The 144,179-nt window shown below is 38.0% G+C and overlaps 11 protein-coding genes, 1 long non-coding RNA gene and 1 other non-coding gene across 17 annotated transcripts; 6 read left to right on the top strand and 7 right to left on the bottom strand.

The window, feature by feature from the left end:
• Positions 1 to 683: 683 nt before the first annotated feature.
• On the bottom strand, positions 684 to 1,986 carry LOC121727719 (small nuclear ribonucleoprotein Sm D3). The gene is made up of 2 exons (XM_042115699.1): positions 1,560 to 1,986; positions 684 to 1,152 (listed from the first exon to the last, which is right to left on the bottom strand). Exons 1-2 carry the CDS (start codon positions 1,867 to 1,869, stop codon positions 1,070 to 1,072), a joined length of 393 nt encoding a protein of 130 aa, XP_041971633.1. The 5' UTR covers positions 1,870 to 1,986; the 3' UTR covers positions 684 to 1,069.
• A 960-nt stretch (positions 1,987 to 2,946) lies between these two features.
• Positions 2,947 to 16,137, top strand: LOC121728242. Its single transcript, XM_042116383.1, has 12 exons — positions 2,947 to 3,243; positions 6,035 to 6,171; positions 6,339 to 6,429; positions 6,823 to 6,980; positions 8,093 to 8,414; positions 9,764 to 9,900; positions 10,701 to 10,853; positions 11,818 to 12,080; positions 14,008 to 14,051; positions 14,755 to 15,031; positions 15,614 to 15,823; positions 16,007 to 16,137. The coding sequence occupies exons 1-12, from the start codon at positions 3,209 to 3,211 to the stop codon at positions 16,046 to 16,048; spliced, it is 1,869 nt and encodes a 622-aa protein (XP_041972317.1). The 5' UTR covers positions 2,947 to 3,208; the 3' UTR covers positions 16,049 to 16,137.
• Positions 16,138 to 19,307: 3,170 nt separating this feature from the next.
• On the bottom strand, positions 19,308 to 28,226 carry LOC121727989. Its single transcript, XM_042116075.1, has 2 exons — positions 28,151 to 28,226; positions 19,308 to 19,767 (listed from the first exon to the last, which is right to left on the bottom strand). Exons 1-2 carry the CDS (start codon positions 28,156 to 28,158, stop codon positions 19,380 to 19,382), a joined length of 396 nt encoding a protein of 131 aa, XP_041972009.1. The 5' UTR covers positions 28,159 to 28,226; the 3' UTR covers positions 19,308 to 19,379.
• An 11,474-nt stretch (positions 28,227 to 39,700) lies between these two features.
• Positions 39,701 to 58,194, top strand: LOC121727991. The gene is made up of 3 exons (XR_006035755.1): positions 39,701 to 39,710; positions 41,384 to 41,390; positions 58,026 to 58,194. It is a non-coding gene; the product is annotated as an uncharacterized LOC121727991 (long non-coding RNA).
• An 8,256-nt stretch (positions 58,195 to 66,450) lies between these two features.
• Positions 66,451 to 70,685, bottom strand: LOC121727986 (TBC1 domain family member 22B). Its single transcript, XM_042116072.1, has 4 exons — positions 70,049 to 70,685; positions 69,400 to 69,612; positions 68,827 to 69,093; positions 66,451 to 67,500 (listed from the first exon to the last, which is right to left on the bottom strand). Exons 1-4 carry the CDS (start codon positions 70,613 to 70,615, stop codon positions 67,093 to 67,095), a joined length of 1,455 nt encoding a protein of 484 aa, XP_041972006.1. The 5' UTR covers positions 70,616 to 70,685; the 3' UTR covers positions 66,451 to 67,092.
• Positions 70,686 to 71,005: 320 nt separating this feature from the next.
• On the top strand, positions 71,006 to 81,784 carry LOC121727983 (uncharacterized protein KIAA1841). 2 transcript variants are annotated; one of them, XM_042116067.1, is made up of 17 exons: positions 71,006 to 71,549; positions 71,678 to 71,769; positions 71,871 to 72,015; positions 72,097 to 72,187; positions 73,185 to 73,344; positions 74,025 to 74,138; positions 74,432 to 74,538; positions 74,681 to 74,845; positions 75,007 to 75,108; positions 75,325 to 75,466; positions 76,093 to 76,206; positions 76,532 to 76,679; positions 77,176 to 77,307; positions 77,961 to 78,082; positions 78,597 to 78,736; positions 79,104 to 79,285; positions 81,406 to 81,784. In XM_042116067.1, exons 1-17 carry the CDS (start codon positions 71,168 to 71,170, stop codon positions 81,510 to 81,512), a joined length of 2,445 nt encoding a protein of 814 aa, XP_041972001.1. In that variant the 5' UTR covers positions 71,006 to 71,167; the 3' UTR covers positions 81,513 to 81,784. The 2 variants fall into 2 exon arrangements, with proteins under 2 accessions (XP_041972001.1, XP_041972000.1); XM_042116066.1 differs by having other exon boundaries at positions 71,669 to 71,769.
• Trnae-cuc lies at positions 73,089 to 73,160 on the top strand. Its single transcript has one exon. It is a non-coding gene; the product is annotated as a tRNA-Glu (tRNA).
• On the bottom strand, positions 81,781 to 87,167 carry LOC121727988 (60S ribosomal protein L6). The gene is made up of 6 exons (XM_042116074.1): positions 87,083 to 87,167; positions 86,556 to 86,702; positions 86,180 to 86,331; positions 84,371 to 84,542; positions 83,246 to 83,431; positions 81,781 to 81,971 (listed from the first exon to the last, which is right to left on the bottom strand). Exons 2-6 carry the CDS (start codon positions 86,700 to 86,702, stop codon positions 81,810 to 81,812), a joined length of 819 nt encoding a protein of 272 aa, XP_041972008.1. The 5' UTR covers positions 87,083 to 87,167; the 3' UTR covers positions 81,781 to 81,809.
• Positions 87,168 to 87,781: 614 nt separating this feature from the next.
• LOC121727984 (two pore calcium channel protein 1-like) lies at positions 87,782 to 124,546 on the top strand. Of its 2 annotated transcripts, XR_006035754.1 has the most exons (20): positions 87,782 to 87,945; positions 90,451 to 90,581; positions 91,204 to 91,368; positions 91,946 to 92,071; positions 92,499 to 92,679; positions 93,076 to 93,208; positions 96,583 to 96,682; positions 96,979 to 97,159; positions 97,501 to 97,713; positions 98,011 to 98,130; positions 98,900 to 99,068; positions 99,364 to 99,534; positions 100,506 to 100,701; positions 101,065 to 101,170; positions 101,682 to 101,788; positions 102,585 to 102,693; positions 103,621 to 103,709; positions 103,986 to 104,223; positions 117,115 to 117,119; positions 124,536 to 124,546. XR_006035754.1 is itself a non-coding variant. In XM_042116069.1 (18 exons), the coding sequence occupies exons 1-18, from the start codon at positions 87,843 to 87,845 to the stop codon at positions 104,007 to 104,009; spliced, it is 2,424 nt and encodes an 807-aa protein (XP_041972003.1). In that variant the 5' UTR covers positions 87,782 to 87,842; the 3' UTR covers positions 104,010 to 105,799. The 2 variants fall into 2 exon arrangements, 1 of the variants encoding a protein (XP_041972003.1); XM_042116069.1 differs by lacking the exons at positions 117,115 to 117,119; positions 124,536 to 124,546 and having other exon boundaries at positions 103,986 to 105,799.
• Positions 107,223 to 116,402, bottom strand: LOC121727987 (mevalonate kinase). The gene is made up of 6 exons (XM_042116073.1): positions 116,282 to 116,402; positions 112,302 to 112,782; positions 111,603 to 111,832; positions 110,880 to 110,945; positions 110,606 to 110,733; positions 107,223 to 107,500 (listed from the first exon to the last, which is right to left on the bottom strand). The coding sequence occupies exons 1-6, from the start codon at positions 116,399 to 116,401 to the stop codon at positions 107,362 to 107,364; spliced, it is 1,164 nt and encodes a 387-aa protein (XP_041972007.1). The 5' UTR covers position 116,402; the 3' UTR covers positions 107,223 to 107,361.
• LOC121727985 (bolA-like protein 2) lies at positions 116,454 to 122,660 on the bottom strand. Of its 2 annotated transcripts, XM_042116071.1 has the most exons (3): positions 122,376 to 122,660; positions 117,770 to 117,864; positions 116,454 to 116,544 (listed from the first exon to the last, which is right to left on the bottom strand). In XM_042116071.1, the coding sequence occupies exons 1-3, from the start codon at positions 122,439 to 122,441 to the stop codon at positions 116,454 to 116,456; spliced, it is 252 nt and encodes an 83-aa protein (XP_041972005.1). In that variant the 5' UTR covers positions 122,442 to 122,660. The 2 variants fall into 2 exon arrangements, with proteins under 2 accessions (XP_041972005.1, XP_041972004.1); XM_042116070.1 differs by lacking the exons at positions 116,454 to 116,544; positions 117,770 to 117,864 and adding an exon at positions 120,617 to 122,289 and having other exon boundaries at positions 122,376 to 122,446.
• A 3,355-nt stretch (positions 124,547 to 127,901) lies between the features above and the next one.
• LOC121727772 (protein adenylyltransferase SelO-like) lies at positions 127,902 to 135,391 on the top strand. 2 transcript variants are annotated; one of them, XM_042115763.1, is made up of 12 exons: positions 127,904 to 128,206; positions 128,330 to 128,493; positions 128,830 to 128,910; positions 129,337 to 129,500; positions 129,860 to 130,035; positions 130,579 to 130,672; positions 131,400 to 131,560; positions 132,860 to 132,981; positions 133,766 to 133,895; positions 134,205 to 134,331; positions 134,948 to 135,060; positions 135,183 to 135,391. In XM_042115763.1, exons 1-12 carry the CDS (start codon positions 128,018 to 128,020, stop codon positions 135,303 to 135,305), a joined length of 1,644 nt encoding a protein of 547 aa, XP_041971697.1. In that variant the 5' UTR covers positions 127,904 to 128,017; the 3' UTR covers positions 135,306 to 135,391. The 2 variants fall into 2 exon arrangements, with proteins under 2 accessions (XP_041971698.1, XP_041971697.1); XM_042115764.1 differs by lacking the exons at positions 134,948 to 135,060; positions 135,183 to 135,391 and adding an exon at positions 134,567 to 134,611 and having other exon boundaries at positions 127,902 to 128,206.
• Positions 135,392 to 136,116: 725 nt separating this feature from the next.
• On the bottom strand, positions 136,117 to 138,511 carry LOC121727771 (DNA repair and recombination protein RAD54-like). Its single transcript, XM_042115762.1, has one exon. The coding sequence runs from the start codon at positions 138,418 to 138,420 to the stop codon at positions 136,132 to 136,134; it is 2,289 nt and encodes a 762-aa protein (XP_041971696.1). The 5' UTR covers positions 138,421 to 138,511; the 3' UTR covers positions 136,117 to 136,131.
• Between the last annotated feature and the right edge of the window lie 5,668 nt (positions 138,512 to 144,179).

Below are 144,179 nucleotides of genomic sequence, written 5' to 3'. Positions count from 1 at the left end.
ACTTTTTTTTATGAAATAAGGGGGCAAACGAGCAAACGGGTCACCTGATGGAAAACAACTTCCGTCGCCCATGGACACTCGCAGCATCAGAAGAGCTACAGGTGCGTTGCTGGCCTTTTAAGAGGGAATAAGGATAATAGGGAAGGGAAGGGAAGGGAATAGGGGAGGGTAGGGAAGGGAATAGGGTAGGGGATTGGGCCTCCGGTAAACTCACTCGGCGAAACACAGCGCAAGCGCTGTTTCACGCCGGTTTTCTGTTAGAATGTGGTATTTCTCCGGTCGAGACGGCCCATTCGTGCCGAAGCATGGCTCTCCCACGTATATAATATACTATATTACTATTAAGACTATTTTTATGATTCAATGTGAGTAGCAACTAGCAAGCTAGAAATGACGTATTTTTAAGTGATAAGGCTGATACAAAAATATAAAGTGTACTTTATCTCGGTTGTTATTTTATTCTAAAACCTTACTATCCACTCCTCCAGTTTCTTGCAAGTGAGAAGTAGTAAAATGCAAAATAAAATGTTTTAGATTTTACACCCAACATAGAACATTAAAAAGTTTTCATTTGTCTTCTTTACCTATACATTGTCCGACTCAGTGATACAAATCCTATTATTGCCAAATTATTTGAAGAAAGAAATTCTCTATCAGTCTCGAATAGAGTTTCAAAAAAAATCTTTAGCATTAGTAAGTTTATTGTAGGAAATTACACACAGACTAAACATTCCCCGTCCATACACACATATTCAGGGTGTGACTTATTTCAATATAATACACTCGAATGAAAACAAAACTTGTGGGATTTGCTACTCAGCACTGCCATAATGTTATAACACAATATTTATAATATTTTTCAGAAACAGTTGCAAGAATTTTCATACATTACCATGTACTTTCATAGATCATTGCCTATTTTCTTGGCTTTGGCATTATAAAAACAAAAATTGTTCTTATAACTTTTGATTATTAACATAATGCCTCTATTTCCAAATTAAGCTAATCCTAACCAATGCCAACAATACCACAAGTTCTGCTTTTCAATAGTATAAACCTAAATCACAGTTTATCTCCGAGAGGGTCCGGAGCCACCTTGCCAGCCGCCACGATGACCTCCACCTCTCCCACCCCCTCTGCCCCGACCAGCAGCTGAAATAAACCATTTACATTTTGATAAATAAAAGTTCTATAAATAAAGTTACTCTGCAGATTTATAATTTGGTTGTATTATAAGGTTCCTTGTCAATATAATTGAGTACAGGAAAAACATCAAAAGGATAATTTTAACAGTTTTCAACATACAATATATTATAATATTATATTGTATGTTGAAATTGATGATTGTGTATGATATTGAGTTGTAATAAACATGAAGCCAAAACTTTTTAAGGCTTTAAAAACTTGCAGGAGTTTATAAATTATAACTATGAATTCTTATGTTATGGATAGGACTTAGGAGAGGTTAGAAAAATGTTTGTTTACAAACAATATCTCTGAGATTCCACAAGTAGTTACATAAAATGGTTAGTTAGATTGAAATTTTCGTTTCGACTTACCCTGAGCTCGTAATATAGCGCTTTTACCGCGTCCTGCGGACGGTTTATTCCCTTGACGTTTGAACATAGGGGCATTCTTCAACATATCCGGTAGTATGAGGAAACGAATTTTAGACCCCCTAATGTAAACATTCTCTAGTTGTGCTACTCGGCCGTCCCTGTATGTTACTGTTACCAAAGTCATTTGGCAATTCATGTTATCCTCGGCTTCGATTAGCTTTCCGCGGTAGACTTCGCCGGTATTTGTTTCCAATGTAACTAAATGCCCTTCGGCTTCATGGAGCACTTTAATAGGTACACCGATCGACATTATAAATGTTTCTGTTTTACTTATTAACACCAAAACTCAATGAAATATTAGAAAAATAGAGATTGGAACGGATTAAAATTTTATAACAAAAAGACGCCAAAACAACAATGGCGATCGTACAAATTATGTCAATGTCAATTGTCAAATCACAAATGTCAATTAATGTCAAATGTCAAAATATTTTTTTTCTTATTATGGCACTTCGCCTATTTAACCATAGCCAGTGTCAAGTATATTATTTTGGGAAAACAATATTCTATATTTAAATACAATTTTCAGCATCGTTTTTCTATATTTTCATGTCTAAAATCTAGTCAAAGTCTAAGTGACAATCAATACAGTCAAGAAGTCAAGTTGGTCGATTCAGTGGTAGACGCTATACTGAAACTTTAGATGGAGTTTTGGAGGGAACACAAAATAGAACGTTTCTGGATATTGCATCACTTGTGCACGCGAATTATCTAATGGTTAATATCCTACCAATATCACATTAAAACCCAGATAACACAATTTTAGGAAAATAAATAATAATACAATAACACAACATCATTCTTTCACATTCCCAGCAAAACCTTGTCAAAATATTTGACAATTGACAGTTGGTGTGTTTCATAACTATGGCCAGTATAAAGTTAGTGAACTGACAGAAATTTATTGGCTATTGAGGGACGGATTCGAGATTCGAAAATTAAAAGATGACACTGAATTTATTGTACGGTATACCTTTAAAGTTTAGGAACACAACATGCAACTCAAAATGCATGGAAGAAGTTTGATGCAAGATGCAATGCAAGCAATTTGTGCCATTTTTGTATATAGTGTCAGCACAGCTGAACAGTGAACTCTGATGTACATAATATGTGTATTCAAAGGTCAGTTTGCCTGGTTAGACATTTAGGCAAAAAAGATGAATCATGAAAGTATATAAATTATACCTACGGTACTTCAGTAGGTACTAATTACCGTACTATACTATTGTCTGTTGCTGTTGCCCGTGCATAAAAAAAATTATAAGTCACTGTCATTGTCAATTTTGCGGGAATTACCATTTGATTCAAAGTTTTGTTATTTTTGGTTTGTAATTTTTATGTATTATCCTTAGTTCTTACTTATTTTAAATAAGTATCAGGAAGCAGACAAAAGTGGTTTATAATTTTATCAAAGTCACAACTAAATGAAACATCACAATAACATACAAGATTCAATTAAATAAGAAGATAAGTGTTGATGTTGTTATATCATTTAAAGCCGATTACAGAAGTTGTTCTTGTGCTCATGAATTGTTTGAAACCGATCTCGAGTTTCAACTGCATTCGTCGGCTTCGAATTACCTATAACAATGGAGGAGGAAGGAACAAAAACCTGTCCGAACTGGTAAGTCTGGAGGGACAATGCTAAGAACACTGTCAATAATCACAGTTCTATTTTTAACGTTACATTAACCGTTTATTTTTGGATAAATGGAGCAGTTCTCGCGCGACTTGGACGCAGTTGTTGCTGTTGTTTATATTTCGAACAATTGCGTGAATTTGATGAGCTATCTTCCAAAATAGAAAGATATCCATACTTAATATTATAAATGCGAAAGTATCTCTGTCTGTCTGTCTCGCTTTCACGCCAAAACTACTGCACCGATTGCAATGAAATTTTGTACACAGTTATTCTAGAGTCTGAGAAAGGACATAGGCTACATTTTGATGTGGGAAAATATCTTATTTCCATCAAAATATCGATGAAAATTAATTCGCATTACGCGTGGGCAGCGCTCATCCCGGGGGTCCTGGGTTCGAGTCCCGCAGGCGGAACAAAAAGTTTTCAATGTTCCTGGGTCTTGGATGTGTATTAAAATAATATTTCAAAAATCTTAAATGTATTAATTTATGTATAATATTATAAAAAATCCAGTAATATATTTTTTTTATGAAATAAGGGGGCAAACGAGCAAACGGGTCACCTGATGGAAAGCAACTTCCGTCGCCCATGGACACTCGCAGCATCAGAAGAGCTGCAGGTGCGTTGCTGGCCTTTGAATAGGGAATAGGGTAATAGGGGAGGGTAGGGATGGGAAGGGAAGGGAAGGGAATAGGGGAGGGTAGGAAAGGGAATAGGGTAGGGGATTGGGCCTCCGGTAAACTCACTCACTCGGCGAAACACAGCGCAAGCGCTGTTTCACGCCGGTTTTCTGTGGGAACGTGGTATTTCTCCGGTCGAGCCGGCCCATTCGTGCCAAAGCATGGCTCTCCCACGTATAAATATACTGATGCAATGAACATTTTAGTTCTAATACAATTCAACAGATGGCGTTTCATTTTTTACTTTATTGTAACATAGAACTAATCATACTTATTAGTTAGTATGTTTTTGTTTATAGTTTTTAATACGTTAGAATATTATGTTTAATAATATAATCACTTGGTATAATAATAATCAATCTATCTTATCTTATAGAACTCCTACTGCATTTCTAATATATGTGACAAGTTGACAACAGAAGGCTCTCTAAAATAAAGGAGTTCGAGTGTACCGTGTTGGCCTATATTCCATCCAGAAAATATGTCAATGCAATCAACATTTTAATTCTAATATATGAAAACACATGGTGTTTTATTTTTTACTTTATTATTGTAACAGAACTAATCATACCTACATTACTATATAATATTGTTTTTATTCATAACTAGCTGTTGCCCGCGACTTCGTCCGCGTGGACTTTAGTTTATAGCGCGCGGTGTCAACAAAATTTGTGTCAAATTTAAAAACTTTTTAAAACCCTGGTAAGTGGTACCCCTCTTAGGGCCGCGCTACACCGGAATGGCAGCGCTGAAAGTGCTCGCCTCGCCGCACTTTCAGCGCTGCCAAGGGTGTAGCGCGGCCCTTAATTAATCAAAATACCCAAAAACAGCTGTGCAGTGTGCACATAATCTATACTAATATTATAAATGCGAAAATATCTCTGTCTGTCTGTCAGTCTCGCTTTCACGCTAAACGTATCTCTGTCTGTCTGTCTGTCTGTCAGTCTCGCTTTCACGCCAAACGCCAAAATTACCGAACCGATTGTAATGAAATTTTGTATACAGATAGTCTAAAGCCTGAGAAAGGACATAGACATTTTTACTGGAAAAAAGGGTTGTAAGGGGGTGAAAATGCGTAAATTTGTTCAAATTAATTAATTAATATTAATATGCGTAAATTTGTTCAAATTAAGTAATATTGTTAGTTCCAACAATTCATAATAGATGGCGCCTTGCGTCTTCTACATCGCGCTGACGCTTGCTCAAAAGTCTTCCTATAAGACGTGGTATCATCTTACATTTAAGTTTCGATTTTTTTCGATTGTTATATCTATTCTACGGTATTAAATAACTCAGTACTTTATCTGTGCAGTGACGTAACCTTAAATTTATCAATAATAAATAGTTTATGGGTAAAGTTGTGTAATTGGAGGGCTAAATAAGCTTTAAAATTTGGCATAAAATATAAAGTTTAATATAAAAAAATGAAATACTTATTGTGTGCACACTGCACAGCTGTATTGATTTAAGGGGTACCAGGGTTTTTTTATAAAAGCTTTTGACACCAATTTTGTTGACATCGCGCGCTATAAACTGAAGTCCACGCGGACGAAGTCGCGGGCAACAGCTAGTACACAATAAATCATGACTCCTCTCTGCTTGTTCTACATTTACACACACGGTTCATGATAAAGCGTTATAAATATCTAGTGTTCATACAATATTATGTACACTGCAGCCAATACAAAAAAAAAAATCTGAGCTTTTTAGACAGCATTCCTAATACTTTGGGAAATAACAAACTTAGGAATATACCTTATCATATTAATGTATTATTCACTAACTATCTCTTTCACAACAATATGTTGTTCTCTAGCAACTAGCACCTTCAATATAAAGTATTTGTCGTTTGAGCCAAAATTGATACAGTTATTTGAAGAAACAAATTAGGCAAATCTGTCCAGCTGTTCTTAATTTTTAACAATACCTTAAAAATCTGCCATGTCAACTTTCTAGCTATCACCATTGTGCTGTGTGCATTCTTATACAGACAGACGGTGAAGTCTTAGCAATAGGATCCTGTTTCTACCGATTAGGTACTGAACCCTAAACAGATTCTAGTGATATAAATACCATTATGTTTCACATTTCAGTAAACGTGAGATACCATCCAGGAATTATGATATACACACCGTCCACTGTGCAAGGAATATCAAAGTGTGCCATGTGTGTAAGGAACCCGTTCCATTGAGTGAACTAAATGACCACCATGACAAGCTTCATAAACTCTGTAAGTGAATAATTATAAATAACTGACACTTAAAAAAAAAAAGGAAACGTAGAAAATAAGAATATTTATAATTAAAATATATATATATTTTTTTGCAATAATTAACTACAAAATAAAATTTCGTAACATAAGACAAGATAAATTTAATATAATTATTACCATTCTAGTACCCTGCAAGGAGTGTGGTGAGAGGATTTGTGGAACGGACTTGGAGGACCACGTCAGAGACTCCTGCGCCCACACCATGAAGTCATGCAGGTACTTATGATGGTAAAGGTTTCAGCTTTACCTGGAATGACCATTATACCAAATACTATGTTAGAAACTAGTGTACTGGCATTCCTAGATTTTTATTTAGTACAAAGAATCTATCTTGATTAATGAATCATCAAGTCCTAGTAAATTATTTTTTGAATACACCAAAATTGGAACCTTTAGAAAAGTCAGAATGAGAGATTGAATATTTGCTGTGATGTCACTTTCACTAGTCTTGAACTTTTTTGTATAATATTGTACAAAAAACTCGAATTGAGTATAATAATTGGATGTCGTCAATTGCAACAAAATATGGGCACTGTTTCATAAAAATGTAACAGCTGTAATATAACCATTTTTTCACCAAATAAAGCATGATTGTCTAAATGCTTACAGGTTCTGTGACTTGGACCTACAGAGGGGCGAGCTGCCCGGGCACGAGCGGTACTGCGGTGCGCGGACCGAGCAGTGCGCGGACTGCGGGGAGTGGGTCATGCACAGATACAAGCAGCTGCACATCGACTCCAACCACGGATTTCTGAGGCTTGATGATGGTATGTTTGGGACGCTCGGTTAACCCAGGGCAAAACAGGGTTATGTGACGGGACTCACAACTCGCCTAACAATCCTGCATCACGTTATCTAAGAACGGCAAGATATATACAACGTCTGAAATGACGTCAGTGGGCATCGGCCTGACCGAGCATGCTATCTCGCTCGGTCGGAAGTTCTTCCTTTGCGGCCGCCATTTACATCGTTAAAATAATATAAAGCCATGAGTGGAAGAACCATGTAAGTAACATTTTACAACATAAGAGCAATTACTCATTTTTCATACCACTACTACCACCACTACCTACAACACCGTCTAGCTATACAGTAGAATCCACATTTTTTTATATCCGATCATTTTTCTGGCTCCATTGAGGCTCCATTTATGCATAAAAAAGTTTTCAAATTGTTACGTGGTCCATCTACTTATGTCTTCAATTATATGGGCTAACCCAAAATTAATTTTAAGCTAAGTCGATTTTATGATTCAACATTAACTTCAGTTTGGCCTCTTTCAACTCAAAATCTTTTAAACCAAATCTAAGTAAATAGTCCTAAGGGCTATTGCAACATAGAGAGGTGTTGTCATCCATATATATGTATATCCATAATAGCAGGGTACAATGTTCTTCGGTTCCATTAATTTTTCGCCAAGTTATTGTATTGCTTATCAAACTTCTATAGAGAGTCCGTGGCTTAGTGGGCAGACCTTTGGTTCACACTCATAGAGGGTGCAGGTTCGATGCCGGGTGGAGGCGTGTATCAAGTAGACATATTCTGCTCTCAAGTACTTAATACGGACGCTCATACGGTGAAGGAAAACATCGTGAGGAAACCCGCACATGATTGGTCCCAGACGTATTAACTAGTTCTTTCCTCTGGACTAGGCCGACTAGGTTGCGAGAATGTTGTATGAGCTTGGGCAACCATACGGGCATTTAAATCTTGTCCCAGGCACTACAGTATTTGAGGAGTGGCTACTTCGCTCTGAAAATACTGTATAAATCATCCACAATGGATGGCGAAGGCCTATTTTTATCAAACTTAGTCCATGCTATAAATAACATTGAAAGTAAAAATGATGTACTGATGTTTTCAATATTTTTATTTCTAGATCCAGAGCCTATCAAGAAAACCAATATAGTCAAACCTTTGGGCAACCGGCTAACTAACGGTACTGCTAATGGAAAAATAGTCAACCAGGAACCATCAACCTCCAAGAATAAAAATCTCAACTGTATGCAGAGAGAATTTGGTCAGCCAGTCTACCAACGACCTAGCCAAACCCCTGGACCTACAACAAGAGATAGAACTATCGAGAATGATATCAGGCCGGGGTCTTCTAATGGTGCAATACCCAGGGTTAAACGGACCAACGACCAACCACAAGTGAACAGAGCGGGAGAGGCACCGGATAAAGTGTTGAAGAATTTGTGGTATGTTAATGACTCTATCATACAAGGCTGCTCAAACTTTTTTACAGTGGGGCAAAACGGTGGATTCCGACATTTATAACGGGCCATTAACTTAGGCTTAATTAAATATAATACCAATCAAACTTCAATGGGTTATATAAGCATAAATTTATTTTTTGATATTAATGAGATTTTTGCAGTTGTATGTCTTTTACTTGTCTCCCTGTCCTCACATATGGATGCCAAACATGGTCTTTAACTAAATCCCAAAATAATAAGTTAGAGGTATGTCAAAGGGCGATTGAACGAAACATGCTCAACAAATTAAGAACGGATAGGACAAGGAATGAAACCATCAGAAACAATACCAAAATAGATGATGTAACAGTCAAAGTTAAAAAACTAAAATGGAGGTGGACAGGCCATGTACTGAAAGGAACAGAAAAGTGGAGTAAAACCATCCTGGATTGGTACCCAAGAACTGGAAAAAGAAAGAAAGGAAGACAATTTAAAAGATGGACAGATGATATAAAACATGTAGCAGGTAGCACCTGGACTAGACTGGGGAGGAACAGGGAAAGATGGAAAGCCCTATTGCCAAAAGGGCAAACAAGCTTAAGATATAAAAGCAACAAAGAAACTAAAGAAAACTGCAGCTTGATAAAGAGGCTAAAATAAATAAATAAATAAATAAAATGTCTTTTAACATTTTATTTATGTTAGGTGATAAATCTGATGTTGATAGTAGGAACAAGTCAGAAATATGTTGCTCACTTAATTCGTTTCTTCGCGGCAGCCAATTAGGCGGGCTTTCTCAGTTTGGCGGGATATTCAAAATTTTCTTGTGCGGGCCATTTAAAATTCTTTCACGGGCCATAATGTGGCCCGCGGGCCTGGGGTTGAGCAGCCTTGCAGTATCAAAAAATATAAAAAAAAATTTATATTAGTATATTGCACACATCCTATTTGCCCTCTACATGATAACACTTCAGGCTGTGTATGTGTTCCTTAAATAGACTTCACAGAAAAAGAAGCAGCACTGAAAGAGCAATTTTTTTGTGATTTGTATAGGCAAGCGCTCAAGCCTCATGAATTTTCCCATACACTAGAAAAAAAAGTTAAAGTATTATCACTTAGTTTTGCTACACCCTGTATAACAATTAACTCTTTCTCTTTCTATTTATCAGTAAATAGTGGGTGCTATATGTTGGTAATCGTTTTACTCTTTACAATTTCAAATATAGAAGAGCTCAAGTGAAGTACGTTAATTCAAACTTCGGACTTGTTCTAAGACTATTTCGTTGTCAGTGTCACTCCACTAAACCAGCCTCTTCCTATCCCACTCTATTATACCTCTCTCACTCTATCAGGTCTCGTGGGACGGTGAAGAAGCGGCCGGCGCCGCCCCCGCCCGTGGCCGGCGGGCTGCCCGCCCAGCGCGCCCAACAGAGGAGAGAAAGAGAGGAGAGAGAGAGAGCGGAGCAGACAGCTATTAATCTCGCACAAGGTAATTAACATGATATTGTAAGGTATATAAATGAAAGTAAATCAAAGAATAGATCACACCCAACCGAAATAATATGATCTGCATGATGTTATGAATGTTCATGTATGGTTTTATGTGAATCTGAATATACAGAAACGCGATGCGACGCTATATTATGTTGAGATTGAGATACAAAATTTAACTTTATTACTGTGCAATTTTTTTTCCGAGAACGAAAGAGGAATTTTCGAAAATATGTATACTTATCATCAGTATACAGAGTGTAACAAAAACAAGTGATAATACTTTAGGGTGTGTACGTGTTCCTTGTAGAGAGTTCACTGTGAAAGTAGCAGCGCTGAAAGACCAAATTTTTTTTTCACTTTTGTATGGGGAAACTCGTGACGCTCGGGCCCTTGCCCATACAAAAGTGAAAGAAATTTTTCGTCTTTCAGAGCTGCTACTTTCACAGTAAACTCTCTACAAGGAACACGTACACACCCTAAAATATTATCACTTATTTTTGGTACACACTGTATATTAAGTCTATGATACTTATATTGTTTTGTATTTTTCTTAAATAGTAGGTCCAATCAGGTACTGACTTCAGTTAACTAAAGAATTCTACAAATTCAAATGTTATTTTTTTACTGTGCAATAAATAATTGCAATGACAACTTAAAATATAACCACGCTTTTTTAACACGAAGAACCTAAAACACATTTTTTTTTGTAGCATAATTTTTTGAGTGCCATAAGGGAAATCTCCCATTTAAAATTGTAACAACAATACTTTTGTATAACTTTACTCTACCCTCTAGGCCTACCTCCAGTGCTCAGCGCGGCCGAGAAGCTCGACAAATTGCGCAAGATGGACGCGCTCCAGAACAGGGAGATTGAGGACAAGAGCTACAAGAACATACTGCAGGGCCGCGTATGGAAAACGCCTGAGGTCTACCCGGGGAATGTTCTAGGTATAGCCCGCGTATAGCTTTAAGACTGGCCATAGACGGACCGCAAGTTGCAGTCCGTCTATGGCCAGTGCTCTAGAGCGGTCGCGTTGAAATTTGCACCGACCGCTCAAGAACTGCTCGAGCGGTCCGTGTATTGCGGATATGAATTTAGTATGGAAAATGCAGATCGCCGTGCGTTCTATGTTACAGAGTAAACCTAAAGTTGTGACTTGTTCGTGACGTACCTCTATCTACTTGTTTCAATTTTGTTTGTCTTACTCTCTGTATGAGCATTTGTGGCGAAATATCAACGTCTCACATAACAAACGGTACATACACAAATAACGTTACATTTTATGTAAATGGCTTTTTCTACAAGGTGTAACAAAACTAAGTGATAATACTTAAGGGTATGTCCTTTATATAGAGTTCACAATGAAACGGTTTTACGTGGGAGAGACATGCTTCGGCATGAATGAGCCGGCTCGACCGGAAAAATACCACGGGCTCACAGAAAACCGGCATTAAACAGCGCTTGCGCTGTGTTTCGCCGAGTGAGTGAGTTTATCGGAGGCCCATGAATCCCTTACCCTATTCCCTTCCCCACCCTCCCCTATTCCCTTCCTTACCCTATTACCCTATTCCCTTTTAAAAGGCTGGCAACGCACCTGCAGCTCTTCTGATGTTGCGAGTGTCCATGGGCGACGGAAGTTGCTTTCCATCAGGTGACCCGTTTGTTCGTTTGCCCCCTTATTTCATTAAAAAAAAGTATCGGCGCTCAAAGAGCAACTTTTTTAAACTTTTGTTTGGAAGAATTCATGACGCTCGGGCGCGCTTACCCATACAAATCACAAAAGAAAATTTGATCTTTCAGCACTGCTACTTTCACATTGAACTCTATATAGGAGACCCATAAATAAAGACCCTAAGGTATTCTCACTTAGTTTTGTTACACTCTGTATATCTTTATTTAAAAAATCACCAGGTCGGGCCCCCATCGACCAATCAGAGCTGGCGAGGCAGAGGGACAGCTTAAAGAACTTCGTGCCGATGACACCAGAAGAGTTCGGCGAGCGGTTCCGCACGCTGCAGCTGCGGGGCGAGCGAGGAGGCGGGGCGGAGGGCGGGGCTAGCGGGGGCGGGGCGGAGGGCGGAGCGAGTGGGGACGGGGCGAGCGGCGTTGAGGCGGGGGACCGCTTCAGCCAGATCAAATCCTCGCTGAGGGAGCTGAGAAGGGGATTGAATGAGGTAATCTTTGATATTTTATAGTGACCGACCGAACTTTCGGTTTCGGTTTCGGCCAGTTTCGGCCAAAAAATCTAGTTTCGGCCTTAGTTTCGGTAAGGCCAAAAAATAGAAACCGAAACTCATGCATCGTTCGGTAAATTTCGCAGTTAACTCGAGCTTGCTTGCCAGCGAGGCCCTGGCTCAGTTCGCCACCATCTATTTAATCATGTTTTGAGATTATGTATTCCAGGTTTAGTCCCAAATCAAAAATTAGCACTTCGTTTTATTTTCATTAAATTGTCTTAACTTATTTTTATCGAAATTATATTATTGAATTTCTGTTGGCAAACTACGTGCTATTTTAACAATGTTTCCCAAACAAACGATTTAGTAAATGCAATAAATTGATTATATTGTGTGTGAACTTTATTTACTTAAGAATTTTGTTTGACTGTGAGATTATAAGATATTTTAGGATATATTCGAACTTTTCGACCTTTAGACCGTTCCTACCCTGCTAGAATCTTATCTAGCCCACTTCCCTGTAAGCTTCACTCTTGCGGCCCTCAGTATATTTTTCAGTTTTAGTGGCAAAACGTCTTCTGGAGAAAAAAAATGTGAGTTTGTTTAGTCATTTCGCTTTGAACTTCGACCGCGGTCATGTCCATGTCTCCCATAAAAATAATATACTGCAATTATTGATTTTGTTTTCAGTAGTACGTCGTTCAGTAGTATGTGTAAGGGAGGATTTCACCAATCGCACAACTCCGTTTTATAAAACTTAGTTCTCATTAAACGCGTTCCTACGGGGATCAATAAAAAAGCAAGAAACGATAGATAAACTACCCAAACGCATAATTTTTTTCGTCTATGATTTTCGATTCTCCATGACACTACATTGGCGTCTGGCAGGACTTTAACGGCTTTGATGAAGTTTAACCGTGCAACATTGGACGTTCTGAAGATAAAACTCGGATTTGTTGTGAACTTTATGTTAGTGAAATGCAATTTGGTGCTATAAACGCGTTTATACGTGTAGAACCAATTTAGTGTACACGACATCGCACCCAAATAAAATGACTTCAAATAGTCTAAGATCCCACTGCAAAACTGTGCAGGTATCGAGTACACGCTTAAAACCACATTTTTACAAATATTTATTATTAGGAGAACATATTTTTACTGGGATGCCAGTCCAAATGTGGCCGCAAATATTTTAAAAAATTTTTTGAGGTGGCGGGATAAAATGTATTCATCAGGTATTGAAAGCAAACATGGTTCATTTCACGGCGATGAGTATATAGATTTAGAAAAATCCGGTGTGCCGTTGACCACCCGGCCGCAACTCTGCCGTAACCAGGTGTGAACAGGTACCATTCCGATACATTTTTGTATCCATAACGTATATTGATATTTTATATATTAAATGGTAGCTTATTTTCTTCTTATAATTATGATATAGATGTGCCTAATTAAATCTGGCCGCAAATAAGGGGTGCCGGCTGTCGAAGATGGCAAACTATCGAAAGTTGAGGAAAAGGGAGCAAGCGCGTAACATTACGCGGTCTAACGAGGATAGTAATAGTACATTATGTTAGTGTACTTAACCATCGGTTCAAAAAATAGTTAAAATCGGCCAAGTGCGAGTCGGACTCGCGCACGAAGGGTTCCGTACTACATATTATAGAGCAAAATTAGGCCAACATTTGTGTTTCGGTTTCGGCTGAAAAATCAGTTTCGGTCGGACACTAATATTTTATCATCATCATTATCATATCAGCCTATATTCGTCCACTGCTAGACATAGACCTTTGACATTTTATACAGCAAAATATTAATATACTTTATTCATTACAATCGATTACGAATTAAACATTAGTTTAATATAGGACGAGTTAGCATTTAACGGACAAGTCGTCCATAATGTTTGTGGATTGTAAATTTTCAGGTGACTGCGCCCTATAACCAGAACCCCGCTGCTGAGATGAAAGTGTGAGTTCCTATTATTATATTCTTACTCTGACATAATATGTTAGGCCGCGTACTCCTCCGAAACGGCTTTACTGATTTTAACCAAATTTTATATGCATACTCACTGGGTCTAAGAATCGGCTACTGGGTACTTTTTATATTGATAAGTGCATTTGTTGAATAAATAACTGTAAATTATTACAACTCGAGACTGACGGTGTATATTGTTTGTGTGACGGGATAGCGATGGACGTTGCCATGGTGACATACTTATTTAGTCACTTCAATACAATAATACGGGCGAAATATTTTATACTTTTGGCAAAGAAACGTTTGCCGGGACAGCTAGTATTTTATTAACTCTCTGTTCCTTTACTCTCATAACCCAGTGGGACGGAAGACCGACACGACTGGCGAGAGATCAGGCGCAGGACCGACTTTTTACATGCCGATCCGACGCATGGATCATCTTACTTGTCAGACAATCAGGTGATCAGCCTGCATCGTCCTAACCAAACTTGGAAATAACATGTTTCCAACGCGGGAATCGAACCCACGACCTCCGAGTCAAGAGCCGCGCTCTATACCACTAGACCACGGAGGCCAAAAAATATATAACTATTTTGGATAGCCTAAGACATAAGAATGCATTCAGCTACAGCTGTCATGTACTAATTTCGTAATATGTATAAGTTAAATAATAATCAAACACATTTATTTGCAGTGCGCGCGGGCGTCGACCAAGCGCACAGGCGCTATCGCAAGCACGAGCGACGGCGGGGGCGGACGCGGTAGCGGGGGCGGTCGTGGGTCCGGGGGCGAACGCGGTAGCGGGGGCGAACGCGGTAGCGGGGGCGGTCGTGGGTCCGGGGGCGGACGCATTAGCGGGGGCGGACGCGATAGTGGGGGCGGTCGTGGGCGCGGGGGCGGATGAAGATGTGGCGCTGCCGTGCGAGTTCTGCGCCGAGCTGGTGCCGCTAGATGACCTTGTTATACACCAGGTATTTTGGGGAAACTGTGAATTTACGGTTGTTGTCGGCTGTATTGTGGCCTTGCGTGCGCTAGAATCACGACCGTCTTTAGACAGACTATTGCAATACAAGATACAGGAAGATGCAACAAATATTTTGTATTTCAAAAGTCTTTTTTTTTATGAAATAAGGGGGCAAACGTGACCTGATGGAAAGCAACTTCCGTGGCCCATGGACACTCGCAGCATCAGAAGGTTTGCAAGTGCGTTGCCGGCCTTTTAAGAGGGAATAGGGTAGGGGAAGGTAGGGAAGGGAATAGGGGAGGGTAGGGAAGGGAATGGGGTAGGGGATTCGGCCTCCGGTAAACTCACTCACTCGGCGAAACACAGCGCAAGCGCTGTTTCACGCCGGTTTTCTGTGAGAACGTGGTATTTCTCCGGTCGAGCCGGCCCATTTGTGCCGAAGCATGGCTCTCCCACGTATAGTCTGTCTCAATACTGTCGAGTCTTGAGTAAGCTCTCGTCTATCGTGTATACTTACAAAAAAACTACCATTACTCTCTACAGATATCCTTGAGTTATGCTGATTTCTGTAGGTAATATTTTATTTCAGACCGGCTGCCGACCCGACCTAGCTCAACTCCGACCGGTGGAGGCCCCTCGCTGGCCGACCTCTGTTAGCAGTAATGACGTCACTGTTGCTAACGTCAATGATGACGCCTCTGCTGCTGCTGACGTGACGTTGGGCGGTGCGGGGGAGGCGGTGATACCGTGCGAGTTCTGCACGCAGTCCCTGCCGATTGAGCTCATCACAGAGCATCAGGTAACAATTGTTTTTAAGCTATCGCATACTTTAATCGCGGGCTTTGAAATTCCGTAACGAAAAAACCTAACAATTCAATTAGGTTATCTCAAAATTAGCTTTTGAGCTAACTTGAGTAGAATACGTCGTGCAAAATTTCGATTGTTTAATTGATTTTATAGGTTTTCTTATTGTCTATTGTAGGTCCGATGCGAGAGAGAGTCCAGGCTACTTTTCCCAGACTAAGCTCTTCCAAGGTAAAGACTTTGTTAGGGTCAGCGCACACCATGAAGTTAATATACCTAGCGGAATAGAGCAACAATCTCGAGCTGTCAAACGAAACCGAAATTGGTTTCATCTGTGTGTAAAAATATGTGTACGTATACACTTACACAAGCATGATTGAACATGATTTCTATGAGATTAAATTGTCAACGTGCGGCACGTGCCGACTGGACTCCAAAAAAAGAGTGCTGCTGTCATGTATCACACGTCTCTTTTTACCACACAGTGTTACTGATAGTGACATCTCTCTTGCTCAGGCCTTTGTTTCTCTATTCCGCTAGGTATATTAACTTTATGGCGCACACCAAAACGTGACGCTGCGTTTTTGAGACAAAATTGTTTTTTATTCATTAAACAAGAAGATGCATGTTTATTTTACGCTTTAAATGCAGCGCTGCGACGCATCTCGTTTATTCTCGGTGTTAACTGATAGACCGGGAGATTGTGACACAAATTTTTGTGGAACAAATCGTTCGACACTCGTTATTTATCCGACACGTTCGATTAACGCCCACGCGTTTGGGCTGCCAGTGCGAGCGCTATGACCATCATTTTCCTTTTTGCCTTTACGTAATTATACCCGTGTAGAACCGCCAGCCCGGTACAAATGACCAAGAATTTTGTGTCACCATCTCCCGGTGTATGATGTTAAGCAGAAAGTGCCAAAAATATATTTAAGCCCTTAGGCTTACTCCAATTTTTAGCAAAAAATGAAAATAGTACTTGTCTTTAGATGCTTCTTAAATTGAAAATTTATGTTTTTCTAGTCAATTGGAATTTCCTAACGATGTATTGTCATTTTCTTTAAGATATCTAAAAATATCTAAAAAAATGTATGTGTAATGTAGTTTATTACTATTATTAATATAAACTAGACACAAACTAGACACAGAAAACATGAATAAAATGACATTTTCTAAAAATGATTCTTAGCTAGATCGATTTATCGCCCCCGAAAACGCCCATATACTAAATTTCATGAAAATCGTTGGAGCCTTCCGTTGGAGATTCCAATTATATATATACAAGAATTGCTCGTTTAAAGATATAAGACTTTATTCTAATTCAAAATGAAACGCCCCTTAATATTATTATTTTTCATTTTCCTGGAGAGGAGGGAAAAAAGGAAACGTAAAATGTTACCATCATAATATTATTACTCATAAAAAGATACACTGTGTAACAGGCGTTTAATAGTTACACATTTTTTGTCCTTGTCTATCAAGCTACATTTTTAACGTGACAGACACGATTAAAACATAAGGCTAGTATAATATGGTGATGGATCTTCTTATTGGTAAGGGGCGTATTGGAAATATACTAGTTAATAATGAAAAATAGTTTCTTTTGCATTTTTATACGAAAGTTAGTTCTTAGCTAAAATTAAAAAGCGATATGGTCTAAGCCACGTAATCATCTTGAAGTTTTGTGACTCGTCTCGTAGCTTAGACTATAATTATGGACATTTCGGTGCATTTGTATACGCGTTAACATCACAGCTAATAGCGATCTGTGATATTGTTTAACATCACAATTTTATTTTATACTCTGGTCGCGAAACGCGAAGAAATTCGTACATAGACCTATCACTGCTTGCGCATGCTAATATTGCTGTCCCGTTTCTGTGGAAAAGAGATGCCATTTGAGACAGTTATAGTTCAATGTACGAATTTCTTTCTAACAAGCGACTGTACTTTAGTTATAATCATAAAATGGTTAATTGCTATATATTTTTGTATTAAATGGTAGGCTTAAATTTATATTGGAAGAAATGGCGCACATTTTTTTTAAAACTTATTTTTAATTTCCTAAAAAGTTACTTGGAATGTAAAATGAGAATTTATGTTAATGACTGAAGCTTATTTTCAGTATAAAGTTTTTAAAAATTATTCATAAAAATATTTAAACGGCTTATTAAGTCACCAATCAGCACTATAATTTTTTAAGTTTTTTGGATATGTTTTTTAACGTTGGGGGCAAGGGCAAGCAAAACAGCTATAGCTTGATCGTAATTCGTAAAGATCGTACAAAATTTCGGCTTTACTTTTACAACATAGCTCAATTTGTCAAATTTTTCACTGGTGATTTCACTGAAATCTTAACAATGGTGTTGAATATTTTTATGAATTCTTGTAAGATTATTATATTTTATGTAAGGTTGGATGGCCTTAAAATACAAATAAAAGAAATTATAAAAATATCGGTATTTTTTTATTTATTCACAGATTTATTTATTAATTTGGTTATAAAACTTAAAAATAAGTACGTATAATATTATAGATTTTACAAACCGTAAATCGTGACATAACTAAGTTTCATATTGATTGTTAATTCAAAATTTCCAAAGGTCTTCACAATGGCCCATGCTGGCCCACTACAAGCCCTCGCCATTGTGTAGACGGGGTAGTGGTGTACTCGTATGACGGCGGATTATAGCCAGTCGTGGCGCGCAATAGCCTGGCCTGCACTGGGCCATTGTGTACTGGCTACAAGGAGTTTGGTACCACATCTCAAGATTTTGACTATTATTATAACTATAAGTTATACTTATTTTCAGTTAATTTCGATCTGAATGTAACAAGAAATATAAACCGACCAAATTAATGGGCCATTAATGTTTTAATTGTGCGAATATTTCAATTTGTAGTACTAATACACCCCCATACTGAGTTTGTTTTTCACATTTAGATCAAAATTATTTAAAACAGAGTATATTATAGTAAGTATATAATTATTTAATATCTTATTATTATGATATGGCAAATTTATTTACATTTTAAACTTATTGCCGCACTCAGAGACTGATTTAATAAGTTTTAATGAAGATTTTCACAAACTATATAATATCTGTCAAACTATTCATTAAAACAAAGTAAAATAATTATTAAAATCTCTTTGATTGCGGCCGCTATGAATTATTATTCTTATCCTGATTCGTATAAGGAACATTAAATAGTAATTTCAAAATCTAGGTAAATACTACAAATTAAGTATTTTTTTTATTTTGAGATTATGTACGCGACGCGTCATGTTTTTCGCCAAAGCATATTCATCTCTATTATTTAAGTACAAGTTTCTGCTATGTAAATATGGAAGCGAATGCGCATTTCCATAGCAGTATAATTTGTACTTAAATAATAATAGAACAATGCAGGTGAATTATGCTTTGGCAAAAAATATGACGCGCTTCGACTCTGCTCCAGTACGTGTACCTCCAAAATCTTATGAACCCACAAAATCATTCATTTATTTAAAATTTGAGGTTGCAACAGCACATGCCCGCAGCAGTTCACTAAAAGCAGCACATAAAATACTCGTTCGGGCATCGTGGTACAGTAATCTGCAGTTTGGGACAGTTCCAGATTTTAGCGCACCTGCACTTACTCTTGTAAGTGCGCTTGGAGAACTTCTCTATGAAATTATTCGTCGGAACCTCATTGTAGTAACTCAGTTTCGACATGAACCGCGGGTTCGGTCTGAAAGGTATTCTGGTGAATCTTCTGGTTGTCGTTGGCTGCGCCTCAGTGGTTAGTTCCACCTCCGTGGTGATTTCGGGGTTGTCTAACGGTATGTTGAGCGGTAGGTCAGATATGGTGGTGTCGATTGGTGGGAGCTTGATGTAGGTGACCGTGGTCGTCTCCTGCGCAGCCACGGAGCATAATAACGCGATGGTGATTAATCTGGAAAGTGAGGAAATTTATTAAATAAAATAACAGACTTTATTTGCGGTACCAGATAAGTTTCCGTACACTTTGGTTTTTACAGTTTTTTTTTTTCGAAAAAATACTTAAATAGTGCATCTGTTTGACGTCCAGTCGGCACTTATCGGCACGTTAACAATTCACTGCCCACTCATAGTGGAACATTAGTTACTTAAATGTAATTAATTCAAAATTTTGACATATGCCCCATACATTATCTGTCAAACTCTCCATTAAATTGAAGGTTAATCGTAATTAAATGTCTCTGAGTACGGCGGTTAATCTCTTAGAAAGATGCTTGTGAGTGTATACGTAAACAAATTTTCACACACAAACGTAAACCAATTTCGGTTTCCTTTGACAGCTAGAGATTGTTGCTCTATTCCGCTAGGTAATCTTTATGCTCCATACCGATCATATTATTACCTCTTTGGTGTCAATCGCAGACACAATAGATTTTTACCTAATTGTTATGTGGCAGCCGGGTACCGCTTGGAGATTGATGGCTTATTATTCAACACGTGAGAAGGTATAAACAGCTGTCGAATGAACGTTCGTATCCATACTAATAAAATGCGAAAGTGTGTCTGTCTGTCTGTTTAGTTTAGGTACTTTTTAAATATATTAGATGACGCCTGCAATCCGTTGCACCAAAATTCGTTATCACGCGGAAACCACATATTTTTCCGGAATAAAATATAATAATAATATGTCCCTTCTCCGCTTTCCCGGGACGCGAAAATCTTCCTACCAAATTTTAGCAAAGTCGGTTCAGCGGTTTGGCCGTGAGGACTGAGGAGGAGCCACACAAACACACATTCACAGTGATATTATTAGTATGGATATTCGAATTTCCATTTCAATTGTAATTTGTAGGTAAGTAATAAGTATGAGCATAACTGTATACTGATTGCGAGGATCGATATTTCCCCTAGGAAAACGGAAAGTGATGCCCAATAAACCCTCAAAATAGTTTAATAATAAAACCCAACTTTATAAACAATAGAATGACTCAATCCGTCAATATTTGCAACAACAATAGTTTAATTTCCTGCCAATTATTTGACGAAATTGTATAGCAAAAAGTCGTGATTCGTTTCTTTAAAAAAAACATTAATTAAAACGGCACTCGTATTTTTTACATTTTATAACTCAAAACTGAGTAGCTAATTATAATATTATGTTAATTTGTTCTTTGAACTTGAAATGAAATCTTAAAATTACATCTAAACTCTTTTCCTTCTAGTCAAATATTTTCATTTCTTGACGTGATGTAGGCATAAATACAGGTTCATTCTATTCTAAGTTTAATTATTTCACTATTTATTTTTATTACTATTGTGTGTTTATTAAAGAATTTGAATGATGTATTTCACGTTATTGTTCGTAACAAGGATAACGATATTTCTGGTTTACCAACAGTGAACAGCTAGCAGGAAATATTTTCAAATTCGTCATGTGGTTTTAATAATGCTATTTTGAGAAATTTGTAATTTACTTATTACAGCTCACATTATTATAACTATAATGTAATTATCAATATTATATTATGTAAATTACTTAATAACTACCTATATATATAGGTATGTTAAAAAGAGAAAATATATTTTTGTTTGCATATACAGGGTGTGACAAAAACAAGTGATAATACTTTAGGGTGTGTATGTGTTCCTTATAGAGAGTTCACTGTGAAAGTAGCAGCGCTGAAAGACCAAAAATTTTTTTCACTTTTGTATGGGCAAGCGCCCGAACGTCACGAGTTTTCCCATACAAAAGTGAAAAAAAATTGGTCTTTCAGCGCTGCTACTTTCACAATGAATTCTCTATAAGGAACATATACACACCCTTAAGTATTATCACTTATTTTTGTTACACCTTGTATAAGTCCTCGAAACTTCTAAAGTAGGTACTGTGCCGATTTTAATAAAATTCTACAATTACTTATACCTAATACTAAGAATTAAGATGCAGAATATAGTTTAACCTTTTTAGGGTTCCGTACCCAAAGGGTAAAAATGGGACCCTATTCATGATATTTCGATGTCTGTCTGTCCGTCTGTCTGTCTCCAGGCTGTATCTCAAGAACCGCTATAGCTAGAGTTCTGAAATTTTCACAGATTGTGTATATCAGTTGCCGCTATAACAACAAATACTAAAAACAAAATAAAATTAATATTTAAAGGGGGCTCCCATACAACAAACGTGATTTTTTTGGCCTTTTTGGCTCGATATCAATAATGGCAACAGGTAGGCACTTGATATTTTCACAAATACCTTAGTTATATGTCTACTTCAATATTTAGGAATAATATTAAAATAAAATAAAAAATTAAGGGGGGCTCCCATACAAAAACACAATTTTTCGCCTATTTTTCCTCTATAATGGTACGGAACCCTTCGTGCGCGAGTCCGACTCGCACTTGGCCGATTATTTTATAAGGGCCACATTTACACGTTTTCGTCTTGAAGTCGCGGGCTTCAAAACAAATTTTTAGAGATCAAATTTAATGATAACGTTCTTAAAAATTAGACATTTGAAAGTGGAATGTTTTTCTCGACTTTCACGAGGACTTTGCGCCATTTTATCGGTGGGCGCGAAATTCAAAATGGCTTTACTTCACGCGGACCACTGATAAAGTCCCGGCGCGCAGGCTGACTATAGCTCATGTAGAGTTTCTGAAGTTAGGTGTACCTAGGTCTACCTAGGTCTACCAGAATCTGATGGCAAATTTTGACGGCAGATTTTCAAAAAATGTCCTTTATCATTGGACATATTTTTATATTTGCATGTTTCACACACAGAATAAGCCGCTATATAGAAAAAAAAGGATCAAAATGTTTTATTCCAACTACCCCGGCATTGCTAGAGTCATCTTAATTTCTCACTTTTTGCCGCCATCAGATTCTGGTATATACCTATAATAGCTGATATTGTAGTTAGGGCGTGTGGTGTCAGACATTTGGCTCCATAAGACTAAGCAGTTGGAATCTTGTTTGACTTGGTTTTGGTATTTTACTCAAAAAAAATGTATAGGTTCTACAATGGTAAATAATAATTTGGCAGGCATCGTTATTTGAACCTCAAATATTGACAATAGTAAGTTTGTATTGGCGTTAACCATTGACTACATAATACGAGGTTGTTTTGGGTTCCGTACCCAAATGAGCACGGCCTTCAGAATGGTTACCTACCCAGGATCATTGGGATTCAAAGATACCCCAATCAACGAAACCCGAAGTCATGTATCAGCACTTCGCTTCTATATTCGTCCTTTTTGTATGTCCTTGCTAACCGAAAATATGAAAGTGGTACTCCCAAGTCCTAATTCTTCTTCGTTTTTATAGGCGTACTAGATGTTGGTATTTTGTTGTGCGCAAAATACGTTTACCGCGAAGTAAATTTGCTGGGAGCAAAACATACCTACCTACGGTTCCCGGACAAATACTATAGGTAACTTACTTACTACGTCCTTTTCCGACGTCAAGTAACACCATTCCTGTTCAAAGCTATTCAACGTGGTTTGAGAGTAACGATGTAAGTGGTAAGACACAAAATTATACGTGGGAGAGCCATGCTTCGGCACGAATGAGCCGGCTCGACCGGAGAAATACCACGATCTCACAGAAAACCGGCGTGAAACAGCGCTTGCGCTGTTTCACGCCGAGTGAGTGAGTTTACCGGAGGACCAATCCCCTAACCTATTCCCTTCCCTACCCTCCCCTATTCCCTTCCCTTCCCATCCCTACCCTCCCCTATTACCCTATTACCTCTTAAAAGGCCGGCAACACACCTGCAGCTCTTCTGATGCTGCGAGTGTCCATGGGCGACGGAAGTTGCTTTCCATCAGGTGACCCGTTTGCTCGTTTGCCCCCTTATTTCATTAAAAAAAAAATGTACTGACTACTTTTCGCATTTATACGAAACCCTTTTTTGTGCGAGTCCGACTCGGGCTTGGTAAGTTTTTTATGTAAATGATATTTGCTTGTTAAAATGTACATTACATAAGAGCATTATGTATGCAGCCTCGGCCCTCGGCCACCCAGGCCCATAAGCCATTGTTCAACCACAGAATTGAACCAACTGCTAAATATACGCCCGAAATTTTGCCGGTTAGATACCCGACTAGTGCCTGGTTTTTGAGGTTTTTAATAGGAGTAAATCTAGCGAAATAAATAGAATTCTTAAGCCATTCAAATGATCTCCTAAAGATTGAACGGTGGTGACAGAACTTTGTCCTGATACAGATTGCGAGCATGTTTATTTGGTTCTCTACACCTTATTCTAACCCTGTATTTACGGTGTAAAGAAAAATAGCTACTTCATATCCTTGGAGACAAAATTGTGTGACGCGATATCGCCCCTACATTAAGCTGATTTTACTTTCGCTCCGACCGGTCGCTGACAGTCGGCGCTGACCATATCAAAATGAACTGACCTAAGCTACGCGGTATTCAAAAACGCTTCCTAAAATTTTATACATTCTCGGGCCATCAGCGCGACAGACACACAAATCAGCCAGATATGCAATGTTACCGGTTACGAATACGTAGCCAATTGTAACTGCTCTCTGATAACTTGATAAGTAACACCATGGCAGCTGACAATTAGTATGTCAACGGTGCAGGCGACAAAAAGCCGCGATTGTTCGCAGCGGGAGATCTGGTAGCTAGTAAGTACGGTGAACACGCGACGAATAGCAATTATTGCATTACGTTTGTTTATGACACTCACAAGTCATTGAAGATATAAGACAGTTGTTGCAAACTGCTAACACGACAAATTGTGGGAAGTTGAGGGTTAACATGCGTCTAACGTTTTTATAAAGGGTTATAGTTAGGTTTGGAAAGAAAGAGGGGAGGCCTTTGCCCAGCAGTCGGACACTGTATAGGCTGATAATAATAATATAGTTAGGTTTCAATTAGTTGTAATACTAAATACCGCGAATACCATTGATACAATAATTAATAGGCTACTTGACCTATATTCAATTTCATGGAACAAAAGCATATTTCTAGTAGAACTTGGCCTAGGAAACCGTCTTTTACCCTTATCATCAAATAAAAGCTTTTGATTGATAAATAACGTCGATTTTGAAAATATGATTTTTTTTACACATATTTTAGATGTCTAAAGTGTCAAAAAACCTTTGAAATCGAAAATCGAAATCGATATCAGTTTCGGGAGTAAGGCACCTGTACTGACGAAAACGCTTTTCGTCATCAGGCTCGTAATTTAATATCTTTTATTTATCGCGCTCGTTAAATGTAAGTATATTTGTACATAAATAATAACCAGCTATTTGACCGAGCTTTGCTCGGTATTCGATAAAACACTAATAAAATGACATTTTCTACAAATGATTCCTAGCTAGATCGATTTATCGCCCCCGAAACCCCCTATATACTGAATTTCATGAAAATCGTTGGAGCCGATTCCGAGATACCAACTTTAAACGAACAATTCTTGTATATATATATATATATATGTATATATATATATATATATATATATATATATATATATATATATATATATATATATATATATATATATATATATATATATATATATATATATATATATATATATATATATATATATATACAGGGTGTAACAAAAATAAGTGATAATACTTCAGGGTTTGTATGTGTTCACTTTTGTATGGTATGTAAAAAAAATTGTGGTCTTTCAGCGCTGCTACTTTCACAGTGAACTCTCTATAAGGAACACATACACACACTAAAGTATTATCACTTATTTTTGTTACACCTTGTATATACAAGAATTGCTCGTTTAAAGATATAAGATAATAAGCCTAGAAATATTTATATATTTTCTTGAATAATTCAAATAAAACATCAGTTTTATATAATATTAGGTATCTCCATTTATTGTAGACGGGAAATGAAATGGCCAAAACTTTTCTCCAAACGTTTTCAACATTACAAATGATTTCTAATTTCTTATTTAATTCTTTTATAATTTTTGTACACTTAGACTCGTACATTTAGCACATAAAAAAATGTTCAAGAAAAAGAGTTCAAAATACAAAACTTATGACGTCACACAATGGCGGACAGTGTTTTCGGCGCCATTTATAAGGCACATTTTTCAATCGACATTTTTATGGGTTTCTACCGTGTAAAATATTAAAATATTAGTTTTTTTGTCAACATGAATGATTAAGAAGCGATTAGCATGAAGAAAAAAATAGGTCAAGTAGCCTATTAATTAAAGCCCCAAAATTAACACTATTAGAGTAGCCTATAGGTATCGTAGCCCGTAAAATGTAGTTAAATATAGAAAAAAAAAATAGTTTATTTCAGAATGTTGAATCAAATGTTTTCAGAACGTCCTAGGTACGTGTTGCCTACCACCGGTTCGGAAACTAACCTGGCGAGAAGAACCGGCGTAAGAAACTCGCACATGGCGTAGTTATAGTAGGTAATTATACAATGAGTTCTAAGATGAGAAAAACTTGTGGAGTTTTAATAAAAAAGAGGCCTACTTATTTCATGAGGAATGAGAGCACGCGTGTTCTGAACTATCAGATAGAGTACCTGGTATAGATATATTTAAGATTTTTATTATATTCTACACATATTTAATACACATCCATGACCCAGGAATTTTGAAAACTTTTTGTTCCGTCGCGACGGTGGGATTTGAACCAAGACCCCCGGCTTGAGCTACCAAGTACCAACAGCCCGCCAACTGAACCACAGAGGTCGTCAACAGCCCACCAACTGAGCCACAGAGGTCGTCGTACATTAATTATGCCACAAAACATCATGTGTCCCTGGGATCCAAAAGATCGGCTTAATGGCTCATGGCAAAGACTTATCAGCTGACAATAATTGAAAAAACAGACACACTTTCCTTACTTATGACTTATGAGTTATAATATTAGAAGTTATTTATGAGTAATTGTGCGCTTTTATACTTTTGGACGTGGCGGTAATATCGTGGACGTCCGCGGTAAAACGATAATATAGCGAAGCAAAATGTATGGAAATGTATGAAGACACTTTTAAACCGTCGAGGATAACTTTTTAACGTGCATATTAAAGGACATCAAGAAAGCGCACCGCATGGAACCCTGTCTACAAAAGAGTACTAACTATTAGGCTGGCACCGCACCTGCAGCTTTTCTAATGTTGCGAGTGCCATTGGCGACGGTAGTTGCTTCCTATCAGTAGCCCTAGCACGGCGACCATAAGAAATGCGAAAGTATAGACAAACTGGACATAAACTTAGGTGCCGTTCCGATATTTACCGCAGCTAATCGCGACCGACAAAAATTCATTTAAAATGCCACTTTATGACAGACAGTAAATTATGTCTTAAAGTAGGATATTACTTGAATTTTTAGGACTATAGTCTGTCATAAAGTGGCACTTTAATTGAATTTTTCGGAACGAAAAAAGATCGGAACGGCACCATAAGTTTATCTCCACAGTTTGTCTATACTTTCGCATTTCCACTGGTCGCCGTGCTAGGGCTACAGGTGACCCGTTTGCTCGTTTGCCCCCTTATTTTATATAATAAAAATTAGATCCAGGGCCAGATTTTTAATTGTAGGACAATCCACTAGCTCCTACTATAGAGACTAAAACAGTATAAACAACGAAGCATAACTAGATTTAGTGATAAGGACACGCACGGTAGGTTTTGTAACCTAGAATAGGTTTACTAGGTTTTTAAATTACTAAATCGTTATCAAATAATACTCGTATACTTTGTAACGTAAAATATTATTACAGTTTACTTAATTAAATGAAATAACGTCTATTAAGGATTTAACCTGTACTTTTAGGTTATTTTGATTAGATTAATTATATTATTTCGGGTAGTAAATAGCTTATAAACGTAAAATAGCACAAAAAGAAGCCATTAATAACAAATAGAAAGCGTTTACCCCTGAATAGTAACTATAAAATATATCTCCACCTTTGAACGTATTAAACACGGACAAACATTTCGTATCTAACTATTACAACTGTGTGAATGTTTGTATTAGCGAGGGGTAGATTTTATTACCTATTCCATTTTAGTAAATCGTGTCATAGGGTGACAAACAAATAAATCGTCGAAAATGCCTACTGGTTTTTACTGCGGCAAAACAAAAGATTTAAACGCGAGCAATACTGATTCGATTTTAAATACAACCATATCCCGGTTACACAAATTCCATATTATCTTTTGTCACATCACTCATCAGTGATTAAATAAGTATTTAATTTTAGGAAAAAATACAAAGAAGACCCTAATCTCTACACTAATACAAATTTTATAAATTTACCGACACTTAAAATGGACAATAGACCACACATCCAATAAAGGTAGGTACAAAGTACTAACCTGTACATCGTTCCTATCGTCCAGCACTCAACAGCACAATGAGTGTCACCTGTGGTGGTTGGGAACTGACTGAGCAGGTGAGCTAGCGGGGACTGACGTGGGAACTCATTGTCTGCAGACAGGTGTTAGGATGTACTTACTGGAACTGCTTATGTTTTTTTTAATGAAATAAGGGGGGCAAACGAGCAAACTGGTCATCTGATGGAAAGCAACGTCCGGCGCCCATTGACACTCGCAGCACCAGAAGAGCTGCAGGTGCGTTGCCGGCCTTTTAAGAGGTAATAGGGGAGGGTAGGGATGGGAAGGAAATAGGGGACGGTAGGGAAGGGAATAGGGGAGGGGATTGGGCCTCCGGTAAACTCACTCACTCGGCGAAACACAGCGCAAGCGCTGTTTCACGCCGGTTTTCTGTGAGAACGTGGTATTTCTCCGGTCGAGCCGGCCCATTCGTGCCGAAGCATGGCTCTCCCACGTATACTCGACTTTCGTGCTTAGAAATACAGGGATGCTCTACAATAGTGGTAACTACTATAGGGCTACCAGAATATGATGACAATTTTTGACGGCAGTTTTTCAAAAAATGTCCTTGATCATTGGATCAATCTTTATATTTGCATGTTTCACACACAGAATATGCCGCTAAAGGAAAAAAAGGATCAAAATGTTTTATTCTCATTACCCGGGGTATTGCTAGAGTCAATTTATTTTCTCACTTTTTGTCATCAGATTCTGGTAGACCTATACCTACTAAACCTTTTTTTATATGGGCCACAAACACGTTCACGTAGTGTTCATGTCGCGAGCCGTTAATTAAATCTGCTCCACAATCTATATAGAGTATACCTGGGTTTTAAATGTAGAGTTCGCAAAACGCAGGGTTTTCTTGGAGTAATCTTTTATTTATTTGTTACCCCCCACAACAATACATAAAACAAAGTTACAGTCAAGATTAATGTAGAATTAATAACACCGGTGACGGATTAACCCTTAATCAAATTAAGCAATTGCCTAGGGCATCACGTCTGAGGGGGCACCAGAAGAAATACAAAAAATATTCCGTCCTTAGGGCATCACGTCTCACTCTCACGTCTGACCAACTGAGGGTGCCCCAAAAGAAGGACAAAAAACATTCGTCCTTAGGGCATCACGTCTCACGTCTCCTAAAACCTGTAACCTGATTTTAGGTGGTAAAGTTTAAAGACCGATTCTAGTTTCCATACGGATATGGGGGGGGGTATACAGGCATGGGTGGGTCTTAATCCGTCACTGAATAACACACTAGACTTATGTTAATAACATGACACTGCGAAATAAAATATATTATGTTGTACAAGATGTATCTGTGGCGCGCTTTCGGACAAAGGACAGAAATCGAGGTTTCATCTACATAATGATATAGTACCTTATACCTAATAAGGTTCTCCAAAATAACGGTTATAAAAATATTTAAAGAAATAATAAAGTACGCCACTGTAAGTGGTTAGTGGATATAAGGGACTACATAGTGAAATTAAATTACTTAAAATATTTTATTTCCAAAAAATTAACAATTTTAGGACGTTTACATGAGGCCTACCACAGGTTCAGCGCATACTCTGGAACGAGCTGCCACCAGCAGTATTTCCGGACTAATACGACCTGCAAACCTTCAAGAAGGGAGCATGTGTTCCCTCTTAAAAGGCCGGCAACTCACCTGCAGCTCTTCTGATGGTGCGGGTGTAGGGACGACGGTAGTTGCTTTCCATCAGGTGACCCGTTTGCCTAGTACGAGTAATACTCTTGTCGTCTTATCGACAAGAACTAGCGTTTTATTTTCATATAAGGCTGCTTTCACATGTCGCGAGTAGTGCGGCAGCCGCGCGACTTCTATACCAAAACGAGCCCGCCTCAAAATCCTAATGACCTAATGACCTCATCTTGCCCTACCGTCCCGCGTCCCCTTGAATGTTTCTAGCTGTAATCTGTACTTGTAGTTTTATTATCCATACTAATATTTAAAAAAAACTTTATACGTGGGAGAGCCATGCTTCGGCACGAATGGGCCGGCTCGACCGGAGAAATACCAGGTTCTCACAGAAAACCGGCGTGAAACAGCGCTTGCGCTGTGTTTTACCGAGTGAGTGAGTTTACCGGAGGCCCAATCCCCTACCCTATTCCCTTCTCTTCCCTTCCCTACCTTCCCCTATTCCCTTCCCTTCCCTACCCTCCCCTTTTACCCTATTCCCTCTTAAAAGGCCGGCAACGCACTTGCAGCTCTTCTAATGCTGCGAGTGTCCATCGGCGACGGATGTTGCTTTCCATCAGGTGACCCGTTTGCTCGTTTGCCCCCTTATTTCATAAAAAAAATATATAAATGCAAAAGTGAGTGTATGTCTGTCTGTAACCTCTTCACGCCTAAACCACTGAATCAATTTTGCTGAAATTTGGTATGGAGATACTTTGAGTCCCAGGAAACGACATAATAGGATACTTTTTATCCTGGAAAAATGTACGGTTCCCGCGCGATAAACGGATTTTGGCGCAACGGAGTTGCATCATCTAGTATTATTTATGTGTCTGGGTATAGTGTGCGATGTACCTCACCGTTAACAACGTGTTTTGTGATTTGTCTGCGTGAACTTGGTTCCGATTCCCAGGCAGCACCGCGGAAGGGACAATACATAATATGCTAATTCCAAACAATTCCCACTCAAAATACTGTTAAATAACAAAATAGTATGTTAAATATACTTATATTATATACCAAAATAATTATTTCCAGGTCTTGAATGGAAATGAATCATCGATTTTCTCAGCATACTGTAAGTTCATTCATAGCCTTGTTTTTAACGTGCAATAAAGCAATATAAATTAAAATTCTTCTGCGGTTTGCCTGTACCCATCTTTTAACCAAACTTCTCAAAACAAACTATTAAGTTCACTAACACTGAACACCAGCGTTGCCAGATTTGTTGTGCCAGGTCGGGATTTTTGAACTTTTTGAAAAAGCGGGATTCTTCTGTCAAAAACGGGACAAAGTAAAAAAGGTATTAAATCAAGGCAACGCTGCTGAACACAGTAGGGGCCTTAGGGGGGTTCAGGCGACGCTGGGCCCAGGCGCCGTATAAAAAGGGGCGTTGAAGGCAAACAAATGGGTCGCCAAATTTTTTAGTACTATCAGCACCCTGGACGCCGAAAAAATCTCGCCCAGGGCACTGGTAGTGCTAAAACCGGCCCTGGCTGAACACACCAGTCTTAGAGTTTAGTGACTAGCAGCATTAACTGAGACCATACGGCATGAGTTTAGTAACATAATCAAGTTAGTAGTTACTAATATGACATTTAACAAGAGTTAACTACAACAATTAACTGAGAGCTCTACAATTTGTAACAATAAAAATATGTATTAATTGCTTCTATCATTATTATGTCTAGGTGTCTCATCTAATTACGTAGCTAATATGTATTAATTATTGTAGTACTAGTCATAAGGTAGGTATGTGGTGTAACAGTGCATACTTTTCGGATGATCATAATCATGTCAGTCATGTCTCATGACCATGATTTGCCGATTTGCCCTCTCTCTCTCTCTCTCTCATATTTTATGCATGTAGGAATTAAGAAATACTTTGCTTTAACATCTAGGTATTGGTGGATTTCGCACTTACGGCCTCACGAGACGTATTTTAATGATAAATGACTATTTTGACATAATTCCTTTAGTATTTTCTTTCAAAGTCGTTAATAAGTTAAAGTTAAGTTATCGTTAAATGTTTTTGAAAGCGGCGTAAAATAAGTAGAGTTGAGAAGATGTAACTTCAAAAATATATTGTTGTGTGTGTGCACTGGACCTCATAAGTCATAGACGTGCACCCAAGCATCATTTCGCCTAAGGCAGAGTAGACAGAATGATAGAGTATACCGACTTGGAACTGATGTTGAAATTTTTAAATTTGACGTATTATGACGAAAATCGTCGCTAGAGTTGTTAACTTGTTACCTACGAATTTAAAACTATGACATATTCGATGGACGTGTTCCTCTTTGGTCGTATTGTTGTTTGTGTTTTGGCACATGTGATTAAAATTGTCAGAATCCAATTTTGAAATCTTTATTTTAAATATTTAAAAATAAATTATATCAGCCAGCGCGAGGCACATTCCGTTCATAATCCTAGTGAAACCCGACGAATTTGACAGATATTGAAACCTGTCCGTCTCTTTGCAGTCGAACTACTGGTCGTTATGTCTATTGTGCCTAAGGGCTCACACACAAAACTGCGAATTCGCATCGCATCGCAAATATCTGCGACAGAACTCAAAATAAGAATTACATTTGCGATGGCAATTGGCACGAATTCGCAGTTATGTGTGGCAGTGGTTAAAACATCTGCAAAATAACGATAAGTCTGTAAATATTCCACCACACCCTTCTGGCTACTGTCCACCACGGTACATTTCTGTATCCTTGCGCGTTATTCTGATTCCTAACTTCAACCACATTGTTAACCCATCAATTGAATTCCACTAGTGACTAGATATTGGCAGGCGGTGGCTGGATAGATGCCAGATACGGGACTAACGAACAACCGTAAATTACATTACATGCCTAAATATTAGAGCGTATAGCATCTAGATAATATTATTATAATTTATATACGAATTTCTCCTTTAATGAAATCTATCTTATGTGGATTTCTGCAAAGGTCGGAGCAGAGGGCGCTCCGAAAATCCGACATGTTGCACACGTATACAGGGTGTAACAAAAACAAGTGATAATACTTTAGGGTGTGTATGTGTACCTTCTAGAGAGTTCACTGTGAAAGTAGCAGAGCTGAAAGACCAAAAAATTTTTTCAATTTTTATATGGGCACGAGTTTCCTCATACAAAAGTGAAAAAAAAAATTGGTCTTTCAGCGCTGCTACTTTCACAGTGAACTCTCTATAAGGAACACATACACACCCTAAAGTATTATCACTTATTTTTGTTACACCTTGTATACTGTACGCGGCGTAACATGGCGGTAGCGGTCATTGACTCCCTGTCAAAAACTTGTCATTTTCTATACAAAGCCGCGATTGACAATGAAGTGTCAGCGGGCCTAAAATGGTAACTTTTAGCAATTCCTCAATCAATTCAGCGACGATATTACGATCAATATCGTCGGTGATTCATCTAATTTTGTAAAATAACGTCCTTCGTCAATGGCAATTCAATTCATTAGCAGATTCATAATTAAAACTGTATTGCCAATCTGAAAAACATAAAAACGAACATGACCGGTTTTTTTTCTACATTTATTTATGATTTTATGAATGATCCACGAAATATTTGATATAATTGTTATATTTTATGTATTAAACTGTACATTTATTGTATATTTGTTCATTAAAATCATTTTATACCTAAAAACAAAATGTTGTTTAATAATTTCACCATAATCTTCAAATATCGTTATATTTTCGTAACGTTACTGCCGCAAGGGCATCTATTCCCATATAACAATATGAAAATTTAACCGATACTTGAAATTATTAATTATATGGAAACATAATATGGTGATTTTGATTTAAAGAGAAGAATCCTAAGCATATGCTACCAAAAAGTAAGATTTTGCACCAAGGTATGCTATGGTTCCGAAGATACTAAGAGAACTCCGGATTCCTTATAGATAAAAGTTTGGGGGTTCCGGCGTTGTTTTACGAAGAAAGCATATTATTATGCTACTATGTAAATTACATTCATCATCATCATCATCACTACCATCACATCACAGACCAATTATACATAAGACTCTTGAATCCCATAAAAAACAGCGTGTCTGCAGTTTTTAGTTCTCATCTGAACGATAGATGGCGTTGAGTGTATCAAATTAGCCTAACAAATAAAAAATACAATAAATAAATGCACCATCTAGTAGACTATTTTTAAAACACGTTCACAAACTGCAAAATTCTCCCAAAGATGTCGCTGATTAATTTTAATCGGAAATGACATTTATTAAAGCTTTCTTAACTCTTTTAGTTTTTGACTCTTTTAAAATATCTATATTTTTTATAAATATAGATACTAAAAAAAAATGTTTTTTTTTATTCCGTCGGCGGGATTCGAACCCGCGACTCCCGGCTTGAGCTACCAATGCGCTCATCCATCTGTTTTTCTGACATTATGTATTTCTCTTGCCGCTATAACACTAAATACTAAAAAACAAAATAAATTAAATATTTAAGGCGGGCGTAACTTTCTGCCGCGCAAAAAACTCTGGAACGAACTGTCACCAGCAGTATTTCCGGACCTATACGACCTGCAAACCTTCAAGAAGAGAGCGTATTCCCTCTTAAAAGGCCGGCAACGCACCTGCAGCTCTTCTGATGTTGCGAGTGTCCATGGGCGACGGTAGTTGCTTTCCATCAGGTGACTCACGACTCACAAAATTACGCTCGTTGACTACGGAACCCTAAAATATGCGTCATGTCGTTTTTTTTTATGAAATAAGGGGGCAAACGAGCAAACGGGTCACGGCTCACGGTTCACTGAATAATTAAATTAATCAACAATCTTGCGCGTAAATAAATAGTACGAGCACACCCGCGTGCACTGTGCAGTGTTCGCTGTAAATAAGAACAAGTATGACATGTCCGTGTTCGCGTAGAATGGCGCGTAATTTCAAACGCGGTACAAGACGGTAAGTATAGATGTCCGCATCTGGCACAGTAAAATTTAATACAGACAGACAGACGGTCGACAGACCGAAACTATAAGGGTTCCTTGTTGACTATGGAACCCTAAAAAGTAGGTAAGCACAAATCTTGCGAAAAAAACTTTGGTGCTCGAAGTTGGGCTTTGAGTGAGATTTCGTGCGTCCACTAACATGAACGGAAGGTGTCGCGTCGAACTGGCATCGTTGCATACCAAAAATTACCGTTAAAAATATCAGTATTAATAACGTTATTGTTATACTATAGGTATCTAAAAATGTTACCCACAGACTTGTATGAATATTAACGAAATGTGTCGCGTCGAACTGGCAACGTCGCATACCAGAAAATAACGATTTTTTTTACCGGTAATAATAACGGCATTTTTTAAACTATATTTAAATGTTATGTTACCTACTAGATATCGTTAAAAATATCGTTATGCTACCCTTATAAAAAAAACGGTACGTAACGGTAATTTTTCTAGTAATCGATAACGTTATGAAGCCATGCTATATGCTGGCAACATTTTTTACTTTAGTCATGTTTGTATACAAACTTCAAAGTTTAGAAACCGACTTTGTAATTTTAAATTTCTTTAGTTAATTAATTTCTATAATTATTACGACATAAGAATTATGGTTCTAAGATCAAAGATGACGTTTATAGTAACATTTGATGATTCTACTATTTGACAGAAAAGCAATTCGGATTTATTGGACCATTTTTACGACTTTTCATAGAAAAATGTCAAACAAATTAATTGCTTAGTACGAATCATTAAATGAATTGCACGTTAAGAGAAGTTTAAAAATGAATCGTAAATGATTCATTGTATGATTCAACTAAGCGACCATTTTAGCCCCGCAGGTGTTGTCAATCGCGGCTTTGTATAGAAAATGACAAGTTTTTGACAGGGAGTCAATGACCGCTACCGCCATGTTTCGCCGAGTACAGTATAGTGACAGAAACGTCAACCTTTGAACAAAACGTTTTGTTTACTGTATGTGCTGGTGCTGTCTCTAGCGTGGAAACATTGCACCTACCATAGCCTAAGCCAGGGTCACCAATTACTTTCGCTCGGGGTCCATTTTAAGAAATGAAATGACCTTCGCGGTCCGCACATTACGGAAATTACAAAGGTTTTTCTTTTCATCATCATTTACAATTAATATCAATGAGAAAAGTGACAATTTTTGTAGCTAATTGTTATCTCTCTGATGTTTGGAGTGAAATTCGTGCAAGCTATTGAATCCTGGAGATGTTAATTAGTAAGTCGAGACCGAAATTTATTTCAACGAAGTTCATCTTCGAAAACGCTCGGTCCGCACACCATGGGTCGGCGGTCCGGATGCGGACCGCGGTCCGCCATTTGGTGACCCCTGGCCTAAGCCCTAATTAGAGTTCAAGATCAAATCAGAGACCGATGTAATGTGTAACTATTCCTATCATAACTTTGAATTTAAATAACAATTAAAACTGTAATTCAAGAGCTAAAAAGATGGTATATAAGGGACGGATAAAATCACAATTTATTCAACTTTACTACATATTCCTGACATTTGAGTGCTTGTGTAAAGGATGATATACCAGTAACGGCGGTCGTCCAGGTAGGCGTGGATGTAATTTACTGATGGAATCCCGGTGGCCCTGAAGCCCTTAAGGGCGATGGGCGACACGACGTCGTAAAAAGGGCTTAAGAGAAGTTCAAGTTCGGTATCATCTTTTATGATACCTAGAGTGTGTGGATTGTGGAACATTTTTTGCGTCTAGAATCCTACTTTTTGGATTTCAGAGGCTTCATCATAAAGCTCCGAAATCTTAATCATAGGCACATTTTTATTCGTATATGCGCACAGTTTGTATTTCACGCAGTAACCTTTACTTATTTTATTAAAAAAAACTTACAGCTATTAAGTAAGTACTTACTTAATTTTATCCAGAACTAGCGACCCGCCCCGGCGTCGCACTGGTATAAAAAATATAGCCACTGAAAAAATGATTAAAAGCCTATGATCCTTCACGTGGTAAACTTCTTATCTGTGCCAAATAACATAAAATTGCTCGAGTAGTTCGCGAGATAAGCCCTTTCAAATAATTTCCTCCGTTTTTTCCACATTCTCCTATTAGTCTTAGCGTGATAAAATATAGCCTATAGCCTTCTTCAATAAATGGGCTATCTAACATAGAATTTTTCAAATCGAACCAGTAGTTCCTGAGATTAGCGCGTTCAAGTTAGCCCTTTCAAATAATTTTCCCCGTTTTTTCCACATTTTCCTCTATTTCTTCGCTCCTATTAGTCTTAGCGTGATAAAATATAGCCTTCCTCGATAAATGGGCTATGTAACAATGAAAGAATCATCAAAATCCGTTGCGTATAGGGTATGTTATTCGAATATTCGAATACTCGTTTTATTCGAATATTCGACGATTTTATTATTCGAATATTCGCCAAATTATTTTTCGAATAATTGGAATAGTAAAAATGTTTTTTATTTTTGTTTAAAATGCTATCAAACATAAAATTAACATGGAATAAGAACATATTTAAGTTTTTTTCAGAAAAATAATATTATTTATGAATATTCTACATCTTTAATGATAATATTATAATATATAAATCTGTTTTTAGTCTTACTAATGAGTATACGACCATTCATCGTCACCGTTGACCATGTTTTAGAAACGTCTAATAAATTCATTTGCATGTTTTTATGTAAAATAACTATTTTGCCTAAAGACATGAAAAAATAAAGCTCTACCAGCTTCTTCCATTTCCTTAAATGGTGTTTTAGTTTCGAAGTTAAACCATTTTATTATGTTCTCTGTCTCCTTCGTTTTGTGTTTCCTGTTGTGTGTGGTTAATCTCAACCGCAAAATTTTCCTTCAATAGCCTCATTTCTTGTATGTGGGCCCTTTCTATTCGAACTATTTCCACAAAGTTCATCTTCGAAAACGCTCGGTCCGCACACCATGGGTCGGCGGTCCGGATGCGGACCGGCGTTTTTCTTTCTTTCATGTTCTGAGTTAAATTTATGTCTAGAGCGGGAGTCAGAGAGGCTAAACAGGTTTCATATAGGGTTTGTAGGCCTTCTAGCGCTGTTATTTTGCTCTCCCGTTTCATGTTGCCCACGTCTTCGATGGATTTTTTAGCGGTGAGCAGTGTTTCATTTGCGAGTTTTGTCGCCTCGTTCATGGCTACTCCTGTTTTTCTTTTGTGTGATATGGGGAGTATACTGGCTCTGTTGTTATTGGATTCGCGTGAGCATATTGACATGTCATCATCTGTGTCTATGAGGTTTCTTGGCAGGTCTCCTTCTGATAAAGCCGGGTCTAGGTCAAGAAGTCTCGAGGATGAGCTCATGAAGTCCTCATGCGTTTCAGAATCGGCTTTCAGGCTTGCCGCTGCCTGTTTTATTTGTCCTTCTAGTATCATATCTCTGAGGCCTCTTTTTGATTTTGTTGATCCTGCTGGACTTTTAGATCTGGTTAGTTTCTTATCCATTGTTTATTGTAGTTCTTGGGCTAAAAATATATTTTTGTACCAGTTTTGGGAAATAATATTTACCAGGCAACAGTCGTTTTACTGCCTGTCACTTGATTTTGACAATAGGGATCTTGATAGATGTGGGTAATTTTTGACTTTTGCTGAGTGACAGCAACAAAAGTTGAAGAGGCGGAGGGTACAAAAATATCACCAATAATAATTTGAACTAATTTGAAACGACTACGATTAATTTAGTTTAACAATAGTTCATCTTACATTTTTATGTAAGATGAACTATTTCACTTTTTACTATTAAATAACTTACCCCCTTACTAATAAATGTTGTATAAGCTTTGAATAGTTACACAGTGTTTTGTTCCTGTCATACAAGTGATTTTTAATTGGATTGAAGAATGTCACTTGTATGACATTCTTCAAACACTATAATAATAGTTATACAAAACACTGTATAACTATTCAAAGCTTATGCAGCGTTTATTAGTAAGGGGGATAGAAGATTGTGGAGCGTATTGCACACGACACCGGGGTTGCCAGCACACCCATGGATTTCAGTATCGTCAGTAATGGTCGCTCACGATATGTATCCATTGACTTCTTTCAAGCATAATCACATGAGAAAAGTAATAATAATAATATTTATTTTTTGCAACACAAAAAATAAATATTATTATTTATGTTTTGTGTTGCACTTTACTTTTAATTTGTGAATGTGTCACAAATTAAAAGTAAAAGGTGCTACGATCGAAAACGGTTTACACTTTACAGCCTTTCTTTTATTGCCCAGCTGTAACCTTAAAATATACATTTTTAAAGTGCTTAACGATAAAAATTAACTATGTCATTTACAAAGATTTATGTTGATAAAAGTAAAAATTAGAATTTCTTACTTCGTAGTATTACCAAAATAGGTTGTACATGGTTGTACGAAGTTTTTTGTTACTTTTGTTCAGAGTTTTTCGTATTTTTCAAAAAATTTGAATTATTCGAATAATATTCGAATTATTCGAAAACTTTTGTAAAATATTCGAATTACTCGAATAGTAAATTTGTCGAATAATAACATTCCCTAGTTGCGTAGTTTTAAAGATTAAAGGGAACAAAGGGACATGAGGGAAAAAAAGGGACTTTGTTTTATAATATTATGTATAGATAAAAAACAATGACCTTAATTTCTGGGACCCATTTGTCCATCTTGTACAGATCTACTATTCTGTCTGACAAGGTAACAAATAGACGCTCAAATGTTTAAAAGAATCACCGTGTGTATTAGTTAATAGTTAATACACACGGTTCTTTAAGATATTTGTGTATAGTGTGCTATGGACCAATCTTCCCCGCGGTACAAAATAAATAACGCTAAGTATTTAATTTACTAGTGAAATGACCTTCCTCCTTCCACGTTCAAGGGAAGCGAGTCTGGAGTTTATTACCCCACAAACGTACACATACATTGCACTCATCACTCGACTTTATCACTTATAAATCATTCACTTTTTTTCACAGCGATGTGCGACTGGTTCGAAGAGCAGTTTAATAACTATGGGTACTTAGTCAGATTACATTCTATAGTAATTCGATTGATTACAGAGAAGGAAAATATTAAAACTGTATGGGATTTAACAAACCATTAATTACTTAACTGTAATTAAATAGCCGGCAACGCACCTGCAGCTCTTCTGCGAAGGACCATGGGCGACGGCAGTTGCCGTCCATCAGGTGACTCGTGTGCGCGTTTGTCCCCTTGTTTTATAAAAATAAAAATAATCGGCCAAGTGCGATTCGGAAGTATTTTTATTTTAATATTATTATTAATTATTAAATTAAACATATTATAATTAGGATCTTTGTGGAAATTTCAAGTGCCTACCTGTTGTCATTATTGATAACGAGCAAAAAAGCCCAAAAAATCACGTTTGTTGTATGGGAGCCCCCTTAAATATTAATTTTGTTTTGTTTTAAGTATTTGTTGTAATAGCGGCAATAGATATACACAATCTGTGAAAATTTCAGAAGCCTAGCTATAGCAGTTTTAAAGATACAGCGGAGACATACATTTTTTGCCATCAGATTCTGGTAGACCCACAGAAATGGACTATATCCATTTCTGTGGGTAGACCTTTAACTGTAATAATATTTTAGTTTTAATAGCTCTTGATAATTTACCAATTGTAATGGAGCCTCTACACGTTTATTTACCTACCTATGATGGGCAAATACAGGCGAATGTCGATCATGAAAGTATGGAGTGGTATATTATATATTAGTGTGTAATGCGTCGAGTTAGCGACCGGTCGTGCTCCTTGTTACACATGCAGCAAAAGTAATATTTTTGCGAATCGCGCGGCACATTGCCGCTGCACGTGACCATGGCGCTCGTGGCCAACGTGGCTCGTTGCTGGCGTTTATCCAGCACGCCATCGACACTATGGACGAGGTCAGCATCATGCAGATCTGCAAGTCCTCCTTCTCCAGCGAGGAGATTTGCAAGGGCAAGCAGCTGCTATACGAGACGCTCGGACAGAGCGCGAATATGCCGTCGCGACGAAGAGACGGAACGGAAAGGAGCGTGCAGGACATCATCTCCCTGCTGAAGCAGACGGATCCTGATGAGGTGCCGGCTTTTGTGGCAAAGGAGCTTCACAAGCTGCCACCCGTCACATTGGACCACGTCGACGTCGTCAGCCTACTGAAGGACATCAGGTTCCTGAAGGAGGAGCTGGCCGGAGTTCGAGGTAGATTGCAGGCATCAGAGTCTACGATCAGTGACTTACGTATTGAATTATCGCAATTAAAAAGTGGTAATTCAATATGTAGGTCACCTGATGCTGATGCCGCATTCGTCACTACTCGTCGTGGCGCGCAAGCGAGCACGTTTAGCCCGTCAGCATTATCGGACGGGTCAACGAACAACGCCGCTGCCGCCCCCGCCCCCGCTCCCCTCCCGGTTGCGCCGACCCCGAGTCCTCAGGCGACTCTTTTTTTTATAATTATAATATAATAAATACCTTAAGTTTTAAGGTATTTATTATATAATTATATGTATGTTAGATTTAAGGTATTTGTTATATGGGCCTCTGATGCCTGAATTAAATGATTTGATTTGATTTGATATATTCAACAATTATCGACGTGGAATGCTTATTACTGTAAATGTACGTGATGTAGTGGCAACTGGCAATCATGGCTCAACCTTGAAATCCAAACCGCTTACAGCCTCAGAAAAAAGCAAACTACCAAATTTTATTTTTCTTTCACTCTTAAGTAACTTGACTTAACCTAGAAAAAAAAATACGGGGCAGTTTTAAACTGATGTTTTGGGTACAACTAATTCCTCGACCACGCCATCGACGCTTTTGGTATTACATCCATGTTTTATCATGTAGGCCTACTATGAAACCGTTTTGATATTCAAACAATCGAACGAGAATACAGCGTCCTGCTCTAACAACGTCATTACACGTTTGTTACAGTAGGACGAGGAATTCTCGTACGATTATTTGAGTCTCAAAATAGTTTCGTTGTACAGCCCCAACTTCGATGCCCAATGGCTAGTATTTTGTTGCGTGACGCATTACATTATAATTAAAATTATTATAAAAGTTAATTTAAACGCATCACAGCTGTACACTTGCACTCGTCTAGCATCATTACCTCAGCAAAACCTAAGGAAGGAATTACTTAATTATTATTCAGCAGGTAATTTATAATTGAGTGTTTTTATGTCCACAACGAAGCGTAGTGTCAAGAAAAAAGGAGGAAACTTTATGAAAAAAATATTAACAAATTACAAAACAATTTACATAAAACGCCAGGCGGTTCGTTCTACTGGACAGTAATTATAACCCACATTCCAGTCAAAGAAGCTCACATAAATCTTCAAGACATGGAAACTACATATTTTCATAGGTGATTAGATTAGATTAGATTAGATTATTTATTTGCTTAGAATGCAGGTACAATAATAAGATGTAACAGTATTTTTCAGAGCCTTATACATTCTACCTTACGGCATGCAAAATTTTATCATCGTCAAATTATTATTTAAGTTATTACATATTATCTAAAAACTACAGACTGTAAATTAGGTATAATATGTTAACATTAGATGGTGCTAAGAAAAAAAAAAAAAACATGTCATTTAAATTAGCATATCTATCTAGCAAATGTCATAATTTCCTTGTCTAAAATTGAAGTAAAAGTATCATCAAAATTAAAATTTATAACAAATAATAAACATAAAATCGACAATTCATTATAAAACATGCGATTTAAGTTTGTATTTAATACCTAGTCAATAATAATAATCAGATTAAATATCATAATTCGTTTGTATAAAAAATAAATAAAAAATATGAGACAAAATTTATGTACAAAATTAATAACAATTAAGATGGAGTTAATTACATTGTCACATCAATTAAAAATACAAAAAAAAAAAAAAAATATCAATGTCAACAGAACAAATAAAATAAAATTATATAATAAGTAAATAAATGTCAATGTACAGTTATCAACTAATTAAGTAGGTACTTATTTGCTAATTTTTATAACGTCATGTCATTTAGAAATTCGGATACAGAATAATAGCATTTCTCAATAAGCATTTCTTTGAGGTTCCTTTTAAATTTGTTTACAGCTTGCTCCTTAATAATTTTTGGTATATGATTATAAATTTGAGGAGCCATACAGGTAATGTTTTTTTTTAGTAAAGTAGTTTTGTATCTAGCTGTGTACAATTTATCTTTGTAATTGGATCGTAGTTCTGTGTTTCTAATTCTGGTGTCTTGTAAAGTCGGGAATAAGTGAATGTTTGTTTTCACAAAAATAGCTAATTCCAGGATATAAAGACAAGGGAAAGTTAAAAGTTTATATTTTTTAAATACGGGCATGCAGCTATCGGTAACTTTTATATTAGCAATGCATCTTATGCAACGTTTTTGTGCTTTGAATATATTTTCGCTCTCACTACAGTTGCCCCAAAAAATTACTCCATACCTTAAAATTGAAGCAACTAAACTGTGGTATGCTGTTAGTACCGTATTGATATTAACCTTCTTATTTAAATTATATAATGCATAGGTAGCGGTGCTGAGTTTTTTACAGACTTCGTCAGAATGAGCTTTCCATTTGAGCTGACTATCAAATGTTATTCCCAAAAATTTTGCAGTGGTTACTTTGTCAATGGATTGTCCCTTATAGTTTACATTTATATCTTTGTTTGGTATTCTTTGGTAAAAATGCATGACCTTAGTTTTGTCTAGATTAATAATTAAGTTGTTTTTCTTAAGCCAATTAATAAAATCTTTGAGTGCATTATTAATGTCAATCTCGTATGTATTTCTATTCTTACATTTTATTATAAGAGTGCTGTCATCAGCAAAAAGGACAATTGGGTAACGCATATGAGTTGGTAAATCATTTATGTACAGTAAGAACAATAATGGACCGAGTACACTACCCTGTGGCACACCAAATTTAACTGTTCTATACGAAGAAGCAAATTTTCTCTCCTTTTTTGTTTTGAAACATACTCTTGAAGTTTCTGTAAATTGTTGGCGTCCTTCAAGGTAAGTTTTTACTAAGCTAAGAGCGTTACCTCGTATGCCATAGGCTTCTAATTTTCTTAGGAGTATGTCATGATCAACATAATCGAAAGCTTTGGATAGGTCAGTAAATAATGCACAGATAGGAATTTTACTGTCAACGGACGGCAATATTAGATTCACAAAGTCGTATATTGCCATATTAATGTTAGTATTTTTCCTGAATCCCTTCTGCTCAGTGCAAAGAATGTTAAATTTGCTTAAAAAGTCGTATACGGAGTTGTAGATAACCTTTTCAATTATTTTTGAGAAAATCGAGATTAGCGAAATGGGTCTATAGTTGGTGATCTCATCTTTAGCATTTTTCTTATATACAGGTATTACTCTTACTACTTTAAGTTTATCCGGAAATTTCCCAGCAGATACACATGCATTGATTATATGTGCCATGGGAGGAGCTACATAATTACTCACATATTTTATTACTTTTGTAGATATGCCATCATGACCAAAACTTTTTTTATCCTTTAAATTTTTAATTACATTTATGACGTCTTGAGGAATCACCGGTCGTACAAAGATGGATTGTGGATTTTTCTTTATATCTTCAGCAGCAGCATTGTCTTTTGATACAATCCCTACTTGATCTATGAAGAAATTATTAAAGGTTTCCGCTAGCTCTTTAGGCTCAGTTATTATTGAGTTTTTATATTTTAAACTAGAGACATGTTCATTAAGTTTTTTATTATTATTTATTATTTGCCAAATTGTTTTAGGTTTATTTTTCGATTGGTTAATTTTATATATGTTTTGTGCTTTTTGTGTTAATTTAATAATTTTTTTCAGTTTACGTGAATAACTAATGAATGATTCCTTATTTTCTTTAGTTGGTTTTAATCTCTGTTGCCACAATAGATAACGTTTTTTCTTACAACAGATACGTATACCTTTAGAGATCCAGTTTATTTTATTTGTTGCTTTTTTAGTAATTTTTTTATAAGGAAAACATAAATCGTGTAATAATTGAAAAGTGTCTATGAAATTGGCATATGATTTGTCAGGATCTTCTGTATCATAAACATCGTTAAATGATATATTTTGTATATGTTTTTTAAACGTTTTTAGATTTTCTTCACAGATGTCTCTATGAATTGTATGCCATGTTTGTACTATGGAAGTTTTGTCCGTTTTTATAGTCATGATTTGTGCATTATGATCTGATAGTCCGAAATCCTTTATTTTACTATGACAGCCTTGCATAATGTTATGGGCGAAATTATCAAGACAGGTATTACCAGCATGTCTAGTTACTTCATTAAATTGTAATTTAAGATTGTACCCAGTGAGGATATTTTTGAAGTCCTGACTATGCCTATTATTTTTTAAAATATCAATATTAAAATCTCCACAAATTATAATTTTTTTGTTTTTGACACATATTTTTTTCAAAACTATATCCAGATTATTATAAAAATCATTAAGGTTTGTTAACTGTGGTGGTCTATAGACACATAGAAGAATTAAATTTTGCTGAGAAAGTTCAATAGCGCTTACGGGTGCTACCCAGGTAGCACAAATGCTATGTACGATTTGGCTTATATCGTTTTTGGTCATATTGCAGTGATGTAGCGGTGATTTACATTAGAAAGAGCCAAATAGCGCCATATTAGATAGCCAACTATATTTTTTCATTAAAAGCTGTGTAAAATTACGCTGTAGACGTCTATATAGCGATTTTACACAGCTGTCATATGGAAGCTCCCAATACAGTAATTTCTAGCCAAGTAAGTTCCATCTATACAGCTTTTCGTCAATTAGAAGTTATTAATATAGCCTAGTAGCTATTAATATTTGCTGACCGCCATATAATTCACCTTTCATGGCTGTTTTTCTTATGAATGCCGAGTAATTTGCTTTGAAGCAAAACAGTCATGAAAGGTGAATTATATAGCATTCATAAGAAAAACAGCCATGAAAGGTGAATTATATGGCGGTCAGCAAATATTAATAGCTTCTAGGCTATATTAATAACTTCTTTTCATATGAAAAGCCTAGCCTAGTAGCTATAAATATTTGCTGACCGCCATATAATTCACCTTTCATGGCTGTTTTTCTTATGAATGCTGAGTAATTTGCTTTGAAGCAAATTACTCAGCATTCATAAGAAAAACAGTCATGAAAGGTGAATTATATAGCATTCATAAGAAATATTTCTTATGAATGCTGAGTAATTTGCTTCAATGCAAATTACTCAGCATTCATAAGAACAGTCATGAAAGGTGAATTATATGCTAGTGTAGAGACCTTTAATTGGTTTTGATGGAGTGCAATCTGTCAAAATTTTTGCTAATTTTATGAATTATCGATTTTAACGTTTAATTTCGGTTACGCCTAATAATAAGTTGTTTTTAATAGTGGTTTTTGTTAACCGAATAGGTATTTAGACTTTTAGGAAACTTAATTTCAGCTTTTAGTGACAAATAAAAAATAAAATATTTAAAAAATATGTTTTAATTATTAATACAATTTATGAAACCATCGAAAATTATAAGCGCATTAAAAATTTACTTATAATTCATAGATACATTAACAGTAAAACTTAATTTGCATATAAAATTAGGCTCATATTATGGCGAGTAACAATTTTCATAAAATATATGAAATACGTCAATGTTTTAAAAATCATTTAATTCTGTAGTCGCCATATTATGTTTATAGTCGTGTGATATTTCAGATTTTTATTATCTATGTTTTTTGGTAACGTGAAAGCGACCTAAATGACAAAAACTTCTTAGCAAAGCTACTTATATCGTTTCTATATAGTAATAATTTGCTATATAAAGTGTGCCCAATTTGGTCATATAGAGCTTGAGTAGAAGCTTATATATCAATTTTTCATAGCAAATGGTATGGATGTAAAAAAACGTGCCCACAGACGCTACTCAGCAATTTTGTGCTACCTGGGTACCAACAAGATAGTACATAATAAGTAATAATTAATAAGATTTTGTTGGGTTATGGGTAATAGGTGGATGTACAATTGTAGGTACATTCATTTTTACTTCCTACCTACTCAAATAGGTATATTAAGTATTTAACATTGTTCTCAAAATTTCGGAATAATATCAGATTATCATTTTGTATCTCCAAGGTGCATCGGAGAAAAAATAAACATACTTAAAAAAAAATTACTCTACATAACAGAGCTAACTTAATAGAATAAATATGAAGCTAATAAGCAAACCAACACATTTTTAACACAAAAAAATAAGACAAAAATAAACTTGAAAAAATAACAAAAATAACTACAAAAAAGATAACAATAATAACTACAAAAAAGTAAAGTTTCTTCCATCGATGTTGTTCTCTGACGAGTGTAACACTTCACAAGGCAGCTAGCGGGCACCTGCCAACTGCCTCGTGATGAGCCACAGCCGACAGGACTGCCTCAAGCCTAGACCTATAGTGTTCTAGAAGCACGTGGGTTTTGCGTGACCTAGCAGAGCATAACAACGTCAGCTATGTCAGTTAGTATCGGTTTATTCAAGTTAACTGTTATACCGTAGAGAGCAAATAGATGTCTCATGAGACATCTATCATGATTCATGATGTACAACGAGAACGAGAATAAATACAAAGGCAGACATGAGAATTGGGTTCCCGACCCACGTAGTCAGTAGGTAAACTCTAGTCAACACAGGGAAAATATAAAATTCTAAGTTCTCAAAAAAATACTAAGAATGCACTAACAATGGTGGTACGAGAACATGATCAGAGAGAAGAATATCAAATTCACACTAATATATTATTATAACATATTTTATCTACTATTAATTATACAGCTTGGCTGGTGAGACATGTCACATGATCAATACTTAGGAGAGTACTCGGTACTCGATTCTCATTATAATTATGTAATAAAATTAGGTACTTAATTTTTGACCAATTTCCCTTTAAATAAATGAATCATGGACACTCAGTAAATTACTATGCGGCTGGCGCGGCTGCGTGCGCCCCGCGCCGCGCGCTACCCCACCCGCGGGTGGTGTCCATGCGTTGGGTAAATAATTATTTAACTTTAAGCTTCATTTACTCAATGATCAATTCATATTTTTTTATATAATTTTTTTCAACTAATCCAAAACCAAATAATACGTCTTCGAGTATTGGACATGTCTCACCAGTCATGCCGTATACACATCTCGCTTTCATTCTTCATGTGGACATTCTAGAAGTTTCTAGTCGACAACCCAGCCGAGTGTTGCCCTTCGCTAGGCAGCTGGCAACACGACAAGCAAACTGCCTCGCGATGAGCCGCAGCCGGCACAAGGTTTTCTTCTCTTCTTTCCTCTTCTCTTGTAGTCTTGCTCTTGTCTGTAGTCTTGTCTCGTTTCAGTAGAAACTTTTCAATGAACCGGTTACAAAAGTGGTGGAGATACAGTTACGAATTAATCTTAATTTTGACTCTACGTAGAGTAACCTACAGTTGCCAGTTCATATATCTTTATCGATTAAAAATTAAAATAATAATATAATTAATTACTATACTCGTAGTCACGAACAATATATACTAATAAATAAATAAAAATAAAAAATGTTTTATCTCTGAGTAAATTTGAATCAAATTTTTTTCAGAATGTCTACCTGATGTCTACCACCGGTTCGGGAACTACCCCGGCGAGAAGAACCGGCGTAAGAAACTTGCACGGGTTCCACTTTTTACCAAAAAAGGGAGAGAAAAATTGTAATACTGTTAATTAACATACACACACAAACTTTTTCCTTCTACCAGTTCGCTTACCTGCTCCATGCCAAAAGCTGGTAAAACTTCACGTTGGTAAAACAGTAGCCGACATCAAACCTTCCAAGATTCTTCTTTACGCCAGCTGCCACGTATATGATCTGCTTCCGTACACAGGGAAAATGCCACTCCAAGGCTGCTCTCTATTCCTACTCACGTATGCCATCTTGCCACGTTCACAAGGAAAAGGACGCTTCTTCGTCTTTATGCCAGCAACCACGCATCTTGCCATGAACAAGACGCCCCAGTTCCACCATGTACTATCAGAGAAGTTGATTCCTAGGCAGATGGAGGACCTACGTAGTTTGGTCGCGTTACGTCAAACCCAGTCGACAGATCACAATTGATATGACCAACTGCCTAGGAATTTCCTCGATGGTACATAATATCAGTGCCCTGACCCACGTATACCTTTGCGCACAAGAAAAAGGGCTGGCATGGAAAGGAGCTCCATGCCAGCACCACCACTCACAGTTCTAGCGGCACACGGCGCGGCCAGAGGTTCAGGAGTATATATAAACCAGTGTTATCTACAAGGAAAGCCGCGAGCGCAGCCACTAATTGGGCGCATATGGCTGCGAGTGGAGGGAAAACAGGGGCGATTGCAAGGCTGGCTAGTGATGTGACCAGTCATTCAACAAATTAATTAAAAAAATAAAAAGACCATAGAGATCGAGGAATGATGGAGGAGACTACAGACTACAGTATTGGTTGGTCTTCAATCATAACTCTATCTACTTTTGGTTGCATAGTCGTGCATAAAGATACTGGTTTCCAGATGTCTACCATTTTTAGGGTTCCGTAGCCAAATGGAAAAAAACGGAACCCTTATAGATTCGTCATGTCTGTCTGTCTGTCTGTCCGTCCGTATGTCACAGCCACTTTTCACCTAAACTATAAGAGCTATACTATTGAAACTTGGTAAGTAGATAGTCTGTGAACCGCTTTAAGATTTTGATACAAAAATGGAAAAATTATTAAAAATTTTAGGGGTCCCCATAGATACAACTGAAACAAAAAATTTTTGTTTTTGATCTAACCTATGCGTGTGGGGTATCCATGTTACACGTCATGAATGGTAAACCGTAATTTAACTTTCATTAAATCAACTGAAATATGAAAATAAATCAAAAACCTCTTAATTTCATAAAAATAAATCTTATTGCTGCTGCCGAACCCTTCATGGGCGAGTCCAACTCGCACTTGGCCGGTTTTTTTTAAAGAATTTGTGAGTCTTTGATACTCTTGAAATTTTTATAAATACATTATTTTACATCTAAGTAAATAAAAGTGTGAGTACCTATCAAACAAATATTTCTAATAACTAAATCCGTTTACGTGCGTCATCCATCGGGGAGCCTCACAAAATAAAATATATCTTGCCCACTATCTTTAGGTCTTGCCCCGCCACTGACCGTGGAGCTAGTCTAGACAAATCTGGAGAGCACGCTGAACTCCTGAATTCCTACATCCAAGTTACCTTTTATTTTAAATTGCTAGTTTAATTTTTTATTAAATTAATGAGGTCGATTAATTACTTTTTAAATATAATTACGCCCCATCCCTAGGTTCAAAATGTTATTATCGGCACAGGAAACACTCCCGGAAAGTCGCTGCAGATAGCAACAGCTAACGTTCAACTTTAAAAACCACGTCATCATTATCATCACCCAAATATTCCATACTGATACGGTCTCGCAGAAAATCAGCAAAAAAAAAAATAACCCATCTCAAACGAAGACGCGCACCGCGTTGGCCGTTGCAGGTTGGCAGCAACAACTATGATCAAATGTCGTTCAGTTTTGCAAACCAAAAAACCGGCCAAGTGCGAGTTGGACTCGCCCATGAAGGGTTCCGACTTCCGTAGCAGCAATAAGGTTCATTTCTATGAAATTAAAAGGTTTTTGATTTATTTTTATATTTCAGTTGAATTAACGAAAGTTTAAAAGGTTTACCATTTATGACATGTAAAAAAACTACTTGCTAGATCTCGTTCAAACCAATTTTCGTTGGTAGTTTTTATAGTAATGTACATCATAATAATATATATTTTTTTATAATTATCATGCTCCTACTTTAAAAGTTAGAGGGAGAGAGGACACACATTTTACCACTTTGGAAGAGTCTCTCTCGCAAACTATTCAGGTTAGAAAAAAATGATATTAGAAACCTCAATATGATTTTTAAAGACCTATCTATAGATACCGCACATGCATAGGTTAAATGAAAAAAAATTTGTTTCAGTTGTACCTATGGGGACCCCTAAAATCCATACTAATATTATAAATGCGAAAGTATCTCTGTCTGTCTGTCTGTCTGTCTGTCTGTCTGTCTGTCTGTCTGTCTGTCTGTCTGTCTTGCTTTCACGCCAAAACCACTGAACCGATTGCAATGAAATTTTGTATACAGTTATTCTAGAGTCTGAGAAAGGACATAGGCTACATTTTGATGTGGGAAAATATCTTATTTCCATGAAAATTTCGATGAAAATGAATTCGCATTGCGCGTGGCCAGCGCTCATCCCGGGGGTCCTGGGTTCGAGTCCCGCAGGCGGAACAAAAAGTTTTCAATGTTCCTGGGTCTTGGATGTGTATTAAAATAAAATTTCAAAAATCTTAAACATATTTTATGTATAATATTATAAAAAATCCAGAAATATATCGATGGAATGAACATTTTAGTTCTAATACGATTCAACAGATGGCGTTTTATTTTTTACTTTATTGTAACATTGAACTAATCATACTTATTAGTTAGTATGTTTTGTTTATAGTTTTTAATACGTTAGAATATTATGTTTAATAATATTATCACTTGGTATAATAATAATCAATCTATCTTATCTTATGTAGAACTCCTACTGCATTTCTAATCCATACTATCCATACTATAATATTATAAATGCGAAAGTATCTCTGTCTGTCTGTCTGTCTTGCTTTCACGCCAAAACTACTGAACCGATTGCAATGAAATTTTGTATACAGTTATTCTAGAGTCTGAGAAAGGACATAGGCTACATTTTGATGTGGGAAAATATCTTATTTCCATGAAAATTTCGATGAAAATGAATTCGCATTGCGCGTGGCCAGCGCTCATCCCGGGGGTCCTGGGTTCGAGTCCCGCAAGCGGAACAAAAAGTTTTCAATGTTCCTGGGTCTTGGATGTGTATTAAAATAAAATTTCAAAAATCTTAAACATATTTTATGTATAATATTATAAAAAATCCAGAAATATATCGATGGAATGAACATTTTAGTTCTAATACGATTCAACAGATGGCGTTTTATTTTTTACTTTATTGTAACATTGAACTAATCATACTTATTAGTTAGTATGTTTTTGTTTATAGTTTTTAATACGTTAGAATATTATGTTTAATAATATTATCACTTGGTATAATAATAATCAATCTATCTTATCTTATGTAGAACTCCTACTGCATTTCTAATCCATACTATCCATACTATAATATTATAAATGCGAAAGTATCTCTGTCTGTCTGTCTGTCTTGCTTTCACGCCAAAACTACTGAACCGATTGCAATGAAATTTTGTATACAGTTATTCTAGAGTCTGAGAAAGGACATAGGCTACATTTTGATGTGGGAAAATATCTTATTTCCATGAAAATTTCGATGAAAATGAATTCGCATTGCGCGTGGCCAGCGCTCATCCCGGGGGTCCTGGGTTCGAGTCCCGCAGGCGGAACAAAAAGTTTTCAATGTTCCTGGGTCTTGGATGTGTATTAAAATAAAATTTCAAAAATCTTAAACATATTTTATGTATAATATTATAAAAAATCCAGAAATATATCGATGGAATGAACATTTTAGTTCTAATACGATTCAACAGATGGCGTTTTATTTTTTACTTTATTGTAACATAGAACTAATCATACTTATTAGTTAGTATGTTTTTGTTTATAGCTTTTAATACGTTAGAATATTATGTTTATTAATATTATCACTTGGTATAATAATAATCAATCTATCTTATCTTATGTAGAACACCTACTGCATTTCTAATCCATACTATCCATACTAATATTATAAATGCGAAAGTATCTCTGTCTGTCTGTCTGTCTGTCTGTCTTGCTTTCACGCCAAAAGTACTGAACCGATTGCAATGAAATTTTGTATACAGTTATTCTAGAGTCTGAGAAAGGACATAGGCTACATTTTGATGTGGGAAAATATCTTATTTCCATGAAAATATCGATGAAAATGAATTCGCATTGCGCGTGGCCAGCGCTCATCCCGGGGTCCTGGGTTCGAGTCCCGCAGGCGGAACAGTTTATAAAAAAGTTTTCAATGTTCCTGGGTCTTGGATGTGTATTAAAATAAAATTTCAAAAATCTTAAACATATTTTATGTATAATACTAGCTGTTGCCCGCGACTTCGTCCGCATGGACTTCAGTTTATAGCGCGTGATGTCAACAAAATTGGTGTCAAAAGCTTTTATAAAAAAACCCTGGTACCCCTTAAATCAATACAGCTGTGCAGTGTGCACACAATAAGTATTTCATTTTTTTATATTAAACTTTATATTTTATGCCAAATTTTAAAGCTTATTTAGCCCTCCAATTACACAACTTTACCCATAAACTATTTATCATTGATAGATTTAAGGTTACGTCACTGCACAGATAAAGTACTGACTTATTTAATACCGTAGAATAGATATAACAATCGAAAAAAATCGAAACTTAAATGTAAGATGATACCACGTCTTATAAAAAGACTTTTGAGCAAGCGTCAGCGCGATGTAGAAGACGCACGGCGCCATCTATTATGAACTGTTGGAACTAACTTAATTTGAACAAATTTACGCATTTTCACCCCCTTACAACCCTTTTTTCCAGTAAAAAAGTAGCCTATGTCCTTTCTCAGGCTTTAGACTATCTGTATACAAAATTTCATTACAATCGGTTCGGTAGTTTTGGCGTTTGGCGTGAAAGCGAGACTGACAGACAGACAGACAGTCAGAGATACTTTCGCATTCATAATGTTAGTATAGATTATGTGCACACTGCACAGCTGTTTTTGGGTATTTTGATTAATTAAGGGCCGCGCTACACCGGAATGGCAGCGGCGAGGCGAGCACTTTCAGCGCTGCCATTCCGGTGTAGCGCGGCCCTAAGAGGGGTACCACTTACCAGGGTTTTAAAAAGTTTTTAAATTTGACACACATTTTGTTGACACCGCGCGCTATAAACTAAAGTCCACGCGGACGAAGTCGCGGGCAACAGCTAGTTTTTAATAATTCTTCCATTTTTGTATCAAAATCTTAAAGCGGTTCACAAACTACATCTACTTACCAAGTTTCAATAGTATAGCTCTTATAGTTTCGGAGAAAAATGGCTGTGACATACGGACGGACAGACAGACATACAGACAGACAGACATGGCTAATCATCACCAGTCACCACACCAAATATACCATTACCATACAGGCTACCGTACTATATTGTATACACAATATAACGCCTCCGTAGTCTAGTGGTTAGAGCGCGGCTCTCGACTCCGGAGGTCGTGGGTTGGAATCCCGCGTTGGAAACATGTTATTCCCAAGTTTGGTTAGGGCAATGCAGGCTGATCACCTGATTGTCTGACAAGTAAGATGATACATGCGTCGGATGGGCATGTAAAAAGGCGGTCCTACGCCTGATCTCTGCCAGTCGTGTGACGTGTCGGTCTTCCGTCCCACTGGGTTATGAGAGTGAAAGGAAGAGAGAGTCATCTTGTGTACTACGCACACACTTGGGCACTATGATTTGACAACCTCTGTGGCTCAGTGGTGAGCCCGTCGGTAGCTCAAGCCGGAGGTCGCGGGTTCGAATCCCGCCGACGGAACAAAGAGTTTTCAAAGTTCCCGGGTCTGGATGTGTATTAAATATGTGTATGATACGAGTATAATAAAAATCTTAAATATATGTATAGTATAAAAGTATTAAATATATTTCCGTTGTCTGGTACCTGTAACACAAGTCCTTTAGGTACTTAGCACGGGGCCAGACTGACGTGGTGTGAAGCGTCCATAGATATTATTACTATAAAACTACTCCTGCGTAGCTGGCCTGGTTTCAATGAAACTGGCCACCGTCACCGAAACCGGTGTGGGGAGTATTATTATTATTATTATACATTAAATACCTACCTACCGGCTACCTCACATCGATCGAACGAGACATTCACTGAAAGTTTGAAGTTTAAAGTGGCGATTTCTTATTGAATTTTTTACAATACAAGAATTTTTTAAAAGCATTTAAAGCCCTATTTAAACGACATTTTTAAGGATCCAAAGGACTTAAACCACTCAACAAGGATAAAAACAGGACAATATAGTGATCACTGGAGAAGTCCGAAGCCATATGCTTTCACGGGCCAAGGAATTCTCCACCCAGCGATTCGGCGATAGTAGTCGGTGGGACCCAGATAAAAGTCACATCATCAATGACGTATCTGGGTCTCGTCCTGGACAGTAGATGGTCGTTCAAGACACACTTCGACAAGCTACAAACGAAGGTGACGAAGTCGGCCGGAGCCCTGGCCTCGTTGCTCCCGAACCTCGGGGGCCCGAGCCTTGGCTGTCGGCGATTATACATGGGGGTCGTGCGCTCCATGGTCATGTATGGGGCGCCGATCTGAGCGGATCGTTTGCAGCAGGAAAATCAGCTCGCATTGGGCAGGTTGCAAAGGGTGATGGCTACCCGAGCCGTTCGAGGCTACCGCACAATTTCTAAGGATGCGGCGTGCCTGCTCACGGGAGCCATCCTCTGGGACTTGGACGCGCGTGCCCTCGCCGACGTTTTCTGGCGTTGCGCAGCGTTCCACGCGGGGAACGGCAACCCCCTACCGGACGCCGTACGTCGGTGGAGGAGCGACGCAAGAGGGAGGGCCACAGAACAGTGGAAGGAGCGGCTAGAAAATCCACGAGTTAGCGTGGATCTAATCCTAGCCATCCGCCCTGTTCTGAAAGAATGGATTGACAGAGAAGCCGGAGACTCTCGTTCCGCCTCACACAGGTGCTGACCGGGCACGGGTGCTTCGGTCGGTACCTGTGCGAGATTGCTGGAAGAGAAGAGACCACACGCTGTCATCATTGTGACGTGGACAGGGACACGGCCGAGCACACCGTGACGGCCTGTCCCTCCTGGATAGACAACTTGCGGCCCTCGAGGCCGCCATTGGACATGACTTAACACTGCCAGCATTGATCCGCTCAATGCTGCGCGATAACCCGGAATGGAAAGCGGTAGAAGACTTCGCGGAAGAGGTCATCTCTGCTAAAGAAGAGGCCGAGCGCACAAGAGAGAGGGAGGCGCTCGACCCCAGAAGACGGCCAAGGCGAAGACGTCGTGCCAACAATGGCGACAACAACGTCCCGCCATAAGCGGGGTGCTCAGGGCGACGGTATGGGGAGGCCGTCGTCCATTGCACTGAGTCCCCGAGAGGGTCGTGATGCGCAGGGTGCTCGTGCTCATCGCGATAAAAGGCAGCGGAAGGGTCTAAGCAAGCCCCTACAGGGGCCTCTGTTTGGCCTGGGGGGCGAGTAAACATCCCCACAGAGAGGAGTCTGCAACAAGCAGACGTCCACTGACGGTGATGTGGTGTCTGTACAGTTTGTCTGCGTCGAATGCGTCACAGCATTTCTCTGCAAAAAAAAAAAAAAGGACAATATAGTGATGCGTCACGTATTAATGACCCTCTTCACGTTAACCATGATAGATAACCATTACTGCGTGCGTTAGCTGTTTGTATGCGGCACTGACGTTGATCATGGGGGAATAGCAGCCCTAGACCGTATAGGCCGCGGCCTAAGGGCGGCAGCGTTCTTCAGGGGTGGCAGCGTCCTAGATGGGCGGCAGCGTCCTAGAGGGGCGGCAGAGGCTCTACGCAAAACGAAGTGTTGGAAACAAAATATCTCTTCAGTCAGATTTCATGATTGGAAAAGTAACTTTTCATGATTTTTGATGACAGGACAGGACATGATGAGAAAAGTCAATTTTCATAATTTTTTGTTTCAATATATATAGGTACCAGACCGACCATCTTCTCGAAACAGGTATGCTGCCCCCCCCCTGGGTACGCCTGGGTACGCCCATGAACACATTTCTCATAGTCTCTACGGATTCGTAATAGCCTATTATATTGGGGCCCATCATAAGCCAACAGTTTGTTAAGCACAGATTATTTATTTATTTATTTATTTAACAGTTTATTGCACACAAAAACATTTAACAAATTATACAGATGAAGAAAAACGACACAAAAGGTACTGCTTATCTCTAAAGAAATTTCTTCCAGCAGCCCTAAGAAGAGAAATTTGAACACAAACAACAGATAGGGCGTGCAAAAACAGAAACGAATAATATAAATTATAACTATGTAAGTAATACTAAATTATTATTATACATATTATGTTCAACAAAAAAACAAAATAACTAATACTATACTTACTAATAATAATAACAAACTATAATATTAGAATACATACTATACTATAAACTATAAATATTTACTAAAATAAATACATACTATATGTATATTTAATAATTATAGCTGGATTCGGTATTGAGGTAGTGCTCCTTTAAGCGTCTTTTAAAGACAGTGATTGTAGGACTATCACGGATGGCGTGGGGGAGGGAATTCCACAATCTGACTGCATGAACAGTAAAGGAGTAGGAAAAGAGGTTGGAGCGATGGGAGGGGAGGGAAAGGTTTGTTCTAACATTAGGTCTACAAGGGACGTCTAAGGATCGTGAAAAATTAAAACGCTCTACGAGGTAAGAGGGGGACAAAGGGTTATAAAGGATATTATAAAGGAGGGAGAGAATATGGATATTTCGCCGAAGGCGAATCGGAAGCCACCTTAGCTGTGACCGAAAAGCAGAGACATGGTCATACTTTTTAAGACCAAAGACAAAACGAATGCAAAGATTTTGCAAACGTTCTAACTTTGTCAGCAATTCTTCGGTCACATCTAGGTTAGATTATAATATATTTTAATACTTAATGCCTACATTTTACAGGATAAATTACCTACTTGTGAGTTGTGGTTAACAGTTTTTGAGTACTAACTCCACTACACTAGGAAAACCGCTTAAACTACCCAATACACGATAATTATTGTTACTTAACTCAAATTTATAATTCAGTTTGCACTTACTCACCAGACTGTGCCTAGCGTCTGTGTACCCACTTAGGAATCTATTTTAAAACTTTTATTATTATTTGGTCTAAAACTTGCTAATACTAGCACATACTAGGTACCTACTCTAAAACATTAAATTAAGAAATTTAAAAAAACCCTCGCCAAACAACTTTAAAAAGTAATGAAATAATAGGGTATCATTTAAGCTATCACCAATTTAATTAGTTTTGTGTTTCTTAAATAATAGGGTTTGTCCTCAAAATAGTAGATCTGTCACCAAAATGTAGTCACCAAACAATGCAAAATCAGTTCCACAATAAATCACCTAAAATCCTGAGATATAAGGTCTAGTACCAAATAAATGTTTTGTATGTATTATAATAGGTGTGTCCTAATAAGTATTTAAGCAAACCAATTTAAAGAGATAACCAATAAATCATATTATGTTACTAGAAAATTGCATTAAGTTCAAATAAAAAATTAGGGTTGTCATCATCGTTTCAACCAAAATATTCTGCTACTTAACTAGACTCCCAAGGTTCTAAATTTCCACTGGTAGTATAAATTATATTTAAATAAAATTTTTAGCAGAGTAGTAAATAAAACAATTAAAGTCAAAATAATCAATATTTATTGTTTAAAATAATTACCACTGAACAATCAGCGCTGGTTTAAAATAGCTGGCTTATGGCTAGCAGAATAGTAGATAAAACACTTAATTAAAGTTAAAATAATAAAAAAAAAATCGAACCTAGTTACCTACTACCCATCGTTGAGGCCGGATTGGTCAATTTTTAAAGCGCGCCAATTTGTCTCCGCCCCTTTGATCATTTTTTCATTAAAATTATAAATTGATGTATTAAATTGGTAACGAATACTATTAATTTAATATCTGAACGAAATAAAATGTTACTACTGTATTGGTGACAAAATATCAAATAAAAAGGAGTCGCAGTCAGGGATCGATAATCGATTTATTTGGTGACAGATCTACCATTCTGAGCACAGAGCTATTATTTAAGTAACAAAACTGTTATTATAAGAATGAAGTTTATATTTATGTAATGCAATATAATTTTATTGGTTATCGATCTCTTATTTTACACATATATTAACATTAATTTGATAATTCATACCTGGGAACAATTTTTGTTTATCTGAGAACGAAAATATTTCGTGGCGATAGATCTATTTATTAGGTGATACAACTTGATGACAAATATAAATTTTGGTGATAGAAAATATAGTTCCGGAAATAATATATTTTACTGACTTTAAGTTTAAATAATTCCCAAGGGCCAATTCACACCGGATCGGCAGAGGCGGCTAGCGTCGCCGCAGGCGGCCGCTTGTGGACGCTCGCGGCCGCTGGCGGCCGCGCGCTACCTTTGGAGCGCCGCACAGTGGATCGAAAATCGAGTTTCATAGACATAGGAACTTGAATTTCCAGATGTCTTTTTTTGGGCTGAAATATGTTTTCCTAGTTGTTATTACATAATAAAATGTAAAAAGACTCATCTACGTGTAATAATAAGGGAGTAATAATTTTTTTAAGAAATTTTAGTATGGAGCCGACATGAAAAATGAGCATAATATCTCTGGAATCGCATGGTTGGCCGTTATATCCTCACACACTATTATAGTACTAATTATTACTCACATTTTGGCATACCTATTTCGTATTACGGCACCATTTGTACTTCATTTTGGTTAATTAAAATTTGTCCATTGGTACTTTATTTTGGTTAATTAAAAACTTAATTCAAATAGAAAGAAGAAAGAAATTATTATGGTGATATAATGTATCAACCCTCTCTTTTTCCAGTGTCCCCAGTAACAATTTAAAACTTCCAACTGAATTAAATTAAATTGTCTGGAACTACTTGACATATTCTATTGTTTTTTTGTTAAATGATCCCTGTTCTTTACTTTCATAAAAAAATTGTAACTCCCTTATTATTACACGTAGCTGCGTCTTTTTACATTTTATTATGTAATAACAACTAGGAGACCATATTTCAGCCCAAAAAAATGACATCTGGAAATTCAAGTTCTTATGTCTATGATTCTCGATTTTCGATCCACTGTGCACCGCGCGTCCGTCGGCGGAAAGTGCTCGCGGCACCTCGCGACCCCTCGAGGCGCCTCGAGGCGCCTCGCGACGTAGCGTCGCGCGCGGTCGCGGGAAGCCGCGAGCACTTTTCGCCGACGGCCGCGCGCGGTCGCGCGGCGCCTCGAGCCCTTTTGAAGTTTTCAAGCGATACTACGAGTAGTAGTTATAGGTATGTAAATAAAGTTTAAAATTATTTCACACTAAAAGTGCTCTTCGCGCCGCTGCCGGCCACTGCCGATCCGGTGTGAATTGGGCCTTAGTGTAAAGTGATATTTTAGTACATAATTATTGTTGTCACGGTGTGTCGGGGGACCGCCAACAGTGTCTTTTGCATTTTGTATCGCCATGTCACTGATTGTCTCGATTTGGTTCGCTGAAAACTGACCCCTAAACTATAATGTTATGTGAAATCAAATATCTACATTAGCGGTCCCCCGACACACCTTGACAACAATTATGGACTAAAATATCACTTTACACCTTTACACTTAGGAATTATTTAAACTTAAAGTCAGTAAAATATATTATTTCATTACTTTTTAAAGTCGTTTGGCGGGGTTTTTTTTTAATTTCTTAATTTAGTTTTATTTCATGCTTTTTAAACTTGTGTTGGTTATAATAATTTCTATCAACAGGATCATATTATATCCCAATGAACACCATCTAGGAATGTCCTTTTAGATGAGTCCGTCAATATGAGGCCAAACATGAAACCTCCACTTTGGGTTCATATAGAGCTCGGCTCCTATAGAATCCAGGTGATGCTGCAGCAGCAGCATGCAAAAATTTATTGGTTATCTACGTCTTACTAGTTGTCGCAATTAAAATGAGCCCAAACACGAAACCATTGCTCTAAGTTGGTGAAGAGTTGGGAATCCTATTGATTACCAGGTGATGCTGCAGCACCAGGTCAACTTTCCACTAATCACGCGTCACGAACACGTCACGAAACAAAAACAAAAAGTCACGAACTAGAATGCAATAAAGCCCACCAAACGATTGCAAGTTGCTAATCGGCCGTTCACGAACCAGATGAACCGTGATTTTTCAGCACGGAGCAGACTGATGATGATGAACTATAGCTAAGAACACTCTCAATTAAGTCAGCTTTCAAACAAAAAAAAACTAGATCAAAATCGGTCCACCCGTTTGGATGCTACGATGCCACAGACAGACACACAGACAGACAGACAGACAGACAGACAGACAGACAGACAGACAGACAGACAGACAAACCGACAGACAGACACGTCAAACTTATAACACCCCTCTTTTTTGTCGGGGGTTAAAAAGAAAAATACTCACCTTTCATTCGATAAAAGCAATCATAGATACTCTATGAGAAAAGCTTGCTGTAAAATCTATTGCAATAACCTACGGCCTACCTTTTATAAATCCCGTTGCTGCACTTTACATAGATGTAATATTCCTAGACAAATACACATTTTGGTTTTTGCTTCAGCACTATCAGAATATTTTTCTGTAGGTCAATAGATCTGGGTTTGTTTACTTCAGCCTGTCAGTGTCTCGGCCAAGGTCAAAGCCGCGCAGGTGCACTGAAGTCAATATCTATATAGGCTAGATATTAGATATATAGATATAGATTTCTAAGTTTTTTGTTGTCCCAGGTCGAAAAATTGTAATGCAAGAAAATGGATAGGCTGGATTATGGATACTTTTAGAGGCCCGCAGACTGCAGACTTTTAATCGGCCGATAGGTTTAGTAAAAAGATTAATACGAAGATGTATGAAGGTGCGCTACGTCTACGATTTGTATCGGCCGATAATAATGTACTGTACTGAAACCCAAGTTTGGTAAAACTATCGGCCGACTAAAAGTATGTAGTCTGCAGCGGGGGCTCTTATTACAAACTAGGGTTGTTGAGGAAGTGATTATGAGGAAGAGGAGGAGGAAGAGGAATTGTCACGCGCAAATTTAGAGGATGCGGAAGAGGAAGAGGATATTTTTTTGAGGAAGAGGATGCGGATGAGGAAGCGGAAGAGGAAGTACGTCCATATAGTACAGCGTTTCCCAATGTGGGTGATTACGCCCCCTTGTGGGCGCTGAAGATCTAAAGGGGGGCAGTGTGGGACTCAGAAAAAATGGCGGCGTTTTGTAGAGGCTGTGGGGGCTAATATTACCGACAAATTAAGGGGCAAAAGCCCCTTAATTTAAATTAGGAAAAGAAAGTAGGTGAAACAATGGGGGCACTAAAACATATTTTGTTCTCAAAGTGGACAGTGGACAAAAAAGTCTGGGAACCCCTGATATAGCACTACACTTCGGTATCATTTCGGTTTTTAGATAAAAATCAAATTATTAGATTATTCGCACTGCGTACGTAGCTGCGTAGTGCGTACACGCGTAAACAAAACAACGCTTGCTATATTATGTCAATAAAATTAAAACAAACAAGCAAGGAACAGCGCGGGTGGCGAGAGAGACAAGGAACAAGGAACAGCAGCGCCCGTTCGGTCCGGCATCGCGCTCTGGCGTGTGCGTTGCCATGATTGGATACGCGACGCGCATGCGCAGTGAAATTCCTCATAAATTCCTCCTAAATTTTGAGGAAGCAATAGCGGAAGAGGATTTTTGTATTTTTATTTATGAGGATGCGGTAACGGTTGAGGAACCCAAATTATTGCGGAACTTCCTCATTATGAGGAAGAGGAAGAGGAATCCTCAGCAACCCTATTACAAACATAAGATTGTTTCTACATGATTTTGGATTTGTGTATGAATTAAATTGCGAGCAACATTATAACTAGATTTTGCTCCTGATGGATCACGTGGAGCCATAATTGAAAACCTGCAAGATTGCCATCATTATTGGTACAACTGTCTAAAGCAGTGGTACTCAACCTTTTTATGCGGTCCACTTTTTGGTCTTTAAAAAAAATGGTTTAATAAATAACGTTTTTCAAAGTTTGCGATTTAAAAGTGGAAAATGTTTCACGACTTTCACGACTGCACGACGATTTTGCCGGTGCGCGTGAATTTCAAAATGGTTTAACTTCACACGGGCCTCTGATAAAGTCCGAAGGTTGAGTATAGGGGCGATTCCATTATCGCGGGTGCAACAATTTGACACACTAGCTTCCTACAGGCAAAATGAAGCATATTTATTAATAAAATATCCCTTGAAGGGATACTTTTTAACTAGTTTAACAATGATTTATAAATGAAAACCTCATCAAATGTATGAAGGGCCACAAAACAGGTTTGAAGTGCTGTCGCGGGTGCAACCAATTTGAGCCTCCATTAAGAACTGTGATGAGTTCATATGTGAATACTTACTGTTTAGTGCGAAACTTTTACAAAATAACTTGCCTATATTTCAAAATAGCATAAAACAAAGAAACTATGTAACTAGATAAAAGTAATTATAGTACTTATCTAATAAGTACTAGAAAATATTAACATTTCTACGATCGCGGGCGCAACAACAAAATTCACAAATATTATGTTAAAGGTGAATTAAATCGTAATTCTCTAACAAATTTAAAAATTTTCGACATGAAATATATAATTATACTAGTAGGTTCGTAATAAAACTGCACCAAATTGTAGTTTTTTTTTAATTTTCAGTTGTTTATTGGCCTGACAAAATTAATCGTCTAAATCACTCGTACACATCTTCTTACGTATATTCCAATTAAAAAATGTAACTAATGCTCATTTTAAAAATTCTCGTTGAGAGCCGTCTGTAGCGGAATGGCCCATAGCTGGTCTAAAGCATAGTAAAATCTAAAGCATGCACATTCTACGAAGATCATGTGCAATCAAAACAACACATGCCACTCTACAAATTCATAATCACCTATTTAATATTTCTCAATAAACGTTTTCTATAAACTCAATATAATATGATTGTGTTTGAAATCAATTTCTTACGTTACTAGGTGAAATAAAAAATAACACCCACTTTATAATATTTATTTAAGGCGAATATACGCTTAAAATGAAGTGCGATTACAATTTAAACAAATCTATCATTACATAAAATATATAAACCAAAACAACAGCTACAATATACAATAAAAACATTATCGCGTGACAAAAAAAAATACAAATTTCATATCAAACATATAAATCTTGTTTTTATTGTATATCGAGGTGGACGCGTCTTGCCAGACGACTTTCAACCTTATATTTAGGCCTACTCCACTTACATATAAAAGTCACATCTCTTATACGGAGAGGCCCATCGATCCGGTTGGTCTGATCGGAGGCCGATCTGGCCGGAATCGTGTGCGGTCGGGTCGGCCTGCGGTCAGTCCAACTGGACGGATCAGCCTACTCGTGTATGAGGATCTTAACTCGACTCTTGCGGTCCCTTTATCAAAAGTCCTCAATACCTATCTACATTATAATATGCCTCTGAAACAACGATTAAAGGTACAGTTACACACGCTTATTTCAAGCACGAAACTAAGCTAAAAACAGCGAAATAAGCATGCTTATTTTGAGCAATGCTTGGACACACGTGCTCGTAAGCAGCACTCGGTTGAAGCATGCTTTCGTGCTTGAAATAAGCATGTGTAACTGTACCTTAAGACTAGTGTAGCTATCTTTGTTCTACCACCACACTCGTCATGGTAGAAAATCGAAGCAGGACCTTTCAATCTAACCAGGGTCCAATTCTCGTAACTAAATCTCGATTTGGGCCTCTGGGGCCAGCTAACCTCACTTGCAGCATCTTGCAGGTAGCGAGACGGCTGTGATCGAAGCGAAGTTCAAGATGGGAGAATCGGGCCCCGAGCTTATGGAGGGTAGATGAAGGAGATCTATCTTATATGGGGGATATTTGAAAAAGTGTCCAGCTGTACGCAGTAAATAACAGTTGAAAAATCCTCCAAGAGTGGCGTAGCTGCACCAAAGGGTATGGAATGAATGTAGCCGTTGGTGACAAAATATAAATATATAATATTAAGTATATAAATATTATTTAAATTTATAATAATATATTTTGAAATATATAACCTAAAATAGCTGAAATAAAAGCTGCTAAATGATTTAAAATTTACCCTGTTGCTACTGTAGCGCCACCCTAATTTAACGCATTTCAGCGGACACTTTTTACATACAGAGAAAGTTCTCCTCCATCTACACTCCATACCATCTCCATACCCGAGCTGCAAGTCAAAGTTGTTTCCAGCTTGACATTATTATTTTTTTTTGGAGTGCCAGCACAGAGTATGGCATGTTTTAACACAACCATGTTTACAAATCCATGTCGGTATCAAACAAGCTTGGATGGATGGATTTATATGCGGCCGCGCGAACGAGCGGTTTGGTGGCTAAATAACAAGCAAATGTATGTAACGATTTATTTAAATAGCGGCGCGGTCGCCCTATACCTAATATATTCTGATAACGCTATCAAAATGGGATGCGTCCTTTTGGAACTGAAACGCTGATGCTGACGCGAGCTGACAGCTGGCCAGCCGTAGGGTCGGCAAACAAAATGACGTTTTTGTTCGTTTTGTTTTAATTTTTTTGTGATAATAATAGGTAATAAGTGATATTATTATAGTAATTGATTACTTAATAATGAGTGGAAAAAGGGGAATATTTTGAATGGTCAATCACGATTCACGCCAAATAATTCTGGCAATTGATAAATATTTCGATGAAGAACGAAGTCGCTGTTCTTATTTATTATACATAGTAATTGTATTATACACAGTAATATCTTTATAGTAATATATTTATACAGAATCGGTCGATTACGTATTTTATTAAATTATTATGTATAAATCTATAAAATAATGTTCAGAATATTTTGGCTAACTCTACTCCATTAGCAAAAAAAACTGTTATTCCGATCCCGTTCGGATCGCGCGCGGATTATACATACAACTGCTTGTAATCTCGCGATGTGGCCGCAAAACCGCGCGATCGGGCGGACGCATATAAATAAAGCCTAACAAATAACTTAAATACATTTATTGCTAAATACTTCCTACAATCTGTTTACACTGTACACAATATAAAATTTTATATAACATCTTGAGTCGTGAGATCTTTTTCACAAAAAAAATTCGCCGAAAACTATACATAATATTAATATTGTGCTGGAACATTTTGAATTTTGAAATACAAATCATAAGTTTATGAGTATATAAGAAATATTAGAAACTATTTAAATTTAAAACAAAATTAAACTTTAAGGGAGGTCGCAGACGACAGACTTTTTGTGCGATCGAGTCTGCGGCGCCCATACAGTCGGCATTGCGCGGCCATGCCGACTGTATGGGCGCCGCATCACATCGAGTCTGCGGCGCCCATACAGTCGGCATGGCCGCGCAATGCCGACTGTATGGGCGCCGCAGACTAGATCGCACAAAAAGTCTGTCGTCTGCGATCTCCCTATTTCACAAGGAGATGAATGTTTCATTGAAAGCATTCCAAATTATAGTGCAAATTTTGAATCGCTATCGTAAAGTGCCGCGTCGTAGCCCATTTCATCACGGTGAGCCCCGACCCTTTTTTTTTCATTAATGTTAACAACTCAACTTTTTTTATAATGTGAACTGTTTCATTGGCAAAAGCCAAAAATACCTACACCGTAAAGTACAACTAAACTTCATTTTACAATATATTATGTTCAGGATATTATTGATTTTCCTCAACCAACCACACAGATAAGTCCAAGTGATTGTAAATACTGGGAACATAATATTATTTTATTATTACAAAATATTCCTCTTGTGTTTGATATTTCGAAGTATCATTTACGAAAAGCTACTTACATTGTATTATTTTACAAAAAATCTGGCATTTATACTTGATAGTAAAAACGTTTAATGCAAATAATAATAATATAATTGGCGTAATTGAAAAATGGAGCGCATCAAAAGCTTTTTCAGCTGTTTGGACACAATACATTGACAGCAAATAATGTCAGATATTAAAATGTTTTCGCGCTTGTACGAATCACAATATTGCGTGCACAAGCTTAAGTCTAGGTGTGTCCAACATATAAGGGATAATCATAATCTTAATCGAAATTATCAACCTCGAATATTTCAAACTTTGCTTATAAACATATCCAGTTCATTTTCAATCTTTTCATATTTCGTTATCTAATTCGAGTCAAACCAGAGTTCAAAACCCTGGTCATCCTAACGTATAAGTGTCCGGTCATCTGTCAGACTTGCCCGCATTGTGAAGGTGGTTGGGTGCGTCTGCAAACGCAAACTTCAGTCTATACGCTTCAGCCACGAGCATACTTATGTTTGAGTCTGTCCAGTTCTGAGTCGGAACGTTCTGGAGTAGAATCATGAGTCCCTGGAAGTCCTGTTCTAGCATTAGCCTCTCGCGCCAGTGGAGAAGGAAGGCTGCACATACGTATAGCTGGAAAGTGGCAAAGCCGTCCGACTCAGCTAGGTAAGTATCCCATAGCCTGATGGTGCAGGGCAGCGGTATCTCTCTGGTCAGGAGATTGTTCATCCATCGGAATGAGAACTGAAGATAATCCACTCCATGGTTCTGTAGGTGCTCATGAAGAGGCAGGTCTATACGTCTTATTAGTTCCTTCAGCTGGTTCACCTGAAAATTGAGAGTAAATTTTTAACAAAATTCACTATGAAAAGGTTAAAATGATGTTGGTACAATAGGCATGATGACATTTTTTTTCTTATCGGTAATTGAAAGACACGTAAAAAATAGAATCATCGTTGAAAGAATGACTTTGATAGCTTAAAAATTCACCAAGATATGACAATTCAAATATCTAATAAAAAAGACCTGCCCGAAACGCTCCATACAAAGTGCTACGAAAGTATGACGTCAGTCTTTCGTAGTTTGTACGCATCGGGAGACAACTTTGTTCAACAGGTATATTAAATATTGCGTTTATGAAAGTGGTTTCATAACAAAAGTTGCTTTTAGTTGCATAAGTTATCGAATTGCATACAAATATTTTTGAAGAACTTTGAAGGCGCATAACAAAAAAAATACAAATGCTATCAAGCTGAAATTTTGGGAACACTTATTTTTTACCGTGATTTCTTTATTTTATTAACAAATTTCGCTAATCTTTGACCTTGTCATCATCCCTATTCGTAAAATTTTAAAATCGTTCGCCAAAACAGAAAGGAAGGTGCAGCTCGATTTTAGGTCTCTTTTGTGGGCGGGATTGAAAGAAGTGTGTGCGCGCGCATTATTGGTAAACCGCGATCACACTTACAACAATATTTATTGCTATTTTTTGCGAGTGTCCATGGGCGACGGAAGTTGCTCTCCATCAGGTGACCCGTTTGCTTGTTTGCCCCCTAAAAAAAAACATTGCACATTATCTGTATTCTACGATAATTTACACACACTTTTGCCTCCTCCAGTTTCTGCAAGCAATAATAAAGTTGAGTTGGCCAAATAACTAGGTGATGATGATGATTTACGAACTGTTTATACAATGCTCTAATTGCCAGTGATAAGAGATAAGGTAATAAGCGTTAACATCTTGAAGGTTGTAAAGCATATAGTGTATGTATGTTACTATAGCTTTACTACAATATCGTAATATACAACATAAAGCTGTAATTGCACATAGCATTACTTTACTATTAATAATACAGACCGGTATTACGTCTTAAAATAATTCACACGCAATTACGCAATGAAAAACATTATAGTCTAAGAATTGTGCAATAAAAATAGTGATTATATAAATTCTTCATTGTTAGGTTTTGACCATGATATCCGTGCAACCTGATAATTTTACAGAAAATCTTTACAACAATTTGTTAGTAAAATAAATATCAAAATCAGGAATTTAGTTTTGCAAAAGTTGCAAAACTAAGAAGTCATTGCTAATGTTAGGTATAAAGAAACTACTTTTTTGTAATGTAGAAATTGAAAAAAACAGATACATACCTTATATTGAATACCAAGCTGAGCAAATATATAATTATCTTGAATACTATCTAGAAACTTGGACAAGCACCAAAAGGAATCTGCCTCGATAATGTCTCGCTGTCCCTCGGTCAGACTGTCCAGGGGAAAGTTGTCCAACTCCTTCCCCGGAGCTGATTCTTGTAGAAAGACCATGAAGAATGGTGTGACCAGGTCATTGATGCCTTGGACATAGCCTGACGCTGGATGTCTGATGGCCCATATGTATAAAATTCTCTCAAACATCACCTGAAATTGTCATCAACTTGAATTACTGCTTAAAACAGTTGACAAAATTGTATGTTATACCAGATATTACAAATACCAGCAAGATTTGTGTATAATTTAACATGAACTGTGTTTAAGAAAATTACTGTTACCTTCTCTAAAATCCTCCCCACCTTCAGAAAACATACTTACATACATAGTTAATAAAAATACTTATTTCTACACAAGTTTTAAAGTAGGAAAAGGTTGAGCAATAAGAGAAAAGGAAACATTAGCAGACACTGGCAATAACTGCTGGTTTGTCTATGATAAAAGCAGAACAGTTACCTGTACAGTGATTTGTTGGAACAGAGCAACAAGAGGGCTCATTCTTGGTATGTCTATGTGAATCTGTCTGTATGTATCCTCCTCTCTCTCTGCATCATAGTACTGCCTGACCAAATGTATGTAGTCAGCACGCTTCCGCTCTAATGTCTCTGCACGACGTTCTGAGTTTGCAGGAAGGTAGCCTGCTAAGAGACGCCATGTTACTGCTCTAGCCTAAAAAAACAATGACGTAATAAATACATGGAGTATTACAATATGTTTGATAAATATGTATTTACTTTAGTTAGGACAGAGGGTTTGTTTATATTTTTAACATTCAACAACATGGACAACACCTATGCTTCTACAGGGTCTAACAAAACAAAGTGATAATATCTAGGGTGTATATTGCAGTATTGAATCAAAAATAAGTATAAATTTTGTTTAAAGACAATAAAAAAAAAGACTTTAAATGAGCATGATGAGCAAACATAGTACACATAAAACAGTTTGTGTACAATTAAAGTTACTAATATATCAACACTAACAACTTTATTTTAAAAGATGTGACAGTTTCACAAACATCAAGATTAAACTTTTAAAGTACTCATACTTTAACTTGCTTGCTGTGACAGTTATGTAGGTCAAAGTTTCACATTGTAATTCTTACCTTTGTTGGGATGCCAGACCAGCTGAGCTGTTTTAACTCGTCCAGGTCTAGCACGGAGTTTTCTAGAACTTGCTGGAACCTCTCCAGCTTGGACTCGCTGCTCTCCTCCCGGGAGGTGAGCGCCGACAGCTTAACGGGCCGCGGCCGCCCCGGGTAGTGACGGAGCGGGCCCGCGCTGCCCCCAGGGGCCGCACCCAACTTCCTAATTTCATTCCTTTTCACCGCCACAACCTCATCCTTCGGCTTTATGTTCTCCCGTTCCACTTTGACGTCACTTTTGTTTACGTTCTTGGTGCTATTGCGATGCGAGTTTATTACGTTTAAAGCTGCAGTCTGCGATATGGCCTTCGATATTCTGGTCTCGGCGATCCCGGAAATGATCTCGTCGTCCCCCAAGTCCCAGGCGTCGTTCACGGACGCCTGGAATTGTTGATATGATGACCCCGACATAACCTCGTTTCGTTGGAGCTTCTGACGAGGTCTGCCCGGCACTGCTTGTTGTGGAGTCCTCCAAAATGTGTCAGGGATCCATACTTTCTTTTCATGTTCGGCTTGATAACTTTCCATAATAAAATACAGCTAGATACATTCTAAATAACTTTTTAGGACAACAAATATGAAAATGTTGATATGACCAATGACAACTGACAATTTGACACAATACACATCACACCATAGACTCATTTAATTTTTTACATTAAAATCACAAGTTTCATAGACTAATTAAATGCAGTTTACGCGGTTTTTTTAAATGGAGGTCCTTTCTCCTGATCGGACTCCTGCAGCCAGCTATCCAGAATTTCAGGGATGACCTATTCAAGCCAAATCTATTAAAATTATAGCTGATTCATCTAAAACCTAAGCGAATAAACAAAAAGTAAACTCAAATTCCAGACATTAATGACGTAATCAAAATTTTGTCCTCTTCGTCCAAGTTTCATGATTGATGTATTTAAATCTAAAATAATATTGATTCTTTTAATACAAATAACCTAGTGAAACCTGGCTCAAGTCATTACTTTTACAGAGCTTCTAAATCAATGAAGTTTCCAAGGTGCTTATTAGATCGATATAAAAATAAAACTGAAACGAGCACACGCCCGCGCCTGGAAATTAGAAATGGCAAATTCAGACCCTGATTCTTCTTCAATGTTTATGTTGAAAAGTTCAAAAAATTCTGTATCTTCACCACAGCATTCCAAAGCTAACTTGTTATCGGAAGTGATAACTGTAAAGGACTTTTTTGATTTTATGAAAACTGCCTACCAGGTTTACGAACATTTGGAAGGCGACGAAGATGGAGCGAAAATAGACTGGGAAGAGTTAACGAAATTAACTGTGATCAACCATGTGCTGGAACCGAAAGAACGAGAGCTTTTGAACCAAACGGCTTTTAACGAGCAAAAGACCCTATCGAGCAAAAGTGAAACAGCGCTTGTTTTGGAAAAGAAGAAAAATGAGTTGTGGGCGCGAAAACGATTGAGTTGCAGTGAAATTGAAGGTAGAAGAAAAGCTTGCTCTTTCACTCTCTCAAACTCTCTCTTTCTCTTTTACGTTCTTCTTAACCTAACTTAACTTCTTTCTTAACCTAACTTAATTAAAATAAACAAAGTTGTTAAGTTGTTTCAGTAAAAGGACGGAGACAATCGTTTCCGCCAGACGCAAAAGTGGAGATGCTTGGAGTGTGGACGGAAGCCAATCTCAATTGCAAATTAAATGACGTAAGTTATCTTCGACTAAATGGAATTATTCCTTATAATTATTTATGATACCCTCCTGTCTTACCTTTCCCTTCTATAATAAATGAACACCTTATTTATAGGTAATAAACGAAGGTATTTTGGATTCAATACTGCCCTACCTCGTCGGTTACAAGAAACCTATCAAAACGACCAGTGCCTACACTCCAATTATAAAAAAATCGCCAAGCACATCCGCGGAGGTAAAAAAACCAGCTAGTTTTGGTGGTAAGTTACATTAAGATTACTCTAAAAAGTTCCTAAGTACTATTTTTAAGCATTGCTATTGACAAAATGTTTGATTTGCAGCATTTGTAAATGAAAAAGAATCGAAAGATCGTCTGGGCAGGCGCAAATCGTCAGTTGCGGCGGCTCAAGAGAAGGCTAATCAAAAACAAGAGTAAGTTATCCATACAAATATTATAAATGCGTAAGTGTCTGCCTGTCACCTCTTCACGCCTAACTTACTCACGCTGAACAGATTTCGATGTTTGATATGGACACAGACATAGATCAAGATAGATATGTACTTCGCATACGTATGTGTATGTACTTCACGCATGGGCGTACCCAGGTTCTGGGCCAGGGGGGGCAAATTACCCAGGTTCTGGTGCCAGGGGGGGGGGGGGGGGGGGCAAATTACCCAGGTTCTGGGTCAGGGGGGGGGGGGGCAAATCAGATTATAAAGAATAAAAAATTAATAATTTTTAGTTAAAATATTGTACAAATGGCAAAAATTAGTTTTCTTAATTTTTAATTTTTATAGATAAAAGTACTAGATAATATACTTAGTAGGGATGTCAACATGATCCAGGGTGGGGGGGAGGCTGCCACCCCCCTCGGTACGCCCATGACTTCACGTGCCATATCGCGTTCCCAAATGACGAGCAATGCTCGTCTTTCGAAACGAGCATTGCTGTTTCGAAAGACGAGCATTGTTCTTTAGTCTGATAGCAGACTCGGACGTCAATTTTTTAAAAAATGCTTTAATGCCTTAAAGTAATTATGTCTACTCTGCTTAAAGTGCCGTATTGAGCTGTAGAAATTCAAATAGAAACGTTGGCCAAGATAATGGAGACGATTCTTATCATCGGTACGTCACATCGGTACGTCACAGTGGGAAAAAGTGACACCCTCATTTTCATACAAATGGAGCGGCATGCGGTATCTATCTAAATCTATGTCTGTGGGCGCAACGGAGGAGCTGTTGCGGTCGTCGTAGTTTTGAATAAAATTCAACTTTTATGTTATGAAGTGATATTTAAACAAGTTATATTTGATATTTCACTCAAGCAAGTATATCCGATATGGTCTAGTGGCTAGGATACCTGGCTCTCACCCAGGAGGCTCGGGTTCGATTCCCGGTATCGGAAAAAACTTTTTGGTGTTTTTTTCAGTGGCGACGTTGAAATTCACGTGTGCGACGAAGTGAAAGGGTTGAAGAAAGACTTCAGATGCCCTCAGAAGCTGCTCATCAGTAAAATGGGGTATTTCGCTGACGTCACCGCGGGCCAACGATTGGAAGACATGGATATTTCCGTACACTGTGATATTCAGGTTAGTGAAAGTTGACTTTTACGAATACCTATTGGCTATTATCGCAATAAAAAAAAATGGGGAATGTACTATCTACAGTTTACAAAGTTACGGCTTGACTAGGCTTACGAGTTAGTCGCTTAGTAGCGCCGTTAAATCGCACGCGTGCATTCGTCGCGTTCCCATATTATGTGTTTATAACATTTTGATGAGTCCTAATTCCAAGCACTAGTTGGAATTAATAATTAATAATAATAGCTCCCACACCGGTTTCGGTGACGGTGGCCGGTTTCATTGAAACCAGGCCAGCTACGCAGGAGTAATTTATAGTGTCCAAGTGTGTGCGCAGTACACAAGAGCACTCTCTATTCCTTTACTCTCATAACCCAGTGGGACGGACGACCGACACGACTGGCGAGAGATCAGGCGCAGGACCGACTTTTTACATGCCCATCCGACGCATGGATCATCTTACTTGTCAGACAATCAGGTGATCAGCCTGCATTGTCCTAACCAAACTTGGAAATAACATGTTTCCAACGTGGGAATCGAACCCACGACCTCCGAGTCAAGAGCCGCGCTCTATACCACTAGACCACGGAGGCGTTAAATTATAACAATACTATCAGTTTTTTTGCTTTGCCGCATTTTGTCGCCTTATCAGTCATCACCAACTATGTTACCTATTATATGTTCTCCAGATATTTGACTGGCTGATGCGGTGGGTGAAGCGGGACTCCATCCTGGTAGCTGACTGGCCTCTCCTGGACCCCAACAACGTGGTGCCCATACTCGTCTCCGCGTCCTTCTTGCAGGCTAGTATTTCGAATCTAGATTCTAGGTTCTGGGCACTTCTGGATTTGAGAATGTTATGGGACGTGAGCAAGATGATAAAATGTGATTTGCTTTAAAATTTTCATCAGGCGTTGTTGTTTTTAAACACATAGAAACCAAAGATGCAAGGGTTTTTATTCTCCTGGCTTAAAATTTTTAACTGCCCGCAGCCCGTTATGTGTTTTTTTTTTAAATATTTAACTTCGCTAAACTTGATACTAAGGCAGCAGGCGCTCTTTGCATGTTGCTGATGACTCTTGAGTTGTGTCATCAGATGGAGCCGCTGCTGCACGACTGTCTGAGCTACTGCCACGCGCACGTCAACGACATCGTCAACACCTCCACCAACCTCGCCTGCCTCAACGACGTGCTGCTCACCAGGTGAGGTCAGATAGAGCCGATTCACGACTAATGTTGAGTTGATATAACCCGACCGAATTAATTTTCTCTGGTAGTACCTACCAGTTTTTTTTAGAAATGAGTAAAATTATGGCTTACAGAATCAAGTAAATTTAACAAACAGGTTGGCAGCGATGTACACGAACGCAGAGCTGGAAGCGATAAAGGACAGGAAGGACAAGATCCAGTCACGGCTGTACTGCAAGATGATCATGTCCCTGGGCGAGCCCGTGCCGGAGACGCTGAGGGGACACTACGCGACGCTCGCCACGCTGTTCAAGTGCAGCAAGTAAGTGACAAAATGTGGGTCCCAGGACCCAGAGGCTCCCAACCTCTACTACTAAATGTTTGGTCATGACTCATGAGTCGTGAATAAATTTTTAAGGCGTAATGAATCTCGGTAGTGGTGATGTATGCTGTAAAGTGTAAGCTAATGATGATGATTGTCAGATGCAACAAGCTGCTGGGGCGACAGATCGCGGAGAAGGTGCCGTGCCAGCCCGCCAACATGCGCCTTGACCGCCGCGGCTACGTTATCTCCACGCACTCCAAGTGAGTCATCAGTCAGTGAGAACTACCATCAAATATAAAATTTTGAACGCTACACGCAAACCTCGGTCTTGAAAATTAAGACCGAATCGTAACATTTCAATGGACTATATACTTTATATTTTATACTCTATTGCTATTAAAGCCATTCGTCGACCGCAAATGGAGCGGCGGAAATAAGCGGCCTACATTCATAAAAAATTCCGGAACTGTCTCCAGGGATCTGTCGTGGAGCCTGAACGAGTACATAACGTGGTTGTACGGCGAGCTGCGGTCGTGGCGACGCGTCTACTGGCGGCTGTGGGCCGACTGCCACTTCCTGCAGTGCCAGCTCTGCGACAACTACTACCCCGTGTACCAGGTAGGTTTATACCGACCAGAGTAGCATGCTGTAGTACCTATATAGGTGCCTAGAAGAGGGCTCTGACACCATGTGAAGCTCAAGAAAAGAACACTTGTCAGTGTGCTACCGGTATTTTTTGGGCAAAGAAAAAAGTCTCAGTGGAAGAAGCAAAAGGAACCATAAAGTTAATATACCTAGCGGAATAGAGAAACAAAGGCCTGAGCAAGAGAGATGTCACTATCAGTAACACTGCGTGGTAAAAAGAGACGTGTGATACATGACAGCAGCACCCTTTTTTTGACGCCCAGTCGGCACGTGCCGCACGTTGATAATTTAATCTCATAGAAATCATGTTCAATCATGCTTGGGTAAGTGTAGGTATACGTGTACACATATTTTTACACACAGATGAAACCAATTTCGGTTTCGTTTGACAGCTCGAGATTGTCGCTCTATTCCGCTAGGTATATTAACTTTATGGAAGGAACTCTGATGTTTATCCTAATAGTTAGGTTAGTTAGGTCTTATCAGGTACTAATTTAATTCAAGATTTACCTAAGTCGTAGGGGTGGATACGTCTGAAAGTTAAACTAGTTAAAGCAGCAGCTGTAATAACTTTAATCCTCTCTCATTTCTCTGATCAGATGGACTGGTGCTCGTACCACGAGCCGGTGGCGGAGGGCGGCGCGCTGGCGACCGGCCGACACGCCTGCTGCGGCGAGCGCGCATTCCGCTTTGAGACCATCACTAGGAACACGGTAGGTAATCCTTACGTTTATTGTTTGCATATAAATGAAGGTTTTGATGACATTAGGCGATCTGAATGATCGCTTAATGTCATCAAATGCTAGCTAGAGACGTCGGTCTAAAATCTAAATCAATACACGCAGTCCAAAACTGAGATGTGTGAATGGTGGAAATCCGTTTATTTCGGGTGCGTGGTTTGCAGCCATTCTAAATGAACGGTCATATATGACCAGATTCATGACAATTTCTTCGGGGCTTTCAGTTTAGCACGCACTTTCCGCTAAAATTCCGCACGCACCTTATTTTCGATTACTTACTGCTCAAGGTTATGTCCAGGGTTGCCAATTCCGTTCGCACTTGCCCCACGAGCGAGGGTGCGCGGAGAGCGGCGTGCTGGCGCTGGCAACGCGCTTCCGCGACCTGGTGGCCATGCGACCGCCGCAGCTGATGCTGCCGGACAGACTCACGAGGATCGTGGCGAGAGGTGAATCCAAGTACTTCGAGCGACTCTCTTGATAGATACCGAGGATTGGCAGTCAAGCTTAGGCCGGTATAAATAGTCAGTACTTAAGATGCGACCCGGTCTCAAGACGCGGTTCGGCTCTGTGATTGGTCCAAATTTTGACAGCCAACCAATCACAGAGCCTGAACCGTGTCTTGAGACCGAGATGCATCTTAAGTACTGACTATTTATACCGGCCTAAGCTTGACTGCCAAAGTACATTATATAGCTTGTCTAACGGGAGTCTGAAAAGTTTGTCACCGTTTATCTACAGACAGAATATAACTATAGTTTTTAATTTAAGCAGTTTTTTATGTCCTTCCTGGAGACTCAAATACCTAGTCATGTCAAGTTTCATCAAGAACAATTCAGAATGGCACGCGAAAAAGTATAACAGATAGTTATAAGTTATTATATAGCATTCATAACATTAGTACTATGAATAGGTAAATTTTTATTTACATATTTTTATGTTTAGACGCCGGCGACGACACCGGCGGGCGTGTCCACTGCAAGGAGGTGTTCTGGTGGGAGGGGATCCAGCTCGCCCCGCCCCGACAGACGCTCGGCCTGCTGGGGAAGCTGTTCACTAGCAACACCAAGTTCAACCGTGAGTGACGCTTGCACTTGCTTTTAAAAAGATCATCTCAATTTCTTCGGGGCTCAAATCATTTCCAGATCAAATTAAGTCAATTTAAAAAAAAAGAGGCTACGATGATTATATAGTGTATGTGTGTATAGTGAGTAGTGACTATAGTAACATCATGTTATTTTGGTTATAAATGGCAAATATACCCAATAATGTGGTGAAGAATTATGAGAACACTGATATAGTAAAATAAGTATAACTACAAACTTAATAACTCTGTAAAAAAATAGCATCAGCTGTAAATACGCTGTTCACATCACATCGGCAATACTATATCGTTAACACGTCACGTTTTTATTGGCATTTAAATGATATTTTATGTTTTCCAAAACTTTATTTTCGTTTACACAATAAATAGTGTAAATAGTAGAGAAGGACTAGGCGTTACCAGTGGCGGTTTTAGTGATACAACGATGACTAGATTGGCAAGAAACGTTTGAACGTAACCCATTACGTAAGTCAGTAGCGTATATTTTGTCAAACCTGCTCTACCGGTCCCTGTAGGAAACACTGTGTTTACACATGAGGCCGACAGTAACATAGTGTAAAAAGCTTTAAAATAAGATAAACAAATACATCAACTACAAATAGCACTGTACACTACACACATATAGCGGAGGCCCGACCCGGTTCGCCTGCGCTGGCGGCGCGCTCCGCCCCCTCCCTTCCCGCACCGCCGGCCCCACCCACCCCCGAGCGCCGGCCTCGCCCCGTCCGACCTAACAGTCGACATCAGGTATGCGAAACACATAAACTTACATATTATTATAAAAAATATTTACTCCACAATCTGTTCATGTTGCTGTCAGTGACTTTTCCTACGTATCAAAGACAACATAGATGATAACGCCGCGCTGATATAATGCACCGGCGCTGCGAACTGCGAAAACACGAGTTAAAACATTTCACAAAGCCAGTTGACGTGAAAGTTGTGAAACATCATCTTTCTGCCGCTGTTTCGCAGTTTGCATTAAGCTCCTTTAGTAGCGTATAAAAAAAGAAGATCCTTATAGCACTGCGTATCTGTAGTGTAATGAAAAAAACTTGATGCTTTAGAACTTAGATTGTAAATAGTATAATGACTGCAACTTGCAAGTACTTTAGCAGACAAATAGTTAAACTTAGTTATAGCATAGAGAAAATTAAAATCTTAATAGTATAGAAAATGTCTCTTCGGTTACTCGTATATGCCTAAGAAGTAAGAACAATAATGTAGAGACTATACTTAATCACGTTATTATTACACGAAGCCAGGTGCGGAGATTGTGGGCGGGGCGTGCGCGGGGGGCGGCGACAGCACCGACAGCAGCGAGGACAGCACCGACAGCAGCGCCCGCAGCGAGGAGGACGCGCCGCGGGCGAGACCGCCGCCACCGCCGCAGACCACCTCGTGAGTCACACACTGCAACTTTGGTTCAGAAATGAGACACGATTATTTGCAAAAGTAAACATCTCTCAGACAAGGTATTTGTCTGATGGCAAACATATTTCTAAGGTAATTCAGAAAGTAACAGCAGAGACCAGAACAGCAATAACTGGAAAATTAAGTAGATTAATATTAGGCTGTAAATCAATCAGAGGGTTTTCGACCTTCACAACAAAGCGCTGCGCCGCCGACTTGACTCGTGTATTCAAAAAGTGCCAATAATAATTTTCTGACTTTATCCTGCTTACCAGGCAGCTATGTAGCTGTTGCGTCAAATAGATATAAAAATTAATTTGAATGAGTGAATAAGAAACCCTCAATCCGTTCGTAGCGGTCGTCGCGGGCGGTCGTGTGGGCGCGGCGCGGGCGGGTGCGGCGCGCGGGTGTGGGGGGGCGCGGCGTCGGCGCGCAGCAACCAGGACGCCCAGCGCCGCTACGAGGAGCGGGCCGCCGCGCGCATGCGGCACGCGCTCGCACGACGACACGCGCGCTCGCGACCCGCGCAGTCGCCAGGTGTGTACGATGCGTTTCTAGGTTTAGGTTTTAGGAATTTATTCTCAGAAGTCATACAACAGTTCTACATCTATTGTATTTCGGAAAGTAAAGATAGGTCCGTATCCAGTATTGTACTCCAAATTTCCTTTTTATTTCGTTGATTGCAGTCGGGGAAAATTGCCCAGGTTCTGGGCCAGGGGGGGGACCAAATCAGATTTTTTTAAATAATTTTTATAGATAAAAATACTAAATAATATACTTAGTAGGGACGTCAACATGATCCAGGGGGGGGGGGGGGGGCACCTGGCCGCCCCCCCCCCCCCCCCCTCGGTACGCCCATGGATATGTATTTAGTATGGAAACTGCAGATCGCCGTCGGCCGTGCGGCAACCGCAAGTTGCAGTCGGTACCGACTGCTCTAAATCGGTCGCGTTGGCATATTGCTTTAGTTTCATCTATCTATACTTCTATACTAATATTATAAAGCGGAAGAGTTTGTTAGTTTATTTGTTTGAACGCGCTAATCTCAGGAACTACTGGTCTGATTTAAAAAATTCTTTCATTGTTAGATAACCCATTTATCGAGGAAGGCTATGGGCTATAATATTTGATCACGCTTAGACTAGCTTAGAAGAGCTTATCTCACGAACTACTAGAGCAACTTTTACGAGGGCTGCTATTTATGTATCCGGAACTGGCCACTTACAAGAACAATATTTAAAAAGGAATTACAACATTTGAAAATAGAACTCTTTGGTTGAAGAATACATTTTGTTTCATGTGACTGTCAATTATTTTTCCATTGTGGCGTCATTTTGAAAATTGCGTGTCTTCATTTGCCATGGATTTAACGCGTGAACATTTTCGTGCAATGATTTACTACGATTTTCGGCGTGGGCTAAATCAACAACAGTGCTTTATTCAACTCACCGCAACTTTTGGAGATGAAGCACCATCAAAAACCACTGTTTATCACTGGTACAGTGAGATTAATCGTGGGCGGTCTATGCTCACGGATGAAAATAAAGAAGGTCGCCCAAAAACAGCTGTTGTCCCACAAAATATAGATGCTGTGCGGGAACTAATAATGCGTGATCGTCATGTTACATATCGCGAGATAGAGGCGTCCTTAGGCATAAGTATGACGAGCATACATAAGATATTACACGAACATTTGGCTGTAAAAAAAATATGTTCGCGTTGGATTCCGCACAACTTGACAATCGATCAAAAACGGGCTCGTGTCGATTGGTGCAAAAAAATGATAAAAAAATACAACCGTGGTACGTCAAAAGCCGTTTATAATATCTACACAGGTGATGAATCTTGGATCTATGCATATGACCCCGAAACTAAACAACAGTCAACGGTGTGGGTGTTCCAAGATGAGCCGAAACCAACAAAAGTTACTCGTGCAAAAAGTACTTTGAAGCAAATGGTCGCCTGTTTTTTTGGAATTAATGGACATGTGGCTACAGTGCCATTAGAGAATCGTAAAACGGTTAATTCTGAATGGTATACGACCATTTGTTTACCAGAAGTCTTTGAAGAAATAAGAAAGGACAACCGACAACGCAGAATCATATTACATCACGACAATGCTAGCTGTCACACCTCAGCTGAAACAACTCAGTTTTTGGAGGGTCAAAAGATCGAATTGACTGGTCATCCGCCGTACAGCCCTGATTTGGCACCTAACGATTTCTTTTTATTTCCATACGCGAAGAACAAATTACGTGGTCAACGTTTTTCGAGCCGCGAAGAGGCTGTTGATGCGTTCAAAATGCACGTTTTGGAGATACCTCAATCAGAATGGAAAAAGTGCTATGAAAATTGGTTCCAGCGTATGCAAAAGTGTGTCGATCATCGCGGCGAATATTTTGAAAAGCAATAAAACCATATTAAATGATATATGTTTGTTTCTTTTTTTAATTCCGGATACATAAATAGCAGCCCTCGTATGTTATTTGGCACAGATAAGAAGTTCTACCACGTGAAGGATCATAGGCTATTTTTTGTGGACTAATTATTTGTGTGAAATATCTAATTACGCGGGCAAAGCCGCGCGGACGTCTAGTTATTATAGAATAAAAAGACAATTCAATATTATGTAGAATAAAAACATTTTTTCTGTTTAGGAGGCGTATACGCGCGGCTGGAGGCAGAGTGGCGTGAGCGAGTGGGGGCTCGGGCTCGCCCCGCCCCCTCCGCGAGAGCCCGTCCACAGTACCTCAAATACAAATAGTGTAGAGTGGTTTGTCATGTCACTATATTCGAAATTGTTCTGTTATTAAGCCACGTTTCCATTAGGCAACATTCGGAGCGCGATATGTTGAACAAAGCTTGCAACTTTTATCAACGCTACGAGTTTTTTATCAAACAAGTCACAGCTGTTGTGCCATCATGTCGTCGTCAGTTAAAAACTTCGCTTTTTGCTGCTCAATGTTGCCTAGTGGATTACCTTTACTAATCTATTGACTATTACTATGTCCTGTCCAAATAAAAGAAGTGAGTTTGTCAGATTTTTTATTGGTTAGCTTATCTAGAATCGCAGCCTGTGAGCGTACTGGCTGGAGCGCAGACCGAAGGCCGACTTCAGGTACCCTCGCAGGACCTTCTTGTCTGTGCGCTTGCCGATCGCCTTGATAATGGCGTCGTCTACCAATTTTTGGTCAGCCTTGCGTTGCTCAGATGGAACGTATTTCTGGAATATAGAGAATAATAGTTTTAAATATTTTATGTATTGTACAATATTATGCACAAATCGAGAGAGTAAGGCTAGTTTTTGATTGGTTTTAGCATTGGGCAGACATACAATAAAGTTTTATTTACATATTTTGATTATTACGTCGACGGAACCGCAAAATGCCGCAACCTCACCGCATTTTTTTTTAAATGTGCCGTATATTACGTTCTGCCGCCACGCGGTGGGCCGAAACTCATAAAAACACATACATGGATTCGGTTTTATTTTCATTATGAAAATAAAACCGAATCCACGCGCGCGCAATTGGGATGATGACAAGGTCAAAGATTAGCGAATTTTGTTAATAAAATAAAGAAATCACGGTAAAAAATAAGTGTTCCAAAAATTTCAGCTTGATAGCATTTGTATTTTTTTGTTATGCGCCTTCAAAGTTGGATATTCAAGTCGATTTTTTTTTTCAATTAAATTTCTTAATATTTGTATACAATTCGATAACTTATCCAATTATCGAATTATAATAAGAATATATAATGCAACTTTTGTTATGAAACCACTTTCATAAACGCAATATTTAATATACCTGTCGAACAAAGTTGTCACCCGATGCGTACAAACTACGAAAGACTGACGTCATACTTTCGTAGCACTTTGTTTGGTTCATTTTTAAGCTATCAGTCATTCTTTCAACGATGTTTCTATTTTTTAAGTGTCTTTAAATTACCGATAAGAAAAAAAAATAGTCATCATGCCTATTGGACGCGTATCTCAAAGCATTGAAACATGATCAAGCATTAGCTTATTGGAAGTATATTTTACATTCAAATCAAATTCAATTTAACAAGTATACATAATTATAACATTCTGGCCTTGTACCATGAAACTGTTTTGAGACTCAAACAATCGGACGAGAATGCCGCGTCTTGCTCTAACAAACGAGAAATTACGTTGTTAGAGCAGGACGCGGCATTCTCGTCCGATTGTTTGAGTCTCAAAACAGTTTCGTAGTAGGCCTACTGATTTGGGTTACTCCCGACAGAATCAGAATCAAATCGAATTAGCTTGATCTCAAAGTTTTTGCTACTTCCGACATAATATATTATACTAGTGCATGATCGTGCTGCGGCTCAATTTGGAACATACTCAATCTCAACAGCTTTTCCCACTAGTGACAAGCTATACTAGTGCATGATTGTGCTGTGGCTCAATTTGAATCTCATTCGACTCGTAAATCAAAATCGTATCAGTTTCGGGGGGTAAGACTGCAGACTTACCTCTTTCTTGGTGGCGAAGATGTCTTCACCCTCCTTGCGCTTGACGCTGCGCTTGGTGCTCTTCTTGTTCTTCTTGAAGTAAGCATCATCGAGGTGTGCCGGCAGCTTGAAGTCGCCGAGGTCCAACTTGGTGCTGGTGCCGATCACGTACCTCTGGGGGATACGTCTGAGCGGGCATGAGTTGAACTGGAAATTGAATTGATATGTGTTATAAATATGACATGCAACGAAGCGCAACATATTATCCTAATAAGATACATGACTGTACTGGCAAGGACAACGAAACAACAAATTGTATGAAATATCAGTGCAAACCAATACGTATTATTAAAAAACGCTTCCTACAATTTCATAGATCTCGGGTCATCAGCGCCCTAGGTGTGGTCAGTGTGAGACTAAAATGAGCCTTATGATTTTTTCTGCATTACTAGAAATATTGTAACTTTTGAAGTTTTTATCCACAGTCACTCTAATCTATTAAAGTACTAGATGCCGCCCACAACTCTGTTGCGCCAAAATTTGCTATCGCGCGGGAACCATACATTTTTCCAGGATAAAAAGTATCCTATGTCCTTTCCCTGGACTCAAAAGTATCTCAAAGTTTTTCATGTATGCAAGTATTCCATGTCAATAGGCTATTTTAAGGAATTTATTTTATTAACCCGTCAAAGCCACATAAGCTCACCGGTGAGCGAGACACAATAGAATAACAATAGATTTCCAAGAATCCACGATCGAAGGATTAACCCATCAATCCCCAAGCGGCAGCCGGCTGCCACATAACAATTGAAAATCTATTGTGTCTGCAATAGCCACGATGGGGGTGTTAATCATATACCTGGGTTTTAATTTAGGAAAAGCTGCAGGCCACCCTAACACAGACCCAAACTTAATTACCAGGATGGTAATCTTATCGAAATCCATTCAGTTGTTTTTGTGGGGAAAACATGTCAAACCAACAATGGGTGGTTTTAAATCCAGTCACTAAACAGAGAGAAATAACAACAATAGTGTTAAAGATACTTGAAAGCAAGTATCTTTAACACTATTCTATCATCAAACCCAAAAAAATATATAAAATTCCTCTCCATCCAGCAACATACTTTAGCTCAAAACGTAACTCACCGCAAAAGGTCCAGTGACAAGCAGCAGACCGCTGGGCAGCACTCCAACGAGGATGACGCGCTTACCGGCGTGTCTACCGGCCAACAGGATGCACACTGTGCCAGGGGTGAGGGTGGCGCGCGTCCTCCTCACGTGCTTGCTGAACGTCTTGTGGTGGGGGCGGGTTTTGATCCTGGAATTTGGTTGTGGGGGGTTAGCATTGAAGTAAAACATATAAAGTACTATCAGAGAAGTCGATTCCTAGGCAGATGGCGGACCTATGTAATCTGGTCGATTAAGTCAATCCCATCCGACCGATCATAGGTAACATTGATTTGAAATAATGTCATTGAAGTTCTAACACCACATAATATGTCACTTTTGCCTATTTTGACCTTTTGATGCAATTCGCTAGAAAATCGGAAGACATGTCGTTTTAGCCAATCGGAACACATGTCGGCCAACAAAAACTCGTAAAATAGTTACTATGGAATCTGTATAAAATTCAATTCATTTTTTCTATCTCCTGAAAAGTTGCTATTTTTGACTAATGTGGTGTTAGAACTTCAACGACGATAAGCCGACCACATGACATAGATCCGTCAATTGCCTAGGAATCAATTTCTGATGACATTGTAAATTATTTCATATAAATTTTGTTAGGCTTCAAGTCTTTCAAGTAAATAAAGGCTATTTAAATTAAAATATATGTTCACGAATTATATAGTTTGATGTTATAAATTATGCCTATGTTAACACTTTACTAAAAACGCATAAGTATTTGTTTTACTTAAGTAACTGCGGCACTCAGAGACATTTAATTGTGATAAACCTTTAATTTAATGAAGAGTTTGACAGGCTTATGTCAAATTTTTTAATTAATAACATATAAGTAATAATAATAATAATAACACCCACACCGGTTTCAGTGACAGTGGCCGGTTTCATTGAAACCAAGCCAGCTACGCAGGAGTAATTTTATAGCGCCCAAGTGTGTGCGCAGTACACAAGAGTACTCTCTATTCCTTTACTATCATAACACAGTGGGACGGACGACCGACACGACCGGCGAGAGATCAGGCGCAGGACCGACTTTTTACATGCCCATCCAACACATGGATCATCTTACTTGTCAGACAATCAGGTGATCAGCCTGCATTGTCCTAACCAAAGTTGGAAATAACATGTTTCCAACGCGGGAATCGAACCCACAACCTCCGAGTCAAGAGCCACGCTCTATACCACTAGACCACGGAGGCGATTTAAGTAATTAACTAATTAATGTTCCACTCTGAGTATGGCAGTAAGTGCTACACTCTTCAGTCTTCACTGCCGTAGGACAAGTCAATGAACTTATATACTTACACAAGAGGCATTAGCAATTGTTTAAGTAAGGGGCTAACACTACAGTAATATTATTCTTGGTATATTATTTTCTATACTTAACATGCAATACAATTAGCTTCATAATCCTGAATCTCTTTCTTTATATGGCTGTCTCTTTTAGATGAATAATCATCTAATTCATATTATAGAGATTGAGTTTAACCTTTAGTTATTGAAAACGCATGTACAATTTATTCAATAATAATAATTTATATCACTGACACCCTTACTAATAAAAATATCCAAATTGTGTAGTACACACAAACATACAATGTTATTGTCTGAGAGAAAAGTAGCTTCATAAACAATAATATTTGTGGATATTCTTTATTAATCATGGATTCTTGGAAATCTATTGTTATTCTATTGTGTCTCGCTCAACGGTGAGCTTATAGGGCTTGATAGGTTAATATCAAGATTACCAATAAATCAAAATATACTAACTTATCCTGAGTGGGGAAGAAGGACTTCCTGCGGCGGATAAGCACTGAGCGGGTGCCTCCGTTCTTTTCACCACCAATTGGCTTCACAACATGGGTCAGCTTCTTGGCTTTGGGTGCCTTGGGGTGTTTCTTGCCAACAAACTTGTACTTGGCCTGAAAAATGTAAAACCAACATTATAAACACTGTCATTTACCATGAGCAAACATATTTATTTGAATAGGTATTGGATCTACAGAACAGTTCAAGCTTATAAAACATCATATGAACATCAACATGGAGTTTCTTTACAAAAACAAACAATACTTTGAATATAAGATTTTTTAACAACATTTGATATAAGTAATACCTATATTATAAGACAAGACTTTGAGGTTACCTTCTTGTGGAACATCTTGGATTTGGAGAAACGAAGTACTCCATTGCCTAAGTCATAATTCCTCGGTTTGCCAACCTTCGCCTTCTGGACTCCGCCAGCGGGGGCCGCGGGGGCCTTAGCCGCCGCCTTGGGCTGTGGTGGAGCCATCTACACAAACAAAAGTACTATTACAACCTCAAAACAACCGCAAACACCACCTGATGAAACATAGGTTATATCTTTGTCAATTTTGCGGACAAATTAACTTGAAAGATTTCGCACTACTCAAGAAACCTAGAGTTTCTCAGAAATATATGAGAAATTAAAGAATTTACGAAGACACCGTGTTCACAAATATCACAAACTTTGTCGCACGTCAAACTTTCGATTATTGCAGATTTATTCTTACTTCACTTAAACTTAAAATATCACTCTAAACAATTAGTTTATATAATAAAGATTTATTTGAACATATAAATTTAGTTAATACTTATGAAATCACTTGTATTAAATTGGATTTATTTTCCTCAAAAATAAAACCAACTCACATTAGAACCGGGATCAAGAAAAAGAGTTTGACAGATGGCAATTTGACATTAGCTGAGTTGACATAAAATTGTCTATCGTTTTTTTTTATATATTTGTTAAATGAAGCCATAGACTTAATGGCAGGTATTGCACGCATCAATAATAATCAATATTATTATGAATTATCATGATTCTAGTATCATGCGATTCATAAGTGTACTATGGTCTGTGATACTGCAATTCGGCCTAATTATACACCATCAATATTATCACGGAATCGTGATAATATTTTAATCTGTGACTTGAATGATGCATGTTTTACTTTTGTACTATGTAAATTGAAAAGTAAATCAAAATGAGTATTGAGTACTAAAATAGCTCAAAAGTTTTACTGTAAAACTATTATTTAACATCTAAAATCAAACTTTACATGAAACTAAAATCCTGGTAACTAGTAAGTTACAGTTACTAGGATTTCTAGATTTCTAGATGTTCTAACTTCTAGCTACTGCTAGAAGTTAGAACATGATTTTAGACAAGTTATTTTTTCAATTCTTCAAATTTCCCAATGAGTAGCTTTTTTTTTCAATTTTTTCACTGGTAATATGTTAAAAATTTAGGTTATCTTATAAGTCTTTAGCCAGCTAAGAAAAAAAAAAAATATGATTGTCTATGCATATCTGTCATTATCATTTGTTTTGTGTCAATGTCAATGTCATTATTAGATCATCAGTCATTTCGTTTCAATGATTACGATATTTTAAAAATTAGTATTTGGAAATGGCTTCTTTGAGGAGCCCGTCGTCGCCGAACGATGGCTACAAAAGGTTTAGTGATGATCTCGCAAACGCCAGCATCAATAATTACGGCTCAAACGTTACAAGTAACGATTTAAAACTGTTTTTTCCATGCACTGTAGTTGTTGAGCACCTAGACGCTTTTGTTGTTAACAATACATTATATTTCATTTAACATTTGTTTCATTTCCCTCCTATAAACGTCCTACATCTTATAGCAAAACCGCTAAACATTATTCCCATATTAGAAGCATCTACGTAAACATAGCTATGACTCATACAAACCAAGTATTAACCTAGATCTAACCGTTTTTATATAAACCCTCGACCTAATTTAATATACAGCCTTAAAATTGTATATTTTGCATGGATGTATGTATGCTTCTTGCGCACGTAGACTCATATTTATTACGATTGCACAAAACGTGGAGAAAATACACATTGTCTATGCACAAAATAATGCTTCAAGTATGACTACATAGATTTATAGAGATATTTAATTCTGTATCCCTATTCCCTAACTAGCTAAATGCAGTTACAAGTACTGTACTGTACTGTTGCTCTGCTGTATTTAATGACACTTATTAAATATTTTATAAAGTTCCAATTTTCTTTGTTACTTAAAAAGTATTTATTGAAAAGTGAAATGATAAACTGTTTACTTCTCAATTAAGACTCAAGTAAATAAGCACATAATTTTATGTATGAATAGTGTGACATGCGGGCCTGTATACTCATTACTTGCTATTGTCAACATAATGAATGTTGAATATTCAGTAAGTACAGTAATTATCGTTATTATTCTAATGCCCTTACTATTAAAATGGGGCATATTTTGTTTGTCCACGACTGTTAAGCAACTTTCCTAACATATCAGGCAAGGACATAATATTATATTTGTATAACCATAATATCATCAGCTGTTTTCAGTCACAGTTTTTATAGTAATAGTGAGGTATAATAAAATAACTTACTTACATGTTATATTAAAACATTATTTTACTAATAACAAATAATATTAAATGTTTGCATAAAAAATAATTGAAATAATATTTTTTTAAGCAAAAGCATTCGCTATTTAACTTTTGCTTTCTAGACGTTTTAATTTGCAGTTTTTAATTATTATTTAGTGGACTGTTGTCTGTTGTACATCATTAAAACTAATTAGGTATGAGCAGAAAACTTCTTTTTCGGCTATACTTTCACCACATAAGAGATGAACTTAAATTATGATTTATTTTACTATGGTGTTTGATTTCATTTATTTATTGGACAGTATTCATTTCCTTAGAAAATTTTCTATATTAAAGATATATTCATCTTAACGCCTAGGTTATGAAATGGCACAAATAATATGATAAGTATAGGTACAGAGTGATAATTCACTCCGTACCTATACTTATCATATTATTTGTGCCATATAGTGTTCATGTAATTAATAGTGTCAGCAGTCTTTGCTTTTCTAGTACTGAGAATACCAAAACGATGTTTCCCGAAAAATATTAGAATATTAGTTTTACCATCAAATAAATTGATTTATAGGTAGATTGTGAACCTATTGTTCGTGTTAATGTCAAGCCTAACCAATAGTTTATGACCAAAGACTTGGTATAATTCAACTGAATGTAGGTCCGCCAAACATGAATGAAATTATGGCTGATATGTCATATTATTATGAGTAATACAGTTTCCCAACAAACATAAATCATTGCGGCTGAGATACTTGACAATGATCACAATCTTATCAGGCTGATAAGGAAACATGACTTCAGTCATGCGTCGAGAGTCTCGAGACGCCGACAGGAGTTTAAAATGACTAGAGTCGTGGAATTTTCAACGAGTATTTATGATACACTAAAGAATCAATGGTACAAGTTAAAATTATGTAAGTTTTATTGACTTTATCTTAATTACGACTTAAGTTCGAGATTGCAAGTGAATTTTCGTGGCTAATAGTTAATAGTTACTAGGTAGGACCTAAAAAAATGACAATATCAGCCTGTCAACATATTTACTGTGCTCGAAGGACCAACAGAAGCCTTAATGAACTTATCTTTTCAAAACTTTGACAATGTTTGCATACTGTCTAAAATTATCTTTGTATTACTTTGCTCTGGCATGTGGCACCAAAATCTTCGTTATATTCAACTGTTTAATTTACTAAATTAGTAGACTTGAGAATTATTAAATATCTACTAAAACTCCTAATCGGTCATAATGTCGTCATAATGAAAGTAGGAAGATGGTGTAACCGACATTGTAATCGGAATTCAAACGAAGAGATTTACAAATTCATCAGAATGTCGCAACGGCGCGGCGGCGGATCGACGTGAAATCTCTACGCCTGAGCACAAATCACAGGCAAGGCCGTCAGACAATAATGAGAAAATATCTGCGTGACAATCACTAATAAATATAAATTACACTAAAATGTAGAAAATGACGTGTGGAAATTAAATTTAAATCTTTTGTATTTCATTGAAAAATTAGGAACGCTCTAAAAATTGTTTAACTGGTAGCCGTGGACAATAGAAAAAAATAAACTTTTGTTCTAACTCAATTAGCTAATTATAATGATGTGATGTCCGCAGACAACCGTACGAGCGATGGCGGCGGCGACGGCCTGGACCTGGGCAGCCGCTCGTCGCTGCACACCGGCCTGCAGATGTCGGAGGACGAGCACTGGGAGATGAACTACCACGAGGCCGCCATATACCTGGAGGTGAGTGACGTCACACAGGCCTGGACCTGGGCAGCCGGCAGCCGCTCGTCGCTGCACATCGGCCTGCAGATGTCGGAGGACGAGCACTGGGAGATGAACTACATACCTGGAGGTGAGTTATAGCGCTGCAAGAGGGCGCAATGTACCTGGGGATGAGCTAGCTTCTGGCTAAAGAAATTCTCTTACTTATGTAACATTTTTTTTTTTCTGAAGGCTGATATTACATTTCGAAATATATTATAGGTTACACTTTCGGAAATGTCCTGTGGCCTACATTATACATGGTACCAGTTACCACCGGTTCAGATTACGATTAGGCAAAAAGAGTTTGCAAGGATAAAGGATTACGCTAAAAGTTGATATTAGTGTGTTTGTGCACGGAATTTTACCGTCCGGCGTTCATAACTTTCACGTTTGCCATATCAAAATGTAAGAAATCGGAACGCCGGACGGTAAAATTCCGTGTAGTGCACAAACGCCCCTAAAGTAAAATACAAGGTTCAAAGGAGAATGGAGACAGCTGATAAAATTTAATAAGTAATTGCTTGCTGCTTATTATCCTCATCTACTATCTTCAGGAGGTCATATTATGAATTATTAAGGCTCTTTATCGTATTTTTAGGAGGGTCTAAACAACGAAAAGTTCGACTCTCACCCGTCCAGCCCGGAGGAGTTACCAGCATACCTGCGCGTCCACAACCCCTGGTACCACGGCCTGGACCTGCTGGCCTCGCTCGTGCTCATCCTGCTCGCGTTCACTGAGGACCCCGCGGTGCCGGCGTTTGAGGTGAGGAAGGATTCAAACCCGTTTTTACCAACTGTTACCTAACGATAGCTAGCGGTCTTTTAGGACCTTTATAATGGCCGCTAAAAGAAGCTATAAGCTTTAGAAAGGCAGGTTAAGACGGGCATAAAAGTACAAGTCCGACCGCTAAGCATGCCTGTTGCTCTATCGCTACTCTTATCTTTAACTTCTGTTAATGATACGTCAATGTATAGTGCGTCAAGAAAGTGAAAAAATTAAAAAGTGACAACATCGTAGTGACATCCCTTTCAAATCAAACTAAGAAAAAAGGGATGACACTACGATGTTGCCACTTTTTAATTTCTGTACTTTCTTGACGCACTATAGATATGTATTTCCATATTGTGTTTCGTGACTTATGTCTTATACCTAGTAGTACAAAACCAACCATAAAAACTCTGAAACCCCGAGTCAGTGAACTGACGAAGAATCAAAACTAGAAAGTAGAAACACCCTTATTTGCTGCTTTTAAGAAAAAAATTGCAAAATCAAAACTGTAAGTACGTTTAAAAGCTTCAACACCCTCGTCTTAAAACCGCGGTCTTTGATAAACCCGCAGCTTCCGGTGTGGGCGCACGGCACGATCGAGCTGCTGGCGCTGTCCGTGATCGCGGTGGAGCTCCACCTCAAGCTCAAGTGGATCGGCTGGGGGACCATATTCAAGCATAAGAGGACTATGCTCAAGGTAGTGTTCAATTTTTGGATGATTTGAGGGGACTATAGTTAGCAAGTTGGAGGTTTAGAATCAAAAGTTAAAAAGTGCAACTAGAGACGTTGCATTTTTTCACTTTGCTAATTGTCCGAAATTGTTCAAACTGCGCCTTGCGACTTGCGAGGCGCTGGGGCAGCCTGAAGCTTCATATTAAAGGTTTTTTTCTATGATGATAATAATATTATTATGCGAAACTCGACAATAAGCGATATAAAAGTTTAAAAAGCCTGATGTAGCTTAAGTTACCCGGCCAATTGCCATTTTAGATACCTAGCAAAGACTTAACGCACAATATGTTATTTTCATAGGGCATAACCCTGCAGGCTGCAGCCCTTATGTAGCATTATCCAGGCAATCATCATCAACTCATCACCATTTGAACCACATGTTGTTCCCCCAGGGCATAACCCTCCTCATCATGGTGCTGGAGGCGGTGGTGGTGGTTTGTCGTCAGTCGTCGCACGTGCGAGTGACGCGGGCGCTCCGCCCCATCTTCCTGGTGGATACGCGCCACTGCGGCGGCGTCCGGCGCTTCATACGACAGATACTGCAGAGCCTGCCGCCTATATTGGACATGCTGGGTGAGGATATAAGGCATAAGTCAAGGTATTGGGAATCACAATTTGGGATCGTCAGGAACTATAGGTGGCAAGCGGCAGCACATGTCAAGTAAATAATAATCAATTTTAAGTTTCAGATTGGCGACACTAGTTCGCTGCCCCATGGTTGTCACAACGTCATGTAACGTAGTACCTAACCTGATATCTGTTAATTTTATGATACATTAACATTAATAAATAATAGCAATAAAATACAGTCGAGATGAGACTATGCCGCTCAATGTTCAAATTTACAGAAATAAAATATTCTGGGCCAAAGTAAAGTATTACATAATATATGTCCTGTTAATTAACCCATTACCAAAAGTATGGAGTCGTGAGCCTTATAAATTTTTTATGACCGTTCCTGATTCCCAGGTCTACTAATGTTCTTCGTGGCGACGTACTCGCTGCTGGGCTACTACCTGTTCTCGGAGCACATCGACAACGGCCACTTCAGGACGATCAGCGACTCCTTCGTCAGCATGTTCGTGCTGCTCACCACTGCCAAGTGAGTTGATTAAAAAAAACGCAATGACATTGACGGATGATTGAAAATGGCGTCGGGCATAGACAAAGATATTTTTTTTGTATGGTGTTTGGTGAATCTTGTTTATTAACAAATTTTTTTTTTTTTATGTATATGATAGGCCCCATCCCCACTCGCGCGCGAACCGCGCGCGACGCCGCGAAATTTCCGCGAAACGTGAGTGTGGATCCGGTTCGCATATTTTTCGCACTTCGGGGCTGGTTCCCCGACCGCATCCCCACTCGCGCACGAACCGTGCGCGACGCCGCGAAATTCCTGCGAAGCATGAGTGAGAGATCCGATTCGCATATGTTTCGCACTTCGCGGCCCGTTCCCCGATTGTTATCGGTTTTCTGTCCCGCGACAAAGAGATTTTTTTTTAATCTTTATTTTAATAAGGGCTTTTGCCATACAAGACATGGCAGCATTGTTTAGTGAACAGAATATAATTATTAATCCTACTTTATACTTTATATTTTACTAGCTGTTGCCCGCGACTTCGTCTGTGTGGACTTCAGTGTATAACGCGCGATGTCAACAAAATTGGTGTCAAAAGCTTTTATAAAAAAACCCTGGTACCCCTTAAATCAAAACAGCTGTGCAGTGTGCACACAATAAGTATTTCATTTTTTTATATTAAACTTTATATTTTATGCCAAATTTTAAAGCTTATTTAGCCCTCCAATTACACAACTTTACCCATAAACTATTTATCATTGATAGATTTAAGGTTACGTCACAGCACAGATAAAGTACTGAGTTATTTAATACCGTAGGATAGATATAACAATCGAAAAAAATCGAAACTTAAATGTAAGATGATACCACGTCTTATAGGAAGACTTTTGAGCAAGCGTCAGCGCGATGTAGAAGACGCACGGCGCCATCTATTATGAATTGTTGGAACTAACTTAATTTGAACAAATTTACGCATTTTCACCCCCTTACAACCCTTTTTTCCAGTAAAAAAGTAGCCTATGTCCTTTCTCAGGCTTTAGACTATCTGTATACAAAATTTCATTACAATCGGTTCGGTAGTTTTGGCGTTTGGCGTGAAAGCGAGACTGACAGACAGACAGAGATACTTTTGGCGTTTGGCGTGAAAGCGAGACTAACAGACAGACAGAGATACTTTCGCATTTATAATATTAGTATAGATTATGTGCACACTGCACAGCTGTTTTTGAGTATTTTGATTAATTAAGGGCCGTGCTACACCGGAATGGCAGCGGCGAGGCGAGCACTTTCAGCGCTGCCATTCCGGTGTAGCGCGGCCCTAAGAGGGGTACCACTTACCAGGGTTTTAAAAAGTTTTTAAATTTGACACAAATTTTGTTGACACCGCGCGCTATAAACTAAAGTCCACGCGGACGAATTCGCGGGTAACAGCTAGTTATGAATAAAAACAATATTATATAGTAAAGTAGGTATGATTAGTTCTGTTACAATAATAAAGTAAAAAATAAAACGCCATCTGTTTTCATATATTAGAATTAAAATATTGATTGCATTGATATATTTTCTGGATGGAATATAGGCCAACACGGTACACATTTTAGAGCGCCTTCTGTTGTCAACTTGTCACATATATTAGAAATGCAGTAGGAGTTCTATAAGATAAGATAGATTGATTATTATTATACCAAGTGATTATATTATTAAACATAATATTCTAACGTATTAAAAACTATAAACAAAAACATACTAACTAATAAGTATGATTAGTTCTATGTTACAATTAAGTAAAAATTAAAACGCCATCTGTTGAATCGTATTAGAACTAAAATGTTCATTGCATCGATATATTTCTGGATTTTTTATAATATTATACATAAATTAATACATTTAAGATTTTTGAAATATTATTTTAATACACATCCAAGACCCAGGAACATTGAAAACTTTTTGTTCCGCCTGCGGGACTCGAACCCAGGACCCCCGGGATGAGCACTGGCCACGCGCAATGCGAATTCATTTTCATCGATATTTTCATGGAAATAAGATATTTTCCCACATCAAAATGTTGCCTATGTCCTTTCTCAGACTCTAGAATAACTGTGTACAAAATTTCATTGCAATCGGTTCAGTAGTTTTGGCGTGAAAGCGAGACAGACAGACAGAGATACTTTCGCATTTATAATATTAGTATGGATTTACTTTATAATATTATAAAGGCGAAAGTTTGTTTGGATGTATGGATGTTTGTTACTCTTTCACGCAAAAACTACTGAATGTATCTTAATGAAACTTTACAATAATATAGCTTATACATCAGAATAACACATAGGCTACAATTTTAACTGACTTTCAAAATGGGGGAGGTGTTATGTTCGTTTTTTATATTCAACGATTACTCCGCCGTTTGTGAACTGATTTTCAAAATTTTTCTTTTGGCGTACAGAGTGTCATCCCAATTTGGTACTATACTCACAAAAGTGATGATCTGATGCTGGGAGCCATGACTAATCGAGGGAACTCCTTAAAATTTATATGGAAACATGTGGTGACTTCGGTTTCGTGGGAAGTAGTCTAAGCATATGCAATCAACAAGTAAGATTTTGCACCAAGGTATACCATGATTAGATTGGGAAGGTGCTGAGAGAACTCCTTTGCATTGCTTTAAGAACGGAAAGCATATGCTACTATGCAAATTACATTCATCATCACTACCATATTATACCTTATAAAGTTATATGCATCCCATGATTATGAGCCTATTATGACCCATTGGTACTTTTCATAGTCATTTAGATCAAGATTCGATTTTGTCAAGCGATTTAAAAAATATTTATTTGTTTGATTGAACACGTTAATCATAGGAACTATTGGTCCGATAAAAAAATATTTTAGTGTTAGATAGCTCATTTATCAAAGAAGGCTATAGGCTATTTTATCACGCAAACTAATAAGACCGAAGAAACAGAGGAAATGTGGTTAAAACGGAAAATTATTAGCAAGGGGGACAAAATTAGTTTGAAATAAAGTTTTATTTATTTATTTATCTCACGAACTACTAAAGCAATTTTGTATGTTATTTGGCACAGATATAGAGTAGACTACGTGAAGAGAGATAAGCTATTTTGTTGCGAAAAAATGTACGATTTCCGTAAAATTCCTAATAATTTACGCGAGCGAAGCCCCGTGGGACATCTAGTTTATAATATAAAGTAAGATAAATTTGGCTCAAGGGCGCAAACTATAGTGCGTCAAGAAAGTGAAGAAATTAAAAAGTGGCAACATTGCGAACATGTCGCGAACTTTGCGAGTCGATCCGCGCCGCGGTTCGCGGCGCGCTGTCGCGCGCGAGTGTGGATCGGCAGATACACATTTAAAGTGACATTATTGTTGGTCCACAGTTTCCCAGACGTGATGATGCCGTCGTACGCCAAGTCCAAGTGGTACGCCGTGTTCTTCATACTGTACATCATCACCGTACTGTACGTGCTCATGAACTTGGTAAGTGTATATAGTTTTAATATCATTAAGTACTTATACGTACTAACAAAAATTTCTTTCGGAGGCGATCGCTAAGGGGCAAACATTCTCAAATACTTAACGAAATGGCCTATTGCCATTTCGTTAAGTATTTGAGATTTGTGAGCCCTAGCTCTTTAGCTAGCATCTTTTTGGGCCAAAAATATCAAACACAGCCCACGTTTTCTATAAAAATTAAAACGTTTCAAATATAAACATTCAATTCTTCTTCTCCCTCTTTCATATCTTATCGTATCGTAAAAGTATTTTTTTCCTAGATGTTGGCGGTGGTGTACGAGGCGTTCACCCGCATCGAGCGCGAGAAGTGTCGCGCGCTGCTGCTGCACCGGCGCGGCGCCGCCAAGCGCGCCTTCCGCCTGCTGGTGTCGCGTCGCGCGCCGCGTGCCGTCCGCCTGCGACACTTCGCGGGCTTGATGCGGCATTACGCGCCGCATTATAGTGAGTATCTCACATAGTATGTGCTGTATACATAAAAATATCCTTCTAAATTACATTGAATAACAATAATACTATTATCTATGGACGCTTAAGTCAATTTGGAAAATCCATAAAATAAGCCCCCCTTACGCCGCAAACATAGCCATGTATGACTGTACTGTTGAGTGATAAATAACTGTATGCATCGTAAGTACGATGCTATACGATGCCGATATGAATATATCGGCCAGCATGTATCAATTCTTTTACGATATATCAACACACGCTACATAAAGCTCTCAAGTTCTCATCAAAAGTAATTTTAAGACATGAAACACAAACATTTCTCCTCTCTTCCCCAGGCGGTCTGGACGTATACCTGATGTTCAAGCAACTGAACGCATCTAACTCGGGCGGGTTATCTCGTACGGAGTTCGCGGCGGTGTACGAGGCGTTGGCGCTGCGGTGGGCGCCGCAAGCAGCAAGAGCTCCGTGGTACGGCGCCGGCCCGTTGGAACCTATCGGCCGCGCCGCCGCTGCAGCGTTACGCTGGCCGTACTTTGAGTATCTAGTGTGTGAGTAACTTCTCGATGGTGATAAGTGATACCATTGATACTAAGGTTATTTTGACTTTGTTATCATTACACGACCAAAATTACAGGTTGCAATAGACCCTATTTAAGAAGTTTATACGAGACAAGTAGCGGTAGATCTCTGTTAATAGATTCCTATTTTTAAAGACGTTTCTTGTTATTGTGGACGAATTTGTGATTGTAAATAAAAGGAATCGCGCATTTGCACGATTTCTTCTAATTTCGAAAAAATTTCAACCGATAATGTGACATTGACACTGACAGCAACTTTTTTTTCAGTTGCGCTGATCGTCGGCAACGGCGTGTCAATGATACTGCGCGTGTGCGAGGCGGCCGGGAACCTGCAGGACAGCGCGCGCCTACTCTGTGCTTCCTGGGACACGTGGCTCTTCCTTGTTTGTGAGTTTGTGACTAATAGTCAGAATGAGAAAGGTACTAGGTAGCAAAAAAGCCTCAACACACGCATCAACTCCTTGTTTTTTTTAATGAAATAAGGGGGCAAACGAGCTAACGGGTCACCTGATGGAAAGCAACTTCCGTCGCCCATGGACACTCGCAGCATCAGAAGATCTGCAGGTGCGTTGCCGGCCTTTTCAGAGGGAATAGGGGACGGTAGGGAAGGGAAGGGAATAGGGAAGGGTAGGGAAGGGAATAGGGTAGGGGATCGGGCCTCCGGTAAACTCACTCACTCGGCGAAACACAGCGCAAGCGCTGTTTCACGCCGGTTTTCTGTGAGAACGTGGTATTTCTCCGGTCGAGCCGGCCCATTCGTGTCGAAGCATGGCTCTCCCACGTATTCCTTGTGTGCAACACACACTAAACGAAAAACCTTGCCTCGGAACCACGACGTGGTACGTGGACTTGCAGTTCGGTGATTACGGCTTGTCTTGATTAACGTTTGAATTCAAAGTTCAAACGTCAGTCGGCTGGCTAGTCGCGGTGCGTGTCGATATGGTTACAAATTGCAATCCCTCTCCGACTTGATTTGTTTGCTGTGACTTGACTATTTAATTATTACCAATACATTTCCACGCCGTTTCTTCTTTTGAGCACCTTTGAGACGATTGGCTGTATGATTAAATAATTAATATGTAGATCAAAATGGAGTTGTTGGCTGCATGATTAAATGTGTAAATCAAATTGGAATTTTATTGTTTTTTTTTTTCAGTATTCCTGATTGAAGCAGCGCTTCGGATAACAGCGCTCGGGTTGAGCGCGTACCTCGAGAGCGGGTGGAACGTGTTCGACCTGAGCGCGACACTGCTGGCGCTGATGGGCGCGGTGCTTCTCACCATCGCACCGCACATGTTCATCGTGGTCATATTCCGGCCGCTGAGGTTTGTTTAATAGAGGGACTACTGAACTTAGTGCAAAAAATATAATATATTGTCTATGTCTAATTGATGTTGCTACAAGAAAAAATTGTCGATGGTCTTGTTTGCCTATATTGTGTATTGTTTTGCTCACTATGTTCATGGTAGTCATATTCCGAACGTTGAGGATAGTTTACGATAAGATTGCATTTAGCTTTGTATTGCTATGAAATCAAAACGCTCACGCTGGTGCTGCTGTCGCCGCTGATGTCGAGCGGTCTATGGTCTCTTGTCTATGTGTGTTGTCAATGGTCTCCAGGCTGATGCGGCTGTACAAGCTGAAGAAGCGGTACCGCGACGTGTTCGGCACGCTGGTGCTGCTGTCGCCGCTGATGTCGAGCGCGGGCTGCGTGATGCTGGTGGTCTACTACTTCTTCGCCATCGTCGGCATGGAGCTCTTCTCTGGATACGACCTGAGGAACTGCTGTGTGTGAGTATATTTCATTTACGGTAGATTAAAATTTAGATTTCCAATATTTATAATTGTTATTTTTAATTAGATACATGTTCTAAAATTCTATAAATAAATTACAAAAAAAAAACTAAATGGCATGTTTATGACTCGAAGGTTGCTAGTTTCGTTCCATAGAGGAGTTTCTGTCTACTAACACTTTTTCAGTACACGAAACTTCTATATCTTTGTGTTGCAGTAACATCACACAGTTTTATTATTGTTACGTGCTAGGGTTCGAGGATTTGGAGAGAAAGACCTGCCGACTCTCTTAAAGACTTTATTCACTAAGTCTAGGTCACACAAGCACACACTAGGTCACAACACTTAGCACTAAGTCCAAACACTAATCACTAGGTCCAATCACTAAGCACTATCACTGTCCTAGGTCGTAGCCAAGTCGCAGGTTTCACTGGTTCACTCACTATTGATCACTTGTTGTCACTGTGAAATCGCCTCGAAGATCGCTCAGATCGAACTGACTGCCGGGCCGTCTACCTGCGGCTTTTTATATGGCGAGACGAATTCCAGAAAGTTCCCGATACACGTAAACAAGTAAACAAGTGTGGGAACTTTCTAGGAGGCTCGAGCATGTACCACAATAAACATAAACAACTAAACACGTAAACAAAATAAACCGGTCAACACGTAAACAAATGTTGGACTTTTCTAGAAGGATGGAGTATGTACTTGCGCACCTCATGCCATCTAGTATTGAGTAGGAGATTTATGTTGTCGGTGTTCCCTCGATAAGTTTTGCTGGTTTGACGCTAGATGGCACTATATGTCCGTGACAATATCTTGGTGTTACAGCAACATTAGTGTTATAATATCTTGGTGTTTAAGCAACATAACAGTGTTATAACATCTTGGTGTTGCAGCAACATATCAGTGTTATATATTTTGGTGTTGCAGGAACATTAGAGTGTTATAACATCTTCGTGTTACAGTAACACAACAGTGGAAGACTTCTACAAGTGGAGCGCGAACGCGTCGACGCCGCTCGGCTACTACTACCTCAACAACTTCGAGAACATCCTCACGAGCGGCGTCACGCTGTTCGAGCTCACCGTCGTCAACAACTGGTTCATACTCATGAACGCGTACGCCGCGGTCGCGGGGCAGTTCACGAGGATGTATTTTATGGTGAGGACTGACGGTCAATTACCATTGCAACTTCGCGAAGCGTCATGACGTATTTTTAAATGAATCAAAGGATTAACTGTCAGCCCAACACCGCGGCAGGCAAGTCTGTCAATTTAATGTGTGTCTTGTGTAGTAAACGAAGTTCAGTTTGAATGACTCATTTAATAACGCACTGGGCTTTGCGCCTTCCTTCCTCATAAGAAATCCGTGCATATCGGATTATTTACGATTAGCGAAACGATCAACCTCAAATAAGTTTTCCATCTGAAACATTGGTAAGAACAATGTAAGATTTTGTTGAAAATATTTAAGTAATTATTATAATGTATATTATATAATAATATTTATAATATTGTGTTGTAGGTGTTCTACCTGTTCACGATGGTGGTGCTGACGATCGTGGTGGCGAGCGTGCTGGAGGCCTTCCGGTTCCGTATACAGTACAAACGGAGCACCACTAAGCGGGACGGTCAGTTGTTGTTGCCATATCAACCAGTGTGGCGACTGGCGGGCGATGTTTAAACCCGACTTGAAATTGGGTTGATTACATTTGATTAGACGCTGCATCAATATAACGAACGTCACTCACCTCCCGCCAGTTGATTTTCATAACTACCAAGGCAGCTTATTAATTCATATTAATTGATCCACGAGTCGTGTTACGCTTTCTCATTTAAGCACTAGTGTTCCGATGAGAATTGTGTTCAGTTAAAACTTTTTTAAGATCATAGATTGTACAATTTCTATAGGTTTTCTAATGTATAACTTTTTCTTAGAATTAGTTCTTTGTGCTGCGGATAGATGGCGCATAAAGTAATCATAATCGAGCTATTGAGCTATTTATTTCAATTTCACTTTGTTTCATCCTTGTAACTCAAGAAAAACAGGTAGTTCTAAAACATTCATCAGTATTCAAAGCGTAATTAAAAATGCGACATTTTATCCAAAGCTGTAAATATACTCTTAATAATTGCCTGCAGAGGAGAAGCTGCTACACGAGGAGGTGCACACGAGCTGGGAGGAAGTCCAGCGGCTCGGCGCTAGCGGGGACCTGGCTGATGAGCTGCGGACATACCTACCGCCAGGAGTGAGTACCCACATTGAAAGATAAGCTACTTGCTTGTTTGAATCTTGATTAGTATCAAGGGGAAATGGATTGTTTTTAGCGGAATCGTAAGGCCAATTCAAGCCGGGTCCACATATTTTCTGTGTATCCGGTATCGTATATTATATGTTCTGGTGCTTTTTATGAACGCTAGCTTGAACCCCCTCTTTAGCTGTGATTTACAATCTGCTACAATACATTTTATAGTACTAAAAACAGCGTTTAAACAATTTTATTGATGACGTGTAAGCCGGCCCCTAGACGATCAATTGTATTGTGCAAAATCACGCTTCAATTGTATTCAAAATCAAAATTAAAATATTTTTTATTCAGAGTAATTTTTTTACAAAAATATTTCCGCACGTCGATACTAAGGTGCCAACCACCGGTTCGGGAATTAACCCGGCGAGAAGAACCGGCGTAAGAAACTCGCACGGGGCCATCTTTTATTAAAAAGATGGAAAATTACAATTTAAAACATATATAGTGCACCATGGCTTTAAATGAATATGTCAATGGGCGCTGCTGGTAAATGAAAACTGTCAAAATGACGTTTTTGTATGAAAACTGCGTTTTGTATTGAACAGTTTATTTGACAATTAGATTGAAGGCGCGCGATGTTCAATATCAACCCGAGACGGCCATTAATATTACGCGATACGTAATATTGCGCAAAAAAATTGCTCGTCTAGGGGCCCCGCTAAGACGTATTAACGGGAACCAACTACTGAGCCATTTTTCTTAACGCGACCACTTTAAACCGTGTATTCTATCACAGATGCAAGTGACATTCATCGGCACGCGTCCGCGCACGAAGGAGGTGCTGCAGCGGCGCATGTACAACGCCGACATACAGAAGTGGCTCGCTGAGGACGAGGAGAACGAAGGTAAATTGCATTTTGTGGAGTCTCTTTGTTTAAACGAGACAACACTATAGGTCTGGGCTCTGGCCTAGTCCTAGTGGCTAGTGGCCTGGTTTATAAAATCCGCGAAAGCGCGGATTTAAAATACAGAGGAAGAAGAACGAAATGTAAAGCATTTCGCACAGATGTTACTCTTGACTCCACTTACTATTTTTTAAACAAAGCGTGTAATAGTAACTCGTAAGGTATACTGTCCCGCCCGGCCGCACCTGCGTCTATCGTCACGAAGCTTCGTGCAATGTCCTTGGCAGAAATTTAAAAATGTAGTATTATGACAACACGATTAGTAAAAAAAAAACTTTACGCGCGAAATTTAAATGTGAAAATGGCGCCAAATATGATATACTACCTCCATAGCCCCATTCTTTCTATGCCCTATCTATTATACCTATGTCTCTGGTACCTGGCTTTATGACAAAAATTCAGCCTCGGATAATATTCTTACAAGTACATATATTACTTTTCTGGTCGGATGATAATACACGCAAATGTGACCAGCCGTCATCGGGTATCGTCGCGAATATTCGGGCTGCGTTTTCGTTATCGCGCTGGTGACGGTACATCAAAGTGTTTTAGCGCGCTAAGAAGTCGTCCTGTGTGGTCGCATTAGCATTGCTCATTTTCATGTTTTTCAACTCGTTATGACGTGCGATATGCGACGGCGCCACGGTTGTTAATTTACGTAAAAATGGAGTGGAATGTTGAAATGATTCGGACGATAGACGCAGATGCGGCTCCGGCATTACGTTTGTTGACAAGGACACGGACTGAAATGACATATACTTAATAGAAATTGCGTGTTCAGTGTTAGGACTTAGATGCCTTTGTTATGGTGTTTTGTCCTTGTCTATCAAATGTATATTAGTAAGGAGGTAAATTTATAACTTTCAGACTTGACCCCATCGACGACGGTGACGTCTAGCGAGGACCCGCTCAGCCCGCCGCTCATCCAGCAGCCCGACGCCGACAACAACCATCAGGTTTAATTTTTTTCTATTTTAAAGCAAAGTAACTTAACCGATTTCACTAAAAAGTGGACTATTTCCGAAGTTAAACAATACCTAGTACAAAAAAAAATTACTTAAATCGGACTTTTATCGGAATACACTTCTGGGCAAATTTGTTCAGACGCTGATATATTTTTGCCGCCTATTTAAGTTCTTGGTAAACCCTTAAATTAAATTAAATCATAGTACAGGCTACACCAACTTGTGAGTCTGAGAAAATATCTAGAATTGTTATAAATATATTTTCAGGTGCGCGCCGGCTACCAGTTGTAGAACATGCTGTTGCTCGTCCTCAGGGAGCGGCTCGTCTTCCTCTGGGACGCCCTAAAGACATTATGAGTCGACCGCCTTTGACTCTGCTGGTGTGACACAAAAAGTGCGCTTTTGTCTATGGTCGGTTTTGGCGCGCGCGCACTCCGAGCCGCCATTGATGTGTTGACGGGTGTGTTCCACAAAAGTTTCTTGGTTCACGAATGATGGGAAAATTGTTATGCATTATGTCAGAAACTAACCTATATTTATAATATGTGAGGACTGAGAATTTTTTTGTGTTGACGTAAAGTTCTTTTTATTGACCACACATATAAACAGTATTTATTCTGCCAAAAGTTGATCAAAATGATGATATCCAATAGTATACCATAATCAAAATGTAGATGATTTGACTCACGTTTGCTGATTAGAGCTTTATTCTATGAAATTAGTAGTGTAGACTTAATACATTCGCCTTTTGAAAAGATTGAGATAGGTGATAAGTAAAGTAAGGTTTGAAACATTTTAATGGACGATAATGGATTTGACTGGATGATCCATTTTATGTAAGATATTAATTCTTAAAAATATGATCTTCCCATAAGTGAATATAAATAAGGCGGCGCTCATGACGCATAAAATGCCTAGGCCCTAGTCCATCACTTTTTTTCGATACTTCATGTCGTTAATCCTTCTTTTCTAAGTCGTCTAATAACAGAATCGTATATGGTTTATAGATATCCACGAAATCTTCTCAACCTTAGCTAGACAAAAGTAGTTGAGTATAGGTACGTCTGGCACAGAGTGCTATCAAATTATCTCAAATAGTACTAGAATATGTACGTACTTGTAGTGAGTATCATACCAGTATAGTGCCTATATTATTCACTAATATAGTATTCAAATAATTTTATCCGTTGGACACAGGTTATAGGCGATATCATATCCCATTATTTGTTTAAATTATTTCAATTTTCGAATTCGAGAAAAAGTTGAAGTTTGTCTATGGTTTTTTTTTTTTTTGCGAAACATTTACAGTTTTGTCCAACGTGATAATAAGTATGTATAGAATTAGATAATAATGAATAGGAGGCAGCTACTTTAGAAATTAAAATGATTACACTATAAACATCTTGCGGTATTAAATTAGAAAATTATTGATATTAGATCACAAAACTAATAGATATGAACAATAGAATACTCTAATTTATTATAAGATTAATTTGATACGTTTATATTGTAGTCGTAGACGTATTAGTTTTATCGTAACGAGTAATATTACTTTATAATATTTATTTTGTTATTTTTAAGAAGAAATAGAATTTAGTAGAAATTATTGGAATTTGGATACACCTTAAATATTTATTTCAGAAGACATCACCTTACAGATTCCCAAAAATCATTGTAGGTCTATAGGAATATTTTAACGGTTGTTATTTACCAAAGGTGGTATTATTTTGATGCTAGAAATGTGAAACATTTTTAACAAGTTTCATTCCATTACTCTAACTCTCATCAAATTTAAGTGTTAACTTTTATTACTTTAACAAATCATATTTATTATACAGCATAAACTGTAAAACGACTGTAAATAGGAATCTACTTATAAAAATAAATATTTATTCGAAATATAATTAAAGAACTGCTTGTTGTCCATTTTCTGTAGCTTTATCTGTAGACGCTTATTTAAAAAAAGTGATATTTAAAAGCAAATATGAAAATATTGTCCTTAGATAGGCGTCAAAATTATTTTTTCCGATGCTTTACAATTTACTAACTTATAATTAGTATTTATTCCACTTAATTTGAAGTATTATTTTATACCATATTACTTGCTTAGTTCGAAAAGTGATTTAAAACTGCACCAAACTAGCTCCAAATATAGCACAATACTCAGAGACCTAAGTTTTTCTCAGGGAAGGATGATGAACTTGCAAAATAGGGTCAAAATTGGGGTCAAATATCATAACAGTTTTATGGAATTATTTATTATAATAACTCGTTTTTCTACGCCTAAACTCCAGACCACAAAACTTTTTATTTTTACTCTGTCACCAAATATTAGCACAGCTAAATTATTTTAATGCACAAATGCACAGATATATATCAAGATAGATACAGCAGTGTATGTACTTCGCATGCTATATCACGTTCCCAAACGACGAGCAATGCTAGTCTTTCGAAAGTTTATTCTTTAGTCTGCTATCGGAATTTTACTTACTTTAATAGGGTACAATTAGGCATTCAGGCATTTTTATCGGAATTTTAAAAATGCCTGAATGCCTAATTGTACCCTATTGAGCTGTAGAAATTCAAATGGACGTTGGCCTCACACGTTTCTTATCATCGGTACGTCACAGTAGATAGGAAAAAAGCGGCACGCTCGTTTTCACACAAATAGAGCGACATGCGGTATCTATCTTGATCTATGTCTGTGCACGAATGCAATAATTGTCTCGCAATTTTAAGTTACCTAAGACTTTTCTCCAGAGTAATAATTTATCTAAATGTGAACAAAAGTACTACAAAAATAAAGTACTTAAAGGTATACAGTATTAATTTATTGCACCATATCATTATGGAGTACAAAATAATTATTTGGTCACGTTTAGATAAAGCCAATTACCAGATGGAATGGCAATTTTTTAATTTTTATGTTTGTATAGATAGTAAAAATGTGATAATAATTATGGACCATATTTTAAATCGAATTATTTATTTTAGTAAATTATTTTGACGGCTTACTGTTGTTTTGGTTCAGTATTACTTGTATTTATTGATAATTTATAGTAATGTATTGTTATAAGTATAATAAAATAACGATTAACCGTCCTAGTTTTATTTTCAAGTAAACCTTATGATTAATGCTTATAAATTATAATAAAAGGTAAAACTCGTAAATTAATAAACCACGATATAAAAGTAGAAATGTATTACAAAAATTGATACTCAAATAAGTATTACTTGACCAAATAAAACTAATTTTGTGAAATATCGACAGCGACAAGCCGCCAACTTGGCGAGCGAATAAATTGCTATAATAAATATTTTTTAAAGTGATAATACTTTAGGGTGTGTAAGTGTTCCTAATAGAGAGTTAACTGTGAAAGTAGCAGCACTGAAAGACCTTTTTTCACTTTCGTATGGGGGAAACTCGTGACGCTGGGGCGCTTGCCCATACAACAGTGAAAAAAGTTTGGTCTTTCAATGCTGCTACTTTCACAGTGAACTCACTTTATGGAACACGTACACACCCTAAATTATTGTCACTTAGTTTTGATACACTCTGTATACACATGCATTTTTGCCCACCCTGTTTAAGGCAAGCTATCTTAACGTTATGAGTGGCCTATAAACACTTTTTTGCCTAAACTTAAGAACACTCATCTATAGTAACCCCGCGACCGCCTAGCGTAGTGTCTGTCACTTCGAAACCCTGAACTTTAAGATCTGTCTTCAGCGCGTCAAGCGATGACTCCGCGGTCTTCGGTGGAACCAAAACGATTGCGTATCTGAAAATAGAAAAAAAAGTTTATGAGACACAGAAAGTACAGCTCGACAAGGCTTTAAATGAACGTGGCGACAAATCTGTTGCGCTAAAATAGGTTTATCGCGCGGAAACCGTAAAATCCGGGATAAAAAACTATCCTCCGCCCTATCCCGGGACTCATAGTATCTCCATTCCCAGCAAAATCGGTTCAGCGGTTTGGGCGTGAAGAAGTAACGGACCCATAGACAGACAAACACACTTTCGCATTTATAATATTAAGTATGGTTATATTAGTATGGTCATAGTATCTCACGGTAAAGTCAACTTATGTTGACTTTACCGTGATACTATGACTTTTAAATATGTATATAAAAGACTAGCTGTTGCGCGTGACATCTTCCGCGTGAACTTCAGTTTCTAGCGTGTCAACAAAATTGGTGTCAAATTTAAAAGCTTTTTAAAACCCTGGTGGTTGGTACCCCTTAAATCATAATACCCAAAAACAGCTGTGCAGTGTGCACATAATATTTCATTATTTTAAATTAAACTTTATTTACATACGCCAAATTTTACAATCGGTTCAGTAGTTCTGGCCTGAAAGCGAGACAGACAGTCGACAGACAGATATACTTTCGCATTTATAATATTAGCATAGATTTTTGGGCGGTGCCGCTGTCACTAACGACTCAGTGTCCAAGCGCAATATCAATGATAGCTATATTCCTCCATTCCCGTCTCTTAAACCTTAGCTTAGCCGTTTTAGCGTGAAACGGTATTAGACAGACACACTATTGCATTCATGGCTAAAAAGTACATAATAAAAAAATTATCAATCCATCAATCCGTGGGTTAGAATAGAATAGAATAGAATAGTATTTATTTCCAGGAAATTTGTTTAACAATGGTTCTTAATATTTATGTATGGTATCAAAATTTCTGCCTCATTGGCGTGGAAATATTGTCTAATTATTATTTCAAAACATTTTCTTTAGATCTTATTCTAATTAACATGCAACGTGCCTTAAGTAACTACGTCTTATTTTAAAAGATCTTATTAGGTACATATTTTAACATAATATTTTAACAGTAAAATCAAAAACATACATTAAAGTCATTTGATAGTTACGTCGTAGTATTTAAAAATAAATTAAAAAAAAAAAGTAAAATAAAAAACAAAATACAACAAGACGAAGGAGGAGAAGCTAAAATTCCGTGTCAACACGCAACTTTACAATCATGGATGATGGAGGTTATGTGGTTATAAAATAATATGGCGGATGGCATATTACGTGGCATTGTGTTGTATCACAAACACGTGATTCGTAAAACCTAATAATATCCCAATATGTATATTGAATTTGGAAACAGAAACAATATTATTATCTCCAAATGCAAATAATCTTTTTGCTTATATCAGGTGTACTTACACAATTAAGGTATTTAACATATTATTTATACTTATTGTTCTGGGTTATACATGGTTATACATATGTCCTAGGTTTTTCACTTATCAGTGTTTTGTTCTATTTTCAGCTCTCAAATCATAAAGCTTAGTACATACTTGTAGCTTCATCAAAATACATTTTGGTTCTTACACGTGGTGCACACAACACAGGTACCTACCTACTTAACCTAAATTACCATAATTATAATTCCTCATTTAGTGTTTTTTGTTTTGAACGTTTTATCTCATTTTAGTTTTTTACTTTTCAGCACTCCAGATACCTATTAAAAATGGAAGTTAAAGAAGGAAAGCTATCCAGTATACAGGTCCACTTCAATTCAAGTTACAGTCACACTTTTACAGATTAAAATAATAATGTCATAACTACACAGTATAGGGAGATAAAGGTATAAAATTGTTATTAATTGATTAAAAATGTAATAAAATAAAATTATAATGTCAGATGATAAGGTCAAGTTTTCAAATTCCATTTATATAAAAAAAAAAAAAAAAATATATATATATATATATATATATATATATATATATATATATATATATATATATATATATATATATATATATATATATAATTACAGTATAATATGTCAAAAACAATTAAATAGTACAGAGGTATAATTATTATTAAACTAATGTCAGGCCCACAAGAGTCATTTTCACATATATGTCGATATTATTTCATACTATATCAATAAATTAATTCTATGCTAATTATAATGTCCTATTATCGGTAAAATAAAAGATAAAAATATATAATATTAATGTCATAAATAAAGATAAAAATATATAATAATAATGTCATAAATTCATCCCTAGCCTTAAAAAAAAATAATCTAGATCCAATCAAATGTTGTCATATTATATGTCATATACCTATTCTATATATTTAAAGTTAGTTTAAATTTATTTGCAACTGCTATATCGTTGAAGTATTCTTGTACTGAATAGTAGCATTTTTTTAATAGCCACTCAAATAGATCCTTCTTGAACTTATTATAACTATTATTGTCATTTTTTAAATTGTCTGGTAGGTTATTGTAAATTTTAATTGTCATACAGTAAGCGTTTTTGCTATTTAATGCTGATTTTTGTGTAGGTATATTTATTTTGTTTTTTTTTCTTTTGTTTCTGGTTTCTTTATTGTCTTTATTTTCAAATAGAAAATCATGCTTCTTTACAAAAAGACATGATTCTAGTATATACAAACAGGCTAGTGGAAGGATTTTAAATTGCTGAAACAGCGGTTTGCAATGAGTGAACTTGTCTACCCCTGCCATGGCTCGTAAACATTTTTTTTGTATTATAAATACCCTGTTCACATCCACCGAATTTCCCCATAGTATCAGACCATATCTTAGAGATGAAGAGACATAACCATGGTAAGTTACTAAGGTGGCTTCCTTCGATACTATATTTTTAATTCTTTTAAGCGCAAATATGAATCTATTAAGTTTATTACAGGTAATATCTATATGCATTTTCCAATGCAGGTTTTTATCTATTTACATTTTTATCTATATGTTAGAACTTAGACATTCAATTTCGCATCAATCTTTATCAGAATGATGGATCAGATTGATGAGAACCTCTAACTATAACACGCCCAGCGCCGACAGCGGGCAGTGGTCCCCCGGCGTGTACGTCACATATAACATCACTCACCCTCCCCCGCCGGCGCCGGTCAGTTTGGCGACGAGGGCGTGTCGGGCGGCGGCGGCGCGGACCGCCTCCAGCGCGGCGTGCGACACGCCCAGCGCCGACAGCAAACAGTGGTTCATGTCCCACAGCGTCTGGAAAATATATGAATGAATACTGAACATGTAACTTGGCTATTCTTATGTGTCTCAACAAATGCTTTTCAATAATTTTGAAACTTAAAATAATGTTGTTTAGAATGCCAAATGTAAAATAAGTGACATTTTTTAAACTTTCTTACCGATAAATGCTGATAGCCTTCATCCAATTCAGCCTCAGATGTAGCCACAGACAATTTCTTCAGAATCTGCAATAAAGATAAAGTAGATTGTAATATATTCTCACATAATAAAGAGTGCAACAGGTGCAGCATTTTTAACTCTCCTCCTTTCTTTCTATCTTCTATCTCTCTCACTCACCGCAACGCAACAAATAGCGTCTACGGCACAGACATAGATCAAGTAGATACCGCACGTCGCTCCATTTGTATGAAAAACGAGCGTGCCACTTTTTTCCTACCTACTGTGACCAAACGAGGATAAGAAACGTTTCCATTATCTAGGTCAATGTTTCTATTTGAATTTCTACAGCTCAATATGGCACTTTTAGGCAGTTAGGCATTTTAAAAATTCCGATTGACATCCGATTCTGATAGCAGACTAAGGAACAGACTTTCGAAAGACGAGCATTGCTCGTCGTTTAGAAACGCGATATGGCACGCGAAGTACATACACATGCGGTATCTATCTTGATCTATGTCTGTGGTCTACGGTCTATATAGCTCCGACCACTCGGTTCCACCTCTCCGCGACACACTCGCCTATCTCCGTATCTGTCTCACTCCAGTGATGCAGCTAGAGGGTTGATTCTATCATCAACCCTCTTTTCTATACCTCCATCTGCAAAGCCTTGCCTCTCCGCCCCCACTCATCTATCTGCCTCTAATTCTATCTCTCTCACTCACCGCAACAGCGTCCTCCGTGACGCAGCCAATAGCGTCAACAGTCTTCTCTATGGCTCCGCCCGTCCAGCCCCGTCTCTCCGCGACCCGCGCAGCCACCGCGCGCGTCTCTCTACTGACTCCAGTGTTGACGAGTAGCACCCGAAGGTCTAACCCCAGGGATAAGTGAACCGGTGGCTGACCCTTGATGAGGGAGACCAGGGAACCGAAGGTTGCCGTCGCGTTGTCTATGCCTGGATAATACATATTTAGAATTCGACAAAATATAAATCTTATCGTAATCCTGCTAATATTTCTGAAAATTACCAATATTATTTAAACAAGTAGACAACATTATTGTAAGATAATTTATACGTGGGAGAGCCATGCTTCGGCACGTATGGGCCGGCTCGACCGGAGAAATACCACGTTCTCACAGAAAACCGGCGTGAAACAGCGCTTGCGCTGTGTTTCGCCGAGTGAGTGAGTTTACAGGAGGCCCAATCCCCTACCCTATTCCCTTCCCTACCCTCCCCTATTCCCTTCCCTTCCCATCCCTACCCTCCCCTATTACTCTATTCCCTCTTAAAAGGCCGGCAACGCACCTGCAGCTCTTCTGATGCTGCGAGTGTCCATGGGCCATGGAAGTTGCTTTCCATCAGGTGACCCGTTTGCTCGTTTGCCCCCTTATTTCATAAAAAGAAAATACATAAAAATCCATACCCGAAGGAGCTCCATGCATGATCTTCTCCGAGTTATACGCCCAAGCGGATATCAACTCTTTGTCCTCCGCACTAAAGTCGTTACTCGCGTTGCCATTCTTCATCTTAGCCAGCTGGAGAAGACCCCCGGCTAGGCACACAGCGAAGGACGCAGAGCTACCCGTCCCAGCACCAATAGTAAGCTCACTACTGACTTCTACTTCCAAGCCTCTATCCAGAGTAATACCACCCAGAACACCAGGTATCAGATAGAAGAAACTCCTAAGAGCGTTCTTCTGGTAGTTGTTTAGTGTGTGGAATTCGAATACGTTTTCTGATAGGAATTTATCAGTGATTTCTATCTGGATGCTGTGCTGGTAGGTATGCGGGGTCTGCCATGTTGATGATGAACTTTTTAACAGTTGGTTCACAGCCTGCAGTTGTACTGTAGACGAGAGGTCTACTGAAGTGAATGTGATTTGTAGCGTTGGTGCTTGGAGTTCCTGAAATTGGAAAACACTGCTGATTAGGACATTTTTTTTTTATCTATGGACACTTCACACCACGTCAGTCTGGCCCCGTGCTAAGTACCTGAAGGACTTGTGTTACAGGTACCAGACAAAGGAAATATATTTAATTCTATACATATATTTAAGATTTTTATTATATTATCATACACATCCAGACCCGGGAACATTGAAAACTTTTTGTTCCGTCGGCGGGATTCGAACCCGCGATCCCCGGCTTGAGCTACCAACGCGCTCACCACTGAGCCACAGAGGTCGTCAAAAACATTTAGGAGCAATGATTGTTTTGAAAGGTCAAGTCCGACTCTTTCAGTGTCGTGGTAATACCTCGATCGTGGGAATCGCAGACACAATAGATTTTCAACTGTTATGCGCTTGGAGATTGATGGGTTAAGTTACAATTATTATCAACAATCTCTTTTGCATCTATTTTCGTTTTGGCTCCTGTATTTAAAAATTACGTCATATCGTACAGTTTCTTTGGTCTTATTTAGTCACAAAAGCCAAGAACGAAGACAAATTTTCGATCCCATGATAATGTTAATAACTATCAACTTCGCAGCAAAGCAACTTTTTCTCATCAAGATCACAGTGTTTTCATATATTATGATTATTATTTATTGTGTAACCACCGTAATAAACTAGACGTCTATAGGTATATATCGGCAGTGGCACCTCCATCGTGGGTATTCCAGACACAAAAGATTTTCAATTTTTAGGCTATTTACACACACGCAGCAGCGGCAGCAGCACCGCCACCGCGGCGGTGCCGCTCCATGTATTTTGCTCTTACACACAGCGATTCCGTACCGCTGCCGCTGCGGCGTTTGTGTAAACAGCCTTTTTTTTTTATAAAATAAGGGGGCAAACGAGCAAACGGGTCACCTGGTGGAAAGCAACTTCCGTCGCCCATGGACACTCGCAGCATCAGAAGAGCTGCAAGTGCGTTGCCGGCCTTTTAAGAGGGAATAGGGTAATAGGGGAGGGTAGGGAAGGGAATAGTTGAGGGTAGGGAAGGGAATAGGGTAGGGGTTAGGGGATTGGGCTTCCGGTAAACTCACTTACTCGGCGAAACACAGTGCAAGCGCTGTTTCACGCCGGTTTTCTGTGAGAACGTGGTATTTATCCGGTCGAGCCGGCCCGTTCGTGTCGAAGCATGGCACTCCCACGTATACCAACGGTTTTCACCAACGGTCTCCTAACGCTAAGATCCAGTTTCATCAAGCAATGTTAAATAAATAATGGCTTGTTAAATCAGTTAATGGCCTGTTAGAGCTATCGAGCGTTCCATCATACGCTAATGTCATGTCAAATCGCCTACCACGGTGTTAAATTTAATTCCTGCTATGGAGGTCCGTTAAATAAACACACCGGCAAAATTAGAGGAACATAACAAAATTTTCAATTTTTTTTAAATTGTTCACTGATTTTTATATATTTATTTATTTATTTACTAATTGATTATTAAAAAATAAATTTTATATAAATTTAGGGCATAAAAACGTGAAAAATAAAAAAAAATCAGCAAAAATCAAAAAATTAAGAAAATCTTTGAAATTTCAGTAGTAAGTTTTTAAGATAAATTCTCCATTTTTATTAAAGAAATGCCATGTTAAAAGCGTGTAATGCCTTCTATGGATCTCAAGAGGGCCTGGATACGCCATTCCATGCTTGCATTTTAATTGTCAATCATTTCCTGTGGGATATTCTCCTACTCCTCCAGTACCGCCAACTCGAGCTCCTGGACACATTTTGGAGCTGGAGTTTGACTCGTACCGTTCACCCATTGATGTGCCACACGTCTTCAATCGGATCCACATCTGTAGACCACGCTGGCCTCTCCACCTGGGCTACGCCAGCATCGTTTAGGTAATAATGCCCGATTTTCTTACTCTATGGACGCACATAAAATTTAAATTACTACCTAAAACTGTGTAAAAGGCACACCATGGAGTTCCAGGATGTCGGTGCTATAGCACTGTACTGTCAAAGTACCATCATCTATAATCATCAGCTCCATGCGGGCTCCAAATCATATGCAACTCCAAACCATTACGAAGCCTGCATCATAGGCCACTTTTTCCGGTAAGTTTGATGGCCTGTAGCTTTCCTTATGATGTATCCACATTCTTTATCGCCTGTCAATACAATGTACACAGAATTTGCTCCCATCACTGTACAGCACAAGATTTCACTCACTTGTCTAATTTTGATGTTCACGCGCAAATCTTAGCCTGGCTCTTCGGTGTCCTGTCTCAAGTTTTGGTGACCTTGCTGGCACTTTTGAGTTTAATTTAACTTCTTTGAGTCTTCTTCTTACTGTACAATCACTTACACGTTCATCTTGGACCTGTTCCGACAGGTTTCGTGTCTGCATAGCAGTTTGAGGTCGATTTCTTAAGTTTTGTTTCCTTACAAAATGGTCATCCTGAACCATTGTCACCCGATATCTGCCTTGTTCTCGTCTCCGAACGTGAGATCCAGTCTCTCTGAAGCGTTAAAAGTTACGATGAACCACGGAAGCCGACACACCTAAGGCCTGACTGACCGAACGGTAGGTGTGACCTTTCTCTATCGTGGTTACAGCTCTATCTGTCGTAGATGCTGGGAAATCACTAATTTTGTATCTAAGCAATGTGTTCTTCCAAAAACCAAACAATCAAATGAGCTGAGCATACCTTTCACCCCGCTAAAACGCCATTCTTATCAGGAACACTTATAACGTCAATAATCGAAAAACACTTATTAGGGCATAATTGCTATAAAAACCTGTCAACTTGCCAGTTTTGTTCAATATTTTATTTCTTGAATGAGCTTAGAAGCTATAAAAAAGGCTTTCAGACAGCCCGACCCACTTGAGTTCAAGTTTTGGCCCTTTTTACCTATGTTCCGCTAATTTTGCCAGTGTGTGTATTTAACAGGCTGTTATATGAGTCAAAATAACAACTTTCAAAGACAATAATATGCAATATCAATAAAAGAATCTGTTTTGACTTTTGAGTCTTTCCGCCATGTTTCCGCTACGTCCTTATTATTAATTATTTTCATAGTTATGAATAATTATTTATTTTCTTTGTCAAAAATTCAGCCTTCGGATTTTCCTTGACATTGCAAATATTGCTAACTTGTATCAAAATTACCAAACCGAAATATGTAAATAAAAGTTTGTATTATGATTCATGTTTTCAGCTATGACAAATAATAATTATTAACCTGTTAAATTATGAAGAACTATTATAGCGTAACAAATGTATGCGATCAGTGAAATTTTAATTTGGTCGCATTATCTACTATAATTATACTACTATGGAAGAAAGTGACACATTGCAGCAAACATGTCGTTTAATCTTGTACATTGCAATTTCGTCGCCTTATAACAAGAATGAACGAATTGATAGTTAATAACTTAATGGCCGCTAGGGGACCACTTAGCGTTAGGAGGCGGTTGGTGAAAACAGGCATAAGTTATATTTACCTTGATTTTCACAGAAGATCTTAGCCCCAGGCTTCCAGCTATGGCCAATTTCCCAAACATCACCGCATGTTCTCCATGTAGTATCACTTTGCCCGGGGCAGATACTCGCACGCACGCCATCTTGTTTCGGTTTTACGGTCTCCTGGTCTACTGGTCTTTTAAATATACTCGTCTACTGAGATTTCCATTGGTCTACTGTGAGAGTTTTCTGTGAAAACGCGTGTATGCTCTTCAGCTCTTCCTGCAGCACTGAATTAACTAACCTGCAATGCAATGATGTAAAATATTATAATTTACATAAAAATTATAGTAATTAAAATGAGTATTTAATCCATAAAGGCTAAAGGCCTTCTAACATGGTACTACAATATGTTATGTTTCTTGAAGTTGTACAATGTACATTCTTTTTAAGACTAAATTAATCATATTATAATGTATTATTAATTAAATATTATAAAATTTAGAATGAAAAAAAGTATAAACAATAGGATTAAAGAACATAAAAATTGAAACTGCTAATCTTGAAAATATATAGCATCGTGGTACACGTCTTGTTATGCAAACATAACAGTTATTTCCGAGCGAATTTACATAACTTACGTTCCTATGATCTCTTATTATGTTAATGTCAGGTTTTTATAATATACTGTAAAGTACTATAGATATGTACCGTATGGCCTTATTGATAAACGAAGAATAAGATAGAACTAACTTATGCATGTTGTTGTCTTTAATCTTATGTAGGAAAAACCATTTTCACCGTTTCACAGAGACTGAAAACCACATGAATTAGTTCTCTCTCATTCCTTCTTTATTAGTCAAACTTCCTTAAGTTTGAGTACTAAATAATGCGTAAATACTAAATACCACAGGTAAATACCAGCCCTGCATTTATAAATAGGCCGTTAGAGGCCGCGGCCTAGGAGCGGCAGCGTCCTAGGGGGTCTGTAGATTTCGAACATGGGGCAGCGGAAATAAAGTGGCCTTAGCTCATACAAAATATAAATTCGGCACTCGTAAAGGCCGAAATTAATATTAATCAGACCAAACCAATGACCAAACTAACTCAATGCTGTCAAAATAAACTTGTATAGTTCACATGCATTAAAACAGATTATTATGTGTGTTTCTGAGCTGTTTCTATGACTAGATCAGGCTTTCCCAAAGTGGGCGAAAACGTCTAAAGGGGGGCGGTATGGGATCCAGAAAAAAATGGGGGCATTGTGTAAACAGTACAGGCTTGGGGGGTGATTTATGTCATCTGAATGCATTTTAAATTGAAACAATGGGGGCGTAAAGCGTTAAAACATAATTTGTTCTCAAAATGAGCAGTAGGCAAAATAAGTTTGGGAACCCCTGGACTAGATGTTATCACAAGCTCATTTGACTGGCTAACGACAAATCATTCAGCAATCAGTGCTGACAGTTGAATACATTAACTCATGTCACCTTACAAACCGGGCACTATCCGGCTGGTACCACACAAACCTGTGCCTGGCGAGCGGCGGTTTCCCCTGGAACTTGTCCGACACCACCAGCACCGAGAACTTGCCGCCGCACCCGTCGCTCTCGTCCACTACCTCCTGCGGGCACATAACGGGTCATTCATGCATTACGTCACACCGTGATTAGGGTCAACCACATGACGCCTCCGTGGTCTAGTAGTCAGAGCGTGGCTCTCTCTCGACTTCGGAGGTCGTGGGTTCGAATCCCGCGTTGGAAACATTGTTGTTTCCAAGTTTGGTTAGGACAATGCAGACTGATCACCTGACTGTCTGTGTCATCTATGCGTTGGATGGGCATGTAAAAAGTCGGTCCTGCGCCAGATCTCTCGCCAGTCGTATCGGTCGAGTCCCACTGGGTTATGACGGTAAAGAAATAGAGAGTGCTCTTGTGTACTGTGCACACACTTGGGCACTATAAAAATTACTCCTGCGTACCTGGCCTGTTTCGTCACCGAAACCGGTGGGGGCTATTAATATTAGGGTCAACCACATTTTGTGTCAGACACAGACATAGATCAAGATAGATATCGCATGTCCCTCCGTTTGTATGAAAAGAGGCGTGCCACTTTTTTCCTACCTACAGTGACGTACCGATGATAAGAAACGTGTCCATTATCTAGGACAACGTTTCTATTCGAATTTTTACTGCTCTAATTTTCTTACCGAAAAAACCGGACGTCAATCCGATTGACGTCCGGTTCTGATAACAGTGGGGCGCAGACTAAAGAACAGACTTTCGAAAGACGAGCATTGCTCGTCGTTTGGGAACGCGATATGGCACGCGAAGTACATACTACATACACATGCGGTATCTATCTTGATCTATGTCTGTGGCGTCAGACCAAATATGACACCAGCCACCCTAGCACGGCCACTAGTAAAATTGCGAAAGTATGGACAAACTATGGTAGCGCTCCGATCTTTTTTTGTTCCCAAAAATTCAATTAAAATGCCACTTTTTTTTGGCCGCGGTAAAGATCGGAACGGCACCTTTAGTTTATGTCCACAGTTTGTGTATATTTTCGCATTACTACTGGTGGCCGTGCTAGGGCTACAGATGCAATAGACCGTACATGACGGTAATGATATAAAGTGAAAAGAAATGGAGGTACTACCTTTTTTGCACGCGGGCAACAGGTAGTACCTCCATTTATTTTTCCACATTTTTTACTGATTCTTTAGTCCTGTAGGGCGCAGCGTGATGTTATAGCCTAGAAGCTTTAACTTGGCTTTATCTTAACATAACAAATAAACTCTTTAGTTTTATAATATTAGATATTAACCCTTTAACCGCCCAGCTTAAAATCAATTGTCGTGCCTCTAGCGCTGGCACCATAAATCGAAAAATTTATACCTACAACAAATAGTGATGTGCAATACTTATCGTTTTCGATGTCGATAATTTATTTCTTAATTTATAATTTATATAAAGTATAAACTGATATCTAGTATTTGTAAGTAAATATACAACGCTGGCAAAAACATTAGATAAAAACAGCTTGAATAGTGAAGTGACATAATTCGCGATATTTGTTATTACACAATGATATTCTATGTTACTAACGTAACTAGATTGGAAGTTTACGGTAGCAACGCGTTGCCACTTCGAATAATGACATAACGAATATATGACTTGACAATGTCTTTTGAACAAAAAAGTGGTTACGCATTTCTGAGAATCTTTTGTAAGACATTGCTACTCTAGTATTTTAGAAACTCATTGTTATTACATTTCAAATAATATTAATTTCATAGTTTTCACGGATTAAATAATTGAGTTGTCTAAATAAATAACCTACTACAAATATAGATTTTCAATAGTAGATCGATATCCCATCCCCTTTACACGCATACAATTTCATCTTTAAGTCGTAGCAGACAGACAGATAGGAAAGCGCTACTTTGTAATTTATTGTAATTTTATTTCTAATTTAAGTATCCGCTACAATCACACTTATCGATAGCATCATCATAAGCACAACACTAGTGGAAATTTCTAGAAGGCGGCACTCGCTTATGACGTCAGAAGCGGTCGTCTTTTTCCGACCGTGGCGCAGGGTGTGCTAACAACATTCGTTTCTAAACATGCAGGCTAGGGATGGAAATCATCAATTCAATCACTGAAATTTTTATACTATATTTATTATAAATTAAGTAAAACAAACACGTTTATTTGTTCAGTAACCATTGCTTTATTTGTTTTATAATAAATTAGACAGTAAAAACAGAAATGTTTTAATTTATGTGGATTTTTGTATCAGTAAATCATTGCTTATGTCCCGTCCCTACTGTTGATTGATGTGATTTTTCCGACTCAGGCGTTGGACATCAATACACTTTTCTAAGAATATTTTCGGTAATTTATTTAACTTTAGACATTATTTTTAGGTCTTCTAATTAAGAAACTAAAGTGTAATCAATTGTAAATGATTACTTCGTTAACTATTTACCAAGTATAAACATTATTTTAATATAATACAGTGCTATCGAACAAAAAAGACGAGTAGTGGTACTGGTCGTAAATATCCGACCTTGGCGAAATGGGCACGAAAATATTTGTCGGATTATTCCGACCTTGGCGGCTAAAGGGTTAAAGATGATTACTGTGACCATCTCTACTTGAAACCCACTTAGAAATGTATTATTTTGTTTACCTGTGAATGGTGGTACCGGTGAATGGGTTGCTGCTTTTTTTTATTAAATCAATCAAAAATTTTGATTTTTCTTATTCTAGGCATGTAGGTAAGTATAAGGGTATGGAGTATAAAGTATGTACGATGTAGAATGTAGATGAAAAGAAAACTCAGAATATAATTTAACAGCTATTTTATTCGGAATGCATTTAAAATTTAAAACTACTGGTCACTCTAAGACAAAGTTTACAATCAATTCTTTTTAATTTTAAATACAACAGTTAAACACGTTGGCAGTGATAATTGACAATAATTGAAATAAACAAAGAAAAATACAAAATGTGCGCACGAAAACAATGATATCAGTACAGGGAATAAGTCCGGGTACCTTTCCGGAGGTTTCACAAACGAAGTACCTAAGGCTAACCAAAACATTCCTTGCAGCGAGAAAAAGAATATTGTGCTCAGGAACTTTAAGTATATAGAGTTATAATTAGTATTCACTGCTTTGTAAACCGTTTTGGCGCTAAAGAATGACAGTATACCTGAACTGGGCACTGCTAATTGTAAAGCAATACTATAACACCCCGTGTACACTAGACTCGTGCAAATGAGCGGTATCAAGAGACCATCTTTAAGAAGTAGAGGTAGCATACTAAAGGTGGACACTATAAGAAACCAGAAGCACATAAAAGGGTCCTCCGGAAAGTGCAAAGCTACTGGAATAGCCACCAGCAATATAGACTTTTCGTGCACTTGAAAAGAGAATAGGAAAAATGCTAGAGACACATTTATACACGATAAAACAAATTTCCTTTTGTTAAATCTAAAGAATAGATCTAAGCATGATATCATGGCAGACATCATCGTGGTGAGAAAACACATACTAACCATCTCCTCGTTCGTGTAGATAGTTTTGAGTTTTATAAATATATTAACGGAGCACCATATATTGGAAACTTTGTCCTCGAATACTCCCCGCATCAGGGGGAACAGCCTGTGTATGATCTGGAAGACATACTCCATCGATGAGGAGATAGGATACCAGACTAATATAAAAGTAGTTACGACGGTTATACCTAGCTTTATAAACTTTTTGAATATATTGTAGTACTTGCGTTTGGGCTGAACAAAAAAACATGTTCGCAACAAGTAGAAGAAAAACGGCAGAGCGTGGTACAGCTCCATCTGCTTGTAGTTTAGTGCGAAGACAAATAGTATTGTGCACAATATATCCATTTCTATGCCTATTAAAAAGAAGGTCGCCCATAAAAATAGGCCCAAGGAGACGCAGTTGTATTGAAAGTGGCCGTGATCTATTAAAATAATCCCCGGGTACAGGAGAAACAGAGTCGTGGCTATGTCGGTACGCTTGAATACATTTTTGTCGTCCTTATGCCGCGATCTCTCGAGCTCGATACACAAACACAGCACAGAAGTGACGAAGAAGTATAGGTCACTCAAAAACACAGTCCATCTCATGAACATCTTGTGACTCTCGGTCTCGTAGCCTCTGGACGCGAACAGGCGGACGGACTCCGGGTCCAGCCAGTCCGCCACGAGTCCCATCAGCAGACTGTGGTATGCAGTCAGCGGCGGGTAGTCCAGGCCCCAATACTGCAAGTCATTCTGTGAAGTGTTCTTGTACCACGTATCTGAGGGTGTGTGCAACGTGATCTCCTGCCAGTGCCTCTGCGCCTCGTAGTCCCCGTACATCGGCGGCTTCTGGTAGCCCGAGTAGGGGTAGGACGCGACGCACCATCGCACCAACAGTGCCAAAAATATACCCGGCAATAGCACTACTTTGGTAACGAAGAATTTATCGGGATTAGATCGCCTTCCCATCTCGATTATCAAAACAGATTAGGGCCTACAAATTTGTTCATATTCAATAATAATAGAATGATAAACGTAAAACGAGAGACGTGTTATAACAATTTGACAGCCAATACTTACAACATGAACGGCTTCCAATTCCTTTGTCAATTTCTCCTTCAAGTACTCTTCTGTGTAGACGGACATATTAATTAACGGTACTACTATACAATCCCCACCAGTTTTTATTGATAATTTATTTATTTTCACGACTTTGTTGACTTTCAAATTGTAAAAATAGGTTATATATTTTTTTTTATTTCATGTCACTAAGTCCACAGAGGTCAGAGAATTCGGGGACTGATAATGAAATGTATTTGATCGTCAATGTGTGAACTCTGAACTCTGACTCTATTGGCAAAATGGTTTATGTGTATGTTTTAATAAATTAGGTACCTTACTTTCTTAGTTTTTACTAGTCTGGCTAGCGAAAGATGATACTGGAAAAAGGCGGCAAATTCAAAAAATCTACGTATGGCAACCTTGTCTATAGTCGGAATTATAGTTTTGATACTTGATTATTAATGACGCCTCCGTGGTCTAGTGGTTAGAGCGTCGCTCTCAACTCCGGAGGTCGTGGGTTCGAATCCCGCGTTGGAAACATGTTATTTCCAAGTTTGGTTAGGACAATGCAGGCTGATCACCTGATTGTCTGACAAGTATGATGATCCATGCGTCGGATGGGCATGTAAAAAAGTCGGTCCTGCGCCTGATCTCTCGCCAGTCGTGTTGGTCTTCCGTCCCACTGGGTTATGAGAGTAAAAGGAATAGAGAGTGCTCTTGTGTACTGCGCACACACTTGGGCACTATAAAATTACTCCTGCGTACCTGGCCTGCTTTTAATGAAACCGGCCACCGTCACCGAAACCGGTGTGGGGAGTATTATTATTATTATTATTAATGACAATAATATTATATTTTAGTTTGGATAACTCATTTCAAGAATAAGTTTATTGTTGTTGTTTACTTACATTTTATTTTGCAATAAATTTCATTGTATTTTGTTTTTGACGAAAAATTTTGCATTTTTTGGTCGGATTATTAAAACGTCTTCTTTAATACTTACCGTACATCATGAAATATATTACAAAATATAATTTAACCAAACAATTATCTTCATTTTCTTAAGCTAAATTGTCACTACTGTTTCTAAGTTTAAATATAATTTAATTTAAATCTTAAATAATTTCCTATATTATATTATTACTCGCAAGCATCATACACACACTGGCAAAATTAGCGGAACATAGGTGAAAAGGGCCAAAACTTGAACTGAAGTGGGTCGGGCTGTCTGAAAGCCTTTTTTATAGCTTCTAAGCTCATTCAAGAAATAAAATATTGAACAAAACTGGCAAGTTGACAGGGTTTTTATAGCAATTATGCCCTAATAAGTGTTTTTCGATTATTGACGTTGTAAGTGTTCCTGATAAGAATGGCGTTTTAGCGGGGTGCAAGGTATGCTCAGCTCATTTGATTGTTTGGTTTTTGGAAGACCACATTGCTTAGATACAAAATTAGTGATTTCCCAGCATCTGCGACACCTAGAGCTGTAACCACGGTAGAGAAAGGTCACACCTACCGTCCGGTCAGTCAGGCCTTAGGTGTGTCGGCTTCCGTGGTTCATCGTAACTTTCAACGCTTCAGAGAGACTGGATCTTACGTTCGGAGACGAGAACAAGGCAGATATCGGGTGAAAATGGTTCAAGATGACCATTTTTAAGGAAACAAAACTTAAGAAATCGACCTTAAACTGCTATGTAGACACGAAACCTGTCGGAACAGATCCAAGATGAACGTGTAAGTGATTGTACAGTAAGAAGAAGACTCAAAGAAGTTAAATTAAACTCAAAAGTGCCAGCAAGGGCACCAAAACTTGAGACAGGACACCGAAGAGCCAGGCTAAGATTTGCGCGTGAACATCAAAATTAGACAAGTGAGTGAAATCTTGTGCTGTACAGTGATGGGAGCAAATTCTGTGTACATTGTATTGACGGGTGATAAAGAATGTGGATAAATCATAAGGAAAGCTACAGGCCATCAAACTTACCGGAAACAGTGGCCTATGATGCAGGCTTCGTAATGGTTTGGAGTTGCATATGATTTGGAGCCCGCATGGAGCTGATGATTATAGATGATGGTACTTTGACAGTACAGGGCTATAGCACCGAAATCCTGGAACTGCATGGTGTTCCTTTTACACAATTTTAGGTAGTAATTTCAATTTTATGTGCGTCCATAGAGTAAGAAAATTGGGCATTATTACCTAAACGATGCTGGCGCAGCCCAGGTGGAGAGGCCAGCGTGGTCTACAGATGTGGATCCGATTGAAGACGTGTGGTACATCAATGGGTGAACAGTACGAGTTAAAACTCCAGCTCCAAAATGTGTCCAGGAGCTCGAGTTGGCGCTACTGGAGGAGTAGGAGAATATCCCACAGGAAATGATTGACAATTAAAATGCAAGCATGGAATGGCGTATCCAGGCCCTCTTGAGATCTATAGAAGGCATTACACGCTTTTAACATGGCATTTCTTTAATAAAAATGGAGAATTTATCTTAAAAACTTACTACTAAAATTTCAAAGATTTTCTTAATTTTTTTATTTTTGCTGATTTTTTTCTATTTTTCACGTTTTTATGCCCTAAATTTATATATTTATAATTTATTTTTTTATAATCAATATTTTTTTATATCATTATATATTTATTTAGTAAATAAATAAATATATAAAAATCAGTGAACAATTAAAAAAAAATTGAAAATGTTGTTATGTTCCTCTAATTTTGCCGGTGTGTTTAGATTGTATTAATTATTCTCAAATATGTTTATTTAATACATACTTGTACATGCCTGAAACCAATAACCCTCCCTTGCAAGGTGATTAAAAACCAAGGATTAAGGGGAGATGAAAAAACAACACAGAAAATCAAAGGTTGCGGAAATTTTTTTCGCATTTTATATAAACTTTCGAAAGGTTTTTTTTATACAGTTTATTTACAATTGACTAAAATATATAGGTGTCATTTTGTTTGACAACTTTTTGCCATCTTGTTGGTCGGGAAACGATCCCATTGCTATAAAAATTTTGGGGCTTCTGATGAAAAAACTGCGACAAGTGGTTTTGGCAGTCCTCTTGTGATGTCAACCTGACACTGCCTAAGGAATCCTGCAGCGATTGAAACAGATGGAAATCTGAAGGTGCAAGGTCAGGACTATACGGTGGATGCATTAACACCTCCCAGTCAAACTCCCGTAACCATACGCCTTTATTTATGTGGCCTTCTTTTTTAGTCCTTTTTAGGGTACAAACACTGACATCTGAAAATATGTTCATAAATAAAATTAGCATTCAATAACAAGGTTGCTTTCAGGTATTTTTTTTTTGTAACGTTAGGGTCTTACCGGTCTAAGAAGAAATCTCATCAGGGAACTGATTTTAACTTTAAACACTCTTCTTGGAACATAATATCTCATAATTTATTTAAGCTTGATATTTTAACTTGCATAACTGAATCCTTTGCATCATTCATGTTACCTGCAAAACAATAAATTCAATTAAATGATAAATAATAGTGATTTTCATTAATTGTAATTGAAAGTATCAAAATCTTTTACCTGTACTTACCAATGTACTGGGATATTTCATGTAAACAATCTTGTTTTTGTTTAAAAATTGCATCCTTTTCACTTCTTTTTTGTTCGTATTTACTAATCATAGCTAAAAGCAGTTTTCGCAAATCTCCTTTCAAAGTTTTCGTCACGTTTAAATTAGAAAATCACGTAAATCACAGAAATATTTTTCACTTTGACACATAAACAACAGATGCTATAGGGGACACCTGCCTGCCTAGCATACGCCAACGAGATATCTCACTCTACAGGTTTTCTCGATGTTTGATGGTTTGTCTCTTCTTCTCTATTGACCCTAGCATGACAAACATTTTTTCTCGCGTAGATCTATCATCGAAATAACACATTTTTATAGAGTTTTGTCGAGATAAGTCGAGATTTTGACATTACGAGACGAGTAGTATTTAATTATCTCGAGAGTGAGATATCTAGTTGGCGTATGCTAGGCAGGCAGTATATAATAAAGTACTCTGTGGGTGACACTGACAGTGTTGTAAAAGTTACCGATTTATCGGTAGATCTCCCGATTTTGGCAAACAAATACCGATAAAACGATTTTAGGGTATAATCTCCCGATTTACTCAATCTTAGAACATTAAACTTAATTTATATTCATTTTGTAGTTTGTAACACCAAATTTAACATTTTTATTATTATTATTTTATTCCCCAAGTTAGGGTTATTCCCCAAGGGGCAAGGCATTAGATTGGCCTTTCAATAAACAAGCAAATTTAGGCTGTAATTCATACTCATTAAAGTTGAATATTATTGTAGGGGAATATATATTTTTAAATACGTCGATATGAATGCGACGTGGCGACAGGTTTCAAATTTTCATTTTTCATTTTTAAATTTTTCATTTTCTAATCATTCGTCCGATACGCAACTTCCCATATTGTATTAACGCAAATCAAATGTCTAGTTCAGACCCAGACAGTGATTTTCCAACCACTAGAAGTGGTACGTTCGAAACAAAAAGAAAAAGATATACTACAAACTGGTATAAAAAAAGAGTGGGAAACACGCCCAGAGTTTGCTGGGTGGTTACAGGCAAGCAGTAATATTAAAGATGCAAACTACGCCTATTGTCTAAGCTGCAAGAAGGAGGCTAATGATTAATAACTTAAACACGTGTTATAATTTGATTTATTTAGGCAGCAATCTCCCTATTTCTCCCGATTTTTAGTTGGTAGCAATCTCCCTATTTCTCACGATGTTTAGTTGGTAGCAACACCGATTTCATAAATGTCATTTCTGCAACACTGCACTGACGTTAATGACAGTGTTACCATAATCAGTTTTGGAATAAAAATCCAGTCTCATCTTTCCACGGAATATATAACACTAAAGGAAGGGCCATAGCAAGTAAGTTTCATTGAAACTGCTGTCGCCAAACTCACACAGTAACATTTTACGCACACAAAAGAAATAACCAATCACAAAGAGATTTCTTTTTTAATTACAATGTCGAAAAAACGACCCTAACCCTTTTGAAATAAAGAAGAATTTAAATTTAGCAATACCGGCTCTGACTACCGAGTTCAGTTATTCAACGCTAGATGGCGCTTGAAATGTGATAAGACTTGAAGTTGTACGCAATTTTACACCTTACATCAACTAACATAAGGCTTAAATCCGTACTCACGAATTTCCTTTTGCGTGCGAGTTAAGTTATGTCCAGCTGGACATAACTTAACGCGGGCCACGCCCATATGCCCCTTCTTGTAGTGTTATATATTCCGTGCATCTTTCGCTAGCCAGACTTTATTATTTTACAACATTCAAAGTGGTATCAAAGATGTTAGTGCTCACTGCTCACAAAATAGATACTTAAATAAAAAAAGTTGACGTCAAAATGACTTTGCTGAAACGTCATTCCTATTATAAAGTTTTTAATTTGTTATGAATTTGATAATCTATTTACAACGTTATTTACTTACTGCTAAATATCAAATTAGCCTAAAAAATGGTAATTAGCAGTAGCCAAAAATATTGTGAAATTTAAACTTGAACTTGTATGCTCAAAACAAAATATTATGACGAATAAATTAATTGTTTTACCTTTGAACACGATCTAATGATTCTCATATCTAATGAGACGAAGTTTATTTGTTACTGCCGCGCTATACAAACAATACGGCGAGATGTCCACCGCGACCGCAAAAATTGTAAATCTAAACGACTGGAAGTTTAAACATCCACCTTCTTACGCAAAACTGCCTATTGACGATAATCCAGAGTACAACGTACCTGTTGCTGTAAAAAATGCTGTGTTTTCTAAAGTAAGTACAATAAACTACCTTACAGAGCTTTAATGCATCTGCCACATGTATTTTTGTGTCTGCCACAGCCCACAGGTATTATATGGTCACATAACTGTTTATAATAATTATTCAATTACTCAGGTACCTACAGAGCCACTGACTGGTAAATTGCGCCTTGTGTGTGCATCAGAAAATGCCCTCTCCGATATCCTAGATCTTGATCCGAAAGTTGCTGGAACAGAAGAGTTTATCGACTTTGTGGCCGGTAAACATGCTGTAGAAGGTGGTCTCACTGTTTGCCACAGGTGAGATTTTGAATTTAAAAGACAAATATGCACTGTTTAGTTTTTGAAATTTCATAAACTGAGGACTATACCATATAATTTAACACTATCCTACTATCCTATAACTTCTTTCCTGAAATTCTGTTTGTTTTGTTTGTTGTTGTACAAAACTTCTAAATTGTTCTAGGCTTAGAGACACAAATTATATTTTTAGAACATAATATGGTGAATGTCTAAATATGATTAATAAATAATGTAACTTGCTGTCAAACTGCATAAGCAGTTTTGCAGGAAGTGTATATTTGTTAAGTATACTATAAGATTAAAAATAAATAAATAAATAATAAATATTCACAGGTATGGTGGACACCAGTTTGGGTTCTGGTCTGATCAACTTGGAGATGGTAGAGCTCATATACTTGGGGAGTATGTTAACAGGTTAATATTTTGAAAATTAACTTTAAATAGTATAAATGATTAAACATTACCAGTTTAAGATTACTGATGATTATAATTATTGTGATTCAACCGTTTTAATCCTAATGAGTAATCAATGATAACATGATTTTAAAATAATTAGCTGCATCCTTACATATAAACAAATTATATTAATTTTACAAGCATGCTGTTATTTACACCATAGTTACACCCATGCCTATGTTGAAAGAAATGAAAGATTCTGACGAAGTTTTTTATGTTCTATGCAAAATTGTACTCTTCGTTATAGCTTGACCGCTGTAAAGTCATGTACGAGGGTCGACTTTACACTGGTCAAGCTGTTATATATATATACATAGTAACTAATCTTATGGTCAGTGAATAAAGGCTTTATTTATTTATTATAACATCTTTAATTTCTTACAGCAAAGGCGAAAGTTGGCAGCCACAGCTCAAGGGTTCGGGGGAGACACCCTACTCCAGGTTCGGTGACGGGCGCACGGTGCTTCGCTCCTCGCTGAGGGAGATGGTGGCCAGCGAGGCCTGCTACCATCTCGGTATACCCACAACCCGGGCTGGAGCGCTGGTGGGTAAGAAGTTTTGTTCTGATGTTCATTAAATGTTGTCAGTATCTTCGTTTTGCAGTTTTTCTACCAACCTACAACCATACATTTCGACAGATATCTAACACCCTTCCCTGTGACTCTGTGGCTTAAGCGTGCAAAGGTAACAGGCAGACAACCAGTCACATAATATTCGCAGTGTTTATAATTATTACATTTTAAAATGTGCACTTGTTTCTTCAGTCTCGATAGGCAACATTAAATCAATTGGAGCGATCAACACGTGGTGCTTTTCGCCCAGCCCATACTATATCTGACTTCACTGGCAATGCTACTGAACCTTCAAACTCAACTCCCCGCATCAGTATTTATCTATATTTATCCAGTGAGCGACGATCACAAGGTGTGGCGGGACAAGACGTACAGCGGGCACGCGCGGCCGGAGCGGGCGGCGGTGGTGCTGCGCCTCGCCCCAGCCTGGTACCGGCTCGGCTCGCTCGAGATACTGCAGCGACGGCAGGAGGTGGACCTCATGCGGCGACTGGTGGACTTCATTGTGGAGGTAAGGGCCCTAGCGCACGGCGACTTTAGGTATTGATTCAAGTGTGCGTTTAGAGAATGTGCGTTGCAATTGCAAATGCGGCTAACTGTTTGCAAAACCCTTCTGTAGCGAATTAGAGATGCTAAAGCACTATCAACGCGCGTTTGCATCGCCACTGTAGCGATACAAATGCGCGATTGTATCAGGCGACAGCGGGGAGAAAACGGAGGGATAGAATTCTCAGTATTTTTGCTGTTGCTGAATCCCGTTTGAATAGTAACTGAATGAGCGCCCCGCCCCGTGTAGGGCCCTAAGTGATGCCTCAGACGTGTAATTGAAAATATATAAAATTATGTTTAACGTTAAAGACTTGTAACGTTAAAATAGTAGAAGTATATTTAAAGCTATAAATAATATCATAGATAAATCATACATTTTATTTGTATTATATTACACAAGCTGTATATAATAATTTGTCTATGGTACATGATGTAGCAATTACAATTATTATTATATTACTTGCTATACTTTCTTTGATTTTAGAAATATATTAATCTGTTCCAGCACCATTTTCCACACATAACTGGTGAGGACAAGTATGTGAAGTGGTTCTCCGAGGTAGCGCACCGCAATCTGGATATGGTCGCCACTTGGCAAGGTATTGTTTTTACTAAAAATTTACCTACTATTTGTTTTTTTCACATACGCAAACTTGTAATATCTTGTTTCATAGGATATGTGCAAAGACCGATAAGGCTTCTTACAGACGAACGGCACGTGTCGGCGGCACGCGTCGGCGGCAGTCGACGGCAGTCGTTGACAGTTTATGACGCTTACGTACGGATTACCGACTAGCCTAGTAAATGAATGCTCAAAAGGGGGGTGTGGATGGAAAAGTAGAAAGCAGAAATTTTTACTAAGGAACTTTGTTTGGACTAATTAGGAGATCAACATACTGGCTAGTCTACGTACGCTGTCGATACAGTGGACGTACTGTGAAGAAATTATCCGTTTGATGCGAGACGTCCGTTGCGTACGATACAAACCTGTAAACGCTTACCTTTACGCGGTACGTCATAACTGCAAGCGTGATAAACTGTCGAGTGTTGACGGCTGCCGTCGACTGCCGCCGACACGTGCCGTTCGTCTGTAAGCGCTCTAAGACGTTTTCGTGAGCGAGTTAAAAAAAAATGCGTTAGGCCTTATTTAAAGTTTCTATCTAGCGCCATGACTATTCCATTTATACAAGTAGGTACAATTTGGAACGTATTGCTTTGCGAATCGTGATTGATCTATAGTGTGATTAAAAACTCGCCGGCTAGGCACAATATTAAATTCTATTAAGAAAAGATAGGAGGTTATACATTCCACTATATTTTTCCCAGGCGTGGGCTTCACTCACGGCGTGCTCAACACAGACAACATCAGCGTGCTCGGCCTGACCATAGACTACGGGCCGTACGGGTTCCTGGACCACTACTACGGTAGCTACGTACCCAACTCCTCCGACGATATGGCCAGATACGCGTTTGATAAGCAGCCGCAGGTGAGATACATAATATTGACAAGGCTTTTTATGAACGTGAGCGGGGGCGCTGCAGGTAAAGGAGAACTGTCAAAAATGACGTTTTTGTATGATGGCGGCGTTAGTTCCTTTTTTTGCCACGTTCATATAAAGCCTTGACGATCTGTATTCTGTATATGTAGTACCTATAGCAGTGGCGTAGCAAGGGGATCTTTAGAATGTATAGCATCATGTAGCATGTCAAACAAGTACTTAGTCCTTTCATAAACGTCATGGGATCAAATGAAGTTTTCCTATTTCTATGACTTACCTTATATTTAAACTTGGCCCGGATTCGAGTGTTGTAGCCATAAAGTTAATATACCTAGCGGAATAGAGCAACAATCTTGAGCTGTCAAACGAAACCAAAATTGGTTTTCATCTGTGTGAAAAATATGTGTACGTATACACTTACACAAGCATGATTGAACATGAATTCTATGAGATTAAATTGTCAACGTGCGGCACGTGCCGACTGGACGTCAAAAAAGGATGCTGCTGTCATGTATCACACGTCTCTTTTTACCACGCAATGTTACTGATAGTGACATCTCTCTTGCTCCGGCCTTTGTTTCTCTATTCCGCTAGGTATATTAACTTTATGGTTGTAGCAGGGGAGCCGATTTTGGGGGTCCTCAGTCTACGCAAGTTTGGAACGGCTGATGAAGCGGTAGCTACACCTAATTTCTAATTTCTAGAGTTTATTATGAGCTCGATTTGAACCGACTAAACTCTAAACGGTGTCGTTCCAGCCTGTCCACATCTCCACGTCACGATGTCGTCAACGTGACACGTTACCGCACCGTTCCACGTTGACGACGTCGTGACGTGGACATATTTATATATATATATATATATATATATATATATATTTTTTTTTTTATGAAATAAGGGGCAAACGAGCAAACGGGTCACAACGGAAAGCAACTTCCGTCGCCCATGGACACTCGCAGCATCAGAAGAGCTGCAAGTGCGTTGCCGGCCTTTAAGAGGGAATAGGGTAATAGGGGAGGGTAGGGAAGGGAATAGGGTAGGGGTTAGGGGATTGGGCCTCCGGCGAAACACAGCGCAAGCTCTGTTTCACGCCGGTTTTCTGTGAGAACGTGGTATTTATCCGGTCGAGCCGGCCCATTCGTGCCGAAGCATGGCTCTCCCACGTATACATATGGACTGTGGACAGGCCCTTCCTCCCTACCGACACGTCAAACAAAATATGATGTCTGTTTATTACTTCTTGGCTGACCAATCTCACTGATTTATTAACCTTCTTTTTGATTCTAGATAGTAATATGGAACCTGCAGAAGTTTGCAGAGGCACTCGCTCCCATACTGACGGACGAACAGACAGAGAGCATCAAGGAAATAATAGCAGGGCTCGAAGACTATGTTGGAGATAAGATTTTGTAAGGGTTATAAATGTAATAATAATTTAAGTTTACACTGACTGACAAACTTTCATCTACAATCTTAGTATTTATGGATACATACATATAGGTGCCATCGAGGAAATTTACTCTTAGGCAGTTGACGGAGCTACGCCATGTGGTCGGCTTGTGTCAATTCAATGTTAGCTGTGATCGGTCGGATGGGTTTGACTTAACACGACCAAATTACTTATGTTCGCTATCTGTCTAGGAATCAACTTCTCCGATAGTACTAATTACTAAAGTTTGGTCGCCAGAAAGATAGAAATTTTGAACAAGGCCTAAAGCCACTTGTCTCTTTCACCACCACGCGAACTTGCCACTATGAAGAGACAAGTAGACATAATTCATTCTTCGATTTTCTACGCGCTTTATTGTAACGTATACTTTGCCCGTAACATTGTATGCATCAATGCATAACACGCACACTTGCACCCCTTGGGTATCTCGGGATTGACAGGAATTATTGAAATAAAAAGCAGACTATTGGAAATCATTTTTTAAATCACATCACAATAATTTTTAGGCAGTAATTACCATTGACGTAAGAATTGGTAATTTAATAGACAGTCACAGTTGTTCGTAAAAAGAAAAGAAAGAAAACTAAAATCTGCACCCCTTGGAAATTATTTCTGCCGGCGCCCATGATAATTGATAACACACAAAGATTAATAATATTTTGTCTGTATTTTCACACCATACAAAGATAAAAAAAATCCTGTTTTTTTCACATTTTAAATAAAACAATGGACAATATTCGCAGACACACGTACCTACGGAAATTGGGGCTGACAGACACTCGGGCAGGGGACGTGAAACTGGTTGGCGAACTGATGATAATGATGCAGCAGACCACTTCCGACTTCACTGCCACCTTCCGACAGATGGGAGAGGTAAATTGGGTTTGATACAAAGCAGACAATAAAGCTTATAGAACTTTTTGAGTTCTTATTATGTTTTGAGCAATATCGTTCAAAAATTTGAGTTTGCAAAAAAAAAAAAAACTTTTTTGACCCGGGTATAACTCCGTATAAGCGTGTAACCAGTTTACCACATCGCAAGTGTAAACACTCTGTCCCTTATGTCGTTGGCATAAAGGGAAATGAAGTACTTATTTTAAAAAGCTTTTGAAACATACAAAAAATGCTGTGATATGTTGTCTTATATTTTATGGTAGTAATTGTTGATGATCGTATTTTTAGGTTGATATCAGTGATCTGGGTGACAGCAGCGCTCTGGAGTCCAAGTGGTCGTTGGCCAAGATCAGTCAGGCCAAGGAGTGGGGTAGCTGGGTCGACAAGTACCGACGGCGGCTTACGGACGCTGCTGGTAAGTCTATAAACTGAAATCCATACTTATATGTATTATAAATGCGAAAGTGTGTCCGTCTGTCCGTCTGTCTGTTACCTTTCACGCGAACCGATTTTTCTGGGTATGGAAATGCTTTGAGTCCCGGAAAAGGACATAGGAAACTTCTTATTCTGGAAAAATTAGTATAGACTATAGAATATCTATAATAGTTGTATTGGAAGGGTAATTAATAATAATAATAATTTCATTTCAGTTCGTCCAAACTCCAATCAATAAATGCGAAAGCGATATCGCAAAAGTGAGCCGTTTTTGGTTTTAGTTGGAACAGAATATTATTATATTGTATTATTAAATTATATACTACATAATATATACTATCAGAGAAGTTATTTCCTAGGCAGGCCTAGGAATTAACGACCAAACTACATACCTAGGTCCCTCATCTGAGGGACCTAGGTACGTAGGTACGTACGTAGGTTTTGACGTAACGCGACCAAATTGGTCGCGTTACGTCAAACCCAACCGACAGATCACAATTAACATTTAATTGACATGATCCGACCAAATGACGTAGGTCTGTCAACTGCCTGGAAATCAATTTCTTCGATGGTACTTAAATTTTCTAATTTTTTAGTTAATGAAGAGCAACGGTGCACCACAATGAGCAAAGTGAACCCCGTCTATGTACCGAGAAATTGGATTCTGCAGGAAGCCATTGCTGACGCTGAAAACAATGACTTCACTAAGGTAATTTTGTGTTTTTTTATTACAAACATAAGATATTGACCATTAAACAAAAATACATATTTTAGAAAAAGTTGATCTACGTTCATAATCTAAAAAATTATATATATTTTTTTTGTATTCAGGTGAGATTATTATTGAAGATCTTCGAGAGACCTTACGAAATTAATGATGAAGCAGAGAAGCTGGGTTACTCCGCGCAGCCACCCAGCTGGTCATATGGACTTAAATTGAGCTGTTCCAGTTAAGCACAAGTTATTTAGATATGCAGAATGTTATATGTACCTATGTTATAATTTATTTACAAGATATTATTTATACACCTTAAATGTTATTTTGGGGAGCTGTTATAAAAAAAAAACATTATTTTTGTTACTATAGATTTTTATTTTACCAGTAATATAAAAATATAATTCTCCATAATCATATTTACACCATAGGTCTACCAGAATCTGATGGCAAAAAGTGAGAAAATAAATTGACTCTAGCAATGCCGGGATAATTGGAATGAAATCAAGGATATTTTTTTAAATCTGCCATCAAAATTTGTCATCAGATTCTGGTAGACCTATGTATACTAAATTACTAATTATTAACATAATAAATATTTTCTTTGTTGGTTGAAATAATGTTACAGAATTTCTTCAGCAAATGTGAAAGCTTTGACATGACATGCCCCATACCTTTTGAATACAATTTTAAAAGTAAGGGAAAGAAATCAGCATGTTAATACTGTGTAACAAAACCAGTTTGTTAATGGACTATCAAGGGCGTCGTCAGCCGATGGCGCAGGGAGGGGCAAGTTGACTTTACCTACTACAATTCATACTTTTCTCATTCTCTATGAATGAGAAAAGTATGTATGAATTGTAGGTAAAGTCGACAGCACATGAAGCTTTTCACTTGTACTACGAGCCTTACATCTATTACCAGATTTTAATATTATAGTGGTCATTGTTTGCAGTATATTTGGCACCTTTTTTTAGAATCTCTAGGGGGGGGGGGGCAGCTGCCCCTCCCTGCCCCCCTTGGTGACGCCCTTGTGGACTATACAAAAAAGTTTAAACTTATGATTTATTCATAATCTTCGTCTGCACTATCGTCAGGTTCAGAATAATCTTCATCAATACTTAATTTAATTTTCTTCGGTTTTGGAATATTCTCTTTCTCTTCTTCAATTTGGCTTTCTGTTTTAGCTGAACGATGATGAAAAACAAATGATATTGTTTTAGCCAGATCCCAGCATTGCTTCAAAACTAAGTCAGCCAAACTCTTCTTGTCAGCACAGTGGTACCAGTTTGATAAGTCTGACATACAATCAGAATTTTCTGGAGGCAGGGTCACTTGTATGTTGTTAACACACCTTTTACATTTAAACTTGCTATGAGTGTCAGATAGTGTGTTTTCTTCCAAACGGAATAAGTCTTTAAGATCTTCTGATGTAAAGTGTCTCAGAGATTCCTCATTTTGGTCAACAACAGTGTCACTTAAAGCCTTCTTGTGGGCTTGACGTTGGAATATCTTCTCCTCGATAGTACCAGTTGCTAGAAGCCTGTAAATGTAGCATGGTTTCTTCTGCCCATCTCTCCAAACTCTGGCCATAGCTTGGTCGTCGTTGGCTGGATTCCAGTCTGGATCGAACATGATCAAACGATTGGCGCCTATGAGATTCAAGCCGCAGCCCCCAGCTTTGGAACTGAGCATAAATATCCACTCTTTCGAATCTTTTTCGTTAAAACTGGCGACGACCTTAGCTCTTTTCTTTATCGTCATTGAGCCATCCAACCTAACATACTGATAGCATCGTTTTCTACACAACTTTTCAAATAAATCAAGCGTTTGCGTGTAATTTGATACCAGGACAATTTTATCATCTGTATTTGTTTTTAAATTGGCTAATATGCAATCAAGAATCATAAGTTTGCCAGAATATTCTGGTTTCACATCCTTTATGTCGTAGTTGCTTGGTAGCAGATCTTTGGCCTTTTCAAACCCTTCAGATCTCTCTATTATTTTATCATACACTAAATCTGGATGATTGCAGAGCTTCTTTAATGTGGTGATACTGGACAGAGCACTGAGTGTGTTCTTGTCACCAGATCCATTGAACTTATTCCTAATTGAGTCAGAGTTGATGAAGTTTTTGTATATTTGAGTCTGGAGTGGTGTCATTTTAACGCAGATAACTTGTTCAAACTTCACAGGCAAGTACTTGGTGAGCAAGTTGCTCGTCCTGCGTATCATACATTTATTGACAATAGATGTTAGAGTTTGAAGACATTCTTGAGCTCTTTCTCTCTCCTGTGCAGAGGCAAGGGCATCCTGACCCTTGAGTATTGGGTTCTCATACCTCTTCTTGAATTCCTGAGCTGTGCCCAATATACCCTCATTGACAAAGTGAACTAAACTGAAGTATTCTGTTAAGTCATTCTGTATTGGTGTGCCTGATATGAGTATTCTCCTCTTAGCTTTTAGGCCCATCAAAGCTTGATATGTTTGATTCTCGCTGTTTTTCAGCCTGTGGCCCTCATCACAGAGAACTAAGCCCACTTCTGAGGCATGTAAAATGTTGGAATATATCCTGAATGTTTCGTAAGATATGATCAAGACTGGTGTTGCAACCCTCACAGATGTGAAAGTGTTCATAAATTGTTGCAACTTTAATGTAATATCAGCCTTTGAACCTCCATCCATGGGCAAGGAATTAATTCTTTGTCCTAACCACTTCTGTATTTCATTATACCAGTTCTTTACCAGACTGCTGGGGCACACAATGATAGCTTTACATATTGTCGGTTTACACTCCGGTCCCTGTCGTAGTAGCGTCCATAGCAAAGTGATACACTGCAAAGTCTTACCTAAACCCATCTCGTCAGCCATGATACATCCATAGGCGTTTTCTATTTGTTTCCCGGTGACACAGTCGTACATAAACTTGACTCCCTCCCTCTGATGTGGTCTCAGTATGTTCCCTAGGACGGGATCGACGACAACGGCCACTCTGATGTCGTTGGGGTTCATTTTCATCCGCTCGTGTTCGGGAATATACGGCGGTCGGTATAAAACTAACGCGTTTGGTTCATCTGGATCGTGGAGTGCTCGTCTTACTTGTGTCCGTTTTAAACCCAAGCTTTTGCTGCAGTACGATGACACGTAGTTGGGTATGGGTACCTTGAAGGGTTTGCTTAAAATCTGCTTTATCAAATTCTCATGATCGGAGGCGGACAACGTTTGTGAAGGAGATTTTTGGGCCAGAGGTATTCGAGCACAATCGCGCTTCTTTCTTTTAGTCGAATTTAACAGGGGACTCTTGAAAACGTTATCACCGGAGCCGACTTGGCTCGGCGCTAAGCTGCGCCTCATGATTTTTATAATAAACAAAACACCATCACGGGATTTTACAAATTATAAACGATTTCAAAATTCAAAACAACAGCAACACAGTGGACTGGACAAGTTCAAACATTGGTAATGTCAAAATCGAATGACAGGCTGTCACTGTCATCTCACTTTTTTTTCTTATTATGGCACTTCGGCTATATATAACCATGGCCAGTGTCAAGTATTATAAATGGCGGGAAAACAGTATTGTTGCTGCATACAATTTTCAGCATCGGTTTCTTTATATCGTCAGGTCAAAAGTCTAGTCAAAGTCGAAGTAACAAGTCAATACAGTCAAGGAGTCAAGTCAGTCGATTCAGTAAAGTGGTAGTCGGTAGACCCTTTACTGAAACTTAAGGAGGCAAACGAGCCACCTGATGGAAAGCAACTTCCATCGCCCATGGACACTCGCAGCATCAGAAGAGCTGCAGGTGCGTTACCGGCCTTTTAAGAGGGAATAGGGTAATAGAGGAGGGTAGGGATCTCCGGTATACTCACTTACTCGGCGAAACACAGCGCAAGCGCTGTTTCACGCCGATTTTCTGTGAGAACGTGGTATTTCTCCGGTCAAGCCGGTCCATTCGTGCCGAAGCATGGCTCTCCCACGTATAATTTCCCACTCTTTCACATTCCCGACAAGACTCCATCTCACATATTTTGTCGATTTATCTAGTGAATAGGTACTCAGAAAGTGCAACATTCATATTCATACAGCTTTGGGCGATTCCATTATCGCGGGTGCAACATTTTGACGCACTTAAAGCGTCCTACTGACAAAATAAAACACATTTATTAATAAATTATCTTTTGAAGGGATACATTTTAACTATTTATTATTTTATTAGTTCAATCATAAATTGTAAATGAAAACTAAAATTAAATCTAAGAAAAGCCACAAAACATGTTTGAAGTACTATCGCGGGTGCAACCAAATTGGTCCTCTATTAAGAACTCGGACGAGTTCATTTGAGAATACTGCTAATTGTGGAACTTTTAGTAATTTATTAACCCCATATTTCAAAAGTGTATAATACAAAGAAATGATTTAACTAGATGCAATTAATTTAAGTAATTAGTACTAGGAATTATTAACAATTTTCACGATCGCGGGTGTAACATCAGAATATCGCGGGCGCAACGAGTCTAAAGTAATTGAATTTATTCATAAGTCTGCGAATAATTTCTACATTTTTGATATGCAATACATAATATTATTAGTAAATTGTTATAATACTATTTAAAATTTTATTATTTCTTAATTATCAGTCATTTATCGATCTGAGAAAAGAAATCATCTAAATCACTAAAAACAATTAAATAATGTAACTTAAGCAAACTTTTTTTGATGTATTGTTATAAAACCGAACTACAACACACCTTTAATTCAAAATTAATATTTATAATTTAAAAGAATAGGGGAGAATTTTAAGTAAAAATATTTTTTTTAAAGAAAATTATTAAATATTTATGATTTTTCCTGTCATTTGTAGCATTTCTTCTAAAACATTTAAAAATAAACATCATTTTAAAACTATTTTATTTTTAAAATGATGATTATATATTTAAATAAATATAATTAATATTTCGAAAAATATAAAACACGATGTGACTCCATTCAAAATTTTATAAATCTTGTAATTACATGTAAAGTATTAATAACAAATATAATCTAACGTTATTGTTTACCTTAATAATATGAAATAAGACGAAAATCACTACAATAGTCAAAAAATAATTTGTTGCATTTCCAATTGTACTGCTTCGATCGCGGGAGCAACCACTTTAAAGGTTCTGTTTTTTTATTAAAAATAATAAAATAGTTTGTTCCAATGATTAATTCTAATTTCCCCCACATTTCTCCTTACTTTCACAAAGTTTTAAATTATTAACAACATAATATTTTAGCGAGAAAACTAAACTTCTGTACCTTTTTTATCGCGGGTGCAACCATGGCAATTTTCCTTTAATAATGTTTGAAAACTATTTCAAAAATGTTGTTTTTTTTTGCACCGAAATAGAAAATTATGTTATATAGTCAATATTATGTAATGAAATTCAACTTCGAGATAGTGATTTAGAGTAAAAATGATCATGTGTGGCACAAGCAGTTTTTCTCGCGCCGTTAGATGATATCACTTCAAAATGCTCTAAATCATTCAAATTACAATTTTTACTCATAAAAGTTCTTTTGCTAGTAAATATAGGTACATCTTTTTATTTATAATTCAATAAAAAATGTAACAAATGCTATACTTTAAAAATTCGTGTTGAGGATCATCTCTAGCAGAATCGACCCTTTACAAAATCCTTCACAAAAAAAATCGTCACTCCGTAGCTTAGTGACGATTTTTTTTGTAGTACTACAACACTTGAATCGAGCCTCGGGACGGTTCATAATAATCGCACCCAAGTGGAAAAAACCTTTTTGGCGGCCGGACCTGAAAAGCCGTGCGTTAGTACCGCCAATGAAAGTCCAAAACTTGTCGATGACATTAATAGACGTAAAGACGAAGCAGCCTCCAGTTCGTGTCGACAGTCTCCATCTGGAAGCCTGGCTAGTTTCGGGTGGGATTCCATCACAACAGACTGGTCCCATCAAGAAAAAGAACTTCTTCTATCCTGTTGGAGAACGTCCACCTTAAAAACCTACTTACCTATTTGGAAGAAATGGTCTCGCTGGTGTTCTTTCTCAAAGGAGCATTAATTGTCGTTCACCTCGGCCTGCCGATGTTGCTAGATATTTAGCATACTTACACTTGACTGAAAATCTTGCCTATCGTTCGATTTTAGTTCATAAATCAGCTATAGCTTCAATTTGTGAAACTGTTTCTAGTATAAGTATTTCGTCAAATAATGTTGTAAAACACGTATTGAAAGCTATATCCATAGCTAAGCCTGTAGCACCTAAGGTTCCAATATGGGATGCAAGGATAGTACCTAATCGATTTCTTAAAAAAATCGAATCCTAATTTGGATAACTTATATGAAGTTTCTAAACACACTGCCACGGTTCTCTTACTAGCCTCTGGCCGCAGGGTGCATGACCTCACCTTGCTCCATGTAGACAGCAAACATTACATAGATAACGGTAATTCGATTACACTTCATCCCGTGTTCGGATCTAAAACAGATTCCCTAACGCATCGTCATTCGTCAGTCGACTTGGACCTTATTGACTGCTCCCCATCAAAATATCGACCCAGTTTTTTGGGTCAGATCTCTTGTTAAAGAAGCTAGTCGTGTTCGAGGTTCAGTGACTAATTTATTTATTACTAGCAGATCTCCTTTTAGACCAGCCAGCGCGACTATTATCGGAGGTTATGTTAAACGTGTGTTATCTGACGCTAATATACACTCTTCTCCAGGTAGTTTTAGATCAGCTGTTGCTTCATTAAACTGGGTAGAAAATTATCCAATTAATGATATTCTATCCAAAGCTAATTGGAAACATGAGGCTACTTTTAGAAATTTTTATTTAAAGGAAATAGATTCATCTGTAACTGATAATGATAAAAATGTACCTCAGAAGTCTTTGTCACAATTTTTTTTTGTGCAAGTTGATTACAAGTCTTATACTTTTCATTTTCAATAATAATTATTACATGATCTATATTTGTAGTTGTGTGTCACTTAGATCCTATAAAATATGAATCACATTGTTGCTTTAATTTCAAGCCACCAGGAGATAACAAACAGGTCTCTCATGAAGGACCTCGGACGTTAACGGAACATATAATATAGTATTTTACCTTCCAATAAAATACATATTATGTTTCCAAACGTCCGAGGTCCTGATAATGGCTTCCTGGTGTCCACCCTCATCATCATGAGCTTAACAATGAGCAAGATGGCGGCTTGAAATTTCCTAAGTAATTTTCAGCGAGGCCACGTGACCGTCGAAAGCTGGGAGCAGTCAGGTAACGGATAGCGACATCTAGCGGCAGCTCGCGAAAACACAACGGTGTACTCTCATGAAGGACCTCGGACGTTTGGAAACATAATATGTATTTTATTGGAAGGTAAAATACTATATTTTATTGACAAATTAGCTCTCAATTTTTTTTTCTCTTTGAAAAAAAAAATTCTCTCTGGCTCTCATACTTGAATCTGACCAATACTTCATAATAAAATAACTATCTAACTTAAAGAATAGAAGTAAAGGAACTTATTTAAGACTAGCTTTTTCCCGCGGCTTCACTCGCGTTAAGCTTCATAACTAATAACTATTAATTATTAGATATCAAACTTCAAAGTTTCAGTCAGATTGCTTTAAAATTGACAAAATTTCATACTTACAAACTATTTCATCCCCTATTTTATACCTCGGGGGTAGAATTGATCAAAATCCTTTCTTAGCGGATGCCTTCGTGATACGTCATAACATCTACCTGCATGCCAAATTTCAGCCCGATCCATCCAGTGGTTTGGGCTGTGCGTTGATAGAACACCATGTCAGTCAGTCACCTTTGAGTTTTATATATTAAATAGAAAATAGAAATATGTAGATATAGATAGATGAAAAGTGAAAACCTACTCTATAATTTTAATAAATTAAAAAAGAACCAGTTTAATGCACTGTATTTTTTACAGGCAAGAATTAAAAAATACACAACATTTTTTCCTTAAATTTTGTTTTTTTTTTTTTTATATTTAATTACATGAAATTCATAACATATTGTCTGTGTTAGCATCATAAAGTTAATATACCTAGCGGAATAGAGCAACAATCTCGAGCTGTCAAACGAAACTGAAATTGGTTTCATCTGTGTGTAAAAATATGTGTACGTACCACTAAGGTATGATCATATAATATAGGATCCAATATATATGATCATTTGATCATATCTTTATATTATATTATCATATTTCATTGATCCAATTTACGTCATATGTGGTTTCAATAGCCAATGGAGAGCGCTAACGCTGACAGGTATTGACGTCAGGGTTACTAGATCTCAGAGAATTCGATTTGTCGAAAGACATCGTCATTTTTAATATGGCTTGTTTTTTTGTTATTTCAGCAATATTATCCAAGTATATAATTAGAAAAATAATTACATTACATTATTTGAAACATATAAACGAACAAGAAATTAAAAACTCTTTTTTATATTAAATAACTGGAAACACCTATTTCTATGACCGTATTGGATCCAATCTCTCAGCGAATGTCAAAAATCTTTGATCAAGGAAGAAATGAATCATATGTCTATATTACATTATCCAATATCATTGACTCAATGATCTCGGATCCAATATATATGATAATCTAATATCCCCCTTATACAGTATACACTTACACAAGCATGATTGAACATGATTTCTGTGAGATTAAATTGTCAACGTGCGGCACGCGCCGACTGGACGTCAAAAAAAAAGAGTGTTGCTGTCATGTATCACACGTCTCTTTTTACCACGCAGTGTTACTGATAGCGTACGTACTACGTACGTAGATAGGTACACTGGACGTTTGAATTTTTTTTAGGTCAATTTTGAACTCAGATAAGTAAAAAAATAGGATTTTGGCGCGACGATCTCGGCAACGCGGCAAATGTATGGTCAAGGTCTTTTGGTCAGGGGATGGCCTTAAAAGATATTTCTTTTAAAAAATAAGTTTTAATAACTCAAAAGAAAAGAGAAATCGAAAAGATAAACAAAAATAACAACTGCATTGATTAGATCATATTTTATCACATCTGAACGTAATATTTTGGTATTAAAAAATATATACTTATTTCAAA

This window comes from Aricia agestis, chromosome 6 (assembly GCF_905147365.1).
Source record: "Aricia agestis chromosome 6, ilAriAges1.1, whole genome shotgun sequence".
NCBI classification, from domain to species: Eukaryota; Metazoa; Arthropoda; class Insecta; order Lepidoptera; family Lycaenidae; genus Aricia; species Aricia agestis.
The sequence above is the reverse complement of the archived record's forward strand: the minus strand, read 5'-3'. Positions and strand labels throughout refer to the sequence as shown.

Bases quoted from the DNA above. Each gene is read 5' to 3' on its own strand.
- LOC121727719 (XM_042115699.1), bottom strand. From the start codon at position 1,869: ATGTCGATCGGTGTACCTATTAAAGTGCTCCATGAAGCCGAAGGGCAT. The intron at 1,153-1,559 runs GTAAGTCGAAAC...GGTTTATTTCAG, and splicing joins CGCTATATTACGAGCTCAGG to CTGCTGGTCGGGGCAGAGGG.
- LOC121728242 (XM_042116383.1), top strand. From the start codon at position 3,209: ATGGAGGAGGAAGGAACAAAAACCTGTCCGAACTG. The intron at 3,244-6,034 runs GTAAGTCTGGAG...TTCACATTTCAG, and splicing joins ACAAAAACCTGTCCGAACTG to TAAACGTGAGATACCATCCA. The intron at 14,052-14,754 runs GTGAGTTCCTAT...ATTTATTTGCAG, and splicing joins CCCGCTGCTGAGATGAAAGT to TGCGCGCGGGCGTCGACCAA.
- LOC121727986 (XM_042116072.1), bottom strand. From the start codon at position 70,615: ATGGAAAGTTATCAAGCCGAACATGAAAAGAAAGTATGGATCCCTGAC. The intron at 69,613-70,048 runs GTAAGAATTACA...TTGTTTTTTTAG, and splicing joins GGTCTGGCATCCCAACAAAG to GCTAGAGCAGTAACATGGCG. The intron at 69,094-69,399 runs GTAACTGTTCTG...TGACAATTTCAG, and splicing joins TCCAACAAATCACTGTACAG to GTGATGTTTGAGAGAATTTT.
- LOC121727983 (XM_042116066.1), top strand. From the start codon at position 71,168: ATGGCAAATTCAGACCCTGATTCTTCTTCAATGTTTATGTTGAAAAGT. The intron at 71,770-71,870 runs GTAAGTTATCTT...CCTTATTTATAG, and splicing joins TCAATTGCAAATTAAATGAC to GTAATAAACGAAGGTATTTT. The intron at 72,188-73,184 runs GTAAGTTATCCA...TGTTTTTTTCAG, and splicing joins AAGGCTAATCAAAAACAAGA to TGGCGACGTTGAAATTCACG.
- LOC121727988 (XM_042116074.1), bottom strand. From the start codon at position 86,702: ATGGCTCCACCACAGCCCAAGGCGGCGGCTAAGGCCCCCGCGGCCCCC. The intron at 83,432-84,370 runs GTGAGTTACGTT...TTCAATTTCCAG, and splicing joins TTGTCACTGGACCTTTTGCG to TTCAACTCATGCCCGCTCAG. The intron at 81,972-83,245 runs GTAAGTCTGCAG...TCTATATTCCAG, and splicing joins TCTTCGCCACCAAGAAAGAG to AAATACGTTCCATCTGAGCA.
- LOC121727984 (XM_042116069.1), top strand. From the start codon at position 87,843: ATGGCTTCTTTGAGGAGCCCGTCGTCGCCGAACGATGGCTACAAAAGG. The intron at 101,171-101,681 runs GTCAGTTGTTGT...AATTGCCTGCAG, and splicing joins GAGCACCACTAAGCGGGACG to AGGAGAAGCTGCTACACGAG. The intron at 102,694-103,620 runs GTAAATTGCATT...TATAACTTTCAG, and splicing joins TGAGGACGAGGAGAACGAAG to ACTTGACCCCATCGACGACG.
- LOC121727987 (XM_042116073.1), bottom strand. From the start codon at position 116,401: ATGGCGTGCGTGCGAGTATCTGCCCCGGGCAAAGTGATACTACATGGA. The intron at 112,783-116,281 runs GTAAATATAACT...TTCCAATTTCAG, and splicing joins GATCTTCTGTGAAAATCAAG to GAACTCCAAGCACCAACGCT. The intron at 110,946-111,602 runs GTGAGTGAGAGA...TCTTTATTGCAG, and splicing joins TCACGGAGGACGCTGTTGCG to ATTCTGAAGAAATTGTCTGT.
- LOC121727985 (XM_042116070.1), bottom strand. From the start codon at position 122,264: ATGGGAAGGCGATCTAATCCCGATAAATTCTTCGTTACCAAAGTAGTG.
- LOC121727772 (XM_042115763.1), top strand. From the start codon at position 128,018: ATGAGACGAAGTTTATTTGTTACTGCCGCGCTATACAAACAATACGGC. The intron at 128,911-129,336 runs GTTAATATTTTG...AATTTCTTACAG, and splicing joins CTTGGGGAGTATGTTAACAG to CAAAGGCGAAAGTTGGCAGC. The intron at 133,896-134,204 runs GTAAATTGGGTT...TCGTATTTTTAG, and splicing joins CCTTCCGACAGATGGGAGAG to GTTGATATCAGTGATCTGGG.
- LOC121727771 (XM_042115762.1), bottom strand. From the start codon at position 138,420: ATGAGGCGCAGCTTAGCGCCGAGCCAAGTCGGCTCCGGTGATAACGTT.